Source organism: Ceratotherium simum, chromosome 25 (assembly GCF_057802395.1).
Source record: "Ceratotherium simum simum isolate JZ-2026a chromosome 25, ASM5780239v1, whole genome shotgun sequence".
Taxonomy (NCBI): Eukaryota; Metazoa; Chordata; class Mammalia; order Perissodactyla; family Rhinocerotidae; genus Ceratotherium; species Ceratotherium simum.
In genome coordinates this window covers 13,406,088-13,548,699 of record NC_141924.1, presented here as the reverse complement: position 1 = coordinate 13,548,699, position 142,612 = coordinate 13,406,088, and the positions used below count along the sequence as shown (strand labels likewise).

Below are 142,612 nucleotides of genomic sequence, written 5' to 3'. Positions count from 1 at the left end.
TGCCCACTCAGTCCCTTCTATTCAACACGATCCTGGAACCCCTAGCCTTTCCAACAAGGCAAGTCCAAGAAATAAATGGCATAAAGTTGGAAAAGAAAAAGAATAACTGTCTATATTTGCAGATGAAATTATTATTTACAGAGAAAATCCTGAAGACTCTACAAAACAACTACTAGAACTAATAAGTAAATTTAACAATATTAGAGAATTAAAAAGGTTAATATAGAAAAATTAATTGTGTTTTTGTATACTAGCATCAAACAAATTAGAAAGTGAAATTAAAGACAATTTCATTTATAATAGTGCCAAAACCCACAAAATACTTAGGAATAAATTTAACCAAAGTTACACAACTGGGGCCAGCCTGGTGGCGTAGTGGTTAAGTTCATGCATTCCACTTTGGTGGCCCAGGGTTTGCGGGTTCGGATCCTGGGTGCGGACCAAAACACCGCTTATTAAGCCAAGCTGTAGTGGCATCCCATATAAAGTAGAGGAAGATGGGCACGGTTATTAGCCCAGGGCTAATCTTCCTCACCAAAAAAAAAAAAAAAAAAAAGTCATGCAAGAGAGCCAGCCCTGATGGTCTAGTGGTTAAATTTTGGTGTGCTCTGCTTCAGTGGCCCAGATTTTGTTCCTGGGCATGGGACCATACCACTTGTCTGTCAGTAGCGATGCTGTGGTGGCAGCTCACATAGAACTGGAAGGACTTACAACAAGAATGTACAACTATGTACGGGGGCTTTGGGAAGGAAAAAAAGAAAAAATCATGCAAGAGCTCTTCACTGAAAATCACAAACATTGCTGACAGAAATTAAACAAGATCTAAATAAATGCAGAGACATAACATGTTCATGGACTAGAAGACTCAATAGTGATACAATGTCAATTTTCCCTAATTTGATCTGTAAGTTCAATACAATGCCAATCAAAATTCCAGTAGACTTTTTTTTGGTAGAGAATGAAGAAATTGTAGCAATTGAAGAGCTGATTCTAAAATGCGCACAGAAATGCAAATGACCTGGAAGAGCCAGAGCAATTTTAAAAAGGAGAACAAAGTTGGATGTCCTACACTACCTGATTTTAAGACTGACTATTAACCATAGAGAACTGGACACTGTGGTTTTGGCAAAAGGCTAGACAGATATATTAAGCAGACAGAATAGAGAATCTAGAAGTAGACCCAAATATATATGTCAGTTGATTTCTGGCAGAGAGGCCAAGGCGGTTCAGTAGAGAAAGAAAAGTCTTTTTAACAAATGGTACTGAAATAACTGGGTATTCATATGAAACAAATGAACCTCAGCTTTTATCTCACGTCACACACAAAAATCAGCTGGAAATGAAAATCCAAAAGCTAAATGCAGAAGCATAAATTAAAAATTTCTAGAAGAAAACATGGGAGAAAATAATTGTCACTTTTGGACTAGGCAGTGATTTTGTAGATAAGACTCAAAAAACATGAACCATAAAAGAGAAGAAGGTTGATAAATTATACCCTATCAAAACTAAAAACTTTCACTTGTCAAAAAACATTAAGAAAGGCAAAAGATAAGCCCCAGAATAGGAGAAAATATTCTCAATACATATGAGAAGTCATACACGAAAGACTTGTATCCGAAATATATCAAAAATTTTTAAAACTCAATAATAATAACACGACTCAGTATTTTAATTGGGCAATAGGTTTAAACAGACACTTCATGAAAGAAAATATATGCATGACTAATAAAGATGACTACATGATTATCATCAGGGAAATGCAAATTAAAACATCAATGAGATACCACTACACTCCCATTGAAATGGCTAAAATTAAAGACTCACAATTCCAGGTATTGTGAAGAAACGGAGCAACCAGAACGCTCATAAACTACTGATAAGAGTGAAGAATATACAACCACTTTGAAAACCAATTGGCAGTTTCTTCAAAAGATGAGTCTTCACCTACAGTATGATGTCAGCCGTTTCAATGCTAGTATTTATCCAAGAAAGATGAAAACATATGTCCATACAAGACTAGTGCAGAACAGTTTTATTCACAATTGCTTCATATTAGACACAACCCAAATGTCTATTAACAAGGTAAACAAATGTGGCATATCTATACTTATCATTCAGCAATTTAAAAAAATGGACCACTGATACACCACACAACAATGTGAATGAGTCTCAAAAGCATTATGCTGGGGAAACGACAGTATATAATATATATACTACATTATTCCATTTGTATACAATTCTAGAAAATACTACGTGTGTAGTATTTACATGTTATACATGTAATATATATTTATATATGTCACTTTATATTTTGTGTTTTTTATTATGTTATATGTCACATATACAGATAGAATATGTGTGTGTGTGTGTATATATATATTTGTCACTATAGTGACAAAATTCTAATCAGTGGTGCCTGGGGATGGGATAGAAAGGGCCTGGAAAGAGACAGAAGGAATCTTTTGGGGTTATATACATGTTCTGTGTCTTGATTGTGTTTGTGGTTTCATCTGTTAAAATTCTTGAATTGTGCGCTTGAATTAGATGTAGTTTATCATACGTAAAATGTTACCTCAACACTACTGATAAAAAGCAGAATCAGAACTCTTTCTGTTCCGCAGATTCTGGTTTGGTTCAACAGTGTTCACAGCCACATCCCCTGCAGCCAGGGTATGCAGAGAATGAGACCTGGTCCCTGCAGAAGGAGGGGGAGCCCATGAAACAGCCAATGAGAAGAAACTGTGACGAGGCTACGACAGACGGAGCCCACGGGATTATGGTAGCCCGGAGGAGGAGCATCACAATCACTCTGAGGGTGCGGGGAGGTCCAGGGAGGAAGTTACTCTGTGCAGGCAGTCGTGAAGGACAAGTGGCAGGTGGCCAGGTGAAGGAAGGGCCAGCTGTGCATGACGGCAGAGGGGAGGGCACATGTAGAGGAACAGAGGAGAAACACCCTAGGGGATGTGGGGAAGCTAACAGCATTTCAGTGATGCCGGAGCACAAGGGGCGAGGGAGGCACGGGGACAGATGACCATGGAGAGGTTGTGGATGGAAGCCTTTATCCCATGTGTGTACTCCATCTGGACTCTGAACTCCAGACAGGACAGGAGCCTGTCTGATCTTTATGTCCCCAGAACCTGGAAAGTGCTAGGCACACAGAAGGGGAGGGGGTGTCAGTGACTGTTTGATGAATGAATGGTGTAATGAATGAATGAATGATGTAATGAATGAATGAATGAGGGGGGCTGCCTTCCAGATCCATTTCTCCACCTCCATTCTGTGATCTCCCGCCAACATTGACCTTAATGCTCACCCCTCCATAGGTTCTTTTGGGGGCAACACTTTCTCCTAGTTCTTTCTGTGGTTTGCTCGACTTTAGCTCTGTAACCTTAGGGACAGACATGGCTATGGAAGAGAGGCAGATCCCAACTGGACATCATTTAAATATTCATAAGAGCTGAGGCTATGGCAAGCTGGACACACATGAAGAGAATTCAGAAAAGACTCGAGCAGTAGATTTGTCAAGTTCAAACTCAAGATGTAGCAAACTGGAAGTGGGATGCAACTCCAGTTAGGAGACCAACACACCCCATCAACTGCTCCTTCCCAAAGCCACATTTCCCTGAGCCTTTGAGCTTTTAGGCCTCGGGAAAACTTGTGTGGTTTCTGTGGCAGCAGGAACATTCCTTCCTGCAACCTCTTTCCAGGTGGTGGGGAGATAAGCCTCTGACAGCTGTTTGCCTCAGTCCCTACTCATCTCATCTCACGCAGGCCCAGAGATCATCTTACGTGGTTTCTTAAATTGGACCTGCTCCTTCCCAAGCTTGGATAGGGCTCACACTTTTTTCTGGGTCGGAGTACCTTCCTTCCTTGTCCTTTATTTTAACTTAGGGGTGTAGGGACTGGTTTCTCGATACATGCCTCTGGAGTCCACCTTGCGGGGCCCACCATGTTGAGGCAAGAAGCTAAGAAGTTGTGCATCTGCAGGAGGCTTCCACTGTGGAAACAATCCAGCCCCACTCTGTTCCCAGAGTGGGGTGGTTCCATCAGGGAGGTCTGCCCACAGCAGCCTAACATGTATCTTTGGCCCAAACACCAGCCACACACCCAAGCCTGGGCTGCATGTGTGTCCCATCTTCTCTGACCTCTTTCCCTCTGAGTCTTATCCCAGCATCCTCCTGCATATGCTTCTCAAGGTACAGGCCAGTCTTACTTCCCATATACATCTTTGTCACCAGGAAACTCAAGAATGAACTTCTGAAATACTCTATTCTGATCTTTCTACTCATATCTGCTCAGAGCTTAGCTGTCCCTCTGTGGTTCTTATTAAACCCTTATCTGCAACTTCTAGAAAGTGCCTTTGGATCGTTTCCTCCATCCCTGCTCCCTAGTGGGAGATAGACGTACCCCTTAATCCTCTCTGGGCCCTGTCCCTTCCAAGATCTGGCAGCGATTCGCACCCCTGTCTTTCCTGATCCCAGCTTAAGAGCAGCTGGGTGAGGATAGCTCGATTTTTGCCTGTTCATCTTTCCAGTCTGGCTTGCAGGTCTCAACCTTTTCTCTCAGGAAATCTTCGTTTCTCCAGCTCGATCAACATGTTGTCCTTTCAGTCCTTCTAATACTAATGTTCCAGTATTAGACATTCTCAATGTTCCTGTTCTGAAAGCAAGTCCAAATTCTGTCTTTTAACCAATCTTATTCCTTCCTGATCCTTGAGCAACCAGATTCCTAGATACGGGCCTTTTCATTTCTTCTTTGCTGTCGGGTTTTTGATAATCCCACTGAGATTTTCTCTACCTGAGGGATGCTGGGCACGGCACAGCGCAGGTATAATTAGGGTCCCCATCCTCCTGGTTTGTTCATTGATACAACCCACCAGTCTGTGAGGTGCGCCATCTTGTCGCTGAAGCCAACGAAAGGAACTATCCAGATCCAAGTTCAACATGGGGTGGGGAAAGGGTGGTTCCAGCATCCCCTCGTCTTCAGACTTCATTATGAACCCTGGAATCCCCACATTGTCTTTCGTTTCCCAAATCCTAGCCAGTGGGTGTGCATCTTCTCAGCCTAAATACATGCTCCAATATGTGGGGGTTCCTAGTGCAGCTTGTTCCTTGAATTCTTCCAGGCATCATCTCTTCCCTTCCTCACCAGGCACAAGAACAATAGGCACACAGAAAGAAATTAAGGTTACTAATGTTGGGGAAACATCCAACAAATTCTTCTCTTCCGACCCCAGTGCAGAAATCCTCTGATAATTAATCCTGGAGTGAAAACCAGGCCTGGAAACTAGGTGAGGCTTTTCTCTCCTTCCCCTAGGATTTAATGGCTGGGCTGGTGGAGCCAGATGACAATCATTTATCCAATGAGCCACGTGACATGGATAGTCTGTGAGGCCCCCTCCCCAACCACTGCCAGAAACTGGCAGAGAGCTGAAATAGGACAGGATGAATGGGAGCATAGCGGAGAAGGAAGAAGGGATAACAGGTGGGGATGAGAAAGAAGGAAGGAAGAGAGACTCACTGGAATCCTTGCTGGGGAAGGGGAAAGCCTTGGTCTGCTCATCATTCCACGTGGTGGGAAGTAAGGAGGAAGCCTGGGGCTTTTAAGGCTCAGTCCCCCTGCCCGCTACTAAAGCACAGCCACCCATCACTTCAGAGGCTGGCCCAGCAGATAGCAGCTCCCCCTCTGGTAAGGAGATAGTACTGGTGAGGGAGGTGGACAGAGGATGGACTCTCCGGCTTCACCATGCCCCATGGGGACGAGGAGGGAGCCCCTGCAAAGGCCTAATTAGGGAGCCTGCCTGCTCTGGACGATGCCCCATGGTATTACAGTCCCTTACTTACCCTGTCCCCTAGTCATGGATGATGGCTCTAAGGTCCCCTTGAGCCAGTCAGAATCTCTCCCTGGGAAATCAGAAAACCAGAAGGAAAACACTCAGAGGCAGAAGGCTGTGGAGCTGAGACCTGGAGGGAAGCATGTCTCCTCCTGCTGAGATCCCTGGGGATTTCCAGCCCTTGTGTGTGTGTGTGTGTGTGTACACGCCCGTTTTTTTTAATTCTGTGAATATCTGGATCATTCCAATAAATATCTGTGTTCTTGAGTTGGCCAGAAGGTGTTTTTTTTTAATTAGTTTTTGTTTTTGTTCTTGCATTTCCTTTTATCTGTATTTTGCTTTGTTGCTATTGCTTGCTTGCAACCAAAGAATCATAACTGACACAGAAATTGGATCCCAAGTGTTGGTTGCAGTCCACAGACGCTCAGGAGGGTTGGCATATTTGGTATTGGTTTTCTGGCTGAGGGTGGGGGACAGGGCCATGGTAAAGCCCCTCCCCTCAGCATTCCAGGTGGTGGCTGCTGTCAGCCAGTGTAGATGGGACAAGAAATGCTGGGACCTCGAGTAGGACAGAGAATTCTGATGCTTCTGACAAATGCCTGGCTGAAATCTTCAATGTTCTCTTCAAGACATGAAATAAATTCCAGCTTTTTATGTTTTTAGCTGAAAAACAGTCCTGTAAAAACCAGATTCAGAGATGGATTCTGTAGGTTTCTGATTCACATGATGAATTCAGTCCTCACTAGATCTTTTCAGGGAAAATAACGACACTGATGGGGAAAGAGTTGCATGCTAATTTCCTACCGCAGCTGCAACAAATGCCCACAAATTCTGTATCTTCAAACAACTCAGATTTATTCTCTCACAGGTCTGGTGGTCAGAAGTCCTAAAATCAAAGTGTCAGAGAGCTGTGTTCCTTCTGGAGGCTCTGGGACACAATGCACTTCCTTGTCTTTTCCAGCTTCTAGAGCCACCTGCATTCCTTGGCTCCTGGCCCCTCCCTCCATCTTCAAAGCCAGCAGTGTAGCATTTTCTAATCCGTCTCTGTGCTTCTATCAACGTATCTCTTTTTCTTCCCTTTGATTCTCTTGCCTCTCTCTTATAAGGACCTTGTGATTACATTGGATCCACCCCAATAATCCCAGATAATGTCCCCATCTCAACATCCTTACTTACGTCACATCTGCAAGGTCCCTTTTATTATGGAAATTAGCATATTCCCTGGTTCCAGGAATTAGGACATGGGCATATTCGAGGGGTTGCTATCAGCCTACCGCAAGTTGCATCTAGAAAATTGCAATAGGGACATCTGTTGGGATTTGTAGGATCTCAATTACAAACCAAGTATCTAAGGGCACTTGGGCACACTTTGCCCATGCATCACTCTTTGTTTCTCATCAGCAAACATTTGAAGTCAGCATAGCCCAAGGGTGAAATGCATAATGGAAAAGAGTTAGACACCAAAGCAAGAGATGGACTTCACTATAAAAGCTCCGTACATCTGGAGAAAATGTGTGGGATGGAATCTAAGGTGTTCACCAAGGGAGGTGGAACATGATTCTGTATTCATTGCTCTCATCCTTAGGTGACACCATTTGCCCCAGCAGTGGGCTGTGATTCTAACTGTGCCCAGGGTTGGTCAACCTTCACTAAGTGCTGGCCACCTCATTGTGACACTGAAAAGACAACGCACTTGGCATGGAGAAGAAGGAGAAGGAATCAAAGTGTGCAGGAAACTGGAATATTAGATTGGCTGTCTCATGGATTTCCCACCTACGCTGTGTCTCCTGCCAGGGCCCAGGAGACCTCCCACTCCTTTGACATGAGGAATAAATGGATGACTAGGAACTCTCTAGACTCAAGGGTTGGGCTGGGACCCTGATCTCTTTAGGTGGGACAGATCCCAAGAGGTCAACCCTAGGGAAGGCAGTTCACAGCCAAAAGAAAAGAGAGTGTGGGTGTCATGTCAGACACCAGGGAGGGTAACAATTGGGGGTCACGTCTGACACACAGAGGTTCCCAGCAATAGAACTGATGGACAGTTCAGGTACTTTCTATAACCGAAAACCTGGTGAGCAAAGAAGAGACACAGGTCAACATGCTGGACAGTCTCTGCTTGTCACCCAATTCTCTGACCTGAGTCATGGGACAGACCCAGAGCCCTTGAAGGAAAAGGTAGCCAGGAGTTTGAGAAAGAGCCTGTCCTACACCATCACGCAACCTGCGAACATTCCTCCTATCTGTTCTCCAGGGACTGGGAGCATCCCCTCAGGTAACCGTGGACTAGTTAAAGGAAACACAACATACCTAGGATGGTTGGTAACTAGCTCCAAGGTTACACTAACTACTGGGCCCCAGAAGAACGCAGAATGCCTCAGACCATGGTCTACTGGTGAGAGGGATGCTTACAAGGGTAAGTAATAAATGAATATCTGATTTGAGTTCATCTCACAATAGGTCCATTGGGACCCAACCCTCACCTGGTTACCATTTTCTAGGTTCCTGAGTGGATACCTGGAACAGGTACTCTTGGAAGCCACAGATTGTTCACCCAGACCCATGGATAGGGTCTATTACAGCGAGATAAGCTAGCAGAGCCCATTGGGTTTTACACCTCTACCAAAATATTTAATAACATAGCTTTTTTTGGGGGCGGGGAGAGATTGACCCTGAGCTAACATCTGTTGCCAGTCTTCCTCTTTTTTCTTTTTTCTCCCCAAAGACCCAGTACATAGTTGTGTATCACAGTTGTAGAGTTGTAGCTCTTCTACGTGGGATGCTGTCTCAGCATGGCTTGATGAGCGGTGAGTAGGTCCACACCCAGGATCTGAACGGGCGAACCCTGGGCCACTAAAGTGGAATGCGTGAACTTAACTGTTATACCACCGGGCCAGCCCTCTACCAAAATCGACACCAAATTCTTGGAGGAATTACAGAGATTGGTGCCATCCTCAAGGCTCAAAGGAGGCAAGAGTAGTGGTTCCTAAGACACCCTATTCACCTCTCCAGTTGGCCAGTGCCAACCAGTGATATTTCTTGTAAAACAGTGGCAGGGAGCTCACAAAACTACTCAGGTGGAAATTCCAGTGGAAGTTGCCATTCCTAAGACATTCTTGTTAATGTAGGAAGTAAATACAGTCTCTGGCTCTTGGTATATATCAATCAGTCTTCTTGGTTGCAAACAAAGATATCAACTCTGGTTTCATTGCGAAAAAAAGGGAAATTTAGTGGACTAATATCAGAGTTCCCCCAAATCATTAGGAGGCTGGAGACCAGGCTTAGAAAATAGGTATAAACCAAGGCAGCTCCATGGAGTCAAAGGCAGGGAGCAAAAGAAGCATCTTTTGTCAGGAAAAATATGGTCAGAGCACTGCCATTGCCACCCTGAGAAATTATCCCTGCTGGTGCAGGACAGCGTCCTCCATCACCATTCTCCTCTTTGGCCGTCACTGAGAATTGGTTCTAAACACCCTTAGTCTTTGCTTCACTGGATCCCATGTGGAAGCAGCCAATAAATAAAACTAAGTCTTGGGTACGAGCCCTGGTTGCCAAAGAAGGAAGAATCTAGTCTCCACATACAGAGGACGTCATGACTACACATGGTGGGAAACCCCCACAGCTATGAAAAAGACAACAGTTCCCTGTGAAACAACTCCATTACATCCAGGGACCCCAAAAGTTGACATTTTTGGTTGTAGGAGACAGAAACCTAATTCCAATTTGCAAAAACTAAATAGACACATCACTGAAAGGTCAAGAAAGGCCAAATTCAGGTGCTTCAGCCATGTCATCAGCATGCAGCCTCTCTCAAATTTTGCTGGACTTTCTGTCTGACACAGTGACTTCAGCCAGAACTAGGTTACTGTGGAACATTTCTTAAGGGTATTCCTGACGAAAACAGAGAACATCTCATAGTCCACTCTGCCTGGAAGGAGAGCTGTCTTCAGACCAGGATCTGCATTGATTCTTGGATAACAGATAAGGGTCTGGCTGGAAGGTCAGAATTTTAGAAAGAATAAATCTAGAGGCTTGGTGTCAAAGATAATTAGGGAAGAGTTATATGGATGGAGCTCTCAGAAAGAGGGCAGAGGGAAAATACTCCCGTCCCACATGAATGCTCACTAGAAGGTCTCCACTGTCAGAGAGACTTAAGACTCAATGAAGACACCCTCTTTGGCTGCAAATCTTCCCCCTTCCCTAGGCAGCTAGTCCTTTCAAATGGGCTCTGTGACAAAGTGGCTGATGGAACGGCCATGTCTAATCTCACAATGTGGACTGTCCTGTGTCATGGTTGACTTGGAGCCTAATGAATCTCAGCTCCCAGAATTGATGATCTTAGATATCACTGAAATGGCCTGAAGGGGACTCAGCTGGGAAAAAATACTTTGAGAGGTTGAATATTGCCTGATAGGATGTGCTATCCTGTAAGTCCACACTCAGTATTTAGTGCATTTTCTCCATTAATTATAGCTATAATAAACGGATCTGAGAATTAAGAAGTTAGGATGAGAGTAATAGCTCTCATGATTACACATACTAAACCACTTTCAAAAATTTTGTTTTCAATACCAATGACTCTGGACCTTCTGGTCTAGAGGTGTTAGTACCTAGGAGGGGAATACCTCTCTTAGGGAAGACAAAGATGGTTTCACTGAATTGGCCATATCTGATTCCTCATGCTCCTGGATGTGTGGATAACGATGAAGTCACTGGGTTGGATGTGGTAGTTGATCTTGATTCTCAAGAGAAATTCACATTGTTGCTACACGGTAGGGCAGGATGAATATGAGTAGAACTCAAGGGGTCCCCTAGGATTCCTTCTTGTACTATGGAACGAGTATCAAAGCTTAATAGAAAATTCCACAACCTTACTGAGGCAGGACCACCAAGAGGTTCAGGCTCCACAAGAATGAATTTCCCATAGGGAAGAGGAACACTGAGTGGAATAACCAGTTAAAGGCTTGTATCAGTGGCAGCAATGGTCAACGGTGGTTGTAGCCTCTATCGCACCTCTTTGTTTCCTACACATGTTTGTATATGTATATAAACACAAATATATATATAAATGCAAAATATTGAGAAAGGAATATTTTCAAGGGAGCAAGAGAAACACTGGTGATATACTGAGGCCCTCCACTCAATGACATAACTTCAAGATGCAGTAGGTGGAGGTTATTTGTATTTGTCTCTAGCTAGGGAAGAGGTGAGTGGGCTTGCTGTTGTATACGGGATCGCTGGATCCATAACAGGTTAAGAAGAGTCATTGTTATTTGTTTGAGGAGAAGAGTGCATGTGTGTGTCTCGTAGCCAAGGGGTTGACTGTGTATAGTAGGCACAAAATCAGGTGGCTTCTTGACCTGAGACTCCCCCCAAGGTTTGGGTCCCTATAACCCATTCCTTTTCCTCATCCCCTGGCCTGATTGATTGGTCCAAGAATATAGTCACCCAACCCAAGCTATTCTGTCTCCTGGGAATTGGAAACTTTAATCAGAGACACCAGGATTCCAGGTGTTTGGACCTTAGTTATCTGAAGGCAGGTCCCTTGAAGGGCAGACTATAAGTTTCTAAAGTTGGACCCTCCCTGGTTCCTGTCCTTCCTGAACTGTGTAGATTTTGTGCTTCTTTCCATTCTCTGATCTACCTTACCTCCCTTTCAATGGATCCACTTATGTTAGCCAGACAGTTTCTGTTGCTTATAACCAAAGGAAACTCAACTGCTACAAGTATTACAGTGGAATTGCCTCAAATGCACATTTAGCAAATGGAATTCCACCATAAGTTTCAGGGGGAAAGGATTGGTGGATTATTGAACGACTCAATTACTCAGTGACTGAAACACTCAATGCCCAAGTGATATCCAGGCAAGAAAGGGAATTACACGAGAACTGATGAAGAATTGACAAAGAAGTGAAACTCATTGTTCAGCCGATCAGGCAAGTGGGTGGCCATGATTTTGGTGACTTCTGCAGGAATAAATGGAAGACTCAATGGAAGGCCTCAGGGAAACATTGGCTGATTGAGAGTTAGAGGGACTGAGAAAAGTCTTCTGCAAGGTGGCATATACAAAAGGACCTATAAGGCACTGGACGCACCTTGTGAGTGATTTAGGAGTCTGTATGGGATAATTTTGCATGTCTCGTGTCTCTTGCTTCCTGCTCTGGGCTCCAGTCATGGGAAACTGTTTGACACTTACATGCTCCACACATGGAAATACAGAGAATTAATGCCCACTCATGGGGGATGGGAGCAATGGTCAAATGCTTCCCACCTTCCTCCCTGGAGAGGATGATTCTGAGGCCATTCCATGAAAGCTCCTCAGAAGGTCCTAGCAGACTCAATTTCACACAGGGGTGACCACATCAAGAACGTCTTTGTTTCTATTTCCCCTCCTTCTCTGCTTCCCTTTCCCCAGTCCCTCAGTCCTGCTCCTGTGGATCACTTCCCAAATAAACCCTCTGAGAGAGCCTTGCCTCTGGCACTGCCTTCAGGGGACCCAACTCTACCTTAGGCTGAACGGAGCCTTTAGGCTTTTTTGCTGAGTAATGAGAAGTCATGGAAGGGTTGGAAGCAGGTGCATGATAACATCTATATTCTTAAGGGTCCTTCTGGCCCAGTGTGGAGAATGGACCGGGGCAGAGCCAGAAGAGTCAACAGAAAAAGACCTTTCTGGAAGTTCTGGCAGGAGTCTAGGTGAAATGTGAAGATAGCTTGGGCGGGGCTGTTTGCTGTCTGGCTGTCTTTCTCTGTCCCTCTGTTTATTGCTGACCCTCTCTCACAGCTGGACACATGCCCTTCTGATCCTAATCAGCCTCAGGTGCCACATGTCAGTCCTAGCTCCTGGCCACTGGATAAGGAACATGTGCTCAACCTAAGCCAGATATGCACAAGCTTCCCCCAGTTGTCCCAGTGGGGCCTGCGGGGTGCTGAGGTCTGAGGGAAATGACCACATGGGAGAGCAGGAGCCAAGTGGAGGGCTTGCTCCCTGAGATCCTAGAAGACAGGCTCATGGGGGAAGGGAAGTCAAGCATGTGGAGCCCAGGTGAGCCCAAAATCACACAACAAAGGCTCAGTGTATCAGTCCATATTTATTGGACCAGTCTACAGGACACAAGAAGGGAAAAGCAGACAGATGTGAAATACCATCTTGTCCAGCACCGCCCCACAAACTGATGAGGAAACTGAGGCTCAGAGAGGCAGTGTCTCTTGATTCCAAGCCGGCTGATCTCCTCAACACAACACAAGGTTCTTTGACCTGATGCTGGCACCTGGTTTCACTTTGCTTTTCTTTTTCAAATCAACCACTGTTTCAACACAGCATTTGCAATTTCATTGGAACTTCATTGATCTCTTAGGGTACCCTGGCCCCAAAGAGCACCAGTGACTTGCTAAATGTTCCATTTACTCTTCTGTCATCACCACCATGGCTGCCATCATCATCACCACCACAATCATCATCATCTTCGTCATCAACAAGAAGTCATTGCTTAACTAAGATGAAGCTGCTGGAAGACTAAGGTGAGTCGATAATGAAAAGGTAGGGCAAAAGACCACCACCAAGGAAAGACTCCATTCTTGCTGGGACATCAAATGATGGGGAGGGTCAGTAGACGAGCCATGTTACTTCTCCATATTCCATCAATTCTAACTCTCTAGCTTTCTCCTGTTTTCAACTCTGTAGTATTCCTAGCCTTCTCATTGCCTGTTCTCTACACCTCTCTCTTTATCCCTGCCCCCAATGTCTTCTTTAGTCCAAAATAAATGGTTTCTCCCCATTCCCCTCACTCCCAATCCCCTCTCCTCCCTTATTCCAGGCTCCACTTTCCTTCATTCTCTTTGACTCATCTGCCATCTGAATTAACCACTCCCTTGTTGTGTTCAGCTACAGAAATGCCAAGCTCCTTAACACCCACTCCCATAAAGTTTATCTTGCCCTCTTTTTCCCTCTAATAAGATACCTCCATGCCTTTGTCCAGAACACGTCCCCACTCCCTGCAGTGCTCTGGGGGTCATGGAATGAGGCCCTACTGCAGCATCTCATGGATCTGGGTGAGCTCCTCCAACACCCTCTCCAGCTCCTGAGCCTGCTGCCTCAGCCCTTCAGCTGACTCTGCCTTTGCCCCCTCATGCAAATGCAGTGACTCTTCCACAAGGCTGATCACATCCATCAGAAGGAAGACACCTGCAGTGGCCGCACCCATAACCCGGGCTCCTTTGGTCATTGCCAGAGCGGTACCTCCAAAAGCTTTCTGCACCTGCTCGCCCCTGTGGACCGAGATTCTCCCAACGGTCATGAGGCGCTTGGCGTGGGCTGCTAAGTGAGGTTTGGCTGTGGCTAGCTTGATAGCATGGACGTTCTTCTTAACATTTGCCACAACTTGGATGAAATTCTTTGATAAGGCAAAAATATGGGGTGCACTGTGACATAGAGTTTCCTCTACCACCTCCCCTTTGTCGATATCAATTAACGCCAGGCGACTGGCTTCAGCTTTTGCGGACAAGTTGCTTGAGCGTTCCACAATGCTGGTGGACACACTGGTCACAGCAGCTGCTGCTCCCAGCCCTATCCCAGTTGCCGAGAGTGCCAGACTGACCCCTGCTGTCACCGGTGCCAAAGCCAGGCCAAGGATGGTCAGGATGCCAGACACAGTGCCAGTGGAGGCTGCCACCACGTTGGAGATGGTGCAGTCCCTGTGCACCTTGTCAACCTTGTCTGCAAGTGTGTGGAGCTTTCCTATGCGCTCCTCAAGCTCCTGTTTCACTCGAGGAAACTCGTCCATGAACTTCTTCCTGTACAGTTGGTCTTTTTCGATCATGTGTTTCTCTTCCATGGCCATGTCTGTGTTCAGCTTGTTCAGACCTTCACGTAGTGCATCTGCCTCATCCCTGTAACAGTGAAGGTCAAGTGATTAAGAAAGGCAGTTTGCTTATCTATAAAAGGAGCTTGATAAGATCTCTCCTGCATAAATCACAGAGATTTTGGTATAATCTGCATGGAAAAGAATTTTACAAACGTAAAGAACTTTTTTTTCCAACATTAAACACACATTTTGTACATTGCAGTTGCTCCATAGAACTTACACAATCAGGGAATACACAAGTAAAAGTCATCTTAAGATGCTCTTCAATAGTAAGTATTTGATAAAGATGTCTTCTTGCTCAAAAATGGGTCAGCACCATTACTACCAAAGTGTTTGTAGAGTGAAACTCCATAGATGAACAATGAGAAGGAGGATTGGAGCAGAAAAGCTTTCATTCAGAGACTCTTAGTGTCTAGTGAAGAATTAACCTTTTCGACAGAGAGGTGTGCCCTTTGCCCTTGGCTACTGGGAAGTCATCTCTGGCCCCTAGAATGTTCTGACTGATAGCAGTATCTACATTGGCCTGGGCCTTTGGCCACTGGACAGTCTGACAAGGTGATGTGTGATGGGGACGTTGGGTCATGTGGTTCTGACCTCTGGAGGAACTGGAAACTAAAGGCATTAGTTTGACCTCCAGCAGGGGCTGGAGACTATAGGTCAGCCATGTGAGCAGCATGTGATTGAGTCCCAATAAAAACTCTGCACACTGAGGCTCAGGTCGACAAAGACTCTCTTCATGACCAAATGTTAGTAAGGTTCTTCTGAGCCCTTTTCTCAACTAGGCCTCAACATTGGCCTTCCAGTCCTGTCCTCGCCAGGCCATGTCACTGAGGCTTAGCCAGAATCCTGCTAAGTCAGTTTGGCAATAATCTCCAAAGTCTTGATATCTGATCACCCTTGAAAACTGATCAAGTTCCTTATCCCCTACCTCTGATGTTTAAGTCCTTGATCGGCCTTTAGCAAGAATCCCCTTCTCTTGTGTCTCCCCTTAGCAATTTTCCATCCGTCCACCCACTCATTCTGCTCATTGGCTATAAATCCCCAGCTGTCTCTCGTGAATTCAGGGTTGAGCCAAGTCCCTCTCTCCTTTATTGCGATAGTCGTAACATCTACTGCAATAGTCATGAGCAAATTCTTCCTTATCATTTTACCTAGTGTCAGAATAATTTTTTGTCTTTAACAGGGTGAGCATCCCTGGTTGGCAATGCTCCATGTGCACTGTCACACATTGAATACAGGAGAGTAATATGTCCTGAGGACAATGGAAGCTTCACTTGGTCAAATTCTCCCAGACTCTGCCCTATGCGTCTCTCCCTTTTGCTGTCTGTAGCCTGTGTCCCTTCCCTGTAATAAAGTGTAATGTGAGTATAACAGCTTTCAATGAGCTCTGTGAGTCCTTCTGTGGAATTATGGAATCTGAGGGTGGTTTTGGGACCCCCTGCCAAATTTGCAGTAGGTCTGAAAACTAAGGGCAGTCTTGGGGATTGTGCCTTCAGACTTTGAGTTTGGCTAACTCTGCCTACTTAGAATTTAAAAAATCCCCAAAAACTCTGACTAGAAGAGACCTTACTGATCATTTTGCCTGGCATGTGTTCTCCTCCAAGCCTGAAGCCGATTGACCTTCCCAGCTGAAGGTCTCTGGGTCCAGCCACTGCCCCAGTTGAGTGGGAAGCAAGAGATCTGCTGTTATCCTTGTTTCCCCTCAGACTCTCCAGCCCCCTCCCTCACTCCTGACCCACGCTCCAACACCCCGAACTCCTAGGTGTTACCAGCCTAGCACACACCTTAGCTGGTGACAGCTTCACATGCATGCACACTAAGGCCATGTGAACCTTTTTAAGAGGTTCCTTCATGGAACTTCTTAAAGACTCAAGAGACTTTAAGAAGAATTTGTAAGACTCATTAAGCCTGAAAAGACCTGCATGTGGAGAAGCTTTGGAAAAAGTACTTTCCTCCTTGGTGGGGACTTGTGAGTCTCCTCAGAGTCCCTCAAATTACACAAAATTGGCGGTCACTCATTCTGATATTGGGAGTTATCACTAAGTCACACTGCCTTCCCACTGGTCAGGGGCTACTCTGTGTAGAATAGAAGATGGTTCCAAATGGCAGTCGAGAACCCCCTAGTTCCCAGGTAGTGTGTGGAGGAAACAATCCCCCATGGCCCTCTGTGGCCAGCCGTGAGGGGATCAAATCAGGGAGGGAAGAAATTCCCCTCTCCCACACATGGGACCTTCTCTACGTCCATGGCCTCCTCAAGTTTGTGCCCTAGGCACCTCAGTCACCTCACTCTAGTCCTGCCCCGCTGCCTAAGCCTTCCTACTAGTCCTCCAACCTGGACACACCCCGGTTCCATGCTGACTCCCAGCTTTGACCCTGGTCCAGGCCACCCTGGGCCTTTGGAGAGGATGATTGCACTTGGTCTCCCACATTTGACCCTGTAATTCACTCTACGGTCTTCAACACAATCCTATCAGATTGAATTGCTGCTCCCATTGAACAGATGACAAATCTGAGACTCCAAGACATAAGCCCAGAGCCCCAGAGCTGGGCAGAGAGAGTCAGGATCCAACCCAAGCTGGCCCAGCTCCACTCCAGCCTACCCGTCTTATGGGCCAGCAGCATCCAGAAGTGTTTGTACAGTTCCTTAGTTAGGGAGAGAAAGGGCTCCAGCCAGAATCCCCATGGACACAAACTGAGTGTGTCAGAACTTCTCTGACTTGTCCCAAAGGAAGTCTGGCTTGGCTCTCATCTCCAGGAAGAAGACCGTTGGCCCCTGTCACTTCCCACCAGTCTTTTTTAAAAGTTAACATTAATCGAGTACCTACCGTGTGTCAGCCATTATGCTAAACAGTTTACATGCATTGTCCTATTTTCCTCACAATCAAATTGAACAGATGAAGAAACTAAGGCAGAGACTAGTTAAGTCACCTGCCCAGGGTCACACAACCTGCCCCCTGCGGTTTCATTTCTTCTCAACCTGAGACCATTCACTGCCAGCAATTGACATGGAGGAAACATCCCTCATGGACTGTTGAGAAGAGACATACTCAAACCCAACCACAGGATACCACCTGGAGGATATGTGCCTGCAAGGCGGGAGATTTTGATGACATTCCTGGGGCATCCCGTGGAGGTTACCTGGACAAACCAGCCTCAGCCACAAGTCTCTTCCAAGCTTCCTCATCTGTCAGCAGGAGCTGCAGGACCTCGTTGCTCACTGCGTCCTGGCAAAACTCAATGGCATTGTCAAGAAAGCTTTTGGTCTCTAAATGGAAAGAAAAAGGAATAACATTAGAAGAAATTGTGGTAGAGCATAAATGGCATTGCACATAAGGTAGTTGAATGTTAATCTTCCTGAGCATCTGTCACCTGGGGTAGGTTTGATGGAGTCAGGTTGGTGTTTTGGAGTGAACTATGCCCTCCCAAGACTCATATGTTGAATCCTTGACCCCCTCAATGTGGCTATATTTAAAGACAGGGCCTTGAAGGAGGTGATTAAGGTTAAGTGAGGTCATAATTGTGGGGCTGTAATCTCATAAGACTGGTGTCCCTATAAGAAGAAGAGGAGACACCAGAGATCTCTCTCTCTTTCTCTGCACACACAGAGGAAAAGCCATGTGAGGACAGAGCAAGAAGGCAGTCATCTGCAAACCAGGAAGACCTGGTTCTCACCAGAAACCAAACTGCCAGCACTTTTCTCTTGGACTCCCAGCCTGCAGAAATAATTACCTAATTCCTGGGATCTAGATGTGTGTAGGAATTCAGAATTTTTATTCCTTTAGAAAGAGAATACAGGGCACATATGGTATATTACTTACCAGTTCCAGCAGGGTCTGGGCGGCATCACCAAAACAAACGTATTTGTGTTTCAACAGTGAAACAAATGAATATTCACATTGAGTGGGATAAATAACATCATGAGTATAAATAGTCTCAGGTTAGGACAAGGCAAGATTACTGCCCAAATGAGTTACCCAAAAAGGTGTGCTTTTCAAGGATTTGGAGACTATGGAATTGCAGATAAGAGACTGGGACTAGTATATATATGTGTATACTGGGATGTGATATAAAATGTGTTTCCTGCTATAGACACACAAAGAGGCATTATTCTTATTTCACAGAAGAAGAAAGTGAAACTCAGACAAGGTAAGTGATGGCTCGGGGCCAGCAAGCAGAAAGGTCGGTAGCTGAAACCAAGACCAACTCTCAGACGTTTCTCTGACATTACTTTGAACCCTCCTTATGTTTTAAAAATTCCTGTGATTTTTCCATTCTACCCTGGAGTAAATCTATGGTTTTCTTATTTTTTTAAATATGAAAATAGTGTTGCAGACTACTGACGATTGAGTAAAACTACCATACAAAGAGGATTCCTCCTGCTAATCACGGATGCTCCAAGATGGGCAGTGGAGGGAGATTCTTCGGGTGGATTGGGGGCTGGACCCAGCTCACATCCTCATGATCAATCTGTATCACCTCCTTCCCCTCTAGACTGGTCTCAGGGGACACAGCTCCCCATTGGCACCTCTGACCCCAGGCTGGCCCCTTTGTAAGGAAAAAGATCATCTTGTGTCCGAGGGAGAGTTCATCTGCAGGGATCCACCAGCCTGAGCCCTCCATCCAGGATCCCAGGGCCTGCTGCAGGCTCCTGGCTTCTGATCTGTCCTCCCCTCCCTTGTCCTTCAAGGTGACCAAGTAAAGCACAATTCCCTGTGCTGGGCGGTTCCTGGAGGGTTTGATTTAGTTGCCACGGCGATGCAGTGATGGAAATGAAAGCAGTTCTGAGAAAACAGGACTTGAGGAATCCTAGTGTCGATGTGGGTGGGTGGAAGGTTGTTTCATTTTTTCTTTTTCCTGCTTCACTAAAGAGAAAACGGAAAGCAGGGCAGAGATAGAGGGAACCCCCAGCACTAAATCTGTGGATTTCTTGATTGGGGTGGGAGTTGGGGGATAACAGAGAGCTGGATCTCTGGAGGAGTATTGGAGATCAATAGAATTAGTACCGGCCCAAGGCAGTCACACCTGGTAGGCAGGTGCTTATAATTGGGAGCAAAGGTCAGGTGCCCTCACACAGCCACTATGGGTGGGGATGCTGGGGGAGGGGAGAGGTTTCCGCCTGGAACTAAGAGGTTCCAGGGACACAGGACAGCAACAACTCTTTGGGAGGACCTACTGTGTGGCAGGCACTGGCCCAGGCCATGTACACACATTATATTCGGTCCTCATGACAACACAAGGAAATATTCTCATTTCACAGGTGAGGTTAGGTAAGGTGCTCCAGGTCACACAGATGGGAGGTGGCAAAGGCCGGACTGGGGTCCAGTTCGCTGGCCCACTGCCCCTCGCAGAGCAGTCTGGCTGATAGTAGGGCAAGAGTTGGAGGGAACGGCGTCCGTTGGTAACACCCCAGTGTCAGCCAGAGAGGGGCGGGAGGTTGGTCAGGGCGAAAAGACAAGAGAAGCTTCCAGGCTTCCTCCTTTCCCTGCCCAGCCTCAGGCTCCCATCTCTCCTCCCCCTCTGCTGTCCCCCACCTCTTTGCTGGCTATCGTGATCTCACTCTGCATCATTTGATGGCCAGCAGGGGAAGGAGGAGTGGACATCTGGGCCATGGCACCCTGAGGAGATCACCTGGATGAGATGCCCCTATGACCCCTGGGGAGGACTCCCGTTGGAGGGCTCAAAGATGCTCATCAAGCCCCTTCTTGATTCCTCTGTAGGTTAACTCAGCCTCAAGGTACCACCCTCAATTCTAGGTCATGAGGAGGATCCAGCAGAGAAGAGGAAGCTGACTACCTGGGCTGACCTCGCAGGCTTCTGAGGTCATGGTGTCAGCAGCAGGATCTCAGAGTTTTCTCTGACAGCTCACCAGTCTGCGTTCAGGCCGGAACAAGGTGTTGCTTCACCCTTGGGGAAGAGAAAACAAATTGTGGGGTCAAATGTGAGCCAGCTGTGGCAACAGGGAGCAGTGAGGGGCCAAGTCTCCAGCGGTTCCCTCTGGGATGACCGGAAATGCCAAAATGGACTTAACCCAATGTGTTTCTCTGTCTCCTGGGCTCTGCAGTCTGCTCTCTCAGGAAAGGTACTCACTTCACTTCGGCTTGCTCCTGAGACAAGTCAGAGTCCTGTGGTCCTTTGCGGGCATAAGGAGAAGATAATCAGACAAGGAGATAGCCATCTGAGAAGGTATAGAAGCAATAACACAGATGAAAAGATAGGCAGGAATGTTCTGGAAATTACTTGAGCTTGGGAGCATTTGTGTTTAGTAACTGATAATAGCTAATATTGATCGAGTGCCCATGATGTGCAGGGCTTCTCATGTGTTCCTTAATTAAAGACTCACATACACTCCATGAGGTGAGTGCTACTCACAAACTTTAGGTTTAACTATCTTGCTTGGGGAGATAAGGAAAGAAAGCAAATACTGATTGTGTTTAGGCACTATTTTAAAAAGCCAAAAGAGCATCTGTCATCTACCCACTCTGAGACCTCACTGAAAGGATAGTAAAGGCACTTATAGGTATAATAAGAGCTAATGACAAGTGTAGCTTAAATTTGTAGTTTGCTCTGCATAAGCAATTGCTCTAAGACTTTGCAAATAATAACTCATATCTTCTGATAACCATTGATGTGTGTATGGTTTGTATCCCCACTTACAGATAAGGAAAATGAATCACAGATGTTATGTGACATACACAAGTTCAAAAACCATGTAAGTGGTAGACTGGGGTCAAGTTTCAAACGTGTCCACTGGACTCCAGAATCCAGACACTGCCTCTCCTCACTCTGCTGCCTCACCCCTATAACAATGAAGGTCAAATGATTAAGAAAGGTAGTTTGCTTATCTGTATAATGGGCTTAATAAGATCTCTCCCGCATAAATCATAGAGCTTTTACTATAAATCAAATGGAAAAGACTTTACAAATTTACAAATTTTACAAATATAAAGAATTTTTCTTTCAACATTAAAAACATGCTTTGTACATTGCAGATGCTCCATAGTATTTATTCCATCAGTGAATAAATAAGTAAAAGTCATCTTAAGATGCTCTTAAGTAGTAAATATTTGATAAAGATGACTTCTCACTCAAGGCACGTCTGCACCTTTGCTACCAAAGTGTTTGTAGAGTGAAACTCCACAGATGAACAAAGAGAAGTAGGATTGGAGCAGAAAAACCTTCATTCAGAGACTCTTAGTGTGTAGTGAAGAATTAACCTCACCAACAGATGGGTCTGCCCTTTGTTCTTGGCTACTGGAGAGTGACCTCTGGCCCCTAGAATGTTCTGACTGATAGGAGTATCTTCGTTTGCCTAGGCCTTTGGCCACTGGACAGTCTGACAGGGTGATGTGTGATGGGGGCTTTGGGTCATGTGGTCTGATCTTTGGACGAACTGGAAACTAAAGGCATTAGTTTGGCCTCCAGGAGGGGCTGGAGACTAGAGGTCAGCCATGTGGGTAGCAAGTGATTGAGTCCCAATAAAAACTCTGTACACTGAGGCTCAGGTCAACAAAGATTCTTCATGACCAAACTTCAGTCAGGCTCTTCCGAGCCCTTTTCTCAACTAGGCCTTGACCTTGGCCTTCCATGTCCTGTCCTGGCCTTGTATTACCCAGGCTTAGGAGAATTCTGCCAAGTCAGTTTAGTGAGAATCTCCCCACTCTTGACATCTGATCACCCTTGACAGCTGATCATGTTCCTCACCCCCTACTTTTGATGTGTAAGTCCTTGATCGGCCTTTAGCAAGAATCTCCCTACCTTTGATGTCTCCTCTTAGTAATTTCCCATCCGTCAACCCACTCATTCTGCTCATTGGATATAAATTCCCATCTGTGTCTGCTGAATTCACAGTTGAGCCCTGTCTCTTCTTCCTTTATTGCGATAGTCTTGACATCTACTGCAATAGTCCTGAGGAAAGTCTTCCTGACCATTTTAACAAGTGTCAGGATAATTTTTTCTTTCACAGAGTGAGCTTCCCTGGTTGGCAATGCTCCATGTGCAGTGTCACACACTGAATACAGGAGAGTCATGTGTCCTGAGGACAATGGAAGCTTCACGTTCGAAACCCGCCCAGACTCTGCCCTATGTGTCTCTCCTTTTGGCTGACTGTAACCTGTGTCCATTCCCTGTAATAAAGTGTAATGTGAGTATAACAACTTTAAATGAGCTCTGTAAGTCTTTTTAGGGAATTATCAATTCTGAGGGTGGTTTTGGGAAGACTTGATATATGCAGTTGTTTTCAAAAGTAATGGCAGTCTAGGGACTGTGCTTCCAGACTTTGCAGTTTGGCTAACTCTGCATACTTAGATTTAAAAAATACCCCAAAACTCAGAGCTATAAGGGACCTTACTGATCATTTTTCCTGGCGTCTCCTCTCCTCCAAACCTGACGCCCTTTGACATTCCCAGCTGAAGATCATTGGGTCAAGTCACTGTCCCAATTGAGAGGGAAGCAGGAGATCTGCTATTAACTCTGCTTCCCCTCAGACTCTTCAGCCCCCCTCTCTGACTCCTGACCCGCCATTCAGCACCCCGACCTCTCAGGTGTCACCAGCCTAGCTCACACCTTAGCTGGTGACAGCTTCACATGCATGCACACCAAGGCCATGTGTAACTTCATGGAGCCTCTTAAAGATTCAAGAGACTTTAAGAAACACCTGTATGACTCACTAATCCTGAAAAGACCTGCATTTGGAGAAGCTTTGGAGAAAATACTCTCCTCGTTGGTGTGGACCTGTGAGTCTCCTCAGTACCTCAAATTACACAAAATTGGCAGTCACCCATTCTGACGTTGGGAGTTGTCACTAAGCCACACTGTCTTCCTACTGGTCAGGGGCTACTCTGTGTAAACTAGAAGAGGGTCACAAAAGGCAGTCGAGAACCTCCCAGCTCCCAGGTAGTGTGTAGAGGAAGCAATCACCCACGGCCCTCCGTGCCCAGCAGTGAGGGGAACAAATCAGGGAGGGAAGAAATGTCTCCTTTCCCACTCACGGAACCTTCGCTATGTCCATGGCCTCCTCAGGTTTGTGTCTTTGGCACCTCAGTCACCTCACTCTAGTCCCGCCCTGCCGCCTAAGCCTTCCTAATAGTCTTCCAACCTGGACCCTCCCCAGTTCCATGCTGACCCCCAGCTCTGACCCTGGTCTGGGCCACCCTGGACCTTTGGACAGGATGATTGCACTTGGTAGCCACCTTTGACCCTGCAGTTCACTCTAAGGCCTTCAACACAATGCTATTAGATTGAATTGTTGCTCCCAAAGAACAGATGAGAAATCTGAGACTCCAAGACACAAGCCCAGAGCCCCAGAGCTGGGCAGAGAGAGAGTCAGGATCCAACCCAGTTCAGTCCAACTCCACTCCAGCCTCCCCGCCTTATGCGTCAGCAGGATCCTGAAGTGTTTGTACAGTTCCTTAGATAGGGAGAGAAAGGGCTCAAGCCAGAATCCTCAGGGACACAAACTCATTGTCTCAGGATTTTCCTGACTTATCCCAAAGGAAGTCCTGCTTTACTCTCATCTCCAGGAAGAAGACCCTTGGCCCCCGTCTCTTCTCAGCAATCTTTTTAAAGGTTGACATTAATTGAGCACCTACTGTATGTCAGACATTATGCTAAGCACTTTACATGCATTGTCTTATTTTCCTCACAATCAAATTGAACAGATGAAGAAACTAAGCCAGAGAGTAGTTAAGTGACCTGCCTAAGGTCACATAACCTGTCCCTTGCAGGTTTCCTCTCTTCTCAACTCGAGGCCATTCACTGCCAGCACATGACATGGAGGAACTATTCCCCATGGATTGTTGAGAAGGGACATACTCAACCTCAACTACAGGAGACCGCCTGGAGGAGGTGTACCTGCCAGAAGGAAACTATCCCTGAGGGGAGATCGGGGTGACATTCCTGGGGCTCCCCATGGAGGTCACCTGGACCAATCGGCCTCTACCACAAAAGTCTCCCAGGCCTCATCATCAGTCAGCAGAACCTGCAGTTCTTCATCGCTCACTCCGTTCCAGAAATACTCAATGGCATCCTGAAGACAGCTTTTGTTTTTTAGATGGAAAGAAAAAGGAATAAGGTTAGAAGAGATTGTGGAAGTACATAAATGGTATTCCATATAAAGTGGTTAAATGTTAATCTTCCTGAGCAGCTGTCGTCTGGGGTACTTTTGATGGAGTCACCTGGTGTTATGCACTGACCTCTGTCCTCCCAAAATTCATATGTTGAAGCCCTGACTCCACAATGTGACTATATTTGAAGATAGGGCCTTTAAGGAGGTGATTAAGGTTAAATGACATCATAAGTGTGGAGCTGTAATCAGATATGACTGGTCTCCTTATAAGTAGATGAACAGACACCAGAGATCTCTCTCTCTCTGCACACACAGAGGAAAAGCCATGTGAGGAGAGAGCAAGAAGACAGCCGTCTGCAAGCCAGTAAGAGAGTCCTCACCAGAAAGCAACCTTCCAGCACCTTGATCTTGGACTTCCAGCCTCTAGAACTAATTATGTAATCCCTGGGATCTAGATGTGTGTAGATTCCAGAATTTTTAATCCTTTAGAAAGAGAATTCAGGGCAAATATGGTGTATTACTTATACTTCCAGCAGAGTCTGGGCAGCTCCCTGAAAACAAATGCATTTTTGTTTCAACAGGGAAATGAATGAATATTCACATTAAATTGGATAAATAATGTCATGCCTATAAATAGTCTCAGGTCAGGACAAGGCAAGATTACTGCCCAAATGAGTTACCAAAAATGGTGTGCTTTTCAGGGATTTGGAGATTATGGAATTGCAGCTAAGAGACTGGGATTAGAATATATATGAGTGTGTATTAGGACATGATATAAAATGTGTCTCCTGCTACACACACACAAGGGGCATTGTTCTTATTTCACAGAAGACAGTGAAACTCAGACAGGATAAGTCATGGCCCAAAGCCAGCAAGCAGAAAGGTCGGGAGCTGAATCCAGGCCAACTCTCAGACGTTTCTCTGACATTACATTGAACCCTCCTTAAGTTTTAAAAATTCCTGTGATTTCTGCATTCTACCCTAGAGTACATCTACGGTTTTATTTATTTTTTTAATATGAAAATAATGTTCCAGACTACTGACCATGGAGTAAAACGACCATGCAAAGAGGATTCCTCCTGCTAATCACGGATGCTCCAAGATGGGCAGTGGAAGAGGATTCTTCAGGTGAATGGAGGCTGGACCCAGCTCGGCTCCTGGTGATCAATCTGTATCATCTCCTTCTCCCCAGGCTGGTCTCAGGGGACACATCTCCCCATTGGCACCTCTGACCCCAGGCTGGCCCGTTTGTTAAGTAAGAGATCATCTTGTTTCCGAGGGAGAGTTCCTCCTCAGGGATTCACAGCCCGTGCCCTCCGTCCAGGATCCCAGGGCCTGCTGTGGAGCTCCTGGCTTCTGATCTGTCCTTCCCTGCCTTGTCCTTCAAGGTGACTAAGTAAACACAATTTGCTCTCCTGGGCGGCCTGGGAGTGTTTGATTTGGTTACCAGGGCGATGCAGTAATGGAAAAGAAAGCAGTTCTGAGAAAACAGGACTTGAGGAATCCTAGTGTCGAGGTGGGTGGGTGGAGGGTTATAGTTGTTTTCTTCTCCTGCTTCACTGAAGTGAGAGAGGAAAGCCTGGCAGAAAGAGAGGGAACCCCCAGCACCAAATCTGTGGATTTATTGATTGGGGTGGAGGGGAGGTGGCAGAATAACAAAGAGGTGGGTCTCTTCAGGGTTGCTGGAGATATATACAATCAGTACCTGCCCGAGGCAGTCATACCTGGTGAGCAGGTGCTTATACATGGGAGCAGAGTGCAGGTGCCCTGACACAGCCATGCGGGGAGGTTTCCACCTGGAACCAGCAGGTTCCAGGTAGAGGGGACAGCTACAACCCTCTGGGAGGACCTACTGTGTGACAGGCACTGGCTCAGGCCACGTACACACATTATATTTGATCCTCACGACAACACAAGGAAATAACCTCATTTTACAGGTGAGGTTAGGTAAGGTGCTCAGGTCACACAGATGGGAAGTTGCAAAGGCCAGACTGGGGTCCTGTTCAGTGGTCCGCTGCCCCTCGCAGAGAGGTGGGTTGACAGGAGGGCGAGAGTTGGAGGGAACGGCCTCCGTTGGTAATGCCCCAGGGTCAGCCAGAGCGGGGCGGGAGGCTGGATGGGCAGAAGGCAGGAGAAGCCTCCAGGGTTGCTGGTCACCTCCTCTCCCTGCCCCGTTTCAGGACCCCAACTGTTCCTTCCCCTTTGTTATTCCCCAGCTTCTTGTGGGCTGTCCTGGTCTCATTCTGACACATTTGATGGGCAGCAGGGGTGGGAGGAGTGGACACCTGGGCCATGGCACCCTGAGGAGAGGATCTGGAAGGAGATGCCCCCACGACCCCTGTGGGGGACTCCCCTTGGAGGGGCTCGAGGATGCTCATCAATCCCCTTCTTGAATCCTCTGTAGGTTAACTCAGCCTGGAGGTGCCACCCTCAATTCTAGGTTGTGAGGAGGAACCAGCAGAGAAGAGGAAGCTGACTACCTGGGTTGACCCCGCAGGCTTCTGAGGTCATGGTGTCAGCAGGGGGATCTCAGAGTTTTCCCTGACAGCTCACTAATCTGTGTCCAGGCTGGAAGGAGGTGTTGCTACACCCTTGGGGGAGAGAAAACAAATTGTGGAGTCAAATGTGGGCCAGCTGTGGCAATAGGGTGCAGTGAGGGGTCAGGTCTCCAGTGGTTCCTCTGGGATGATGGCAAATGCCAAAATGGACTTAACCCAATGTGTTTCTCTGTCTCCTGGCTCTGCTGGATCCTATTTAAGGAGAGTTACTCACCTCCCTTCAGCTCACCCCCAAGACAAGTCAGAGTCCTGTCATCCTTTGGGGGCACAAGGAGAAGATAATCAGACAAGGACACAGCCATCTGAGAAGTTATGGAACAAGAAAACCAAACACAGAAGAAAAGATGGGCAGGAAGGTTCTGGAAATTACTTTAGGTTGTGAATATTTGTGTTTACTACTTGATATTAGCTAATATTGCTCGAGTTCCTCTGACGTGCAGGGCTCCTCATGTGTTCCCTCATTAAAGACTCGCACACACCCCATGAGGTGGGTCCTATTGTAGCTCCCATTTTAAGTAGAGGAAACCATCACAAATTTTAGGTTTTCACCTCAGCTCAGGTTAGCCCAGGTTTTCACAATAGTGCTAGAACCAGGGCTTGAACCAGATCTTTCTGACCCAAATCCCACGTTTGTGTCAACTATGCTCTACTCCCTTTAATAGACAAAAATACTTACTCACAGGTATATGTTTATTTGTACATAACCCTTCTCATTCCACAACGATGTACTGTACCCTGTGCACCAGTCTCTGTCTTGATAAATTTCCTGGTGCTGCAGCTTCCCAAAGCCTGTAGCCTCCTTGCTTCTGCAAGATCCTTCATCCTATAAGGGCCTGGAGTCCAGTCAGGCCCTGGCCCAGTCCTTGCAGCCCTGCCGTGGACTGCTGAGCCCTTCTGATGGTGCCCAGGCCTGTCTGCTGTCCTCCTTAACTCCTGGACCTTAGATTGATCCTAATTCTTTATGTAAATAATAGTGCAAAGAACATTCTCCTCGCATAAAACTTTGCCTGCATTTGAGATTGTTTCCTTCAGATATTTCCAGAAGTAGAATGGCTGGATCAGAGGGCATCAACTATAAACATTTTTTCATACCTGGAACCTCACTGTTATGCAACAAATTATACCAATTTACATTCACACTCACAGTATATGAGGGTGTCCATCCTTTCAGTCTTATGAGTTCTCAGTGGTCTATTAATAAAAAGCAGATCTGTATATAGAGAGAATTTCTTTTGATTCTGCTTGTAATTATCTTGCTTTGGGAGATGAGGAAAGAAAGCAAATATTGATTATGTTTAGGCACTATATTAAGAAGACAAAAGAGCATCTATCCACTCCCCTACCTGAGACCTGACTGAAATGATAGTAAAGGTACTTGTAGGTATAACAATAGCTAATGACAGGAGTGGTTTACATTTGTGATCTTTGCTCTTCACCAGGAATTGCTCTAAGACTTTACAAGCAATAACTCATATTCTTCTTATAACCATTGAGGTGCGTACCATTTGTATCCCCATTTACAGATAAGGAAACTGAAGCACAGATGTTACATGACTTGCCCAAGTTCAGAAATCTTGTAAGTCATAGTCTGGGGTAAGGGTTCAAATCTGCCTGCTGGACTCAAGAAGCCACACACTGCCTCTCCTCACTCTGCTGCCAATGAGAAACGGGAATGGGTTCGACAGGAGACAGGAGACTTCAACAGATTTTTGAAGACTGGCTGGATGGAGAAGTGATAGCTGAATAAAGAGGAGAGGAGGGAGCTGCTATCAGAGAAAAAGAGAGAGGGCGTGTGGGCAAGAGGAATGGTCTGCCAGGCAGAGCCTCAGAGAGGGAGACTGAGGATGAGAGGGTGGCAGAGAGGAAAAGCAGGGGATAAGTCACCATCCCTACATCCCATCCGTATTCACAGCAGCCTTAGGTCTAACTAGAGGGGAAAAACTCAGAATTGAGAGACTCCAGAAAAAATATGTCTCTGTTTTGGCATTTACACGTCCTCATCCGAACTCTAAAGGAAGCCTGTTGTTCCACCTCCCTCCCTCTTCAATACGAATGGGCATCTAGGATGAGATATATGAGAAAGACAACAATGTGGAAAAGGGTAACTAAGATAAATTAAAAATGACACCAGAAGAAATGAATAATTTTAAAAATAGAAAATAATTGTTTAAAACGTGAACGCATGTCTTCAGGGGGGTTAGAAAGGTATTTTATTCATAAAACAAGAACAAGATGCACTGAAAGGGGAAAAAATAACAGAACGAAAAAAGAGATCTTGGAATGAAAATGTGGTTTACAAAATGACAAAATAAAGAACTCTAAAGAAAGGTTGGAAAAGAAAGTCAAGGAAGGCTTCCAGAAAACTCAACAAAAAGATGACAGAAGAAAGGGAGCCAAGTGCGGAACAGAAAAGTTACCATCCACAGTCATTTCTTAGAAAGTTGCTTGAGAATAAGCTGCAGGAAAAAAAAAGGTATATGTGTGTGTGTTTATGGTGTGGGGTGGAGAGTAACCAAGAGAGAGAAAGATGTGGGGTCCAGGAATCAGGAAAATCAACCGAGAGAGAAGGGAATCCGGGGATTACAGCTGGGCAGGCAGCAGGCCTAGCGAGCAACCAGTCCAAAATGGAATAAGAAGTGGAGAGTTCTGTGGGGAAAGGGGACTTCATATAGCACCTCACACGATGTACAGTTTGAAAGAAATTGAGGAAATGTTGAAGACAGACAATGAGAGGGGTAAAAACAAAGGCAATTAGAAACATCAGGAGAAACAAAACTGATCAAGAAACCATGTGCAACTGTCCTGTATGTGTTAGCTGTACAGTAAGAATGTTTAAAATATCACAAAAATGTAAACACGCTTGTTTGATTTTTAACTTTTAGAACAAAACAGAGCATTTAAATATGAGAACTAAACCTACTTGTTGCCAATCAATATATAAATTAAAGTACAGTGGAAGATGTTGAGAGGTGAAGCCCTGAGGCAGGAGAAGGAGGATGAATATCCTCCTGAGGGGAGGGCATAAGAAATAAAGGTGTAAATAAATATATTACAACTACAAAGGTTTCTAATAGAGGATATAAAATTAGTGATAAAATGATATTAGGAGAGGGTGGAGAGAGGGTATGAGAAAAAGTATAAAAGTAAATGAGAGGCTGGCCCGGTGGCCAAGTGGTTAAGTGTGCACGCTCTGCTGCGGCAGCCCGGGGTTCGCCGGTTCGGATCCCGGGCACGCACCGACACACCGCTTGGCAAGCCATGCTGTGGCGGCGTCCCATATAAAGTGGAGGAAGATGGGCACGGATGTTAGCCCAGGGCCAGTCTTCCTCAGCAAAAAAAAAAAAAAAAAAAAAAAAGAAGCAGATTGGCAGATGTTAGCTCAGGGTCGATCTTCCTCTCCCACACACAAAAAAAGTAAGTGAAATCCTTATCTATCCCAGTAGGAAGTAAAATAAATAATATCAAATTTTAAAAAGCGAGAAAAAGAAAAATGCAATAGCCAATATTTATTAGCTATTGTGGTTGATGACAACTTGGTTTGTGCCAGGCACTGTTCTAAGTATTTGGTCTGCATTAACTCATTTTTAGCACTCTCACAATGAGTGCGCAAGAAAGGAAACGGAAGCTCAGAGAGGTTAAGTAATTAACCCAAAGCACCCAGCTAATGCCAGAGCTGGAATTCAAATCTAGGCTTCCTGTCCCCAGAGCACACACCCTCACACTATCACATCTCCCAGTGTAAGAATATTATTTAAAGCTGCTGATTAAATGCCAAAAGAAGTTAAAAATTAAAAGCAGTTGGTTTTAATTGGGAAGGGGGTGACCAGAGTCCTCTGTACTAATTGATTTGTTTTAACCATATGTACTTAATACTTTGATTTTTGTTTTAATTTTAAGAAAGCAGAAGTCCCTTTATAGTAGTTAGTAATTGCTAACCACAGTAATGGGTTGGTTTCTGGCCCAACCACTTTAAAGATGAGGGAAGCAGTTGGATCCAGTGCCAGTAAGAAATAAGCCTGACTCCTGGGGTGACAACTGTCAGTGTAGGAGAAACCTGAGTGGTTGATGACACTAAGTTCTCTAAGGAAAGTAGGGATGACGACACATGTTAAACTAGAATAATCAGAGTGAACTCTAACCATAAACAGATGTATTTTCTAGCAGCACCTTGCCCACTCACATATGCACCCGTGGGCTTTTCTCCACTCAAAGGAAGCAAGACTCCTTGTAGGGGAGCTGGATTCCACGGGTCTGCAATATCTGCTACTCCAGAGGCAAGGATGCTTTCAAAGATGTTCAGAGCAGGGCTCAAAGGAGCAACCACCGGTAAGTCCTAACAAATTACATAGAACCATAATAATAATTGGTAATGGTTGTATGACCATGTTTAATTGTGCCAAGTTGAGTCTATGAAAGGCCACGAGTTCATAATAATACCCAAATGAGAAGAGTTGAGACGAAGTATACAAAAAAGGTAAATGGGTAAATGTAAAGGTTTAAAAAAGGAGGTTGTAACACAACGAGGAGTTAGTATAATGGGGAATGTTTAATTGTGAACTATTTTAATAAGAAGGGGAATCTTAATATATAAGGGCATTTTTCTTGTATTTATTTATGAAACTGTTGATAATGGACTGAGGAAGAAAAAAAGAACAGCCCCTGGCATCCGGAAGCTGACCTGGCACTCACAACTAGGTGATGCTCTTCTTCTCTTGGACATCAATGACCTCACAGACACCAGCCCCAGACAGGGCCACTCTGAGACCATGACAACATGAGACAGAGCAAGGCCACTTCATAATTCTGTCTACGCAAAGACAAAAACAAGGTCTACGTGCCACCCACAAGACACCAAACACTCCCTCCCTTTGCTGAAAAGAGTGACTGTTTCCTCTTTACCAATTACAACTTTATCCTCGTTCTGGTCTCCCCTCTCTATAGACAAGATTATTGAGACACCAACTGATAGAACTGCCCCCACTTTCTGCAGCACCCCATCTAGAGTGTGCCCCGTTTCCTCAGAGCCTCCCCCAAATCACCCGACCAAAACCCAAATCCTAGAACCGGTTCTTTCTAACACCCACCTACTGAGATGCTTGTGGGTCTGACTCACTAAGAGTAATAAACCCAACTTGTTCACTACAGGAGTGTCCCTGTGGCCTAAGGCTGGAGGGCACTGACAGGATGGATGTGAATATATACTGCTTCTATCACGTGAGGAGGAAAGAATAAACAGAGGCAGCTGTCAGGTAACCATGGCAGGCCCAGCTCTCCTTTGAAAGCAAAAAAAAAACTCTTGTTGCATTTTGAGTGCAGTAGGAAGCCATTAAATATGCCCTACGTTAAAAAGGAGGAGGAGAAGGAGGAGAGGGAGGGGCAGGGGGAGGGGAAGGAAGAGAGGAAAGGGAAGGGGAAAAAGAAGGGGAAGAAGAAGAAGAAACAAAAAATTTCCACCAAAAAATAGGTAAATAAAACCCCAAAAGATTTAAAGGTAAACCAGAAAGAAAAAACTACAAAATGTAATAAAGATATTTTAAAAATCATGTTGAGTTGAGGAAACCTTTCTAATTAAGACACAAATCCCAGAAGACATAAAGGGAAAGTTTGACACATTTGACCTCGTAAAAACGAAAACTTGCAAAGGGCATCATAAACAAGTCACATACAACGAGAGACCAGAAGACGCTATTGGCAATAATTACAGCAGACACAAGGAGACGATCCACAACACACAAGAGATCCTACAAATCAATATGAAAAGACTGAAGCCAATTTTTAAAAATGGGTAGAGACATGAACAAATCATTCCTGGGAAGTGACTTGCCCAGCTTCACACAGCTCTTGGTGGGCAGAGTGGAGGTCGACACCAGGCCTTCTGATGCTGGAATTTAAGGGGGGAAATGTAATTCTAATACTTCAAAAGTTTCCAGGTTTGAATCTGCCTGTATGAACACAGAGATGTGGGCTCACACTCTACAGTTACACTCACACGTCTACAGTTTGGTTTTTTATTTTAAGATTACAAAACTGCAGATGTTCTGCAACGTGCCACTCTCACTCCCCACGTCTGGGCCGTCTTTCTGCTTCAGGACACACAGGACCACCTCTCACTCCTCCACCACCCACCAGTCCCAAGCAGAGGGCCAGGCAGAGGGGAGGCAAAGCCCTGCCATCTCCCTTCTTGGTCTCTGTCGTGAGATCCTGGGCAAGTCACTCTCCTCTCAGTGCCTCAGTTTCCCCACAGGGCCTGGCACTGAGCAGGCACTAAGAGACTGGGGGGGTGAGACAACTCTGATCCCCTGTATCTCATAATCCTCAGCCCCCTCAGCCTCAGCAGCAGCACTCTGGGGGCAGCTCAGGGCGGCCAGGCCACAAGCACGAGAGGCTCTGACTCACCTGCCCTCCTCTACCTCCACTGCTTCCTCCAAATTTCCCAAAGGGACGAGCACCCCCACATCCACCTCTTTCTGGAGTCACCTGCTCATGTCTCAGGGACTCCAGAACCTGAGCTGAGGCAGGGGGAGCTTTGTGAACTCATCTGAGCAGATCCCCCTTCCTCTCCACTGTTTAGGGGAACAGTGGGAGGGAAAAGCAGTCAGACACACCTGGGTGCAAATCTGGGCTCTGCCACTGCTTAACCTCTGACCTTGGGCCCATGACCCAACATTTCTGTGCTTTGATTTTCTCTCCTCTATAAAATGATGACAGTAATCCTTCTCTTAGAGAGTTGTTGTGAGGATGGGGAGATGGTTGGGTGGTCCTACCCTCCCCAGCTTACCAAGGAGTCCTCCTCTGGCTGAGTGTGAACAAGATCCAGTTCTTCTCAGCTGTGCAGATCCAGTCATCAGTTGTGTGGCTGTGCAATAACCAGACGCGTGTCCGGGCTCAGATATACTTGGGGACCCATGGAAAGTGAAAGCCACTCCTCTGAGCAGCTCATGATCAAACATACTGCCTGGCACCGCCCTGCTAGTCCCACCCTTCCTGTTGACCCCCTTAGAGGAGCAACCCCAGACCTGACATTCCAGGTCCTTCTTGGCTCAGCCCTCCTGCCTCGGGCTTCTGGAAGGAAGACCTGCCATGGCAGACTGTGGGACCCTCAGCAAATTGCTCCCCCTACCAGTGGGCTTGTCCCAGTCCCCTCTTCACTTGTCCCTCCCACACTCCCCACAATGCCTGCCTTGTGCACCTCTGTGTCACCAGCAACTGGCGCACACCAGAGGCTCATGTGTACTTGTGGTATTGGTGCTGTTGAATGCCATGTCCATGTGGCTCCTAGACTTGGCTTACTTGGGTCCTTCTGCTACAGGGACCTGCTTCTTTGGTTGTTGTTAGTGCCTTCAAGTGGATCCTGACTCCTAGTGACCTGCTGTGTGTAGCAGAGCAGAACTCTGCCCGGTCTTTTTGCTCCATCCTCCCATTATAGGTACTACATCAGATGATGCTCTGCTGCTGTTCATAGGGTTGTCGTGGCCAATTTTTTCAGAAGTGGATGGTCAGGTCCTTCTTCCTGGTCTGCCTAGTCTGGAACCCTCACTGAAACCTGTCCACCATGGGTGACCCTGCTCTTAATTGAAATTCCAATGCCATAGCTTTCAGCATCACAGCAACCAGCAACCACCACACCGACAACCGACAAACGGGTGTGGGGGTTTCCTGACGGGAAACGAACCCGGGCCACAGCAGTTGGCGCCAAATCTTAGCCACTAGACTGCCAGGGCTGGCTGCTTCCTCTTCTGAGAGGCCCTCCAGCATCCTCCCTGGCAGAGTCCACTGTCCCCCGCTCTGATCCCATGGTACGTGAGGGAGGGGCATAAGCCCACTGCTCAGCCACTGTGTCTGTGTCTCCCCCACCCTTTTCCTCAGGTCTCTCTCTAGACTTGTCCGTGAAGGCAGGGACACCACCAGTGCCTTTCGGTCCTGGTGACCTGCCCAAGGAGGCCCATCCTTGGTTGTCGATGCCGTTGGGATGGATGCAGAACTTCGTGGGAGGGAGGTGAGAGAGTGCTGCTGTTTTCTACGCTGGCGTATTTCTCCTGATGGTATATCAGTCTCTCTCCAAACGGAAGATTTTCATAGGAAGGCCAGTGTCACGGCAACTCAGAAAAGTCTGAAAACAGAGAGCGAGTCCTGTTTCTCGCTTGGGCCCTGAGCAGAGCAGCCACCATCGGTGGAGGGCTGAGTGTGAGCCAACACTGTGCTGGCACTTTCCACGTGTTTGTTATTTCATTCTCACATCAGCTCTTGGAGTTATCTACTCCATTTTACAGATAAAGAAATTGAGAGGAAAAGGCCCCACACTTATACGTCGTGCAGCTGGACTGCTGTTGGACTTTCCTGCTTTACCCCAGGCAGAAGGGGCTGGAAGGGGCCTGGACCACAGAGGCCAACCTGACCCTTCCATCAGGGCCTGTTTCGTCCCAGACAGATGTCCATGGGGCAGCATGACCACCTCCCCGCCAGCTTTAGAGGAGGGACAGAAGACTGCTGGGTATTATGACATAAGAATCACACACTGCAGTGTGGTCTTATAATCACCCCGTAAAGTGGGCCAGGAATATGATCTGATTTTGCAGATGAGGAAGCTGAGGTGAGGGGAGAGGCAGTGGCTTCCATCCAGCAACTCAGGGGAGGAGCCAAGACCCAAACCAAGTTTGACCTTTGACACTTGCTTAAAGTTATTTTTTGTCATCTTTTCTGTAACCTCCCTGCCTCTTGATTTCTCTCCCTTTCGCTAGCATGACTTTGTAAGACAGACAAACAAAACCACAGTGAGATGCAAAACTCAAATATCCACACGAGCTGTGGCCCTGTTCTCACAAGGATCCTCTGTTAAGAATGAGAATGGACTCCAGATGGACATTCGTGGACTCATTCGTTGAACACAATCTCATGGTGGAACATCCAGGATGGGGGATGGAGACTCACATTCGGGTGAGAATTAGACATCTTTTGACTCCAGCAACAGGAGCTGACACTCCATTTGGAGATCCTAAAGACCTAGTGACTATAAACTAGTGACCCCCACTATCACAAGAAAGGTCACCCAGGATGACTACAGCTCCAGAGTTAGGGTCTTGGCCAAAATCTTTGGTCAAGAAGCAATTTCAGCCCACTCTTATGGCAGTACACACTCAATGTGAAAGCGACCTGAAAATTGCTTAGGAAGGTCTCTGACAGATGCCACCAGCATCACCTGGTGGAGACTAGAAGAGTCAGCAGCCAGAGGCACAGGACCACCACCCCAACCCGCCCCTGCCCCGCCCACTGTCTCTCCTTCCCCTGGGGAGGTGTGCTTGGCTCAGACATGCTGCACATGGTAAGTTGTGTGTTCCAGAACAGGGACCCCACCTCCTTGTTTTCTTCCCTTTTTATAGGGACAGTGGAAGTGGGTAGAGAGATTCAAACTGAGCATGTGACAATGGGGACTTCTGAAGTCATCAGAGTGGCTAGAGGAGACAGGCATCTGAAGACTGCAGAGCACAGGGCAATTGCACTCCATGCAGACAGCACCTGGTGACCTCATGGGACGCGGAAGGGGGAGCCACTGGTCTTGGCCACTCATTGTCAGGCTGCCAGCATCATCCAGTGGACAATCCTATTTGTCTTTCTTCTGGTGGTAAATTGGGGCCTGACAGAGTAAGAACTGTCAACTTCAGGAAGGTTTAGAACTAAGTATAAAGATGACAATATCAAACCCATAATCTTAGTATTTTCATGTTGAAGTCAAGAAAAATACGTGTTTAATTTTAACGTACAGGTATCCTCCGCCTTAGGAAAGTTCATGTTATGCCATTCGCTTTTATGAAAGACATACATTCTTATGGTAACTGCTTTTTTGGTTAAAAGTGAAAATCCAGCGATGTGGCATAATGCAAACTTCCCGGAGGCAGGGGACACCCCACTTGAAGCCATTTTGGCTCATGAAAGTTTTCATAGGAACGCTCTACTTTTGGATATCAAGGAAACCTATACAGACAATGTTTAAGAGAATTGGACACATTCTCAGAGTTAACAAAGTTTGGATTCCAATTTAAAACAAGTAATTAAGTAATTGATATCGATTAATGATTTTACGTTGAAAGGCACCCTGCTAAATACTAAGGATGTTGCAAGTAAGTTTTAGCCCAGACAGAGGAAGCAGCCTCAAGTTCAGCAGATTCCAAACAGGAGGGGTGAGGAGTGGTGCGTGGTGGGGAAGACGGGCTGTGAGAGCCACACCGCCGGACACCTCTGGGGACTTTACAACCTCTAACCCCCTCGCATCAGGACACCAAGGAGATTCGTGTCTTGCGTCCCTGTTGCGCTAAAGTATGACCTTAAAAATAACAGCATCCAGCCACTACGGAAAACAGTATGACAGTTCCCCAAAAAGTTAAATGTAGAATTACAATATGATCCAGGAACTCCACCCATGGGCATATACCCAAAGGAATTGAAAGCAGCGTCTTGAAGAAACATTTGTACACCCACATTAATAGCAGGATTATTCACAACAGCCAAAAGGTAGAAACGACCCAAGCGTCCATCCAATGGATGAATGGATAAGAAAAACGTGGTATATATATACAAGGGAAGATTATTCAGCATTAAGAAGGAAGGAAAATCTGACATATGCTACAACATGGATGACCCTTGAAGACGTTATACTAAGTGAAATAAACCAGTCACCAAAAGGACAAATACTGCGTGATTCCAAATATATAAGGTGCCTAGAGTAGTCAAATTCATAGAGACAGAAAGTAGAATGGTGGTTGCCAGGGACTGTGGGGAGTGGGAATGGGGAGTTAGTGTTTAATGGGTGCAGAGTCTCAGTTTGGAAAGATGAAAAGAGCTATGGAGATGGATGGTGGGGTGAGGGTTGCAGAACATTGTGAATGTATTTAATGTCACTGTACTGTACACTTGAAAATGGTTAAGATGGTAAACATTACCTTACACATATATTACCACAAAAATAATTTAAAAATACATCCTTAAAAAGGCCAACTGTTGAGAAAAAAATAACAGCACCTGAGTCCTTTACATTCTGCAAAGCACATTCACACACATATTCAGACAGGTTACAACAACGGCGCTCTGATGAAAACATTCATTATCCTTGTTTCACAAAACAGGAAACTAGGGTTCAGATGGGGTGAAATGACTTGCCGAAAAAGTGGGAAGGCGGGGCTGGTCTCTCTGATTTTTGTTTCGTTTTGTTTTCTGGATCATGCCATTTCCCCAGAGGAAGAGAAATCCTTAAAACCCTCAAGTATTCTAAAAATGTAGTTTCCCCCCCTAAATTCTCCCTGTTGGCTCAACACGCATCACAAAACTTCAAAGACCGCTAGAATTTGTTGCCCAGATCTCACCTGTCCTCGGAGTTGAACCTGGTGGCCTGAGTCCCTGGCGACCACAGGGATCTGGGTCTGGTCCATGACGACTGCCTGTAATGGGCGCCAGGTATCAACACGCTCCTGAAACAGCTCCCCTCCTCCAGGGGGTCAGAAAAGCTGCCCTGAGATGCCCCTGTCACAGAGTGCTGCTGACCCAAACACTGCTTCCTCCAGGCCTCCCGCTCTTCCACGACCTGGGGGAATGTTTGGCATCACGCAGCCCTGCTTGAATTCCCCGCCCCCAGCTTTTGCTGTGTGACTCAGTTTCCTTGCTTGGAAGAGTACACACCCGACAGTGTTACAGAGAGGACACAAGGTAGGGACTGTGCTTGGCCAAGAGCAGGTGCTCAATAGATAAGCATCAGTGTTTTCTGAGCACTCACTGTGTATGTCGGGCTCTGAGCAATCTCGGTGTCTGCTTTATCTCCTTCCATTTTCTCAATGCACCAACCAGTATGCTCCTGTTTTTATATTCCTCATGTACGTTCTCCCAAGATCATAAAGTTGGCCATGCTTTGCTTCCTTTACCCACTCACCATCACCACCACCATTCAGCTCTTGATTCATAGACTTTTTAAAAAAAATAATTATAGACGCACAAGATCAAATAGTACACTTGCAAAAAAATACTACAGAGAAGTCCTGTGTACTTCACCTAAGTTTCCCCAGTGATGACATCTAACATAACTATACTCGGTTATCAAAACCAGGAAAGTGGGGCCTGCCCTGCGGCATAGCAGTTAAGTGCGTGCGCTCCGCTGCTGGTGGCCCAGGTGCGGATCCCAGCTGCGCACCTACACACCACTTGTTGGGCCATGCTGTGGCGGCGTCTCATATAAAGTGGAGGAAGATGGGCACGGACGTTAGCTCATGGCCAGTCTTCCTCAGCAAAAAGAGGAGGATTGGCATGGGTGTTAGCTCAGGGCTGATCTTCCTCACACACACACAAACACACACACATACTAAATAAATAATTAATTTTTAAAAAAACAGGAAATTGACATTGGCAAAACTAATTACACAACAGACCTTACTCAGATTTCTCCAGTTTTGGCACACTCATTTTTATGTCTTTATGACAGCCCTACAACATTTTACCACATGTACAGACTCAAAGAACCATCTCGACAATCAACATACAGACTGTCCTGTGGTCACCGCAGAGGAACACCCTGGTGCTAACACTTTAGGGTCACACCTTCCCATGACCTCCCTAAGCCTTGGCAACCACTGATCTGGTCTCCATGTCTACAATTTGTCATTTTGAGAATGTTTTATAAGCGAAATCATACAGTATGTATGATTTACATACTGTATGATTCCCTCATTATAATGCTCTTGGGATCCACCCAAGCTGCTGTATATATCAATAGTTTGTTCCTTTCTGTAGCTGAGTAATCATAGACTCATTCAGAGGGAAAGGATCTTGGAAGCCCCTCCCGACTGTGCCAAGATGACCTCCAGAGCCCCCAAATGTGGTTCACCTCCAGGAACCAGCAGCTCTAGGCATGACACTTGTTACATGTCACTTTGCTTTCTGCAGGAAGACACCCGGGCATGGCTTCCTCCCCTCTGCCCTGTCCATCCTCCATCTGTCCCCCTCCACCCCCTCCCTGCCCCTTTTCAGGAGGCACTCTATGAACCTCTTTACCTATCTCCCTCCATGGCTTCATTTTTTTTAAATAACATTTTAAAAAATTGTGATGTACATCACATAACATAAAATTCACCATTTTAAAGTGGTTCTTACTATATTCACTATGTTGTGCAAGCATCACCGCTACCTGATTCCAGAACATTTCTATCAACCCTCAAAGAAACCCCATGCATATTAGCAGTTAGTCCCAATTCCTCCTCCCCACATGACATGGCCCTACGGCCCCTTTACACTCATTTCTTTCCATCTATTCCACCTGTGAAGTGGGAGCATTAACAGGTAGGCAGAGAGATGGGGGCGGGGGGTGGTCCTTGAGGTTGTCTGATACCAGAGCTACACTGGGCATGTTTGAAACTGAGTCTTAGAAACCTGGAGTGGTCACTCATTCATGGGCCACAGTGTATGGATCCCCTGGAGAGGTGGGGGCTCAGAGGCAGGATCCTGGGAAAAGTCAATGTCAAACCCACAGACCGTCCAAGCAACGGTCAACCCAAAGGGGCTGAACAGAGAGGCAGAGTGCAGAAAGAATGAGGAGACTCGAAGCAAGGGAAAGAGATGAAGCCTAGAGATGGCCGTTGGATTAGTTAGGATGTAGATACTGAGCTGCTATAACAAAGAGTCACAAAATATTGACATATTGACTCAAATAATGTAGAAGATTTATTTATTTCAGAAGTTAAAGTCCAAGTTCCTAGGCGGTTTGGGAGCTAGGTGGCTTTGGATCCAAAGGTTGCTCACAAGTCCAGTCTGTTTTTTTTTTAATTTTATTTATTTATTTTTCCCCCAAAGCCCCAGTAGACAGTTGTATGTCATAGCTGCACATCCTTCTAGTTGCTGTATGTGGGACGCGGCCTCAGCATGGCCGGAGAAGCGGTGCGTCGGTGCGCTCCCGGAATCCAAACCCGGGCCGCCAGTAGCGGAGCGCGCGCACTCAACCACTAAGCCACGGGGCCAGCCCTCAAGTCCAGTCTGTTATTGCTCTGCCATACCCAAGGAGTTGTTTTCTTCCATGTGGAAGCTGGTTCTCATCCAGACATTCCAGCCCAAAAGAAGGACAAAAGAGGACATGGACCACAAGAATTTTCTCTGTAAGGACATGACCTAGAAGTTGCACACATCATTCCCCTCACCTTAAATTATCCAGAGTTTAGTGCTGAGACTGCATGGAGCTCCAAGGGAGGCTGGGCAGCCATGTGCCCAGCTAAAACTCAGCAGCTTCTGTGATCAAAAACCAGGAGGATAACAATGGTTAAGATGGTCAATTTTATGTTATGTATATTTTACCACAATCAGCAAAAATTTTTTAAAACAGGAGGGAAGAGTGAAAATTTGGGGACAATTAATAGTCGCCTCCACAGTTGCCAATCCAGAAAACAGACAGCATCTTTTGGAAAAAAGTAAAATAAAATACTACCTAGTCACTGTAGGAAAATTATTTTCAAAAAATACATAATAAGTGTAACTTTTTGGTGTTCATCCTTCTGGACCTATTTCCAGTGCAGTAGTTTTAAAAACCTCAATGGGAAACTAAAACGTTTTTATTAGCCCGACAATCACATTACCAGGGAGCAAAGTTCATTGACCAGACCACAGCCCCATCTTCTTTCTCTCTATATACTATTGTTGGCATGTACAGGAGAGATGCTGTGACATATCACCAGATGTGATCTCTCTCACTTTCATATATATTTTTAATCCTTGATGGGGCCTCTTTGAGCGTTTCACCTAAGACCTCCATCACCCCAAGGGGACCACAGCCAGAAAACGAAGATCAAAATTTTTGGCTTTTGTGTTCACAACAATAGTCTGGATGCAAGATTTGGAATTATTTGGAATAATCGCAGTTAGGCAGAATTAGGGATGAGGAGGTCTCTAACGCCACCAATCAAAGACCAGTGGCAGAGTCGACAGCTCTGTGGATGCAAATGAGGAGGGTGAGCACATGCTGGGACCAGGTAGAGGGTCCACCTCAGGGACCAGCAGTGCAGGAGAGATGACCAGGAGTCATGAGAGAGAGGCTGGAAGGAGGAGGAGAGGCTTTAGCATCACAGACAGCACCATGACAGTCGGAGAGGGAGTAAGGGCTCCTCCCTTCCACAAGGGACTCAGGATTCAGTGGTCCCTGGGCTTTCAAGGTCATGAACTCACAGCCTCTGCATCGTGGGTGGTCAGGCAACCCTGGGGCTGCCCCCACTTCATGGGCAGAGGTGGGCACCTGATCCAGTAGAGAAATCTAAGAAGGGATGAACCTCACCTGAGGAGTGCTGATGATATGCAGAGGGAGAGAGGATGGGAACCCTGGGCAAAACACAAATGGAGCCCTCATTATGCAGCTGTGGGTTCAGGAAATGTATACTTAATGCGAATATTTGGAGACCAACTCAAACGCTCCCATTCATTTCAAGTATAACACTGGGGATATATGGCAGTGGAAAATATTTTGTCTCTAAGATAGAACAAAATCAAACTTTTAATATTTCTACCAGTACACTTTGAAGTTCATTTTGCAGTTGTTAATAGTCACACTGCCATCTTTTGATTCTCTCATTTCCCCTGAACAAGATGAATCTAATAGTGAAGTCCTAGGACCTTAAGGAGGAGAACTGGTATTTGTTGAGCACTGTAGTGGGTAGAATGGTGGCCCCCAATAAGATATGTCTCTAACCTAATCCCTGCAACCCGTGAATGTGACTTATGTGGAAAAGGGGTCTTTGCAAATCCTTTACATTAAAGATCTTGAGATGAGAGCATCACGGATTATCTGGGTGGGCCCAAATCCAATGATTAGTGTCCTTACAAGAGACACACAGAGGAGAGACAACAGGAAGTAGGAGGAGAGGACCATGCGAAGAGGGAGGCAGAGACTGGAGTGATGCAGCCTCAAGTCAAGGAACCACTGAAGCCACCAGAAGCTGGAAGAGCCGGGAAGGTTCTCCCTTAGAGCCTCTAAGAGAGTGTGGCCCTGCCGACACCTTGATTTCAGACTTCTGGCCTCTGAAACTGTGAAAGAATAAATTTCTGTTTGTGGTAATTTGCTACAGCAGCCCCAGGACACTAATACAAGTTCCTGCTACAGGTCAGCTAACACAACAACCCTGTAAGGTAAGACTGCTCTTCCTAGTTTTCCAGATGAGGACAGAGGTTGCGAGAGGTGAGGCCATACACCAAAAGGGTTAGAGCAAGGATTCAGGCTGGAGAGATCCTTCAGGCTGGAGATCCCACACCTTTTCTATTGCCCCAGTGGTTCTCAGATCTCAGCGTGCATCAGAATCCCTGGTGGGCTGGTTACAGCCTAGATGTTTGGGTCCTGCCTCCAGAGTTTCTGATTCAGTTGGTCTGGGGTGGGGCCTGAGAGTGTGCATTTCTAACACCTTCTCAGGTGATGCTGCTGCTGCTGGGGACCACTCTGAGAACCACTGGGCTACATCAGGCCAGCTCTTATCCTTAAAGTATTCTTCATATTCAGAAGACGAGCAGCTGAGAAGAGGACAAAGTTTCAAAAGAAAAGAAATGAGTGGAGACTGGCCCCAATAAAAGGTCAAAACACAGGCTAAAACAAAATAAAGAAAATCATGTAGTGTCTGCTTAGGAATGAGCAGATAATTGATGAAAAAGAAAAGATGCCCATGAAACAGACTCTAGCATATGGAATACGTGTGTAAAATTTACATATGACGACGGGGACTCCCCAGCACTGCCCAATTCCCTCTTTTCTCTCTATTAGGAACTCTGATTAGATGTGTATTAGTCCATATCGGCCTATCTTCCATGTCTTTTGACCTCTCTTTGTCTCTTTGCATGGTATTCTGGATCACTTTTTTCTGATCTATTTTCCAGTTCATTAATACTCTTTCTTTACCCTACTTTGTATGCATTGGGCTCCATCCATCTGTTTGGATGTCCAGGTCAGGGAGTTGTGTGCAGAGTCCCATCTTCTCACAGCCCTACTGCTCTCTGCTCTCCCCTCCCTGCCACTGCTTCTCCAGGAACCTCTCTACCCCAACCAGCAACACACGCTGGTCCTCCTTCCTCCCAGGCAAGAGAAAGAAGACCCCACCTGGGGGAAGAGAGACAGCACACCCAAACGAACCACTCTGTCCCATGGCTACCCACCCCCCTCATCAGCCTCTGGGGTGGGAACTGTAAGGGGCTTGCTTCTTGGACTTTAAACCCACAAGAAGTTCACAGGGATTGCTCAAAGCTCCCACAGTTCTAATTGCTGGAAAGAATTGGGTTGAAATGTCTCTTGGAATTTTAGTCAATTTCAGTTCTAAAGACACTTGCCCAGAAACGTTCAAGACCCTCTGCTATAGTCAGCAGCAGTGGCCTGAAGTCTGGTTTTTTCAGCAATTCTCGACCATCTGAGAGGGCAAAGCCTCTTTTCAGGCTGGACCCTCTCCAATCAGAGCTATTGGATATTTTTACTCATTCCACCAATATCCTTTCAGTGCCTGCTTTGCATATGCTCTGTATCTGCATGTGGAATGGATGCATGAGGGGTACAGTGGTGGCTGGGAAACAAAACTGTAGGCCAGTCCCGCCTGTAAGTGCTTCTGAGATACTCGGCCCTTTGACGCCCTGCTGCCTGAGAGGCTATGTGCTCTATCATGTGAGAGTAGGGGGTCACCTGACCCAAGGGTAGCCAACCCATTGGCTTATGGCCCTATGGGAAAAGGGAGGCTGGGCCAATCAGATGCCTTCTTTCAGGAGCATGAAGAGGTCGCTGGTGAGGGCCACTGCAGGTGAACAGGTCATGTGGCAAGAGGAATAGAGAACCGTGAATGAGCCAATGTTAGGAAGAAGCAGGAAATATGAAGGAGCTGGGCAGACAGCTGGTAGAGAGAGGAGAGGCAGAGACGCAGGATGAGAGAGAGAAGAGCACGTAGCTCCTGAGCAAATCTGAGAACAGCTGTTCCTCAGGGTGCCCACCCTCTAGATCCCAGTTTTGGGGGAACCAGCAGCAAATACTGTGGCTTCTGTCTGGCTCCCTGAGAGACCCCATGTCCCAACAATATACCCCCTTTCCTTCCACTGTCTTGCCTGGGTTTCTGCTCTTTGCAGCCAAAGCTTGTTTCAGCATCATAGGTTTTCCTAGCTCCCTCACCTTCCCAGGAAGGTGGATCTTTCCGTGCTTCCAGACTTTTCTTGGGTTTGAATGTGAGGTGAGCCTGGGGCAGAGAGCATGTGTTGTAGGTTACTGGGTAGAGTGAAGGGAACCAGGGTTCTCAAGAGTCTCTGGGGGCTCAGAGATGAACAAGGAAGTGAGAAGGGGGAGGGGTGGCAGAGGAGCTCCAGGGCCCCATGGCCATCAGGGCTGACCAAGAGCTGCGGGCATGTCTAACACCCAGATCCACGTGGTTGATGTGTGGTGAGAAAAATCCCCCCTTCACCCAAGTCTTCTGGGTATCTGCCACACATGGGAAATCCTGCGTCTGTCAGGGTGGAGTTGACGAGAAGGGGCTGAAATGCACACCTGAGCAGGGAGCACATGTGGAAGCAAGAGTGCCCAAACCCAGTGCTAACCGAGCAGCAGTAGGAGCTCGGAGCCAGCTGGCAGTGCCGGGAGGCCGAAAGACCGCCTAAGGATGCTCAGAAACCTTGAGGAGGGCAGTAGACATCTGAGCAGTAGGGGTGGGGTTTCAGTCTTGTCTGTATCTTAAAGGGCCATAGACGTAGGTCACACAAGACACCAGGCATTGTGCATGCACGGCTCACACCGCTGCCACTACCACCGGCTGCTTGATCCGGGTTCTGTGTTCCTGCTCTGCTCCCCCTGCACCTAAGTTCCGATGAAAAGTCGGGCTGAGTGAATCACTCCTGGGCATCATGACGACCTGCAGAGGCTGCATAAGGCTGTGCCCCGAAAGCCAGGGCAGCCGTCCTCCCTGCTTGGCCCTGAGGCCACAGGCTCTGAAGCAGGCAGGTCCCTGGAGAACATTCTCTGGGTCAAGGATGCCCGAGATTCTGGTAAAATGCTTCCAAGATCACCTGGGGATCTTGTTAAAATGCAGAGTCTGATTCCGAGGGTTTGGGGTGGGGTCAAAATGGTTTCTCACCAGTTCCCACTTGAAGCGGATGCTGCTGGTGTGAGGATCTCGTGTACTTTGCTCAACAGATTCGGAGGCTGGCCAGAGAAGGCGGTGACTTGTCCAGGGTGACAGAGAAAGGTGACCACATGAAGCTAATGGCCCAGGGAGTGTGTGTGCAGCTGGTTTGCAAACCGGTCACCTCCTTAAGCTGACCCCCAGAGAGAGTGCGTCCCGCCTGCTGGCCCCCAAGGTGGCTGCTCCCCCCTACAGGACAATTGGGGGTCTCATTCCAGCTCATGAAGACCAGACATTCAACTCTTTGGCAAATTAGGTGGCAACATTTGTTGGGGTTTTCACTTGGCAGAGCACTTTTCCCTCCAGCTCTGCCTTCACCCTCCCGGCAGCCCTGAGGTGGGACAAGGATGCTCATACAGGCGGCAGTGTATCGGCCCATGTGTGCCCCAGGCACGACGCTGAGCCCTCCACACTCACACCTAATCCTCCCAACAACCCCACACGACAGGGACTGTTATCTTCTTATTATACCTGTGACTCTCAGGCCCAAGGTCACCAGGAGGAAGCAGAGCTGGTACTCACACTCGAGGCCACCTGAGTCTCTCTCTGAAACGTGAGCCATAGTGAAGAATAAGCCCAGAGAAGCCACACCCCTCGTTCAAGGTCACAAGACAGTGACGGAGCTGGAACGCCAACCCAGGAGTGTCTGATGTGACAACACACGTGGACTGATTCCGTAGCCCGAACACCCTAACGATACTGAAAGGAAGAAGCACCCAAAGCCCTCCAGAGCCCGGCCTCCACCTACCTCTCCTGTCATCTCCCGCTGCTCCCCTCCCCCAGGGCCACAAGTGCACCTGCTCAGGGCCGGGCGGGTCGGCCGTGGGAGGCCTGCAGAGTGCTCCGTCTAGAAGTGCGCCGCTTCCTCAGCAACCGTGCCGGCGTGCAGACCTGCTGCCGGGGTCCACACCTTGTATCAAGTGGGTGCCACATCCTTCCTCTAAGGAAGGCCTCTTCCCCCCTCCGTCCAACTGCAGGGACGTCCGTCTTCACTGCCCAGTGCCTGCAAGGGGCCTGGTTTATGCTCAGCCTTTGTTACAAGAATGGACAAAGCTCTGACGGTTCTAGGAAGAGCCTCCTGCTCCAACACCCACAGGCCTGGGCACCGCTCCCTCATTCCTGCTGATGCGGCACTTGGGACGAACCTCCGGAGGGCAGGCTCTGCTTTGTTTGATGACTAAGGAAGCTCCTGGAAGTCAGTGCCCGGGCCATGTGTCTCTAGCCCCACATAGCAGGTGCTCAATAAATGAAACAATGCAAGGTTTATATGAGACGCTCTTGGCATCCTTGAATCTGGCCCAGCCTGCCTTTACTATCTCACTTTTTCTCCATGTTACCATCCCCCACTTATACCTGTGTCTCGGCTGTGCTGCACTACTAGAACTTCCAGAAGATGCACAAAGCAGGTGCCTGCTGCAGAAGCAAACACAGTCCCTCCCGGGCCCCCCTCTCCGGCAGACAGACACCACCAGACACACGGCTTGTAGCACATGGTTCTCTTTATTGTGACGCTCAGTGGAAACATCTGTAAACCAGCTCACTGTAGTGGTGACAGCTGCAACACAGGCTAAGGCACTTTCATTATATAAAAGGGGTGGGGAGGGAGCTCCATTCACTCCTTTGTGACAGCAACTGGGACCTGAATTCGAGCGTTTTAGGCATACGTAGCTTTTATATGTCTTCATGATTTGTTGCGAGTTTCCTTTTAAAAAAAATTGCCGTCTTTGCCATAAGTAAGTCTAAATGCAGCATATACAAAACAGTTAGGAATACAGGTAAATTCAGCAACCAGTGTAGACCAGTGTAGGACAAGCTACTCTCTTCTAAACATGGTTCCGAAGGAAAGGCAGTGATCAAGACTTGGAATTTTGTCATTTATTACAAGAAGGGGGAAAAAAGAAAAGTTTTTTTTTTCCTTTCAAAAACATCTGTGTCGATGGCGGATTTTAAACTGCACTGAGTCAACGGTGCAGATCAACTACCCCCAGCCCCAGTCCTAGAGTAGGTTCCAGATCACACTGGCCCTTTCTGATGCTCTGGCTGTCAGACTTGGGACAAGTTCCTTAACCATTAAATATATTTGGTCCCCAAGAGTGTTGGGAGAAGCCACTGCTGGCCTTTCCAGCTTGGCCCCAAGCCCTGTCTGCTCGGCCCAACTGCCTCGCAGGGTAGGGCAGGCTGCCCTCAGCAAAGGAGGGAAGGGGCCATCATTGCACTTGAGACAGTTTAGAAGCAGGAAGGGGACAGTGGCGCTGCCCACGGGGGTGGGGAGGAATCCCCTCCCTCCCCGCCCCCAGCATTCTGTGCCCTGCACAGAGGTGGGGTTCCTGGGCCTGCTCTTGCCAGACCACCCAGAGCCCACAGGAGTGGGGGGCCGACGGGGCAGAGAGTGTGAGGTCACCGCGTGTGATTGCCAACAGCAAAGAAGAGGGGAAGGGGGGAGCTGGTGGCGGAGGCAGGAGAAGGTGACGACTCTTCTGGGGTGTCGGGCTATCAAAACTCCTTAGTCTGAAGAAAAATAGATTCGTAGAAAATTCTCTCGCCCATCCCCGATGGCCTGCCCTCCTTGCCTCACCATCTTGTGCTTTTTGGCAGGAGAGGGCCGAAGATCCTGCTGGTCACTCTGTTCCCGGGCAGGAGCCCAGGACCCTGACTCTTTGGTATCAGATTCTAGGGGTGGGAGGGGAGCGGTAGGGGCTGCAGCAGAGGAAGCCAAACGCCCTCAACAAGGCCTGGGGGGGCGGGCAGGGACGTGCAGGCCTGAGGTCCCCTGGCCTGGGGGCATGGGGTGGGGGTCACGGTCACAGCAGTCCCAAGAGGATGGAGGGGGTGCTGCAGGGGCTGGGAAGGGGAGGCGGAGTCGTCCATCGGTCGGTCCGTCCGGCTCGGGCAGCAGAGAGGTTACTCGGCAGCTTTGGCCTCAGCCCCGTCGGCTTTGCCATCTACCTCCTCGTCGGAGCCGTCGCCAGTTCCTTTCCGGGCCATCCGGCGGGGCACGACAAACGGCAGGTCCCCACGCCTGGGGGCAGAGGCAGAAGGTCAGCAGGGCCGGCCAGCGTGGCCGCAGTACAGCTCACACGTTTCAAAGCGATCTTTAGAGGGAAACCAGGCACCTCACACCCCATGGGGAAAAGCGATGTGGGGCCTTGGGGGCCACAGCCTCCAGGGAAGACGAGACAAGAAAGCAGGTGATTAAAGTTTCCCGCTTTAACCCAAAACAGCAACAAAAACCGTCAGGAAACCTGGACTGATTCAAAGGGGGAAAGGCACAGGAGTGGATGGAGGCGCCTTCCGCAAAATGCCACCTTTTACCCAAACTTACTACAAAACCGGTGAAACCAAGAGACACAGAATGACTGTTTACACAGTGGACAAAGACGGGCCTCTTCTACCGATCACGCGTAAGAAAATTAATACTAAACACTGACTAGAATGTCCGCATTGTTGTTTTCCTTTAAAAAAAGGATCGCTGTGAAAAGGAGGCAAGAAATGAGAATCTTGGAGAAAAAGTTCCTCTGCCTCAACCAGAAGGGTAACACCCCCTTGAGAAATGCAAGAAGCCCTGTAATTGGTCCAGGCCCGGTGACATGACACCAGGACGCACCAGCGAATGTTTACCAGGCACCGAACACGCGCCAGGGACTGGCCAGCTTGCCTCAAGCCACTTCCCATACAAAAACCTGGCACAGAAATGTTCCCATCCGGTTTAGAGCAGCCACAGGAACAAACTTTTCAGATAGGTTGGGAATAAATGGCCCACAGAGTTGACTGTCCATGCAGAAGGCTGGGCTACAGCCCAGGAGGCGAGAGGAACCAGGAAGGGGCAGGTGGCACTCTGACTGGCACTTTCCCGTCATCAAGCTCCTGGCTCACATCTAGTTGAGAAACGGAACCGAGTTCCTAGGGGCTTGATTTTCTGAATTATGCTCAGAACAAAGCACCTTTGGAAAGGAGAGCGCATCCTGCGGAGGGCCGGGGGAAGGCGGTGGGCGGGCCGGGGAGGCGGTGGGCGGGGCCGGGGAGGCGGTGGGCGGGGCCGGGGAGGCGGTGGGCGGGGCCGGGGAAGTGGTGGGCGGGGCCGGGGAAGTGGTGGGCGGGGCCGGGGAAGCGGTGGGCGGGGCCGGGGAGGCGGTGGGCGGGGCCGGGGGAGGCGGTGGGCGGGCCCGGGCTCACCTGAGCTTGTTCTTGAGGGAGCTGACCTCGCGGTTCATGGCGTCCGCGGTCTCGGTGGCGTCCTCCAGCTCGCGCTGCAGTTTCCGGCGGGAGGCGTTAGCCCGCTGGGCCTCCTCCTCGGCCTCCTCCAGCTGCCGCTTGAGCTGCTTCAGGCGGGTGGACGCCTTGTCCGCCTGCGGAGATGCGGGGCCAGCAGCCCTGGTTAGGAGCCTGGCGCGTGGGGCCCACCCCGCCCCGCCGCTCTGCCCGCGAACACACCTGGTCCTTGTACTGCTCCGAGTTCCTCCGCTCATCATCCACCTGCAGCAGCACGTCCTTCAGCTTCTTCTCGGCCCGACGCACCTGCTTGCAGGCCGCCTGGCGCTCCCTGTGAGGCAGACACAGCGGCTCAGGGGGACAACCCTCCTTCAGAGGGTCTGGCCGGCAGACCACAAGCTGGACTTCCCAGTCCCAGGGCCTCGTGGTATTTCCCCATAGAGAGGCCTTGATGCCAAGAGGACCATCCTTCCTAAACACCTGTATGTGCTTTGTCTCTTGGGGGGCACTGTGATCACCCCATTCCACAGATAAGGAAACTGGGGCTCAGGGAAGGGACACACATCTCAAAGAGCATCTAGGTAGCTAGGAAAAAGGAAAATTGAGATTTGGGGCCCCATGTGACCCCCATTACCTCCAAAGAAGTTTCAGTCTTGCTGAGCCCACAGATGGGCTGTCCAGCTGGGCAGGAACCCCCACCGCTCTGATTCAGAGACAGTCATCAAAACCCCCAACCCCAGAGGTGCGCCGTGGGCGCCTATTCAAACTCCATGAGGCCCCAGCAAAACGGCAAAACGGATGAGAGCCCCGTCAAGATGCAGGAAAACAGCCTCTGGGACTTGGGGACAGAAAGCTGGTTCCTGACGGGACTCAGGGACCCGACAGCAGAGGGGCCCGCGGACGGCTCCAGGTGACGGGCGAGGGGCACCTACTTGGTCTCGTTGTCCAGCTGCTCCTCCAGCTGCGCGATCTTGGCCTCCAAGGCGGCAATGGAGGCCTTGTACTTGGACTTGACGGTGCCCTCCATCTCCTGCAGCTTGACCTTGAGCTCCTTGTTCTGCCGCTCCAGCTGCTGCCGCGCATTCTCGTTCTTCTGGGCGTGGCTCCGCTCGAGGTTCAGGTCGGTGTTGATCTGGTCGATCTGTGGGAAGAAGGGCTGCTGACCTCGAGGAAGGCCAGGGGCCCTGGCTAGGGGTGGAGGTGGGCAGCTGGATCCTGCAGAGCCCACGGTAACACCAGGCCCTGGGGCACCAAGCTCTAGGCCCCCCGGAAAGGGAGCTACCCAATAGCAAGGATCTGGAAACTTCTTAACATCCGAAAGAGAAACCACAGGGAGATGTTATAGGTGCCAGGACATTGTCCCCTAAGTGGTTAGTTTCTGCCCGCTGCTGTTTGTGGGGCCTGCTTCACCGGGGGGAGCTCGGGACCTGCAGCCAGGAGCCACGGGACAGAAGGAATGCCCAGGCAGCCCTGGCCCGCCCACCTGCAGGGTGGCCTTCTTCAGCCGGTCGTTCACCAGCTCCGTGTTGCCCTGCTCCTCCTCCAGCTCCTCCTCCAGCTGGGCAATGCGGGCCTCCAGGCGCCGCTTCTCCTCCAACGCCAGGGCTCTGGGTGAGGGCGGGGAGACGTGAGAAGGGGCCAGTCACAGAGGGCGGGCACTCCCCCCACCTACCTCCTCGCCAGCTGAACTGCCGCGCCATGGCTCACCCTTTGCCGCTGCTGTTGGCAATCTCGTCAGCCAGCTCGTCCCGCTCCTGCTGGGCCTGGCGCTTGGCACGCTCAGCAGCTGCCAGTTCCTGCCACGAGAACCCAGACTGTGACCCACTGGGGCAGCCCACAGCCCCGGAAGCCCACCTCTGCTGTTGCGGTTCCTCTGCAGGGCCATCATCCTGAGCCCCTGGCCGTCTTCTCTCAGACCCCTTCCCAGGCCTGCTCCTCCATGAAGCCCTTTCTCAAGAGCCCCTCTGGCTCACAGGGCTGATTCCCTCCTCTGCGGTCAAAGCTTAGGCACCACATGTTTACAAACCCCCTATGTCTATGTGCTAGGAACCAAGCCAGGTGCTGGGGATGTAGAGATAAATAAGATAAATAAGATAAATAAGAGATAGATAAGGCCTAACAGGGGATGCTGGTCCCTCTGCGTTCCGGGTAGACCAGAAGTCGGAAGGGACAAGAGAGATGTGAGGGATCTGAGAGCCAGGTGGAGGGTGAGGCAGCCTCGACAGAGACGCACATGTGACCGCAGAGGGAGGAATCACTCCAGAGCCAGGCAGGAGAGCACAGCCAGGCAGGCAAGAGTGGACGAAGACATGCCTGGACATCTGGCCCAGCTGGGAGCAGAACTTGCGACCCAGTAAGCTTACGCTGTAGAAGACCGCCTAGAGCCTAGGGCAGGCTTCCACGACGTACCCCCTGTGTGAGGGACAAGGGGTCACTCAGTGCGGGAGCGTCTGGGAGGGACACCCCCTTGCCGGGCCTAATTCGCAGCAGGAGGTGGTGATTACCTCTCTGCATGCAGGGAGCCAGCCTCAAATGGTGACAATTTAATCCCCACACATTTTAGTAGCACCAAGGAGCCTCACCACTTAATGAAACCCTGCAGGGAATTGTTATAAAGCAAGAACCACCCCTAACTTGTTCCTGGAGTCTGGCTAGTTTGTTTCCAGCCCTGCCCGGCTGGCTCAAGGAGGCCAGGGAGAGGCCCCGTGCTGCCACCTGCTGGCCAGAGGGCAGAGGTCCCGAGCGCCCTCCTCGGCCCCGGCCCACCTCCTGTAGCTGAATCATCTCGGCCTCCATGCTCTTCAGCTTCTTCTCGTTCTCCTTGGCCTGCGCCAGGATCTCCTCGCGGGAGGCGCGCGTGTCCTCCAGCTCACGCATGTAGTCCTTCATCTGGGCCTGGGGTTGGGGAGGACAGGCTAGGCACCACCACCCCAGCCACCGCCATGTCTACCCTCCCACCCCCTCACAGGGACACCCGCCAACACAACTTAGCCATCAAAGGGCAAAACAGTAATGAAAGACAGATGTCTCTTCCTCCTTACCACTTTTACACTTTTTTGAGCATTAGGATTTACAAGGCATACTTTCGGCAGCGTTCGTCACTGTGTACATATTAGCCAAGCTTCCTTTTGTTTTTCACCCTCTACAGCTTCCTGTTGACTTGAATCTGGTGCTCTGGCGCCACTCCCAGCGCACACCCACTACCCTGCCAGGTTAGCCCTGACAATATGGCAGGAACACACTCCCTTTGTCATTTTCTGCGATTTAACTCCTGTGACTCTCCTGCAATTTGTTTTAACTCTCAAGATCTTTGTCAAAGACCTTTTTTTTTCTTTTGCAGACAAACCCCACACTGGGGTTCCCCATGTCAAAGGGTACAACTCTTGCTGGGCACAGCCAGATGGCACCAGGCAGAACTGCCACCAGCCATTAGGGCATCTCTGCCCTGTGACCCAACCACAGACATTTAAATTTATTCTCATTGTTGTTGGTCTGCTGGGTATATGCGGCATCTCAGAGCTGTCTTTAATTTGTTATTCTTTAATTATTGCTGAGGGGAAATTTCCCATGTATGTGTCCTGTGTACCAGGCTGTTTCTCTGAACCATCAGCTCAGAACCTTCCATTATTGCCCATTAAGGTGGGATTGGTCCTATCAGACCTCGGTCCTATCTGGTTTATTCTGGAAATCTGCCACTAGTGACTGTCTTCCCTAACTCCATTGCACATCTAGGTTTATACTTATTTCTTTGTTGAACGCATTCAAAGTTACTGCTCTTATTCCAAGTGTGCTTTCAGCCTACTTTTTTCCATTCAACCTCTGGGCCTCTGAGTCTCCATCTGTGAAATGGGGCTAAGGGCACCCAAGGCTTTCCTCGGAGAGGGGAAGACGGCAATTCCCAGCATTTACCGGCCACCCCACTAGCGTCCCAGGCCTGTAGTGTGCCCAGCACTGCCGCCTGCAGCCAGATCCGGTTTGGGCCGGCCTGACCTCACCTGCAGCTTCCGCAGCTGTTTGATGGCTTCGTCTCGGTTCTTGTTGGCAGAGTCGATGTGGGCCTCTAGGTCCTTGAGGTCCATCTCCATCTTCTTCCGAGCGGCCACTGCTATCGAGCGCTGCTTCCTCTCGTCCTCCAGCTCTGCCTCCATCTCCCGCACCTGGGGGAGATGCCAAGAGCTCGGGAGGCAGAACCCAACACAGACTCTGCTCCACGCTAGCCCAGGTGGACTTGGGCCACTCCTGTGGGATCCACAGGGCCTCCAGGGGCTAACAAGGATTACTGACCATAAAAATCCTAAGAGTGAGTCACTGACCCCCAGGACAGAGGACCAGAATGTAGGACCTGGGAGGACTGGTCCAGGAGGCTGCCACAGCCAGGTAGAGGAAGGAGAGAAAGGAAGCCTGCCAGAAACGAGGGTGGTCCCTGCCCGGCCCCGTCCAGAGACGGAGGTGGCCCTGTCCGGGGGCAGCGGGAGGGCCGTCCGCACCTGTCTGACCAGCTGCTTCTTCTTTTCCTCGCTCTGCTCGTCGCGGCCCTGCAGGTCCCGCTCGAACTGGGCCTTCATGGCCTGCAGGTTCACCTCCAGACGCAGCTTGGCATCCTCGGTGGCCTGCAGCTCGTCCTCCAGCTCCTCCAGCTGGGTCTTCATCTCCTCCACCTGCTGCTCCAGGGCCCGCTTGGACTTCTCCAGCTCGTGGACCTGCCACCCGAGGGAATCCGAGTCAGGAGCAGAGGGACGAGAGGTCCCCGAGGTCCCCGCCTCCAGGTCCCCTCCCTCCCGCGCGCCAGCCGGCTCCACACTCACGCTCTTGCCGACGTCGTCCTTGGAGCTCATGAGGTCCTCCATCTCCGTGCGGAACTGCTTGTTGAGCCGCTCCAGCTCTGCCTTCTGCTCCATGGCCTCCTCCAGGGCCCGGGCCAGCGACAGCGCCTTCGTCTCCTTCTCGCGGGCCTCCGCCTCGGCCCGGTCGCGCTCCTCCGCGTACTTGGCGGAGATGGTCTTCTCCTCGGCCAGGAGCTGGGAGAGAGGTGGGCGCCATGAGGCTCGAGCAATGGGCTCTTAGAAAGAGCTCAGGGCCCGCTGGCCTCAGGCAGGCAAAGCATCCGGACCCAAACGCCCTGAGGAACGAGGGTCCCGGGGGCCGGCTCTGACAGGAGGGGGACCAAGAGGAGCTAGCACTAGGCCGCCACTGGGGCACCCGGCAGGTCCCAAGGGGGACAAGCGCCATCCAGCGTGTCCTCATAACCAAATGAGGGCAGAGATCGCCTCTGCTACCACGCTTTAAAGTCTTTAATCTTTATCACTCAATAATAATGACCCTTTACGTCACACAGTACCCCTTCCATGAGAACCCACAGGAAATACTTCACCCTCAGAATCTACAAAAGCTTTGGTTCTCCTGAATGACTGGCTGGCATTTACCTTGAAAAGAATGTGAATCTGGCTGCTTAGAAGCCCAAAGCCCATTTGTGGCCCTCCTCTAAGAAGGTCAGTTTAAATGCCCCTGCCATCCATTCTCTGTGCAGGCCCACTCCCGGCTAGATCTTATTTTCCCACCTTCCCATTGCCTTTGCGCCAATAGCTCATTTATTCCCTGGACCTATTTCTTAAAGGGCCAGATAGTAAATGCTTTAGACTCTACAGGCCATGGTCTCTGGCAATGACGCAACTCTGCTATGATGGCACAGCCAGCCAGAGCCAGCAGCAAACAAAGGAGTGAGGCTGAGTCCTGTACACCTGTATCGACACCAGGCGGGGGGCTGCACTTGGCCAGTTTGCTGACCCCTGATTTATTCTACTTTTCTATCCCATGCCATTGTCTGCATCTCGGTAAGCTGCCTCAGATCTTTTAGAATGAGGAAGAGATATGAACATGTAAATAAAAATTCTAAACAATGATAGAATCGGTTCATTACAGAAGATTTGAAAAATATAAGAAACCAGAAAGGGAGAAAGTCACTCATAAATCTATCATGTGAAGATGCCCTCTCCCGAGCACTTTCTTTCCAGGCTCCTCAACGAGCAGGAAACCGAGAGGGACCTCTGAGCACCTGCCCCCTCGCGGCCTCCTCCCCAGCTAGGTGAGGAGGCGATGCCAGGCCTTGTGATTGAACAGCAGCCTTTGCCTGAGGCCGTGGCGTTTGCAGAAGAGAGGAGATGAGGAGTACCAAGCTGACGCGCATACCTGGTCAAACTTCTTTTGCTTCTTCTCCAGGTTGGAGACGCTTTGCCGCTGGTGGTCCAAGTCCACGAGCAGGTCGTCCAGCTCCTGCTGCAGCCGCGTCTTGGTCTTCTCCAGCTTGTCGTAGGCAGCCACCTTCTCCTCGTAGCGCTGGCCCAGCCCCTCCAGATCCTTCTGGAGCTTCCTCTTGGCTTCCTCTGCAGTCTCCAGGCATCCCACACCGTCCTCCATCTTCTTCTTCATGTCGGTCACCTGGGCAGAAGCAAGGATTAAGGAGACACCCAAGATGGCACCTGTTCAGGTAACACAGCCATGCCTGGGACAGCTGGCAGCTGGCCTGCTACCCCGTGAACGGAGGGCCAGGGAGCCAACCCAGTTAGAGACTTCCCTCCTCCACTGGGGCGAGAGAAATGGAGTTTCTGCAAGGGGCACCTGCCTAGTGCATGGAGCCCAGGGGAAGGTCAGGCAGGTCACCTTGGAAGGCCTCTCGGTTGTGACATATACCAAGCCTCTCGTTTTACAAAGGCTGGGGTCCAGAGTGGGGAGCCTCCTCTATTCACCTCCCCACGCAGCAGGGCTGGTGCCCTGTGGGAAAGTTTGTCTGCTGGAGGCACGAGGACCACAGGCACCCACCCCGCGGCCCCTCCTTGCACCTGGACAGAGAGGAGCCACCACGTGCACAGCTGGCTACACTACCCAGACTGGGGAACATGCTGGGAGCCCACCCCGAGTCGGTGCAGATCTTCTAGCCTGGCACTTCTAAGTCCCAAGACAGGATCTAGAACAGAGCTCCGGATCTATCTTTGGCCGTGGACCCTTTGATAGTCTAGAGAAGACTATGGACTCCTTCTCATAATGTTTTAACATGGATAAGGTAAAATATGGATCACCAAGCAAACCAATAGAGAAAAATACAGTTGTCGGGTATTTTTAAAAACTCTGGGACAGTAGCCCCCGTGCTTCTCTATTAGCACATCACACAGCAGGCTCCTGAAGTGGTGAAGAGCAATGACATTCCCAAAGCCCCACCACAGCTCGGGCATGACGACCAGTGTTCCAGTGAACAAGGCCACAGGCACCACAGCTGCCACGTGGCCCATGTTCATCAAGGAAGAAAATGCTAAATGTCAGCCAGAGATCAGTGACAGAAAGATGTTATGTCTCCTCCAAGTTCACGGATCCCTGGATTCCACCTGGGGGCCCCAGGCTTGAGGCCCGGTCTGAATAAAGAGGGCAGGAGCTCCCCGAGGGAGGGCGCGCAGCTCAGGGCAGGCCTGGGTGGACCCACTAGGCAGGGCTGTGCCTCCAGTGTCCAGGTGGGTGCCCCGCTGGAAGCTCCCCAGCCTGCAGAATCTGACCAGTTTCCCTGAGCCACCTGGGCGGCCTGGGGCGTCTCGTGGGAGAGCCAGCACCGAACCTGGGCGTGGAGAGCGGCGATCTGCTTCTCGAGGTTCCGCTTGGCCTCCTCCTCCTCCTCCAGCTGCTCCTTGAAGGAGTTCTTCTCGTCCTCCATCTGCTTCAGCTTGGTGCTCAGGCTCAGCTTCTGCCGGTTCTCCTCCTGCAGCAGCTCCTACTCCGAGGATGAGAGGGAGGCAGGGGCTCAGGAGGCGCAGCATCAGAGCTGGTCCCTCTGATTCAGGGGACAGCCAGCAAAGACCTGGTGGGGAGCCGGGAGGACCCAGAGACCCCATGGGTACAGGGAAGGACAGGTAATCAGAGGAGCTCTGTGGAGGAAGACCCAGAGGCCTGGCAGCTAATGCCTCATGGGCACAGGGTCCTCCCAGGAAAGGTCCACCTGCAGGGACCCGTCACTGCACTAACCTGCGTGTCCTGCAGCTGGGACTCCAGGGCAGAGAAGTCCTTGGTGAGCTTGATGGACTTGCTGTCAGACTGGGTGAGAAGACCTGTCACGTTGTCCAGCTCAACCTGCACAGGGACAGGAGAGACGAAGGACCATGAGCTCAACCATGGGTGCTCCGGCCCCACCTCGGCTCTTTCAGGCAAAGCTAGCCCTGAGTCACAGGCTGAACCTCAAAGGCCTCACTGAGGAGCCAGTTTGAGGCGAGAGAGAGAAAGAGCGGGATCCCTGGAGATCTAGGCCAGGCCGAGCCGCTGAAGGGACCCCCGCCTGGGCCCAGTCCCTGCGGGGCCTCACCTGCAGCTTGGTGACCTTGTCGGCCAGCTCCGTGCGCACTCGCTCTCCCTCGTTGAACTTCACCTGCAGCTCCTGCAGCTGTGCCTCCACCCTCTTCCGCTTGTGCTCCGAGTCTCCTTTGCCCTGCAGCAGGGCCTTCACCTCGTTGGCCAGCTCCCCCCGCTCGTTCTCCAGGGTCTGCTTGGCCTTCTCAAGGTTGGCTTTCACCTGGTGGGGAGAAAGCACAGACGTGAAAGGGGCATCCGCACCCTGACAGGAGGCTGGTCTCTCCAACAGCATTGGAAGAGCTGGTGGATCCAGATCCACAATCGGCTGCCTCTGCAGCAAAAACGATGCTGGGCAAGTTCAGGGGACGGTGTGTTAGCGAGAGCCCTGCACCGGGAGGCTCGGGCTGACCCGTGCTCACCGCTCAACTGTGTGTGACACTTGGTACCCGTCCTCCACTCTGAGGACCTCAGCTTCCCCACCTCTGAAACAAGCCCCGCCCGGCCTCCCTCACTGGGTAGAGGCAGCGTTCAAGTGAAAGGTATCGTCATTGCTGATGTTACGATTTTAGCGATAATGTTATAGGATGAGGGAAACTGTTATTATTCATAGTTAGACTTCTAGTAAAGTCTCTTTGAAATGTGACGTTCAAACAACTAATGTAAAGTTCTTTCAAGACCATAAAGTGGAGTTTACAGAATAAATGTGACAATCCCATTCTAGTCTGCACCAAGCCGGCCACAGGGTCATGGGCAAGGTCAAGGGTGAGCTGGACCCGGCACAAATGCGAAGGCATGTTTGGTGAAAGCAGCTACAGACAAGGAAAGGCTTCAACCTGTACAGAACCAGGCGGAAGTTGAGCGGGACAGATGGACAAGACATGTTCCTACAAATACTATATAGGTTGCCATGTGGAAGAGCCTTTGACCTCTTGGGCTGCCACCAAGAGTGGCTACGAGCTAGAAGCCACAGGAGGCAGGACTTCTCTCGTTAAGGACTGCCCAGCCATCAGCTGCCTGGCTGAGAAACTAGCTGAGATTAACATCCCCAGGGTTTTCCCACGAAGACTCCAGCTGACTGCTTGTGGGGGTGTCCTAGAAAGGATCCAGCCTTCAGAAAAAGGACCCTAAGGCCCTCTGAAACACAGTCTTAGGGTCGCTCCAATTCCTTGAAGCTTTCTGGTCTGGCAGGTTGTTGAACAGAATAAATGATAATAATTCTTGAACTGAGTCCTTCCTACCAAAGTAGTTTACATGTTCTCAACTCGCTCACATGAGCAAATGAGACACCTAGCATCAGATGGAGACGGACAGACCTTTACAGATGGAGAAACTGAGGCACAGAGGTACCTATCTGCCCAAGTCACACAGCCGCTAAAGGCTGGAGCCTGGACTCTGATGCAGGCAGTCTGGCGCCGGAGCCACTCTGCTCTGCAGGACTGGCCCGGAGGGGCAGCCGGTCTCCAGGAGGGCCCCTCCCCTGAAAGCAGCCTCCACTCGCAGTGGCGGAGCCTCGCGGAGCCAGTCCCCGGGGAAGCCCACGCACCCTCTTTGTCTGCTCCAGCTGCTCCGCCAGCTCCTCCACGGCCTGCGAGTGCTTTTGCCTCATCTCCTGGATCTGGGCCTCATGGGTCTTGGCCTCCTCCTCAAGGGTCTTCTTCAGGATGTTCACTTCCTGTTCACGTTTGGACCTGGAGAGAAATGCCCTCAGAATGGAGGCAGGGGACTCTGGAGCGATGCTGCCCCTGGGGCTCTTCCCTGGCTGCACAGAGATGCCAGCAAGGGCACTGGCCACCTGGCAGCTTTTCTGCCCGTTGGCCTCCCTCCTTGGCCGTCCATCCTACAGCCCAGGTTTGTAGACACACTTTGTAGAGGCTTCTGTACCCTTTCAACCTTAAAACCCACCCTGCCTCACCCAAACTCCAAGCCAGGTTCTGCAACTGGTCTTCCACTTGGTAGAGAGAAGCTGCTGAGAAACCATCAGCTTCCCTGCTCTCTGGTACACGATAAGGCCATTACATGTGTGCAGAGGCCTGGGGTCCACCCCTTCTAGGCCACTGTCTCCCCTTCCATGTGCCCCCACCCCAATCTTTAGTGACTTGGCCAGTCGGTCCCATGGCACACCTGAGCTCCTGCTGGGCAGCCGTGGAATCCAGAGTGTCCTCCAGCTCTGTTTTCAGAGCCTCCAGCTCTTCCCCAAGGTCCCGTTTCTGCTTCTCAGCTTTATTCCTAGAAGCACGCTCAGATTCCAGGTCTTCCTGGAGTTCAGAAATCTGAGATTCCAGCTCCCGAATCTTCTTTAGGGCCATGTTCTTCTGGGAGGCTTCTTCCTCCACTCTACCAAAGAGACCAACAACATCAGAATGAGGCCATTTTCACCTTCAGAGAGCAGAGTTTGCAGAAAAGGCTTTGAAGAGGTGCAGCCAAAGCCACTTCCGGCAGTCATAATCATTGCCCTTAGGAGCTCCTCTCAGCAAAAACAATATCTGTTTGAGGCATCCAGAAGATTTAAGGGTAACACCACTTTGAGAATTGGAAAACCTCATAGAAGAATCATTTCATTTTCCAAATTAAAATTCAGTGCTTTAAAGAAAAAAAAAATTCAAATGTTAAGTTAAAAAAAAAAGGAAATAAAATGCTACAATCCATAATGACTGCAACTAAGTAAAAATACAAATGTGCTATGGACTTTGGGTGATAATGATATGTCAATGAAGGTTCATCAGCTGTAACGTGTGCCACTCTGGTGGGAGATGTTGATCATGAGGGAGGCTGCGCGTGTGGGGACAGAGGATTTATGGGAATTCTCTGCACTGTCAGCTCAATTTTGCTGTGAATCTAAAGCTGCTATAAAAAATAGTCTATTTTTTTAAAAAGAGTGCCTGAAGACATGAAATTAAAAAAGGAAAAGGAAAGGAGGATTGTTGTGGTTGGGTGACAGAGTTGTGGATGTCTTTTTTTGACAAAGGATGAAGAACGCTTAGACTAGGAGAACGCTTAGACTATGCTTTTAGCAAACAGGATATGTTCTGCAGTGAAATGGCTTCTAAGACAACAGCAGAGTGAATGCTCGCAGCTCACTGATGCACCAAGAACCATGGCAGGAAGCCAGCAGGAAGCGCTGGCACTGGCCACCTGGGCAAGGGCTGATGCTCTGACCCTCACCTGGCCAGGGCAGCCTGGAGCTCCTCCTCTTTCTTGGCCAGCTGCATCTTGAGCTCAGCGATCTGAGCCTGGAGCTCGGCAATCTGGTCGTTGAGGTCCGTGGAGTCTCCCTCCAGCTTCCGGCGGGTCTTCTCCAGCTCCTGACGCTGCTTCTCCTCTCTTCGGAGGCGCTCTGAGAAGGAAGGATGGGGAGATGCCAACAGAGCCCTCCGTGGCCACAGACTGTTCTGTCTTTGTTTTTAATTCTTACATAAAATAGCAAATGTTTGTTATAAAACATATGTGAGGTTTACATGATCACAATACACAGACATTCGTACCCAACTCCTGGATGAAGAACATCACTATAAGCAGCCACATTCTGTCTCTCCAACCCCACCCACTGACCTTCCCTGCCAGGGGACCTACTCTCCTAAGGTTTGTGTTTATAATTCCCTGTTTTCCTTCAAGGCTGTACCAAGTCTGTCTCCCTAAAAATGTAATGTTTAGTTTTGCGTCAATCTGAACTTATATAAGGGAACTGTCTTGTATGAATTCTACAGAGACGATACAGCAGCGTCAGGGTCCAGTGTCTGACTTTACAATTCCATGTTGACGTCACTTAGGTGAGCTCCTTAACCTTTCTGTGCCTCATCTGAATAACAAGGATATAAGATAACCTATTCCATTAGTTGTTGTGAGGCTCAAATGAGTCAATATCTGAAAGCGCTTAGAAAGGTGCCTGGCCCATAGTATGTGCTCAGTGAGGGGTAGTGATATTTATTCCTTGACTTGCCTTTGTCCCTCGATATTATGGTCTTGAGATTTAGCAAGTTAAGTGTCATATCCATTTGGACTTTGGTCTAGTATTCCATGATGTGACCATACAACTTATCCATCCATTCTACAGCTGCAGGCACTTGGGTTACGTCCCCTGTGTGCTCTCAAGAACAACGCTGCCATGAGCATTCTTGCCCATGACTCCTAGCGCACATGGGAGAACACTGGGTAAGAGACATGCAGAGCTTCAACCTCACTAGGCAACGCCAGATTGTTCTCCAAAGCCGTCTACCAAGTGTGTGTGTCTTCTGATTGTTCTACATCCTTGTTGACACTTGTTAGTGTCAAAATTTATGTCTGCAAACTCAGGAGATGTGTCACTCCTAGACCTCCTGGACTATCGAGTGTTTCAGACTATCCCAGGTGAGGGAGGGAATCTGTGGGAAGAGAGCCCTCTGTGTCAGGATCTCCCTACCCTTGACGAGGGGGGCAGGTGGGGCCGTGAAACCAAGCTGGGAAAATCCCACCAGCAGTCAGCCTGGATGGTCTTGGCCCTGTGTTCAGTGGGCATCAACAACTGCCCTGGACATGCTGGGCTGCCCTGCATCTCTGCAGAGGGAGCAGTGGTTTCTGGCACAAGCTCTGAGCAGCCACAGAGGTCTAGGCTCTCCCCTCTCCCCCAACTGTCTACTCCTCTCAAGGGGCAGGGGCGAGGGGTCCTCAGACAGGCACAGACCTGTGCTTGTACCCCGTCCTCCTCACCACCACAGATTCCCGGGGCACAGGGAGATGAAGGCACGACCTGTCACCCTGCCCCCAATCAAGCAATGGCCTCTCAAAATATCTGTCTAGCATTTTACAGTACACGTAGCATGTCCATAGACATTTAGTCCACACAAACACCCTTTCACTGTGTCTTAGAGGTGAGAGAAACTAGAGCTCATGGAGGTTAACTAACAGGTGCAAGACGACACAGCTAGTAAGTGGCAGAGCTGGGGGTCAAACCCAGAACCTCTTAGGAAGTCCCAAAGCTTCTGAAACACATGGTGCAAACAGAGAAACACCAAGGCTTTCTTCCAAATACGCTTCACCCGGGGGAATGTCCCTCCCCAAATGTAAGTGCCAGTGCTTGGCGGCCCAGAGTCCCGTAGGGACCTGATGCTGTCCCCCAGGCCATAAGGGCAGTGGCTAGGTGCTGCAGACTCCGAGCCTTGCTTGGCACGCCTGCTGCTGGCATTGAGGCCCTGGCTGGCCCCTGGGCGGTGGATGCCTCGGTTCCCGAGCCTGACGGTTCCCGCCCACCCCCCTTACCCTCCAGGTCGGTGATCATGGCCTCGTGTTTGTTCTTGAGTTTGGCCAGGCTCTTCGATTTCTCCTCCTCTTCTGTGAGGTTGGTGGTGAACTCAGCTATTCTGTCTTCCAGCAGCTTCTTCTCCTGGGGGGCGAGGGTGGGTCAGAGCTCAGTGTTAGTTGAGCACGGAACACTTGAGCTCTCTTCAAAGCATGACTCGCCCGGAAAATGAGGACTGAATGGAGAGACAGGGCCTTAAATACTTGATTCATTAGGATTTCCAGGATCAAAGGGGTAACTCTGCAAGGTCACTAGCTCCCCTGAAACAGCTGGATAAGCTTCCTTGATCTTCCTTCTTGTACCTGTGTCACCCCTTTGGGCTCAGGTTAGAAAGGCTTCCAGGTGGGAGCTGGTGCCAGTGAGGGAATACAGGCATGACGGCGCCACCTTCTCCATGCCCTGCACTTGTCTTCCAGGTGGCCTCTGAACTCCCTGCTCCTCTCACCCCCAAAGTGCCCCAGGCTACTATCCTCACTTTCTGCGTTGTGTGGCCAGCACTGGAGTCCTAATCTCAGGAAGGTCCCCCCAAGGCCACCATAATAAACAGGCACCGTCACTCAGCCTGAGCGTCTCACTCCCTGCATCACAGAGTCCCCAGGCAAGCGTCCTGCCATGTCAGCCCCCACCCCACCCTCTGGGGATGGAGAATGGCGTTCTGACCGTCCTTCCTTCTCCTCTAACACAACTCCCAGGTATCTGCTCAATGGCAGATGCTGACAGGGACCCAACTAGGTTCTCAGAAGAAAGAGCCGCCACCTCAGAGACAGCTGGAGGGGCACCCACATCTCACTGCCGAGCCACCACGGTGCCCAAACTCCACCAGTGACTGACACGCAAGCCACACAGGTTGTTCTGCTCTACAAAGGCTCGGGTCTCAAAGCTTGTGAAGAGCTTTACTGAGGAGAAATGTCAAACCTTTCCCTTGGGCCCCACTCAGTTGTGAGAAACATCCCTTCAAACACGACCCTGGCGCCCAGAGGCCAGGGGACACCCAGGAAGAATAACCGCTGCCGAGAGAAGCCACAGCACCGCAGTCGGAGAGACAGGACGGTGCGGCCCTGCGCAGAGCCCACTTGCCCTCCGCAGCCCACGCCTCAGCTCTGCCCTCCCTCGGCGGCCGCCCCCAGGGCCTCACCTTGGCCAGTTTGCAGTTCTGGTCTTCCAGGATGATTTGGTCTTCCTCCAGCTTCTTCAGCTTGGCCTCGGTGGTCACCTTCTCCAGCTGTAGCTTCTGGCGGGCGCTCTCCTCCTCCTCCAGCTGCTCCTCCAGTTCCTACCGCGGGGCCAGCGAGGCCGTGAGGGGCACGGGCCCCGCGAGCCCAGAGGCAGGGCTGAGACATGGCCCCACTCCCACTTGGGGATCACATATTTAAAACTGGGGTACAAGACAAGAGCCCCTTCCCTCCAGGGACGCAGGCGGAAAGCAGAGCCGATCACCTTGCTCCTCAGACCAGCCCGAGCAAGGACCGAGGGCGGGAAGTTAAATGGGCTTCGATACTCAGTTACAGTGCTCACAGAGATCTGAGTCATATCAGAGAAAGCCTCTCCAAGGTTGCCCCAAGTGGATAAAGGGGTGAGGAGCTGGCCTGGGACGGCCTCTGAGTTCTGTGCTCTCTCCAGGTCTAGTCACTGCCCCTCACTGCGCCCCAGCCCCTTCGCCCCATTTCTGGGGTCTGGCCCTGCCCCTTCTCCAGAGCGGGGGCAGGCAGGTTACCTGGATGTTCTGCTGCATTTTCTTCTTCTCCGCCTGCAGGTGCTGGCAGCGCTCCTCCTCCTCCTCCACCCTGGCCTCCAGGTCATGGCAAATCTCCTCCAGCTCCTGCTTCTTGGCGGTCAGGCGGGCCCGGAGCTCCTCGGCCTCGGCACACAGCTCTGTTTCCGCCTGGAGCTGCTCCTGCAGCTGCAACTTCTCCGCCATGAGCTGCAAAGAACACGTGGAAAATGCAAGCTCCGTGCGACCTCCTCAAGCCACTCCAGGATAGATGCTCTGTAGCTCAGGCTTCCGGAGGGAGAGGCCTAGGCTGACATGAGCAGTTTCCATTTCGAGAGTGCTCAAGCTCTCAGGCACTTTCTACACATCACGTCCCTCTATCCTCCACCACTACTCCATGTGCTGTACCCAAGATCCCTAGGAAACACGCTGAGAGGTTAAGTGCTGGAGCTGGGCCTGAACCCAACACTCACGAGCTTTCCATCCCATCAGGCGGCCTCATATATCACATAACCCTGAATGGGGTCTACAGAGACATTAACACGTTTTTCCTGCGCTAACAGAAAAACACCTCTTTAAACTCCAAACACGCCTTGCCTACCGACGGCCAGCAGGTGGCAGCACTGGGAGCAGCTGCACTACCTGGAGGAGCCAGCACAGACACCCACCTGGGACTGGAGCGTCTCCATCTCTGTGAGCCTGTTCTCAGCAGCGAGCTGCTTCTCTCGGACCTTCACCAGCTCCTCCTCCTTGGCCATCATCTCTTCCTCCTGCCGGCTCACCTGCAGCAGCGGCTTGACCTAGGAGAGGAGATAGAAGCTGAAGACGCCCGTCCCAGCTAACAGCCACGAGGCCTTCCCTTCACCTGTGCAAATGCAGCTCACAAGAGCGAGGGGCAACTAGGCCCACTGTGCGGAGGAGGTGCCAACGGGTACAAGCTTTCTGGAAATCAATTTGGTGCTGTGTGCCATAAGCCTCTGACCTGCTAATTACATTTCAGGGAAACTATCCCTATGTATGCATGAAGATGGTCATGGCACCATTTTTACAACAGTGAAAAATTAGGAAGGAGATAAAGATTCATCATTGGAAAAGTAGCCAGATAAATTGTGAAATGTCTCCAGGGAACAGAATGCTGACTTTTTTAAAACGATGCTTACGAAGGAATTTTCAATGGAAAATGCAAAATACAAGACTGTTTGTACAAGTCAGAGCTCAGCTATGTAAGAATGTATATGGTTTACATAGTGAAGATTCAAAGGGAGTAAAAGAAAAGACAGTGGGAATAGATAGTGAAACATCTACTCAGGGATGTTGCCTCAGGGTTGAAGGGATTGTGGGTGAATTTTTATTTTCTCCTTGATGGCTTTTTGTGAATCTAACTTTTTGCAATTACCACACATTACTTATTATAAACAAAAGCAGCCTTAACAACTTTAATAATTAGGGGGTTTTTAAAAGGCAAGGGAGGGCCCATCCAGCTGTGTGCAGATTCTGACCAACTGTCCCGTGGCTTCTCGGGAGGGCAGGGCCCCACACCACGTGGGGCTGCAGCGTGCACGGCCTTTCTATCTTGGGAGGTGCTCTGAGCGACTGTGGCCCAACCTGGCAGCAGGCTGTGGCCGTCCACACCGGACAAATGCCTCAGCGCTCACACCTCTAGACCCCGCAGGGCAGGACCATCCTGGGCTCACGCTGCTGGGCACGGGGTGGGCAAAGCCCAAGTGCCAATCCCAAGGGCAGTGAGCCCTGCACAGAGGCCAGAGGCCAGGGTGAGGCCTGCCCGCCCCCTCTGCCACAGGCAAGCTGGCAGAGCCCCCGGCTACAGCAAGGGAGGGCCCTTCCAGGACCCACCTTGGTGAAGAGCCGCCACCACTGCCAGTTCCGCAGCTTGAGGTACGCGGCACAGTTCCTCTGCAGGACCTTCATGGCCGTCAGCTGCTGCTGCCGCTTGGCAAAAGCCCTGCGGGGCGAGGGACACAGTCGACACTCAGGGCAGGGGGACGCGGACCTCCAACTTGACAGTCCTGAGCTCACCCCAGGGCCTTTCTGGGGGCACCTACCCCTGCCTGGGGCACCGCAAGACAGTCTAGGGAAGGAGACTGGCCTTGGGTTGAGTCCTGTGGGTAACCTTGCAGAGGGTGACAAGGGCCTAGGTCACCAGACCACCCTCCTTCACTAAGGGGCGAGTGAGTCCATGGGGTGAAAGCCCCTTGTGAACTAACTATAGAACCGAGTCACACGTGATCGCTGCTCATTAAGTCCACCTGTTGACTTCAGCTTCCCACCCTCATGCCACCCACTTTTGGGGCTTCGTTTGGTGAACAGCAGCTGCTGACGTCCTGCAAAGGTGGGCTGTCAGGTGTCAGCGGGAGGGCTTCTGGATAAAGGAAGGCTCCGTTTGTCCAAACACCAGGAACCCAAGCCGCACTCCCCCAGTGCTCAGCGCTTGCGCTGGAACGCACGTCCCCGAGCACAGACACAGGGGCTCCAGGGACTAAGGAGCAGCTGCCACACGTCCTGCAGCAGGTGAGCCCCTGAGCTGCTCTGGACACAAGGCCTCCTCCACCGGGAGCATGAGGTACTCGGGACAGCCAGGCTCCGGCTGTCATCCCCACACAAGGGACACAATGAGGAATACGGGTGAGCAGAAGCTTTCCGGGCAGGCAAATAGGGTGACTGAGTCACCCCTTCCTACTCAGTCACCCCCTTCCTACCCTGTCACTTTAAACTTCAGGCAGAAATGCAGGAAGCAGAGGGGCAGGGAGAGCCACGTGGGCCTCCCTGGGGCAGACAACTGACCAGCATTAGGGCCCCAGGCCACAGCTTCCTAAGCGCCCTTCTGCACCAGGGGAGCTCAGAAGGGCCTGAGTGTGGGGCACCGGCGGGGGCGGGTGTCTCCCAGAACTCACTTCCTGGCCAGGTAGCCCCGGCAGCAGGCCTGGAAGCCAATGATGACGTCGGTAATCTTCAGGTCCCGCTCCTCCTCCAGGTGAGCCAGCACGCCAGCCCTGAAGAAGACCTTGCTCTGGCCGATGCGGTACAGGTTGCTGTCAAGCTCCAAGGCTTTGATCTAGACGGGGGAGAGCAGGCTGTTTACCACGCACCATCGCGGAGCCACACCCAGAACCTGCCTCGCCGGGGGAGGGGCCTCGGGACAGTGTTCCGTCCTGAAGAGTCGGCGGACCAGCTACCGCTTCTCTGCCGGGCAGCCTTCACCCGGTGCCAGAGAGAGTGGGGCTCAGGGGGACAGTGGGAAGAGTGACAGGTGGGTGCCAGCACGGGGCAGGATGACAAGTCAGACTTGCAGAGAAACACAGAACCTTGGCGTTAAAGGGACTTTAAAGGTCTTCTCCTTCTGTCTCCCACCTCTGCACACTGGAATCACGTTCTAAATGCCCAGTCGGGCCACCCTCCAACCAGAGGTCGCTGAGCATCATCATCGTCGTCACTAAGATTAGCACACGCTCCAGATCAGGCCAGGCCCAGAATCAAATACGAATAAGGTGACCCTGGGCCTTAACCCCTATGGGCCCACGTTTCCTCAGCTGTAAAATGGGAATAATCCTCTCTTTAACTAAAAAAAAAAAAAAGTTAAACAAAGCAAATAATAGGCCTCCTTCATAGCAGAGCTGCAGGAATTGAACAAGAGAACGCATGGAAAGTGCTCAGTGCAGGGTCAAGCAGGTGATGAGCACTGAGTACATTTGAGCTGTCATTATTACTGAGCAGCATCTGTACTCCCTTGTAAAGCCCAAGGGCAAGGGTATATACGTCTATGCGTCTGTCTGTCTGGGAGAGAAGGGATTTAGAATAAGCTCCAAAGGCAGAGGCTTGAATAGGTAAGTGGGACCTGGGGGACCCTCGGTGCCCACAAATGGCCCTGGCAGTCCTGGAAGCGGCCCAAGGCGAAGTGAAGACCAGGGGAGGAGGAGCCAACAAGAGCATCTCCCTCCCTGCTCCTCATCCCCCTCCCTGCAGAGCAGAGCAGGGAGGGAAGGGGAACCACCTGTGTCTGGAGGAAAGACACCCCTCACCTGGCCAGCAACCAGCCTGGAGAAAGGGTGGCCCACACAGCACTCGGAGGCACACCTCCATCCTTCACGCCTCCTTTCTCACCAGCTGATAAGCACCAGAGAGCAGGGAGCTGCGTCCAGCCTCAACCTCCCTATCACTTAATGCAGTGCTCTGCATATAGTCAGTGTTGAATTTTTTTCTTCCCTTTTCTCTTTCCTCCCGCCAGCCCTCCACCCCCCAGCCCATCCTCTCTCGGGACTCTTTGGAAAGAATGCAAAGAAAACCAAAGGCAGTGGCTGCTCATCCTGGACCCATCAGAAACAAGAGGACACCTGCAGAGCAGAAAAATGACCAGGGTGGGGTACAGCCCCAGCCTGGCCACTGAGCCACCGCCGGGCCTTCTCATTCAAGCAGAGTTCAGAGGGCCCCCTGCACATCAAGCACTGCTCTAGGGGTGGGGGAAGAAGGGAAAGGTCCAGAAGCATGGACTCTGGTGGCTTTGGGCCAGCTGCAGTGCTCTGGGCCTGCTGCCCTGCCGACCACACTGGGTGAGAAGGTCAGAGGAGACGTGAGCAAGAAAGCACAAGAATGTGCCCCAAAAGGAAGGGACTGTCTCACAACAGAGCCCCGCCACACGGCAGCTCTAGTCTCCTCACTGCCCAGGTCCCACACGCCGTCCCTGACCATCCGAGGGCCGAGAGGGCTGCCACTCAGGGTACCTGGCAGAATGAGAACTGGAGCACTGGAAGCACAACAGAGCACAGGCGTCAACCGACCCTAAGGGCACCGTCCAGTCACACAGGCACTGACGAGGGGGGTGGCCACCAGCCAGAGGTCCACGCAACCAGAGGGAGGCGGAGACGGCAGCTCAACTCACCATGAGCACACACGCCTGCTTCCCATCCATGAAGCCCTTAGGAATGGAGTTTGGTGTCAGGATCTCATACCTGAGGAAGAAAAAAGAAGCCAGGTCGGTTTACCCCTCGCTTCAATTCTGTGTGGTCTAGAACATACTGAGAGAGGAAGAGCATCCCGAGAGCATCGCCTAGAACAAACAGAGAGTTGAGGATCATCCCGACAGCGCAGCAGATGTAGAATCCTTTCCACGAAGTCTCCTAAGAAAGGGAGACATTCAGCAAATCCCACCCTGCTCTTTTCTTAGGCTGCAGGACACAGAAAGGCTTGGTGTCTTCCGGAAAGCAAATGGAAACTCACACTGGACTGTTTCAATCACTCAAGGGGGGGCTTTAGGTTGAGCTTCCTAATTGCTAAATGCCCAGTATCTGCGTCTGTAACCCCGGACGGCCATGTTCATCTCTTCCCTGAGGTGCTGCAGGGAACTGCTGATAAATGGATGGTCTAAGAAATACAGGGCTGCTTCGTGACAGCAATTAGCACTAAACATAGTCATTAGGCAAACAGGACAGCGGCACTAATGACCCTCTCTGCACACACAGCAAGAAGCCGCAGCGTTCTGTGGCTTCCGTTTCCATAAAGTTCCTTTAACACCCAAGTCTCCGGCTGATCCCTTTTTAATTTCTTTCCATAGCTCCTCTGACTGCAGCAAACAGCGCCAGGTCCCCACAGTCACCAGGAGTGAGAGCCAACAAGATAACATTCCAGTCATAAAATGGGGACATCCTTTCTCACTTAGAGGGAGGCACAGAGAAGGACCGTGTAAGGAGCTGGCCAGACCTCAGCTCCACATGGACGAGGAAACAGCCTCCTCGCCGAAGGTCCCTGCTGGGGAGCAGCCCGTCCCTGGGCCGGGAGACAGGCTGTCGGCCCTGGCTCACCTCTGCCGGAATTCCTGGAAGACCACTCGGTTGGGGAAGCCTTGGCGGCAGATCCGGATGCCCTCAAGAACCCCGTTGCAGCGCAGCTGGTCCAACACCAGGTGGGGGTCCAGTTTGCCAGCCTAGAGAAGAAAGCACACACGTGTGGCCTTGCTTCCATGCCTAGGTACTGATGGAGAAAGGTCGGGTGGGCCCCTCTGGACTCAACAGGGCAAAAGCCCCCAGGAGTCGCTGCAGCCCACGGGTTTTGACAGCTGAGTTACATGATCCAGGTCCAGGAGATACAACGTAACCAAGTAGACAAGCAGGCTAAAAACTAGCCTATCTCCTGTAAGTGCCTTGAGCCTGTACAGGGACTTCACTGAGGGCTCTGAGTGTGCTGTGGGGGAGGAATGGTTTCTGCTCAGGGAGACGGACAAGGCCTGAACACCCTGCACATGTGCCCTGCCCACACCACGCCGCCGAGCGGCCGCACCTTCTTCTCATGGTTGGGGATGATGCAGCGGACGAAGTTGGGGTTGGTGTTCCTCAGTGTGGCCATCAGCTTGGCCAGCTGCTCCTTGTAGAGCTGCCCCACGGTGCGGAACATGCCCTTCCGTGTCTTAAAGGCCCCAGGCATCGCCGTCTCTGACATGCCGGCCACCTGGTCCAGGCCGATGATACGGTCCACTGCAGAGATCACGCAAAAGCAGGTGAATACCCAGCGGTCCCAGCGGGGGCAGAGGGGCAGGAAAGAGACAGACATCTGGACAGAAAAAGAGGTGAGACTACGGAATAGCGGGACCCTTTCTGCTTGGAGTCTACATACAGGGCTAAGATCATTTCCAAATGCTGAGCACACTTCACCCTGCGAGTGGGAAGCAGGAGGGTGGAAAGACTGCAGAGGCACTAAGACTTGTCTCTGCTGGGGAACAGTCCTTTGGCTAATTCATATCTACGTCACCTTTCTTCAGCCCACTCTGGAAGCTCCTATTCCCAAAGAGACACAATAAAGCTGATAATGTATTTCGGAATAGTGAGCCTAGCTATTCCACTAGCCTGGCTCTGAGAAGGTGTTAAAACTTGACTTACAGAATCCCACAGTCCTATGGTCCCAGTTGAAAAAATTTAAAAAATCAGTGTCCTGAATTCACATTCACATTTGAAGCCTTCCACGGCTGGTCGCAAAAGTTCAGAATTCTGTGACAAAGCCTGTCTCCTACTCTTTTGTGGCCAGATCTCTACTATTTATTTGAAGACAGCAAAAAGGACAGCTGCTCAAGACAGCTGAATTCACCTTTACCTAAGAGCATGGGGTTAGGAGTCAGAAGGTGGGAGCTCTACAGCTACTCAGCCATCGCCTACAGGAGTCCGGATGATTCCCTCTCTACCTGGAATCCTCCTGTGCAGAACTCTCTAAACCAGGGACCGAGGCAGCACCTGGTGGTGTCAGAAGTATAGAGTCCCAGCGATTCACAATGACAGTGACTGTTCCGAGTCTGAGGACCCCTCCACGCTCCTGCGTCTTGCTTTGTCTCCTCGCTCATGCGTCTTTACCATCTAAACCAACCCTCCCAGGAAGCAGCCCTGCCACTGGCTCAGGCCCAGGGCAGTGAGATGAACTGCTTCCTCCAAGGCGAGAACAAAACAACAAACAAACCCAACCAAAGTGGCCAGCAATTTGAGGTCAGTTTTAAGCGAGAGCCAATGTTAAATTTGAAGCCTTCCACGGCTGGTGGCAAAAGTTCAGAATTCTGTGACAAAGCCTGTCTCCTACTCTTTTGTGGCCAGATCTCTACTATTTATTTGAAGACAGCAAAAAGGACAGCTGCTCAAGACAGAAGCTGGCAGTGAGGATGGACCTGATGACCAGTCAATTAAAGTGAGAGGCGTTTCTGACCTTACGCAGCCACCGCAGGGCCCATCTTACTGGCCACCAAGGGTTTCCCGGGAGTAGGGGGCTTGTGAAGGCCACTTAGGTTGCCCAGAGGAAGGTGAAACGTGCCCCGTGATAACTGGTCATTTCAGTGAGCATGTCCTGCCCACTGGAGGCCCAGCCCAGAGGGAGCAGGCGTTTGTTGAGTGACTGTTGAATGAATGCACAAACGCCATTTTAGCTTTTAGGTGCATATAGACACGGCAGCGTGCACACACCTAAACCGCATGCTGAGACACCGGCAGCCATTCAAGCACTAAGATGCCACCTGTACGAGGTGGAGCTCTGAAGATGATAATGGAGTTTTAAACAATTCTTTTCCTTTTAAGATTTATAACGTGAAGTCCCCAAATATCCAAACAAAGCCTCTCGTTTGCCCGTTTTCCTACCGGAGGCCTGCGATGGGCACAGGGGAGGGAGCCTGCCCACAAGTCCAGGGGCAGACAGGGAAGGACACAGTCAGGCAGGAAGAGCCAACAGGCAAGAAAAACTCAGCAGAAGCATGTGCCAACAGCCCTGGATGCACCACACATGAGGACGGCACTCGGGCAGCCAGTCACCTGGTTCTAGATGGAGAATAGGAAAGCGTTGATAGAAATAGGCTCTCTGAGTGCTCTGCATCTCTGCAACAGAGAGGTTAAAGCAAAACCAAGGCAGAGGAAAGGAGAAACGACAGAAACAGGGAGAAAGAACAATCCAGAGCCACCAGCCTACCGCAGAGAGGACGGAAGTACAGTAAGGTGCAGGGACAGGAAACCCGGTGGCAAGGCTTTGGGTGCCTTGTAATTCCCACACATGGGAAGCGCTGGGGCTGTCTGCAGCCAGCAAAGCCCGGAGAAGCACTCTGCCCCGCGAGCATCCACAGGGACGCTCAAGGGCGGCCTCACCCTTGCGTTTGGGGGAGACCTCTCTCATGGGAGCTATCGTGGATGGAAACCCCCCCGCCTGTGTCACGTGGGGACGTGCCTTTATTCTGCGGCTTGGCCACTGCAAAGGTGGGAAGAGGCCTGGCCACAGCCACTTGTGGGCAGGGGGCGGAGGGCAAAGGGCGTACCATCCTTCCACAGCTCTGAGACGAACTTGTCGGAGGACTGGTGCAGAAGCGTGGCAATGTTGTCATTCAGGGGATCCATGTTCTTCATCAGCCACTCGTCGGCTTTGTAGTCCACCTGCAGGAAGCAGACAGTCCCGAGTCACAGGCTGCTCTGGGGACACAAGCTCTCACAACCTCTCTGAGGACAAGCTGACTGCACGTGTGGAAAAGTTAAAAATCATGAACACCCCTTGACCCGGTGTTTCCAGCCCTAAGAAGGAAATGATGAATGACAAGGACAACGGGGCATCAACAAGATGTTCTCTGCGGTGTTACTCTACTAGGAGAGCAAAAAATTAAAAACTACGCAAATACTCAGCAACAGGGGACAGGCTAAGAAAATTATGTTGCGGCTATACAAGAGAATATTTTATTTTTAATTTTTTTTTTAGGTAATATGAACATACAGAAAAAATCCTAGAAAGACATGAAAATGTTATAATGTTTCTTTTTAGTAACAGAACAAGTAATTTTTGCTTTGTTTTTTTAGGAGGTCTAAGTTTCCACTGAACATGTATTATTCTTACCTCTTTTGAAACATGTTCTTACTAACACGAGTAATAGACTATATTTCCATTGTAAAGATCCCAGAACAATATAAACAGAGCAGCAGGCTACCTGGGCCTCCCTCTTCCTAACCCACACCACTGCCCAGAGGTGACCGCTGATCACAGGCCAGTGGTCCTCACGTGCACGGCTATCAATGATGAGGTGTGTGATGTTGGCTTCTGCTTCCCTAGGAGCAGAGTTACCTCCTGGGAGATGACAAAGCCCCAGAGACAGTGTCTTGCCCATGTGTCCACCTGGGCACAGCCAGTGTGCTCGTCCTGTTAGTGGCTGCAGCACAGCCCAGGTGCAGATGTCCACAGCCAGTCTCATCAGTCAGGCCCCTCGAAGGGCCCAGTTTTTTGCATTATACACAATACTGCAGTAAAAGCCCTCCTGTGTGCGTTTCTGTGCACGTGCATTTCTAACAAAAGTGGACGTGGAGATACAGGCTCAGGCGGCATTACCTTAGGTAACGACAGAAACTGTTGGTTTTTTTGTTTTACAAACGAGTATTTTAAAGTCAAGAGTTGCTCAGCAGCCTCAGGAACCAGAAGAGCTAGTAGGAGAGGCCAGGCAGTGGGGCCACGTGAGGAGCGGCGGGCGAGGACCACGTGTGGCTCGGGAGCAGCGCTGTGAAACCTCGTGGCTCTCCTCGGGGACGGTTACTGACAAGGAGCCTGGGCCCAGCCCATCTAATCATGTTTGAGTTGCAATTAATTGTTAACTTCATGCAAGGAACACTTCTTGCTGAGAAGAACCAGCTTTAGTCTAAGCACGGACCTCTATGGACTCCGGACACCCCTGTTTGGTTAGGTTTAAGCCCCAGTAACAAGCAAACTGAAAGACGTACGTCTGCCAGCGAGGTGTGAGGGCAGTTCCAACTCTACTGGCCAGTAGCCTCGGCAATTTCAAAGCCATCACCCACAGCAGTGGCTTTCAACCAGGGTGATTGTGCCCCCCCAACAGGAGACGTTTGGAGACGTCTGGATGTCTGGAGACATTTCTGGTCGTCACAACTAGGGAGGGTGCTACTGACTTCTGGTGGGCAGAAGCAAGGGATGCTGCTAAACATCCTACAACGAACATGACAGTCCCGGACAATAAAGGCTGATGGGGCCCACGACATCAGAGCGCGGAAGCTGAGAAGCCCTGCCCTAGAGCACTGACCTGTGTGAGCGCTGGGCTTCACAAGCTCATTTCAAACACATAACCCTGTACGGTGGTGGTCACCTCCATTTTCCAGATGAGGCAATCAAGACCCAGAGAGGTTAAGTAACTGGCCCAAAGTCATAGAGTGGCAGAGCTCTAATTCAAACTCCAGAGCCTGTGCCTTTAGCACAAATCTCACTTCCACACCTGGAAAATGCACCTAATAATAATACACAACAACGTTATATCAGCCTGAGGACCTTACAGGATTGCTGCAAGCTTCTACTGAAATGTAACACGTGACAGTGTTTTGCAAGGTGGGAGAGTGGGGTGAATGCTGATTACTGCCACCAGGCATCTTATCCGATAAGTCACTAGATGAGAATATTGTGCCCCTGCCCCCTGTCACGGTCCTGGAATTGTCTCCACCTCTCCCAGGAAGGTCCGGCCGGCACCTTCCTGCGTGTGTCTCTCCTCACCTTGCCAGCATAGTGGATGATGCAGAAGTCAGCTTTGTCCTTCAGCTGCTTGGGCTTCTGGAACTTGGGGTGGGTGCCCTGCTCCTGCATCACCTTCTCCACGAAGCTCTTGTCGGTGGCTTTGGGGAACCAGCACTCCTCGTCCAGCAGGGCCAAGATGCCAGGCGGGCCTGCCTGGAGGAGGCAGAGCACCGCATGGGTGAGCACAACGTGGGAATCCACCCCACCCCCACTCTCGCAAGAAGCCAAAGCCTGGTTTTCAGAACCCCAGAATCTCACCAGAACATGGCAGGACTTCCCCCATAGGGGAAAGAAAGGGAGCATTACTGAAAGTGCTCAATTTAAGAGTTCTAGACTAAAAAGAAGCTTCTGGGGTCTAGGCTATGGTCCACACCTTAACCCGAGGATCCATCACAGGGGTTCTCCAACATGAGTACACTGGAAATCACCTGATGGGCTCGATGGACCACGTAGACCCCCTGACCCGCCTGCCACAAGGCTGCCCTCAACAGGTTCCCCACAGGCTCTGTGTCTGCACAGCTATGTGGTGAGACATGACACTTAGGACAAGCCCCTCGAGGAAGAGAAAGCGCCCCAGAGCCCCAAGAGCCTTCGTACGTTGAGTTTATAAGATAAGAAAGCAGACTCAGGCACGGTGGAGACTGGATAGCAGGACTTGAAGCCAGTTCTTGTGCATTGGAAAACTCAACTCAAAAATAAACTGTTTTGGGCCGGCCCCGTGGCTTAGCGGTTAAATGCGCGCGCTCTGCTACTGGCGGCCCAGGTTCGGATCCCGGGTGCCCACCGACGCACCGCTTCTCCAGCCATGCTGAGGCCACGTCCCACATACAGCAACTACAAGGACGTGCAACTATGACATACAACTATCTACTGGGGCTTTGGGGAGAAAGGGAGAAAAAAGGGAGGAGGACTGGCAATAGATGTTAGCTCCGGGCCAGTCTTCCTCAGCAAAAAGAGGAGGATTGGCATGGATGTCAGCTCAGGGCTGATCTTCCTCACAAAAATAAATAAATAAATAAATAAACTGTTTCACATTAGGATTACGGACAGCTTCAACCCCCACCCCCTTGAGCAATACTCTCAAAATGCACAAGTTTCTTCCTAGGCCTTCTGATAAACTAACGCTTCAGTGTGACTCTGGTGGACATATTCTCAGAAAGCTCAGGATTCTGGAGGACCCACGTTCAGTGCATTTCACTCTAATCAAAAGATAACCCAGAAATGGAGACAGCTCAGGCTCCATTAAAGAGCACCCCCTAAACCTAAAGCACTAACAGGCGACCCAAACCATACGCAGCAAGAGCTTTCAGCGTGAACTCATGGCAAAGGGGGAGGGTTTTCTATCTACCGCCGCCCGCCAGCAGCAAACTCTGTGGAACAGAAGCTCCAGTGCTGTGCTAGTCCTAAGAGAGGGCAGACATGCACCAGGGACAGCAGGTAACACCAGGGTCTGCACCACTCTGTGCTACAGAGGAAGTGTCTGCGGAGAGGATCTGACTACACAAAAGCAGGCTTGTTTCTTTAAGCCAAAGAAGGGCTTGTTGAGTCCACCCCTCTTGGAGATGCTGGATGGTCTTCCAAGACTAAAGACGATGCTTGGGCACCAGCCATATCCTCACCTGCTCGGCAGCTGGGCGAGGCGCCCAGGCACTAGATCTAAGCCCCCGGGCTTCTTCCTCCAGGTGGCACCGACAGGGAACGGAACCAAACACCCCCACAACCAACATGGCACATGAGGTGAGGGCTGGATCCCCGGAGAAGACGAGCGAGAAGTCAGGTCTGAGGTAGAGCAGGGGTGGCTTACCGGCTTCTCGATGAGGTCGATGCAGGGCTGCAGGTCAAGGCCGAAGTCGATGAAGTTCCACTCGATGCCCTCGCGCTGGTACTCCTCCTGCTCCAGGATGAACATGGTGTGGTTGAAGAGCTGCTGCAGCTTCTCGTTGGTGTAGTTGATGCAGAGCTGCTCGAAGGAGTTCAGCTGCGGGGAGGGAAGAAACGTCAGCGAGGTGCCCGCCCTCCCGAGACGAGGCCTGCGGGCCCCTCGGGAAGGAACAGGACAGGGATTTAGGAAGGACCTCCCTGGGCACCTCGATGCTGCCCCCTGGGGAGGCCGCACAGTTAGGGGCCTTCCCTCATCATACACAGCAGCAGGGGGGTCTCACTTTTGGGGGTCCATGGACCTCTCCAAGTCTGATAAAGCCCCTCTCAGAATAACGTTTTAAAATGCATAAAATAGACAGATTACAAAGGAAAGAAGTTATGTTGAAATATAATTATCAGGGCCGGCTCCGTGGCTTAGCGGTTAAGTGCGTGTGCTCCGCTACTGGCGGCCCGGGTTCAGATCCCGCGCGCCCACCGAGGCACCGCTTCTCCGGCCATGCTGAGGCCGCGTCCCACATACAGCAACTAGAAGGACGTGCAACTATGACGTACAACTATCTACTGGGGCTTTGGCGGGGGGGGGGGAGGGAGGGGGTGCGAAAAAGGAGGAGGATTGGCAATAGATGTTAGCTGAGAGCCGGTCTTCCTCAGCAAAAAGAGGAGGATTAGCATGGATGTTAGCTCAGGGCTGATCTTCCTCACAAAAAAATAAATAAATAAATAAATAAATAAAAATATAATCATCAAAATATTATAACATTGTAATACATTGTGCTTCTTTATTAACAAGCACGAGGGGGCCAGCCCTGTGGCTTGGCGGTTGGGTGCACGCACTCCGCTGCTGGCGGCCCGGGTTTGGATCCCAGGCATGCACCGACGCACCGCTTCTCCGGCCATGATGAGGCCATGTCCCACATACAGCAACTGGAAGGATGTGCAACTATGACGTACAACTATCTACTGGGGCTTTGGGGGAAAAAAAAAAAGAGTAGAATAAAATTATCAAAAAAAAAACAAAAAAAAACAAGCACGAGCCGTGGGCTTAATAACTTCCAAAATTTTGAAGCAAAGATGAGTATAAATGATATTTACAACATCCCTGCACCAACTGCTGTGATACGAAAACATCTGATTTCTATCAGTGACGTCACAAGCACTGCTAGTGTAGTGTGGCTTCTGCAGTTTGCTCAACTCACAGTTGAAAAAACTGCATCATTTCAATGAGAGGTTAGTGAAAAATAAAGAGGTAATTTTTTCCCCCACCCAAGTTCGTGGTTCCTCTGAAATGTGCCATGGACCCCAGGTTAAGAACCTCTGATCTACTGTAATTATCAGTTTTTCCTGCCAGACCTCAAAGTCTTTACGGGCAGGGACAATGTCTTGTCCCAACGCTCAGTGAATATTTGCTGAAAGAATAAATCAACAGAAAGTACCAGCCGGTGAAGCCTCCCAGAACACCATGTAAAAGGTCCCATTCTCTCCAGCATCCCTGGCTGGGAAGAGGCATGCTTGTTTAAGCTTAAAATACACCGTCGCCATGCAAGGAAGGAGATGGCCAACTCGGATTGCTGTGGGACCCCGGGAAAGAGGGTGACTAGCCCAAGAAGAGGGCTGCCAAGAGGCTAAGGAGGCGGCCAAGGAGGGCATGAGGGAGAAGCTCACATCGAAGATCTCGAAGCCGGCGATGTCCAGGATCCCGATGAAGGAGGCTCCCTGCCTCTTGGTCTTGTCCAGAGCCTTGTTGATGCGTAGCACCAGCCAGCGGAACATGCGCTCGTAGGTGGCCTTGGCCAAGGCCTCAATGGCAAAGTCAGCCTTGGGGGGGACATCCAGGGGATGGAGTGTCAGATACAAAGAGGCTTTAAATCTTGTGCCCTTTGCCCCAGTCATTCCCCCTGCGGAGCCCTCCCCCAGAGAAACAGCCCTAAAGATGAGAAAAAAGCTTGCGCACAAATACATTCACTGCAACGTTATTTATAACAACAAGCTGAAACAACCTACATATCCAACAGCATAGTAAACTTAGAAAGACATTTGCCAAGACCTTTTTAAACTAAATGGGGACACACAGAAGTATCTAGAGAAGAAATGACAAGATGTCTGAGATTTGCTTCAAATAATGCAGTCAGGGCTGGGGGAAGATGAGATTAACCATGAGCCAAGAAAGGCCATGTGCTAGTAACTCCTGAAGCTGCCTGTGTGACGGGCACACAGGGCTCATTCCACTAGTCTCTTAACTTTATTTTGCCAATGTTTGAAAAGTTCCATAATAAGAAGCCAGGGTGACAACCAAGTTCAAAAGAAAAAGCCTTGCAGGAAATAAAGAGCTGCCCAATAATCATCACTGGGTAGGACTGTGGCAATCTTTTTCCTTCCCTAGACTTTTCTGTATTTTCTGAATCTTAAGTGTTCCTGTAGTATTTTCATAATGAAAAAATAACGGTTCTTTAATTATCAGGGAAAAGAACAGCTGGCAATAACTATGCACACTGTCTTTGGAAAACAAAGTTCTTGGCTTTGGTGGGATATTCTGCACAGAATCACCCATGGGCTGTCAGCCACTAGTGTGAGGCACTGTAGACAGTACCCTCTGGAAAAAGGACTAATCAATGCGAACTTCAAAGTATTTTTGAGAGACGGTAGCAGCACCTTAAAAATGCCCATCATCATGACAGAAACGAGAAACCGCTAACGGGGGGGGAACTGGTCCCGGCCAGGAGGGACCTCAGCTCCTGGGGGAGGCGGGCACATTCGCCCAGCACAGCTGAGGAAAAGACTCCTGCTCGTCTCTCATCAAGGCAGCAAGACAGCAGGTGGTGGAGAGACAGCCGCTTGGCACGGGCTTCAAGGATGGCAGATGCCACTACCACCCTGGTACCAGAATGAGCCGTGCTATAGAAACACTGAGTTCTCGCTCCGCTTTACCCCAGAACAGAACACGCCTATGTCCTTGCCAATCAATCAGTCTAAATATCGACTCAGTGCAGCCTACAGAGGCCCTCCCTACAGACGGCCCTCCCTAGGCGAGTGGCCTCGGGCAGGCTACCGAACTTCTCTGGGGCCAGTTTCCTCGTGCTCTCGATGGGGGTAAGCACCACCCTGCTCTCCAAGTTGCTATAACGACTGAACCCACTGAGGGTGCCTAACACAGCCGATGGCCCAGAGCAGGCCTCAAAGTGACCCTCGGCAAGGAGGCAGCCCAACTCCCCAGCCACGGGGCATACCTGTTCCTTAGTCTGCGCCTTCTGGACGTAATCCCGTCCCACCTTGATGCGTGGGGTGAGGATTCCTCTGGTGAAATCGGTCACGTTGATCCCCAAGAGGTGGGACACTTTTTGGGCAGCTAACATTTTTCAGAGAAGGAGGGGAGGGGTAAAAAGTTTTAATTAAACCCAAGAGAACAAGTCCCTCTGCTCAACCTGGGAGCGGAGGAAGAAAGTTGTGGTAACTGAGCAATCATTACCAGGACAACGGACTCTGGGCCCTTCTTCAGCAGGGCAGAAAATACCCAGCTCTCTCCTTAGATCCAACGGCCATGTGCAGGCCAGTGGGCGTGGCAGCCTTCACCTCCTCCGGCCACAAGTGGCAGGAAGGCACAAGTCCTAACTAGGGGCCCAGTATCGGTTCCTCTGCACACCCTTGGCCACATCCTGAGTGTGAAAACGGGTCCAGGCCACAAAAAGGACTGAGAACAGACAGCCCCATCCCAGTGCTAGGGGACAGAACAGCACAGATCCCACAAGAATGAATATCTTTTATAATCCACACATCCATGAGTTAAATTTTTTCAAAAGCCCCTAAGAAGGGCACATTAAGGCTAACTTAAAAGAGGTCATTTGCAGTGACCCAAGGGAATAGCAGTGGCCAAGGCAGATGCAGTGACGTCAGTGTGTCACGGTCCTAATGCATTCATGGGCAAGGCATGCATGGAGCTGGAGCGACAGCAGAAACCATTGTTTTACTAACTGAGACAACTGGTTTGGTCTCAGGAACAAATAAGGGAAACCCTGGTCCACATGATCATGTGGTTTTCTAACTCATTGTAAGGCTTACTCTGTAAAGAAGCAGTAGGATGTTCATGTATATTTTACAAAATAATATAGAGCAACAGCCCGCCACGAACACACATAAAATGAAAAAGAGAGGAATGTCTGGAATTTCTACAAGACTCTCTCTCCTGAGCCAATCCAAGCCCAGGCACCTGCCCCGTATTTCGAGGGAGAGGACCACGGGTGTTACCTGTGTTGTCGGGCATGGAGGCCTGGTCGGTGTTGCGCTCCTTCTTGAAGACGATGTTGCCGAGCTGAAGAACCCCCGAGATGACCCGCAGCAGGCCTTCGGGATGCGATCAAAGGCAGCTCAGGACCAGGCAGGGGTTGGAATAAGTCCCTGAGTGGGGGCAGTCACTCCCCCAAAGGCCAAGCGGGGGCACTGGGGTACCAGGCCACGTCTAATCCATGTGGTGGGCCCAGACACCCTGGAGGGCTCACTGCCTCCCTGCCAGTATGGCTCTATCCCCAGGTCCTCTGGCTGACTGCAGCTTGGGCAGCCCTATGCTTAGATATGAGCTCTGTTAACACTCTCAACGCTTCTAAATCTGGACCAAGGACACATCTCTAGGCTAGGGACCCACTGTCTGTTTTTATCAAGTTTTATTGGAACACAGCCATGTTCGTTCATTTACATATTGTCTGTGGCTGAGCAAAGGAGACTCCAAGCCTAACGTACTCTCCTCATTCTCCAATCATTCTAATAAAGCCTCAAAGCCCTCTTCATCCTTCCTCTAGGGAAACGAGAAGACACAGGCATGTTCCACTCTGCTACTCATTCTGGGCTTCACCAATGCAAAGAACACAGCTCCAGCCCCTTACACACTCAGCCGAGACAAAGTGGAATGTTCCCCTTTCAGCAAATGGCAAGGACTGTAGCAGTGGACCTGGACCCTGGGCAGTTAGGCACCTGTCCTTTGTTTCCCTCTGCGTAAATGCCTGTGCTACCACCGTGAACAAATAACCCTGAACTCAAATCTCAGTTACCATTTCCCACACACTTAGGACTCCCTAAGAGTCAGAGCCAACAGCAAGCTCTCCCCAGGCCCATCAGCTGCCCCAATGCCCCAAGGGCGTGGTGGCCAGTCTCCCGCCTCCCCTCCCTCACCCACAGGAGGGCCAGCCCTGTACCCATTTGCTCCTCTTCTGGGATGCCCATAATCCTCATGGCCTCCATGGTCTCCTGGAACATGTCCTTGTCCTGCTGCCCAGGGATGGTGACGTGCCCATTGGACAGGAAGCGGTATTTGTTGTACGGCTCCAACAGGAGATCAGCTGTAAGGGGTGGAGGGCAGAGGCAGCTCAGTGAGGTGTTGAAAGCGGAGGCTCCCGTCCACACTGTGGCCTCAAAGGTTTGGGAGACTGGGAAGCCCCTCAAAGCCCTGAGATACCCCGGAAACTGCGGAGTAGCCAGGGATGCTGACTCTCCTCAGCATGTGAGACTGACACGCACAGAGCCCATGAGAGCCTCAGGGCCCCAACACCCACAGCTAGACATGCAACCCGCCCTGGCCCTTCCCTGGCGTGGTCAGAAACAGAAGGCCAAGTCCTCAGGATGGCCGGACAACAGAACTCATTCTCACTTCTCCTTCCCAACCCAAGGCCAGAGTTTTCATTTCCCAACTGGAGCGTGTGGCCCGAGGGCACAGGAGCCCCGGTGGTGGGCAGCCCCCGCATCAGGCTGGGGGCCCATCACTCACTCTTCAGGTGCTCCCCAGCCCCGGACAGGAGATAGTAGAAGATGTGGAAGGTGCGCTCCTCCTTGGCCTGGCGGATGGCACGGGATTTCTCCAGAAGATCTTTGCAAACATTGAGGAACTGTGCAAGCTGGACGGGGGCAGCCCTCCACTCTCCCCATCCCCATCAAAAGGAACTGAACTCCCCCAGGCAGAAAGAACAGCACAAAATGGCAAAATAAAACAAAAGCAAACTCCCTTGGCTCTGTCCTTCATAGGGTATAGCTCATCCAAGCAGCAGCTCCCACACTTGGGGGCCTCGTCTATTTAAGGGGCCCCCTTCTCATGAGAATGGAGACGAGAACACTCTCTCCAGCATAAGCTATAACACGGGTGTGGGGAGAAATGGAGTAGCAGCCACCCCAATTCCAGCCCTCTGGGAATCACACTGGATGGTCTTCAGTAGTTCTATCCCATTCCAAGCAGAACCGTATCCTGCCAGTAAAGGAAAACCTAGCTCTGAGTTGGGTTTTCCATGAGCTTATCCTGGTACTCTTCCCGGTGCCACAGATGAGGTGCCCTAACAGGCCCATAAACGGGAAACTACAGGAATCAGGAAGCAGCTTCTTCTCCAACAAGGTCACTTCCCTCCCCTCCAGATCCAGACTCTTGGTACAATTAACCACAAGGATACAAGTCTCAATATTGGCCCCAACGATGTAGCCATTGACATCAAAGTTGATGCGAATGAATTTGCCCTAGGGAAAGACAACGAAGAGATCAGAGGCCCCATCCTCCAGCCCCCACCTCCAGCTGGTACAGCCTGGGGGGTAGAAAACCACCAGACTGTGCCCCTGTCGGTAGCCAGGGCCCCGCACCCTGCATGGCATGGGCACTCAGGACTCAGAAGTGCCACACCACTAAAAGCCTGGAGCCAGGACCAGCTCCAGTGGCACCCAAGCGCCTCCACAGAAGGAAAGGAGGGAAGCAGTGATCTGGAAGTGCTCCTCACTGCTTGATCTGGCCCTGCGTTCTAACAACAGGACCATCAGGGCGACCCTGAGGTAACTCCCCATTCCCTCGCTGGCCACCTAGGTTGAGGAAGCTACTTATGCAGGTGTGCAGAGACTGGAGTACAACCAGCCGACTCCACACAACAGCCCGGGAAGCACCAAGCCTGAAGCTCCCTCACTTCTGCAGCGCGAACACCCAGGTGGAAGGCGATATGTGCCAGAGCTGCGGGTAGGAGCCTCAGCCCCGCGAGCTGGGTCACGGTGGCTGCTACTCACAAATCGTGAGGAGTTGTCGTTTTTCACGGTCTTGGCATTCCCGAAGGCCTCCAGGATGGGGTTGGCCTGCAGCAGCTGCCGCTCCAGCTCACCCTGGAAAGGAACCCAGAGGTGCAGTGAAGGACAGGCAGTGGCTGGGGCTGCCAAGCCTGCTCCGCCAGGCAGAGGGGATGGTGGCAGCGCCGTGACTACACGCCCAACATGCCAGGAACGGAGGCTTCAGGATGGGCTCCAGCCACGCCAGCCTCGGCCTGGTCCCTGTGTCACTTAAAAGCAACCTTCCCACCAGGCCTCTGGAAACCTTGATTGGTTTAAACTTACTTCCAAGGACTGACTGACCAGCAGCCCTAGAAAAGGAAAGCAGACAGCTCCCCCAGCTCTGGGAACCTGGTACAACAGTCCAGATCAACCCTGGAGGACACAGGGTTGGAAGGAAGCACAGGAACCAAGAAGAGATGCGACGACACCATTCCTTCCCTGGGACAGTCTCCCTCCCAGGGACAGTAGCCTCCTTCTGCCCTCTTTGCCTCCAATCCCCACCCAATTTTTCTTTCCTTTTCATAAGATAAGCAGAAAGGGAACCGGATCCACAAAAGACACCAGCTCATCTCCTCCATGTCCTAATCAACACTGCATTTTCCTTGCTGGTCCCCCGATCTGCCCCCACCCCCGAACCCTGCTCCCAGCACGTCAGGTATCTGATCATGGGATCAACAAGGCCCACTTTGGGCCTAAACTGTTTATTGATAACACCAACAAACCCTACTTGTGGTCTCATGATGCTTTGTGGTTGACAAAACACAGCCTTATGCCTTTTTATGGACCCTCATGATACCCAGGGTGGGCAAAACAGAGTAGCCCCATTTCACAGAAGACAAAACTGAGGTTGAGGGACGGGGAATGATGTGCCTGAGGTCATCCAGCTGCCAGCTAGCAAGTATTCAAATTCAAATTCTGTCTACCAGCTGTCAATCACTGCTCTATCTCCCACCCTGCTCCACCTAGGGCTCCAACCTGTCAGGTGAGATCAACTCTGGAAGCAGCCATCACCCTCCCAGCCCACTCCCAGCCGGCCAGGTAACAACTGATACTGGCTGAGGAAAATACTGATCTCATTCACCTTAATACCTGGGTACCCTCTTGGGGGAAAGAACATCACACAAGGGCCAGGCAGGGTTTTGTATTTATTAGCAAGGCTGGAGTCAAGCCAGGATTTTACAGGAATAAAGGCTGCTGGAGAGTGATGAAAAGGAAAACTGGTGGCAGCAGAAGCTCCCAGGAGACTCGTGAACTGCAGCCTTGCAGGAACACCTGAGAAGACGAGCCTGTCTCCAGAGCACCGAGGATGCCCTGGGGTCTAGTCGAGCCAGGGCTGGAAGCCCACCAGAGACCGGAAGCGGCCCAGCAGACCCTGCTTCTCTGATGGCCATCCTTGACCAGGACTCCTCCCAGGGTTGGGAAGTCTTCTGTTCTCAGACCACACAGATAAGTGAAGGAGGGTCAGCAGAGCCAGGTCAAGGGGCAGGGATCAAACCCCAGAGCACTCTCTACAGTGTGCTTGGCACCAGCGGTCACAGACCAGGGCTGCCATCCCGGGGCTCGGGCGGGCCTGGGAAGTCAGCCAAGCCAGCCCGCAGAGCCAGACTTGGACGGCGCTGCTCCCCACCCACTAGAATGTTCCTCTCAAAGCACAGGCTGGGCTGCCAGGCTGGCCGAGCCACTCCCGTCCCCGTTCCTGCAGACAGACGGGAGCGTGGCCCCCACCAGAGCCCGCCACCCGCCCCGGCTTGGAGGCAAAGCTCAGGCCTCTGTTTTGGAACCACACGCTGTTGCTGTGGAACGTGGGACCGCCAGGCCAAATTGGGAGCTCCCTGCTGACAATGGTGATAGCTAACCTATGGGTTTTTCTTTATTGATGTCTAATTGGGCCCAGGAGAGACTTTTATTTTTCAATGAAATTTGCATTCTATGAAATTATGAGGTACTATAGGCAGCGTATGCTCATAAGATTTGGAATTACCCATCTGGTTTCTGAAGGGCTTCACTGGCCGGTGTTTCTGCCAGGGTGCTCCAACCAGTACATAAAAAACAGAGGGAGGGGGCCAGCCTGGTGGCATAGTGGTTAAGTTCGTGTGCTCCACTTCGGCAGCCCCGGGTTCGCAGGTTCAGATCCCGGGCATGGACCTACGCACTGCTCATCAAGCCATGCTGCGGCGGCGTCCCACATACAAAATAGAGGAAGATGGGCACAGATGTTAGCTCAATGCCAATCCTCCTCAGCAAAAAAAAAAGAAAAGAAAACAGAGGGAAGAAGAGGAGGAGGGGTGAAAGGTCACTGCTCAGACTATGAGTCTATCTGGGAAGGCCTGTCACCAAAGCTCTGCTTTGCCAACCTGCAGGCCTGGCCAAAGCCTGGCCCTCCCACAGCAAAGTGAGGTCTGGGATGTCCCAGGGGTGGTCTTGGGAGGAGCAGTGGGGTCATTGTCCCACTCTCTCACTCTCTCCCAGAGTGTGCCACAACAGGCCTCAGAGTACGAGAGATGCAAACCAAGTTCATGTGCGTCTCGAGCCCCAGCCGTGTGTGGAAAGTCACTGTACAGCTTCAGGCAAGGAAACCAACCAACCCGGTCAACGGCCTTTGCAACTGAGGGCCTGAGCAGTAAACTAAACCAATCGCTCTGGTTGGATGCAGTTAGGGACAGGGTGCCCATCACACACCACAGCCAGAGAAAGAGGAGGTGAGAAGCTTGCTCCCACTTATCACGCCCCACGTGCCACCTTCTCCGAGTGCCCCGGGCTGCCCCTCTGCAGCTGGAGCCCCAGATGTAAGGCACATTGGTCTACATTCCTGCTCTGTCACTGAGGTCCTGCCTCCCGTCCTCCAGGGCAGGGACTCCGAGGTCACCCTTCCGAGATCCAGGCGCCTACTAGGTATTCAATAAATAGTTGGGAAATGGATTTTACTGCAAATTCAGAGATGGAAAACCACAGCCAGAGAACTCCTAACCTCACAGCCCTGTTTTTAAAATAGGCCTCCTAAAAAGAATGGAAAATGGGGGGTGGAGAGAGTGAGCAAAAGAAATTTTATTCTAAATATAACTCCTGACACCCCACGGAAAAAGACTCAGAATGTCTTGAGAAGTCTGGCACACGAAAAGTTACTTTTGGTTCGATTCCAGAAGACTGTACTCATTAGGACATTCTGCAGGACACACCCCAGGTCTGCATGCAGAGAGACACACACCACTACTTACTTACATACGCTGCACACAGCTCCCCAGTAAGGCACAGATCCCCCTGGTGGCTTAGGGGGACACCACAGGACACTGAGATTTCACAGGGAAGTTTAAGAGTGTGTGCTTGAGAGAAAGAGAGAGTACCACACGGGCATGCTTAAGACCGGTCACCCCCAACTCTGGGAAAGGCCAATGTGGGGCCTTCCGGGCATCACTTCTGACTGGCACAGTGGTGGCAGGTGATGGGACCGGCCATCTCCATCTGGTCTGGAACACTGAGCACGTGGGGCTCCGGGAAAGCAGATTCCATTCCACTGTGCCTTGCTCAGGCTTCTGCACAGGGCGTTAGAGCTGTCACGCTTGTGGGAGATTCTGGGCATGACCGGAGATTCTGAGAACAGCCAGGCGATGAGGCCGTACCCATTCTGCGGGAGCTGTCATTTCAGAGTGCACGAGAGATCACTGTGTGTCACACCCAGCCCCTCCTCCCAAGACAGTCAGTGAGCTGAGCCTGCGAGAAGAGTTCTAAGCTGCAGAAAGTGACAATGGTGTGGAGTGAAAAGCTGCTCGGAAAAAAATACACGATTCAAGGGCACACGATGGGCAGAACACGCATTCCTGGTGCAGAACGTGCAGTGGACGTGCAGCTCACCTAGCGAGGACACGGCTGCGCTCGACCACAGTCCATCAAGGGGAGAGGGGAGAAAAAGGGAAGTGAGACGACTTTCCAACTGCCCTTTCTCCCTTCGCCGAGGGGCTGTCCACCCAGAGGCATTTCAACAGTAGGGAAAAGAAGCAGGGATTCGACGGCCTGCACGAAATCCTTCAAGTCTCCATCATCTTGAGAACCAAGTTTTGGAATCTCTCTTCTGACATCAGAGGAGGAGGCCACACAGCAATTAGCGGCAAACACCAGGAGCGCTCTACACAGACCCCGGTGGTCTCCAGTTTCCAAAGCAAATCAGAAAGGTAGGAGGCCAAGGGAGAAATGGTTGGGCTGGCTACCACCGGACCCACTCCCAAAACGGCCAAGCTGCAGCCTCAATGGAAGTGAGCCCAGCCTCTGCTCCATTCCCCAAAACACTCTCATTTTAAGCCGAACCATGAATCATTAACTCTCTTCCTCAGGAAGACCAGGTGCTTCCATGGGTAGGAAGGCCTGCACTCACCTGGTCTTTCTTGCTCTTGTGTGAGGAGGCCACGTGAGCCAGATACTGAATGACTTTCTTGGTGTTCTCCGTCTTGCCAGCTCCGGACTCACCCCTGCCAAGAGAGCCAAGGACGTTCTCAGGGGAGAGGTGGCCAAATCCTTGAGGTCTGTCCCCTTCCACTGCACACTCTACGGCCTACCATTCTGTTGGGCACCAAGGAGGGACCCAACAGCTAGTGGCGGAAAAGGGGACAGGCAAATGTATGCTAAGTTCTGGAATCCTCGCTCAGGCCATTTCCCAGGGCCCTCCAGGGGCCTGACAAAAGTAAACTTATATCCACTGCCTGCTCTGGTCACTTGGCAGCGTTTGCATCCAAATGTCTGAGGAACCAGTTTTAGGCAGCTGTTGACTCAGAGGTCAAAGGCACTGATACATGTTCCTTCGAAACTTCACTTGAAGGAATGTTCTGTACCATTAACTCCCTCGGCAATGGAATTTATTTATCTCCTTGTTAAGTTCAGAGGATGAGAGGAGAAGCCCCAGTGTCTACTTCAATCCAGGTAAAGAAAGCCACTGCTCAGAGCCAGAAGGAATGTTCCAGAAGGACCAATCAGTTCCCAACTGCACTGTGTTGAGAAGACTCTTGCTCTTCCTCTCTGCTATAAACCCCACCCCACTGCCTACCCGCTCCCTTGAGGAAGGCGATTAAATCTTTGGCCTGAAATAAAGCTCATCGTGCCGTGGGACCATTGAGCAACAAACATATTACCTTAAGACCTGTCCCTTGGGGAAGGTCCGGGGCTTGAATTGGGCATGGAACGCAACCTCGGTTTTGGGGGGAGTCCCCAAGAGAAGAACAGATCAGGGGTGACACAAGGTCCCACCACCCACATCGAGACACTTACGTGCACAATATGGACTGGTCCTCTCGGTCTGAAACAAAGGAGACATCGGGTTAACTTCCACCAGATACGAAAGCCTCCCCCTCCGGCTTCTGAAGAACTGCCCATTTCCCAGCAGCACAAAGCCTCCAACGCTGCCCTGCCGGGGAGCTCTCCACGCCGGCTGACACACACTGACCCTATGCCTCCCTCGGAGGAGGGACATTCCTAGGTGGCAGGGCCACAGGGCAGCTGCTCCCTCCTCCAGGAGCACAGACTGCCCACCCTCCATACCCGCCCCGCCCCTATGACACCAGAAACAGTTAGGTCTCTCCCACTATGAGAAAGCGATCTATGGAAAGCTCCCAGGAGTCTACCCTACACCAAGCACTAAGGTGGGGCCTGTCCCATATGTTTGTACCTGGGGGTTGAGGCTGTTAGAAGTAAGGTCCAAGGCAGGTATCTTAAATACTGTCCCCATTTAAGTAAGGAGCACGGGTTAAGAGGCTAGGTGAGGGGCGGGGTGGACAGGCTGGCTTTGCGACGGACAGCCCTGGGGTAAGACGCTGCCTCGGCCACGAGGCGTGTGAGACCTCAGCCACGTGCACAGCCTTCCTGGAGCCCCAGCCTCCTCCTGTGATGGGGGATAATAGTGTACGTGTAGATAACATTCATGAAAGCACCAGTGTGGTGTCTGGCACGTGGAAAATGCTCACTAATGTCAGCTTAGATGCAGCTTGGAAAGAACAGAAACTCATCAGAATCACAGCTTCTGACCAGTTTCTGTGACAACTTGGGTCTCTAGGCCTGGGCGTCAGGAAATTGCCAACTATCCCCCCGAGCTCTGTGAAGGAAAAGCTTTAAGACCTTTGGGCTGATCCGGTTCAGCGCTAGGTGACCTCTTTTATGCAGAGGCTGAAAATACACTAATTTTTTTCCTTTTCACCCCCCTTCATCTACCACCCCCACCCCCTTGAAGTCAAATCAGCCTGAATCCAGGACCAAGTTACACTAATATTTGAGCTGCAGTGAGGTATTTAATTGCCAAGTCTCAGTTTCCTTATCCATAAAGTAAATGTGCTACAACTTCCTGGTAGGATTTGTTTGAAAAACAGAAATAACACATGAAACAGACTCAGTGTGGTACCCTGCAAAGAGAATGAACTGCACAAATGGCTGCTGTCTGTTGACTTCCCCATGATGAAGTCACCGCGACTGGGTGGTAGTGGCATTGTCAGGGCAGTGGGAGTACTAGTTGAGGAGTAGTAGAGGAGTACTAGTTAGTAGTATTGGTACTGGATGGAAACTGACATTGGTGACCTGGAAGGACACACTCAGTGGCCCCATTGCCGGGCCAGGAGCCCCAGGAGAGTGACTCATGGCTTCCCACGTGGATGGCCTCAGGAGGCGATCTAGCCGTTCAACACCAACACACACCACAGAGCTAGACACCGGCCTCTTCGCGGGGTGAACCTCCAGCATGCCTGACCTCAGCAGCACATGGGGCTGGGCAATGACTACCGTGTCTTCCCCCGTCTGCGGGTCACTCAGGAGGGAAAGAGGGAGCCCAGACAGAAAGAAGCAAAATTAAACCTCACACCCAACACAGATGGAGCTGCCCCTGCCCCCTCTGCCCCCTCCCTCCAAGCCCCTAAGAAATACCAGCAGTGTGGAGCACGGAGAGAGCTCAGCCACTCACACCAACACACCCACACCCCGCTCACTACCGTGGAACCGCCCAGAGTGGCCCCAACCTAGCTCCCTTGTCTCAACTTTTCCCAAAACAGAGGTCTTCGAGGTCGTGTGGCAAGGACTAAGGCTGATAGCAGAGCCTCCGTACGACAGTCAGGAAGGCAGAGGGAAGGAGGCAGCGGGGACTGGAGGCTGGGAAGACACGGCAGTTTCCATCGCCTGCCCCCTAAGAACGGTGCGGGGACCGATAAGGGTCTGGAACAAACCCCGCTGCAATCCCGGCCCTGGCCTCCCCCACTGCCCCTCCCGGGGCGGCCCCAGCCGCAGCATGTTTAGTCACTGCTCCACAAGCGGGCAAGATGGTACCTGCGCATGCTGGCAGGTCGGGAGGCAGCAGCAGGCCCACGCTACCATAAAAGGAAACATTCCCATCCCTTCCAGAAGGAACCGTTTTCCCAGGGCTGTCCAGGCCCGGGCCCTGGGATGGCTGGAATTCCTCTAATTGTGTGAGGAGGAGTCAGACGCTGAACTGCTGAACAACAGGAAGCAGAGGTCCCAAACACACGTGTGGGCACGCACACACAGGCACACGGGTACAGAGACACACACGTACACACAGGGATGAGGACCCAGCTGCACATGGATACACATGCACATGGGTATGTACACACAGAGACACAGAGGCATGCACACAGTCACTTATGGACACAGGCACATGTACATACACACGCCTGTGTACACACAGCCAAATACACACTCCAAATTCCAAAATTCCAGACCCAGACTCATTGTATAACCTCCATGCACCCCACCATCCCCAGCTCTTCCTCTCCTCTGACCTTTCACTTCCAATTCCCGAAGCCGAGTTACCCCTAAAGGCAAGTTACCACCGTCGACACAGCCTAAAAGGAAACACTCTGATACTTCATTTTACACTTTAAAGGCTCTAATTCACTTTGCCAGAACATTTATTTGGACAAAAGCTTTTGCAGAGGAAAACTGATGGGAGCCCTTTCTTATTTCCTCAACTCCTGTCCCCACCACCTGGCATCCCACATCCGCCTGGCTGCAGTGAATGACACTGTGGCCCCTGACATTGGGAAAGATCTCTCCGCAGGCACTGTCGTTGTTTTGCACAAGCTCCTCACAGCAGTTTTGGTTTGTTCCTGAGCTCAGAAGCAGCTCTTCTGGGCAGTGGGATGGTTAGAACACTCAGCAACCAGTTGGCTCTCTGACTGACTCAGTTTACTCTGGCAGACCCCCGGTGCATCCCGGTGAGGACCCTCCTTAACACTCACTCCATAAGCCCTTCCCACACGGTCATCTCATGAGACCTGGATGCTCAAGAGCCTGGCCCACTCTGTTTGTTTTGGCTCAAGTCCTTATTTGGGCCCATATGGACTGAAGGTTTATTTGAAAACGCCCTTCCTTCCTCCACACCAGAGGAGACAGAAAGACACACAGGAACCCTATGGCCCAGACCAGGGGAGTGTACCCACCAGAGACAGCCCTGTTCTGGGAAACAGGCTCCCCGCGAGATGAAGCCTAGTCTGACATAGCCCCTAACCCCTCCTGCCTGCCCCTAACTCAGCGGGGTTGGGGTGGAGACAGGATTAGGAATCTCCCTGCAGTGGTTTTTGACTCTTAAAAGCAGCAGCAGCTTTCCCTCAGATAAAACCCTCCCAAATCCCCAGTATGAAGAACAGGAGATAAAAACCTCAGCTGCCTGCACAGTGGAGACAGGGTTCCTCCAAGCACACCTTAACAACCACTGGTCCAGGTGTGTGGAGCAGCGGCGGAGAGAAGGCTGCGTGCTCCAGATCCCTGGGCTCCTGTCTCCGCACTGCACTCCCCCTCGGGATGCCTGGCCCCTTGACCTCTCGGGAACCAGAGGCTGGGCCTGACCAGCAGGGCCACTCTGACGACTGAACGAAGTGGGTGCCTGCAGCCCGCGGTCCAGCACAGGTGCTCAGAAACGCTGTCCTCCACAACCCCGCGCCCTCTGCACCTCCCCAGCTCTCCACTGCACGCCATCCTCGGAACAGCAAGAAAGGTTTTAAGTTACATATTGAGTGATGAGGCCATTCTTTCTTCTGATTTTATTTTAACCCCACATGCCCCAAGGCCTTTCGGAGCTGATGCGGATGTCCAACTGGACAGGTGTCTCCAGCGAGCTCAGATGATCCAGGCTCAGGTGGGCAGAGGGGAAACCTGACTGCAGGTATTCACCCCGCGTACAGACTTATGCTGGGGGCCTTACCGCTCACTTCCTCTACGAGAGGAGCTGTCGATTCTTGTCCATAAAAGGCTACGAGGCTCACACAGCAGTGACATCAGCCCCGAAAGGAAGTACAGGAGGAAGAGAACGGACCTGGTTCACCAACGGCTGCTGCCCAGGACTGACTCATCGCCTGCTCACAAGATAATGTCTCCCTAAGGTCCGCAGAGCTATGCTCTCTGGGGTACACCTGGAAGAGCACCCTGCCCATGGCACCAGGCTTCAGGTCGACCAGGTTTCTTGAGAACTGAGATGGGGTATGGGCCAAGAGCAGCTCAGGTTGGGCGAAACGCCTGCTTGGGGAGAGACCAACGAGATGACCCGTGACAAATGGGCCTGCAACTTTCCACTACCAAGGGGTCTGCCTTTTATGAAAACTGCAGAGCAGACCCCTGGGCTGCTCACTGTGTGAAGCCTGGCTCCACGATGCCTGGGATGGAAAGCCTCAGGCTGTCTGGGGCAAACTCCTAGACCCCAGAGTTACTTCTCCCAAGACCTTCTGGTGGGTCTCGATGGGCCAAAATGCAAAGTATTTCACCACATACAAAACATGGAGAGACCTGTGGGTTCAAGCTCAGAACCTCGGGGCTGGGAAGGCCCTAGAGAGCATCTGGTTCCACCATCTCTGTCTAGAGGTCAGGACACCGAGTTCTGAGAAACCCAATGACTTCATCAAAGTCACACAAGCTGAGCCAAGAACCCAGGCCTCTGGATGCCTATTTCTCCCCCATGGAGAGCTCCTACAGGGGAGGCCACTTTGCACCACCAGTAGTCCTGCCTCAGTGCTGCAGAGAAAGGGCCATCCACACTCATAAAGTGTCACACGGTCTGGCAAGCTGCCTGTTACTTTCTCCAAAGCCAGCCCAATTCATGAGCTTGGGTTACAAGCGCTTGGGAAGCAGAGGTGAGAAAAAGCAGGTGCAAAATAATGCTTCGTGTTAGCTGAGGCTGCAGATCACCGAGCCTCAAGGGCCTTGTGTCATGGAGCCTCTGGCAGCCTGCCTGGCAGTCAGCCAGCGACAAGGCAGGCCCCACCAGTGGCTCCCAAGCGCACAATGTGGTCATCAGCAATGTTCTCTCCAAGGCACAGAGGTAGACCCAGACCAAGGAGATGCTCAATCAGCAGCAATTCAAGCCAGAAGTCAGTTGGACTCGATCCAGTGCCTCCACCCACACATTCCCGCAGGTAGGGTTGTGGTGTGAACCCTGCTGAGGAGGCCCAAGTCCCAGTTACAGAAGGCAGACAACAGGCAGCCCTCCCCGGCCAGGCACCCGTGAGAGTTAGAAAGAAGCCCAAGGGATCGCTCTTAACTTTCACTATGTCAGAGGACAAGCGAGGCCCCAAACAAGCCCTCTCGGCCAAAATGCACCTGGCAGCTCGCACAGGTGAGCTCCCAGCATGCAGGCAAACCTGCCAGAAACCAGCGCTGGCTGTTCATCCACCTTTCCCACGGCGGGGCTGGGAGCGAGAATGTTCTCCACGTGGGGCTGCTGCTGAGGCAGCTCTCACAGGCTTATCAGGGCGGAGGGAAATTCAAAAGCCACATGTGAACACTGATGACCCACAGCAAATGCCACCAGGACGCTGGGAATAACCTGCCACCCCGAGGTCACTTCTTCCTTGCTCTCGAACAATATTCTCCTCGGGGAAAGGGAAAGACAGGCAGGAGGGGCCCTGGCTGAGTCCCGTACAGAGAGGACTAAGCCACGGATCACAGATCTGCAGAGAGCTGGGCTCTCAGGGAGGGAGAAAGGGGAGGACAAGAAGGAAGGACAAGAGGGGACACACACGGAATGAGACGGACACTGCCAGGCAAAGCTTAGGACAAACTTGGCTCCAAGAAGGAGCACAAACCGTCCTACAAAGGACAATGGGCTTTGCAAAATGATGCATTGATGAGTTCCGTCAAACTTGGAGAATACCAAGTTTGTCGGAACATCAGTGCTAGGAGATGAACAGTAATGGCACAGGAAGACGCTTCCTAAAGAAGCCAGTGGCCCCAGTCACGTTGGAGAAGGGGCAATCAAATGAAATGAACGGTGTGTTGGCGACTTTTAGGCCAGAATTTGCCCCTGGAGCACGGCTTCTGTCCTTGGCTTTCAGCTTAGACCTCTGCCCTATTGTGTTTGGGGACTAGCTCACGTTGGAGCAACAAGCTCTTCATCAAGAGTCACAAAGCCCGGTTGGAATGACATCTTGAGCCCCAATCGGCACTGTCTGTCTGCCAGAAGAACACCACGGGTCCTCGGAGTTTGTTGCAAAGGTCAACACTGGGCCAACAGCCTTGGTCAAGACGAAAGGAATTTTACAGAAGCCACTTACGGAATCCTGACTTTTAGGCCTGCAGACGTTCAGCTCTCTTATCTCTCTTTAGTTTTAGGGAATTAGCTTTGTTCTCACCTGATAGCTTAATTCCAGAAATCGGGCAGGGGAAGGAAAGCAAGCTTTTTCTCCAAATGCACCAATGTTCAGCCCTGACATACTGGAACACGGCTCTACTGGAGTCTGAGTCAGAAGTTGAGAGAACCGGATAAACGGGCTGGCAGGCAGTGTTCACCAGGCAGCGAGAGGAACATGTCCAGGGACGTTAAAAGCACAAAGCGGCTCAGCCATTAGGGATTCTGCAGGTGCGTTCTTGCTGTCTGTTTTGGGGGGGGGCCGTAACAGAGACACTGGGCCAGGCTTTCAACCACCCCCAAAGTTTCTGGTTCCAAGAGTGCACTTCTTTCTTATCTCCCACTTGCAGCCAGCCTGGAGCAAAGCATAGTGGGGCCCTCTGGCTTGGATTAAAAATAAAACAAAAAAGCAAGCCTCGAGCTGAATCCTTGAAAAGGATTGTTAACCACAGATTCCTCTTCTAGAAAGAACATTTTACAGAAATGAGACTGACGGGCATGACACACTATAATTAAGCAGCCTCATTCCAGGGGCTGGGCTTTCCTTCTGGGGGGCACGACAAAGCAGCCTCCTGGGATCAGCCCCAGGAAAGCGACCCCTGATCCAGGCTTGGTGTTTCGGCGATGGGCCCAAGGCTGCTTGTCACAACGCCTCTCTGCTTCCCAGCACGTCAACAGAGGGTCACTTCAGTGCCACTGAAGAACCATCTCCAGAGCACGCACGACGTTCTCCTGCAGCTCCACCGAGGCCACGTCGACCCAGAGGCCTCATGCTGCCCGCTCCAGGTCCGTGGACGAGATCAGACAAGTTGGAGACTGCATCTGCCAGCGCATGCCTGTATTATGTGGTCGCTGCAGGGAAGGCGGCTTTCACAAGTCACTTCCTGTGCATGCCGCTACGGAGAGCCTGAACTCTTGCAGGATGCTCTTTGAGATTAAGAGGCCCACCTGGAGGAAGCCATTGGTTATCACCTTCATTAAGCCAGTGGGATCGCAGATGGAAGGAATGCGTGCTTTCCAGGTTACACTGAAGGCAGCGACAGTTCAGTATTATTTCCAGACTCCTACTGCTACCTTCTAAAGAACACTCATCATAGGCCAGGCATCGTACATACGGCACCCTGTTTAATTCTTACAATAACCCTGCCAAGTACGTTTATTAAGCTCAAGAGGCAGACGAGAAAACAAAGGCCCAGGCGGAGTAAGTGGACTTGGTGGACCCCAGTCACAGTCAGGAAGTGACAGAGCCAGACTCCTACTGAAATCTAGTCCAAACCTCGTGCTTTCTTCTCCACACCAAGCTTCTTGTTCACAAGGCAAGTTTCTCCCTAAAGCTAAGGCCGAGAGAGGCCCAGCAGACCCTTTTTGGTGACTCCTATAGAAGTGCTCTGTCACTTATCAAAGCCTCCAATGGCTCCTAAGCATCCTCAAGGCTAAATGGGGTGCCCCCTATAAGCGGGACTCTCACTTTCCCCCTGAAGTTGATTCATCTACCTCTCGCGATCTCCTCCAGGCAGGACCATGGTTTGCTGTCTTTCTACACTAGCACACAGTAGGTGCTTGGCTGGTTCAGGGGTGACCATGTGCGGGCACAGAGTACGACCCTGCAGGGTGACCCCACGCTGCCTCCACTGCACACACAGGCACATGGGCCCGGCTCAGATCTCCCCGCAGACAGTGGGGCCTCTGAGTGCCAACGCTGGCAGAGCCTGAGCCTCCTGGCCCGAACATTCCTGCTTAACTGGAGTCATCACATCTGTGGCTTCCTCAGCCGCCAGTCCTGGTGAGTCTGTTCAAAGTCACGCATTCCCACACCCTCGAAGCACTTCCATACAGTACCTCACCAACACGGCGCTCCTCCTCAGACAGACCTTGCAAAGGAGACGGCTCCACGGGAGCAACCACCACCAGAGTGGGAAGAACGTGAGAGAGGGAAGGAGGGCCTCTCTCTCTCAGGAGCCAGAGAGGAGAATTCCGCCAAACACCAGCCGCAGAGAATGAGGGACCACAGCGCCCCTGGGGGGCAGGCCCCAAGACGGGAATCAGGAGGCTGGTTTCTGGGGCAGACTCTCTGTGGGCCTTTGGACTAGTCAGTTAACACTCCTGGGCTGTCCTTCACTGAGTTAGAAAGGTCATACTCAGAAGGGAAGAGAGCACTAAAATTCTACCCTTCACTATTTACCCAAGAAGGTTAGTCAACCACCGAGAGGAATGTGGACACTCAGTGGGCACTTTGAGCAACTGCTCAGTGACCAACTGCTTCCGGTGCAGCTTCCGCTGAGAAGCAGAGGTAGGATTAGCACAGAGCAGAGGGTTAAATAGTTCTCGGATTAGTGTAGGCCTGGAATGAAAGCAGACCCTGCCGCCACTCCCCCAGAAATGCTGGGAGCTCATTAAAATACCATGAAGTCACTGAAAGTGAACCAAACCTGGCATTCCAACTAATTAACACAGAAGAGGGTTTTTTTCCTACTCTTACTGGGGAGATTACTGGGCTCTGGTCAAATTCTTCCACTAGCCGGTTCTCCTGTAAGAACACACACTCTTACCCACTGAGGGAGACGCCAGACGGCCTGGCCCCCCAGGAAGCCAGGAGCACCTTTCACAGATCCCGTGCTGCTTCTGCCCAACTGCTCAGGCAGCCCCTTGTCCCGGCCCTGGGACACGTCCCTCTTCCCCCCCAGGGCCCACGTCTGCCTAGCAAGGGGCAGCAGCACGGAGTTATGCTCTCTCATTCTCCCAGTCTCAGACAGTTCAAAGCCTGCAGCACTCCTCTGAGAAACGGTTCTACCCAAGGCAGGAAGACCCATTAATGGCCATGACAACAAATTAACCAAACGGAAAGCCAGGGTTAGGAGGGTGAACCAACCATGTCACCACAACTTTAATTAAACCCAAGGCTGAGGATTAAAACAAACAGAACTGTGCCGGGCGCGTCTGGGCTGCACTGTAACTGCTTATTGACACATACCTGCCAGCCCTTCCACAGGATCCAAACTCTACAGGATTCTGACCACCCCCGGGCCTCAGCAGCCACACCTGCCTCCAAACTGCCAAGACACCTGACACCTGCTACAGTGGTCTTGGTACCAGGTGTAGGTAGCAACTTGTCTTGTTATATGGCTGCAGCTACAGATCTGTGTACAGACATGTCTCGTCCCTCCACCTGGACTGCCAGTGCCTCCAGTGCCAGAATAATGTACTAAACCACTTGGTATTCTGGCACTTTCCATCTCCTATCTCCCTGGCCTCATCCAGGGCGCCATATGTGGCCTTGTCCCATTCTGTGCCCATGGCAGACAGCACTAATCTATCCCAGCATTCCTTGGCGTTGAGTCTCAGATCCTTGCCAACTCAGGGCTGGACCAGCCACTACAAATTGATGGGAGTCAACACTCAGAGTAAACCAATCTGCAAAGCTTAGTCCAGAAGTTCTCACATGGGGACAAATTTTGCCCCCTAGGGAACATTTGGTAGCAACATCTGGGGATATTTTTGGTGGTCACAACTGGAGGAGGGTGCTGCTGGCATCTAGCGGGTAGAGGCCAGGATGCTGCTAAATATCTTACAATGCACAAGACAAGCCCCACCCCCAGCCCCAATAACAGAGAATTACCTGACCCCAAATGTCAATAGTGCCAAGTTTGAGAAACTCTGGCTTAGTCTGACAAATAGGTAGAGGAACCACATAATTTATCATCCAAACTGGGACACTTCTAAAAGTGAAAGAGGACACGATTAATACTAACTGCAGGACAGCACGCACAAATCAGGACTTGCAGGGAAACCAGAGCATTGAGAGATGAAAGATAGAGGGAGGTCCCCAGGAAGGGTCTAAGTGCTCATCTCGTGAAAGTCCCCAGACAAAGCCACCAACTACCCTATTTGGCAGAATAAACACTAGTATGTCATAAGCCACAGCCAGCTCAGGGAGGAAGTCTTTTTCTAGTTCTCGTTTAAAGTAAAGGAACAGTCTGGCCGTGTCTTTACAATGTGAGTGGCAGAGAACAAACCTGTTTTTCCCCAAAGCCAGGGGGGCAGCATGTGCTAAGACAAGTTCTCCAAAAGGGAAGAGCTGATTTTAACAGTATGCAGACCCCAAGGCTCCACTGCTGATACCCGACTTAGGGCAAGAACCAAAGTCTCCTCTCCAGAACTTTCTTTCTGGGTGAACCATTTTGTCATAAGAGGGGCAACTTCTGTTAATTAACTTCCTCCCCCCCAAGAACAAGAAACCTATTGCTAATTGCTTTGCAGGTCAACTGTGTACGAGGAGAGGGAACTTGGAAATGTCCTCAGTTGGTCAACATGGGGACTAAAGAGCTGCAGCAAGTCCAACATGAAGCAGAAGTGAGTGAAAACCTCCAGACTGAGGTTAGGAAGCCGTGGACGCAGCACCTGCATAGGCCATTAAAAAGAAGCACCAAGACCTCAGGTTCCCCGTGCCTGCAAATGTATTTCCTACCCCTGGTCTCCAAAAGATGAAAACACCCACCCATTTGCACTCATAATTTGGGGCGGCTCCTTGGTTCCCATCAAGGCCATTCCATTTCAGCCAAGACTTCCTGGTCAACACAAAGGGAAGCTCCAGCTCTCTGCATATTTTTTTTTTTTTTTCTATTATCTCCAAACTATAAAGCTGACTTTTGCTCTATATTGACCTCAAATTTTTTTGTTATTGTTTAACAAGTAAAAGTTGGACAAATCTCTTTGGGAAGGAGTCCCACAGGTTGTCAGAAGAAAAGCTGGAAGTCCAGCTCCAAGGATTCCAACTCCAAGGATTCCAACTCCTGGCACCATGCTTTGCAACATTACATTATTCTTGTCATAATGGTTTGCCTAAAAGTGAAAAAGCCCACTTCCTAGAATACCGTTCAAATCCAGGATCCAAGTGTGGGAACATGCCATAACTCAGTAGCACCGAGCTCAAGAGGAATCCAGGGTGTGCTTCCTGCACGAGGCCACTGAAGAGAGCCAGGAGAAAACTGGCTCGTAACCTCTCGAGACACAGACTCAGGCTCTTCTGGAATCTCACAGAATGTTCTTCTACCAGACTGTTCTAGTTAGCACTTTGAAACAGGCATTCTACTTTTAAACTAAAGGGCTGATTTCCTCAAGGAATTTTGATAGACGTGACCCTAAGCCAAAGGCTGGGCCAAGCTTGCACGTTCTACATAATTCATCAAGCTTGTCAGTGAAGCACCTTCTCCACAGCACTATGTGTAGGGTACAAGACAGACCCACATGTTGCCATCTTAAACCACTAAACTAGGGATAAAGTTGTCAATATAACAAGACTCATTACCACCACTGCCTAGATTGACCACAAAGTTTAAACAAAAAGGATGAGCACGTAATACGACACGAAAAACCACTATCAATACAAGATATGAGAATACAGCCCTTCCTGAAAGTTGGGCTTGACTTAGAATGGCATGAAATGCACCATTTGTCAGGTACCTGGCTAAGCTCTGAGAACATAAAGGTGGCGTGGGCCCTGTGCACTTCTAGGAGAGAAAAACAAATGTGTAAAACACCTAAGTTAAATAAACTAACGCAAATCTAGCCCAGATATCCTGGCTGGATGGCAGTGACGCTTCAGCCGTGTCTTTAACAAAAGAGTAGGGACTTGCCAGGTAGTGCAGGCAGAGGGAGCAGGTGTGGTGGTCTGAGGCATAAAAGGCCTATTAGAGAAATGTAAGGAGTTCCATGTAGCTGGGAAGTTGGAGTGGTAGGCGGGAGGCAGGAGGCCAATAATGAAGGACACTGTAAGCTGCTAAAGGGGTTAAGTGTTATCTTCAGGGCAATGAGGAGCCTTTTCAAGATTTCAAATCAGCAGGTTGGATCAGATTTGCCTTCTAGAAAGATGACCCTCTGATGGAAGCAACAGCACTGCTGTTGAGAGGTCACAGCAGCAGTGGAGGCAAAAAATTCTGGAGGCCTGAAGTAAGGCCACGGCCAGAGGATAAGAGGAGGAATGGGGTCAGAAACATTAACAAAGATAAAACCTATAGAAAGTGCTGACTGGCTTGGAGAAAGGGGTGAGGGAGAGAAGAGAGTGTAAGATGAGCCAGGTTCCAGGCTTGGGTGACTGGGTAGATGGAGAAAGGGCAGCTGGGAGCAAGTGGCTGGCAGCAATCAGGTGACAGTGGCGGCCCTCCGCTGAAAAGTGACAGCAAAGCCACTCAAGTGGATGGGGCCATCATCCAGGGGAATACTCAGAGGGAGCGGACAAGACCTTGAGGAGCACCGACATGTGCGGGATATGGGGAGTAACAGGAGAGAACCACGTAGGCGGGGACGGCAGAGGCTAGGGAACCAGAGGAAGAGTCACGGAAAGGAAGGGATTTCAAAAGGGAGCAGTCAAGAGTGTCCAACACGAAGAGAGGTTAAGAAAGAGAAGAGCTCACGATACAATGGATTTAGCAACACAGGAGGGAGGGTGACCTTTGTCAGACAGTCTGGAGAAGAGTTGGGGCCAGTCATGCAGGGCCAGGAGTGTGACCGGGAAGTAAAGATCGGAGGCGGTGAGCATGGATTCTTCCTCTAAAAAGCTCTGCTGCGATGGGACAGAGAGAGCAGAGACAAGCTGGAGTGGGGTGCAGAATTCAGGACAGACTTTGTGTCTGTTTTTTAAAAGATGGGAAAATCTTAAGCACATTTATAGACTGTGGGGAAGAGACGAAGAGATGAAAAACAAGGAGGAAAGGGAATAAGCGATAGAAGAAGCAAGCAGAGAGGACTGGCCCAGGAGCTCTTGACAAGAATGAGAAATTGGGAAAATAATTAGAAAATATATTTTTTAAAGCTTCTAGAACATTCTATCAACATACAAACATCTCCTTTGATAGCCATTGGCCCTGGCTCTCACACAGTGGCTTACAGAGTTCCACGATTTGCGCTGCCCCATCACCAGTGCCATCAACACTGATCCAGCCCCTAGATCACTGTGACACTGAACGTGAATGAGCACCTGCAAAGCTGTCAACGAGGCTGCAAGTAAAAACTGATCCCCAGGAAGGCCATGGCACCCACCTTGCATCATACTCCTGTAGGCGGTGTCTGTAATGGCGTAGATGTGGGGGGGCATCTCGTGCCTCTTCTTGCCCTTGTACATTTCTACAATCTCTTCGGAGTAGATGGGCAGGTTCTTGTAAGGATTGATGACCACACAGAACAGGCCTGAATAGGTCTAAAGAAAAGAGCAGCCAACAGGAACAGGTTAGGAAGTCTGATTCTCAAGGGCATGCAAACTTCACGACCAAGTATCTGCTGCCTCCAAGGACCCTGACTCAGCCAGATGTGCAAGCACCCCTGGAGCCCCCCACTCTCTGTGTCTGACCCCGGCAGATCTGCTGCAGGCAGTGGTACCAGTGGGGGCACTGGTACCACCTCTGCTCCTTCAGTGAGGGTCCTTGCTCTACCGCATGACTGCTGCCAGCTTTGCATGTCAATCAGCGTGTGCACCAGGCAAGACCCGCGGCCAGCTTCGTGGACAGTAGAAGGCCCCGGATCCAAGGACAATAAGAGATGTGTTTGTCATCATGAGAGATGCACAAAGAGAAAAGGATTCAGCTGCACAAGCAAACTGCAGAAACACAAATTATTCTACCCTGAAGGACTCTCAGAGATAGTCAAGCCTAAACTTTTCCAGCACTAGGAAAAACTCATTCTGCTCCTCAACCATCTAGATCTTTTAAGGGCTAGTAGGTCACTAAACATCTCTTTCTCCCTAGAATCTTCTAGAGATATTCACATGAAAATCTCTAAAAAACTTAAGGCCAACTTTCATGTCCCCTGTGAGCCTTCTCCAAGACTCAGGTCTTCTCTGAAGGGGACCCAATTAGTCAACACTCTTCATGTGAAGCACCCAAAAATAGACCCAATGCTCCAAGTCTGACTTGACCAGGTTAAAATCAGATCCCAGAGTCAGATGTCCTGAGTTCAAATCCCAGCAAGGGCAAGTTTCTTAACCTCTCTCTCCCTCCATTTCCCAATCTGTAAAGAGGGGACAGGCAGACATCTATACCTCACTGAGAGGTTATGAGGATTGGCACAGCACCCAGCAGAGCCGTGAAGAGGAGCTCCGGCCAGGAGAGCAGCTTCCAGTGGCAAGTCTACACAGATCTGCCTTGCCTCAGTGTCTTAAGGTAAATCCACAACAACTTGTGACCACTAATTCTTTTTTTAATAATTTTCCTGCTATTTTTTCTTCCAAGATCCCTCTCTCCACCAAAAAAAAAAAAAACAAAACAGACTCCTACCAGCTGGATGAGACTCCCGACACCACCCAGGTAACAGATGCTGAGCTGGGGGCACGCAGCTCTCTTTTATCAGCTGGAGCAACCCAAACATCCTCTTCCTAGGAAAATGTGCCACAGGCCCAGAAGATGACTGGCTAAGGCAGACCTAGACGGCATGAGTCACACACACCTACAGCCCTGACTCTGTTGAGTGACAGCTGAAGGTTAAGGGCAGAGCTGGGAGCAGACCCAAGTCTCACACCGTCCAGTGCAGACCTCCTTGGTGGTGAAAGCCAGCTCTCCGAGCTCCTCAATTTTTTTTGTTTTCCTCATTACAAACGGCCTCCACCCTCGCTGTGCATGGTTTTGCCCCTCGATCCAACAGCAGCCAACATCTGAGGGGCTGTGCTAGGTGTCAACCAGCCCCTTCCACCCCTGCCCTCTCCAATCCTCCAAAACTGAGGATGGATCTTGTGGCTGAACCCAAAGACAGGGTCCACACAGGAACCAGTCGTGAGGACAAAGGTCTTCCCAGCTTTGGCCAAGGGCTACAGCACTTGGACTTTCCAAGCAGAAGTTGGACTGAAAGCAGAACTCGGAAGGAACCCACCAACCCTACACTGGCCTGCATGCAAAAGGGCAGCTGAGTTTGGAAATGAACAAGTCTGTTTGGCTGCCTCTTCTGTTGGGAGGAGGGGACGCGGGGCCTTCAATTTCCTTTCTTCCTGGGATAACCAGCCATTTGTTAGTCCTCCGACTACTCCCTTCACAAGGGACCAGGGAAGCTCTGAAGCAAAGGCGTCCGCACAAGGTGTTGACAACCTGGGGCCCGGTATTCCAGGAAGACTCCTGGTTTCCCCTCCATGTGACTGAGGAGTGGGGACAAGAAAGAAGGCCATGGAGCAGCAAGGTCATCCCAGGGGCTCTGAAACAATCGAGCTTTGTTCCTGGGATCTAAGAAAACCCACACTCTAGGAAATCCAGCCCCACGAAAGTGAAGGACACATGGCCCCATGCTTAGGGCGTGCCACAGAGCCAGATGTTTGGAAACAGCTGGTGGTGACAGCAGAAGGGGACTGGGGGTTGCAAGTCTTTCTGACAGCTGGGTGGGCAGATGGTCCTCTGGAGGGTTCTATGCAGCCTCAAAGTTCTGTGGGGTAATCCCATCAAATCAGTGGATGTGATCAAACTAAGCCCCACAGAATGGGCGCTGCAGCTCAGGTGGGAGGCAGGGGACTCGACTGTGAGCCACTCTCACTGGATGCCCGTGGAGACGCAGACACTGAGCAAGCGGCTTTGCTCCCACATGGCCACGCCAGGGAGCTGCTCCATTCACGGGCCACAGAGGCTCTTTGTGCCCAACCGCCCCCTATGCCAGGGCCTCACCCCCCGAAGAAACAGACAGAGCAGCTGTGGCTCAGAATTAGCCAGGCCGCCCACAACACCAGGCACACACGCTGCACAAAGGCTCCCGGGGTCGCAATCTGGAACGTCGTGTCCAGAGGAGTAGATGGTGACTGAGGCAGCAGCCCCTGCCCACGCAGCCCCTCCGAGCAGCTTTGATCTCCCCGCAGCTCTGCACCTGCTGGGGTCTCCATTCGGGCCACCACAGAGAAAATCAGCTTCCCTTCTGGTGACGACGCTTAGGAGGAAGCTGGTGGGAGGCAGAGGAACTGCACACAGGAGGTGACGGCAAAGGAGGAGAAACGGGATTAATGCCTCCAGCCAGAGCATTCGAGAGAAAAAGCTCAGGTCCTTCCCATCGTGCCCACTTACAGAGAGAAACCCAAGCTTTCCAGGAAAAGATGAAGCAACTAACGTTGAATGCACTTTAATAACTCATATCCCCTTTGCAGGAGGGAAAGGCCATTTGCAGCCAGCTGGTAAAGGCAAGTCAGGCCACTGGACTTGTTTCAGGCTCAGCAAGTCTCTAACAGGACCCGGGTGGAACAGCGACACCAGGAAAAGGCCGAGCAGAGGGAGGGAGTCACCTTCACTGGTAACAAACAGCAGCAGCTCGAGTCCAGGCCTGGCTGTGAGCAGGTGCTGGTGGGTGCTTCACGAGGTTCTCACAGATCCTCGCAGATGAGGAAGTGAGGCTCCATGTAGCCATGCCACACGGTCAGGAAGGGGCAGAGCTGGGATTTGAACCAGGTCCTGGAGGCTCCAACTCCCATGCCCTTAATCGCTCTGCTTTACTGAGCAGAGACCATTTCTTAGTGGCACAGCAGAGTGGGCATAACATAAGCTATCGAGCCTGCCAAGAGGAGTGTCCCGCTCCCAGACAATGGGACTATGGCTCCCATCCTCCCGCCTCCCCCAGGCAATGCTTCCTTAAAGGCCCTGCATTTTTCTGCATGTAACTAATTCTGAATTTCAGCGGTTAACACCCCTAAGGACTGGCGCTTTTAATTTGGTCCACACAATATTCTCACCAAGAAAGAGAGAGATAACTGGGCTGAGAGTCAGGAAACCCGAGTTTCAGTCTCAGCCCTGCCAATACCTAGCTGTGTGACCTTGCCTAAGTCCCTTGTCCTCTCTGGGCTTCAATTCTTCCCTCTTTCCATATTGGAAGGTTGGGCTAAGCTGGTCTATAAAGGACTTTTCCAGGTAGACAGTTCTGTGTATCTCCATATTGACTAAATCAGACTGGTCCCCAAAGGGCGGTCATCAATGGCAGGAAACAAGGAACTGGTTATCATGGACAGATTTAGCAATCAGCAAGATAATGCAGTCCTGGCACATGGTCTGGCCCAAGCAAGACTTCTGGATAATCCAAAACGGCCCGTGGCTCAACAGAGGGCTTGGGCATGTTGCAGAGCATTCAGAAGTACCAGTCCAGCGGGTAAGGGAAGGACCCTGTGGAAACGTGTGCTGAAGTCATCCTAAAACTGTATAGAAAAGAAAGTGGCTGGCTCTTTGGGAGCGCTCACCATCCCTGTAACAGGATGAGCCCAGCACCTCCCTTTCTTACACATGCGATCATGAGCAAACCCCTTGGTCCGAGGCTTGGTCTTCCCATCTGTAAAATGAGAAGGTTGTAATAATCTTGAAATGTTTTCTTTCTACAGTTCAAAAAAATTTTGAGAACTGTTTTATTCAGCTCCAAGACCATGAAGGCCAAGGTGAATATAACAGCATATTTAAATAAAGAACTATTTTAGGAATGGTAAGAACCAGATACTTCTTCCCTACTGAAGACAAAACTAGAAGGAAATATCTTTGAACTGAACAGAAGAAATTGGGATCGACATTAGAAAGCTTTGTGACCCTAGGGCCATAAGAGCTTGGAGCCCATTACCAAGGGGATGGGTGAATGATCATCTCTTGACGTGTTCTAAAATAGTGAGGAGCTGTCTTTCTGCAAATGCTAGAAAAAGGAAAGAGAAAAGGCCACTCCTTATCTTTTGTATGCTCTGGGCCTTTGTACATGCTGCTCTCTGGACTCTAAGCCACACACGGAACCAGCCTAAATCACCAGATAAGACTAGTGATTCAAGTCTTACTCTTGGTGGCTCACCTCTGCTCAAAGCACACTCCCCAGGGAAGTAAGCCACACCGACAGGCCTCCACAAAGAACAGGATGGCAGAGATATCAAAAAAGAGATGGAGCAAAGGGGTGAGAGGGGAGGGGACCAGGGGGTGCAGGAGGAACAAGGTGGGAAACCAGAACACAGCATTCCTCTCCTTGAGACCACAGTGGCCTGACCCTTCCTATCTCCACCAAGATCGAGGACCAAGGCCAGCAGGTGGGCAGACCCTAGACATGTCATGCATGATCTCCTCCCTGCAGCTGGTCTAAAGCAGGCTTCCTATTGTGTGTTTTGGCTACGCAGAGAAGAGACAAAAGTAACGCTACAAGAACGTTCCATTAGGACGTTCAGATGCCATAGTTCAAGGATATCACCCCAGCATTCCTTAAAGCTCCCTTCTCCCCCAGAGAGCCAGCACTCAGGCATGTGAGGGCGCCGGAGCAGACCTGGAGCCTCCCACCTCAGAGCCCCCGGGCGCCACTTACATAGATGAGCCCTGAGTAGTAGCGCTCCTTGAGGTTGTGCAATACGGAGGCTTCGTTGAGGCACGTGAGCTCTGCCATGTCCTCGACCTTGGAGAACTTGGGCGGGTTCATCTTCTGGATGTCATCCTTGTTCACCTTCACCTTCTTCCCATTCTCCACCAGCTCCACAATGGCTTCCTCGCCCACTTCTTCCTTGAGGCTGGCGGGCTCAAAGCCACTCTTGTCGGAAGGCACCCATACCAGCTTCTTGGCAGCCCAGTCGGCCTGGGCCAGTGGGTTATTGATGACATTTTTATCCACATAGAGATACTTATCAGCAGCTTGCTGCGCCATGGTGACTTACAGCCAGGACCTAAGGGAGAAGAAAGGACAAAACGTTAGATAGGACTACGTCAGCCACACAAGGATTGCAAACATTCACTTCTCATCTTTGCAAACTGTATAGCATTATAGCACAGCACAACTCTCTAGAACCAGGCTGCACAATTGGCCAGAATTTTCCTGTTCTCCACTTTTGGGAGAAAGATGTATATGGCTGAAAAAAACAAGTTGTTATCAGAGATTTTGTAAGACATTAATGGTAAGGTGTATCCTAGGATCAATACACAATCAAACCTATAAACAACTATTGTGCCAAATGATGAGCCTAAGAATCTCAAAGACAGATGCAATTACAGTCACTAAGCTACACCTGCTAAGGCAGGAAAGTGACCACACAATTTAAGAGGACTTCCAACAAAAGCAGGTTTCTAATTAGCCCAAAAGGCAACTGACTACAACCGCACATAGTGGAAGTTTCCAGTTTAAAAAACTTTTCTTATTTCACAGAGTCAACCAAGAGAAGAAAATAAAACACCGATATCTTGCCAGCAGATTTTAATTTTATCTTGATAATACAGCCGAAAGACCTAAGGCGGGAAGAAAAGAAGTCAAGCTCCAGGTAGCCTCATGGGGAGGAATTACAGTGCTTCCCTTCTGGGGCACTAATGTGAATGGGCCACCCTCACAGTTGATGAGCCAGGAGAACTTCAGTACATGTGTGTTTGCTTTTTTCAAAACTCATTTGCAAAATAAAGATGATGAAACAATAATCCCTTCCATTTGTGTGGTTTTATAGTTCATGAAATGCTTTCACACACATTTCACTATCTCAAAAGATCCTCATCACAACAACCCTGTAAGATGGGTATGTACGTGTTGTTATCCCATTTTACAGATGAGGAAACAGAAGCTCCCTGGAGGTGAGGGGCTTGTCCAGAGTCGCTCAGGAAGGACTCCGAACTCCTGTCCCATGGCCTTTCCAAAGTCTCACCGCGGCACTTATCCCCACTCAACGGCTCAGCCTGGGATCAGCTGAGAAGACAGCTGCCTGAGTGAATGGGAAGCAGGACTCAGAAACCCTGGCCTAAGACAGAGCCAGCCCATCGCCACCAGAGGAACAGCCCAGGAGCTCACTGCCTAGCTCATGGCACAGGAAGGCTTTTCCCTTGTTAGATCAAGGCCCCTCCTCAGGGAAGCCAGGAGGACCCCAGATCCAAATCCAGAGTCACACGGGCTTTCATGCTTCCAGATTCTAACGGGAACTTGGATGCAAGGAGGCTGGAGGCTTGGGCAGGAGAGAACAAAAGGATAAGTCTGGGCTGCCCAGGCCTTCTTATCTGGGCTCATTAAATGGTTTCCAGATCAAGGCTGAGGGGCTCCCCTGGACTCATTCCAGGAGAGGCTGTTTTCCAGGAAATCTGCTCCCTTCCCCCACAACAGGAGGGAAGGCAAGTCCAAGGAGCAGAGCCTGGCAGCCTCCCCAGCTCCCTCAGCTGGCGGCTTTGTTTACCTTCCCAGCACAAGCAAACCCTGGCAGCCCCTCTCGGGGGACAGGGGCACCATCCACCTGCAAGGACCACCCTTTGAGAGAAGGCATGGCCCAGAGTCGGGCAGCAGCAAACAAAGCAGGAATGGGACGGCCGCAAAGCACCTGCAGGCCCTTGTCTTTTGTGTGGGTCTGGGGTCTGGGCAGGCGGCAGCGCCCTGGGCCCTGCCAGCTTACTTCTGGCTGTCCTCCCTTCCACACTGGCCAGTCCATTCAAGCAAATCAAAGGCTTTTCTCTGCCGGAGTAAATGCCAGCTGTCCCCTGCCTCTCTGCCGTCCATCTGACCACTGGCCAGTGGGCCTCCCCAAAGTCTCAGCACTCAGGCTCCTGAAACCAGTCTCCCCAAAGTCTCCCCATCATGCCACCGCCCTGCTTGAGAACTTGCAATGATCACAGAGCACAGGGCCTTATGGGCTGCTGGTTCTGTGCAGACCTCAAACCCATAAACGATAAGACAATCTCTTACCCATAGGCAAAAATTCACGTGAATCCTGTCCCCAAAAATCCTAAGTCTGCTGCTGATTAGGAGCTCCACTGACCCAGCCCAGTGAAGATACCTGAGGATGTCGCATGCCCTTTATGAGGTTCCTCCCAGAGAAAGAGGGAAGGGGGCAGTCATTAAGTATTACTGCCATCATCACGCTCAGTTTATTCACAACCTCACTTAACCAGCAAATCACCCTGGAAAAGAGCTTTTATTATCCTCAATTTATAAATGAGAAAACAGGCTCAGAGAGGGCAGGTCACTTGCCCAGGATCACCCAGCCCAGTCACAGCACTAGGTTCCAATCCAGATCCTCCTGGCCCCTGGGCCTGGGCTCTTCCCAGCACACTTGTGCCTGGGGTCTCACAGAAGAAGCCAGGCTAGCACTGGAGCTGGGCTGTAACTATTGATAAGTTGAGTAGGACACAGGGAGTGCGGGGGAATGCATTCCACAGCATTCAACAAATATTTACTGAGTGTTATCAGGCAGGTGGGGAGGTTGAGAGCAAGTCTTTCCCAGTGTGGACCATGTGGCCCGTCAAAAAGCAGAGCACGTTAAAATTCTACATTCTCACTCCCGCGGCCTGCTACTGTCAACAGCGAGCAGCCCATCGGTGATGGCAGAATGACCTCTGGCCCTCATCAAATTCCATTTCATCCCAGCAACGCCAACCCTGGTGGGACCAGCAGCAAAGAACCCATCTGGTAGCCTGGCCTCGTGGCAGCACACGGACTCCCTTCAGGCTCAGGCCCTGGGCACTCGGCCTACCCTGGAAATCGGGGTAAGCTGCCCAGCCCTTTCATCAGTGGGCCTGTGCTGAAGGGCCATAAACCTTACAGCAGCTGGAGGGGAGAAACTCCACCAGACACACCACCCTCAGCTCCTCATTCGGTGGGAGGGAAGGGGGCAGTTACCGGCCAGCACCGTCTACCCATGATGGCTAGCAGAGGCCTGGGGGCCAAGCCACACTTCCTGTAACAGAGTGGGGCACAGTGCGTCCCCTCAGAGCTGGACCAACACAGAAGGCTGCACCCCTCTGCCTCAGGCATGCCAAGGCCCCCGTGGACGGTGGGCTTAAGGAGTCCCAGTTCACCTCAGCACCTCGCTCTGAGCAGAACTTTTCATTTAACACAGCTGGGTTCTGCTTGGCCAGGCCACGGACAGAGCTATTTGGTTTCAGCAGCTCTGCTGGAGCGATGTGGTGAGCAGCAGTGCCAAGATCAATACAGGGGCTGAACTGGTGGGGAGGGCCAGAGGGGTTGCTGTAAACAACGGGGTGTCTATAAAGCCCTCCCACGCGGCCCGGACAGGAACATCCACTCAGTGACTGGGGGGCCACAGGGCTGCAGCTGAGCTCCCGTCTCCACCTGTGTCAGGCAGAGGCTCCTGGGCCCCGGCAGCTGCTGACTCACATATGTAGGGAAGCCAGCGACGCAGACAGGTTAACGCTCACCTCTCGGGGACAAGGGTGGAGTAAGTCGCCACTGTCAAGGGCTGTTATGAATGAAATAAGGGCTCTAGAGAACAGACACCAGGAAGGCAGTCTACTAAACACAGCAGCCACTTCCCCCCACTGTGTCCTGGGACCATGCCTTTTTGAAGCAGCCTCTCTGAATCTTTTTTTAAAAATGCACATAATATGTTTTCAAAATGAAAGAAAAATATCCCTCTAAGTTCCCGACACTCTCCCCCCAAAAATCATTTTTTTTTCCAGTGATCCCTTCTAGTCCTAGTTCACAGAAACACTTGATTTTTTTTTTTTTTTTGGTGAGGAAGATCAGCCCTGAGCTAACATCTGCCAATCCTCCTCTTTTTGCTGAGGAAGACCGGCCCTGGGCTAACATCCGTGCCCATCTTCCTCCACTTTATATGGGACGCTGACACAGCATGACTTGACAATTGGCGCGTCGGTGTGTGCCTGGGATCCGAACCGGCGAACCCCGAGCCGCTGCAGCGGAGCGCACGCACTTAACTGCTTGTGCCACCGGGTCGGCCCCGAAACACTTGATTTTTAACCATTATAGGCAGAGCATGGAGTTTCACATTTTGCATTTTCTCTACTTATCATGACCATTGCCCCACAGGGCCATAGTTTGCTTGTTGATCACTTTTACCCAAACACTTCACTTTACAGGTGATGATGCAGAGGCTCTGAGAGGGAAGTAACCCCACTCGGTCACATAGCTGGGGGAGTGAGAACCCGAACCCAGGGTTCCCGACTCCAAGGCCTCCTTGTTGGTCACTTTTAATACCTACATAATATTCCAAAGAGATTTCTTTTTTTTTTTAAACCGCCACTTACTAGGTTTTTTTCCTCTTATCTAGTGAACCACTTTGAGATAAACTCCCAGAAGTGGAGTTATTGGAGCAAAGGGTCATCCAGAAATTTTTATGGCCCTGAGATGTGTTATGAAAATGTTTTCCGGAAGGGCTGACTGGTGTGCATGGCTCCTTTGAGCAGGGTACCTGTGCCGGCACTAAGAAAACCGTCTGCAGGAAGGACCTCGGTGGCTCAGATTAGGGAACCTCAGGAAGCCCTGGGAACTGCAGGACTCGGCAGGCCAGCAAGGAGTTAAAGAGGAAGGCAGCTCTCGCCCAATGGAGATCAGATGGGGCTGAGGCCGGCCCTTCCCATGCCGGCTTCCTGCGGGTGCCAGTCCAACTCCAAGAAACCCAAGTAGTTGCCTTTTTAGGCCATAATCGAGAGGATACAACCAGAGGCTAAATTAGGACTCTCAGGAAATGATGAAACTGAAAGTAAAGAGGTTGACCAAAAACCTCTGCTTTCAACCCAAAATGTAATTCCTCGATTATGTGCCTTCTCCCCTTGCCCCAGAACATCCATTTGGATATTTTACGCCTTCCTGTTTTCCCAAGGAATCCTCTCCCTCCCTCCCTCTCTCCAGTTGGTTCTGTTTATACTTACTTGTGTACTTGTTTGGAAAAGAAACTGCTAGCCCCTTAAAGACAGAATTTCTTCTACTAGGACAAATCACTGGTCCAAACAATGAGCTTTTCCATTAAGACAACTAGGATTTATGTAAAGCCTTCCCTGGGCCAAGCTCTAAGCTTGGAACTTTCAAGTCATCCCAACTCATCTCAAAGCTACCACGTACCGAGGGCCTGCTAATACACTCCATTTTCTCACTCAATTTCTTAAGGTGTATATATCATCACATTCATTTCACAGGTGAGGGAAACGAGGCTCAGACAGGTCACAAAACCTAGGTTCAAACTCAGACCCACTCGGCTTCAACGCCCTGCTCAGCGTCCACTTAATCTGCGTTCCCCTGAGCTCTCTTGAGCCGTAGGGAGAAAATGAACTGAGAACCCCCCGGTTAAGCAAACCAGTAAAACAGACATTAATTACGTCAACTCAAAGCCACAAACTCCATCTCCTTGAGCTGGTTTGTACAAGGGACTCCACACTGCCAACTTAAATCACTGGAGCTAAAGGTAAGAAGGTGAGAGGCAGGACCTTGGGGGAGAATTTTAAATTCTTTGAGCCAAGGTTCCAGTTCAGAGACCCAGGCAGCCTCAACCCAGACACCGGAGCCTGTTCCAGCTTAATCATTGACGTACACAAGCAGGCCCCTCTGTTTCTTCATCCCCACCTCTATCCCAGGGAACACAGATGAACATGTCCCTTCTCTTCGTCCTTACAGCCATTGCTCTTGAGTTAAATGAAACTATCAAGGTGCCTGAATTCCACTGTTAAGGAAGGTTCTACAAAAGCAGTTGCTGAAATAATATAGAAATTTTCATTAGATTTACTTATTCAATCAACTAATACATACTGGGGATCTACGTGCAAAAATATCATGACAAAGGTGTAAAGGACCCAAGGAGGTTATAATGTATGGGAGGATAAGATACTCTAGTTAAAGTGCCAATCAGGGATTTTACAGAGCATAGAGCAGTCAGAAAGCAAGCTCTTTGGTTTTCTTCTGTCTCGTTCACGCTGCACTCAACACCAAACACGGTGGGCGCCCAACAGATGGGTGAAAAGGAAGCACTTGCTGTGTGACCTTGGGGATGTGCCACCTCTCTGGCTCAACTGTAAATGCAGATATTTCATGCCACCTTCTCTATCTGTCAAGGCTGCTTAATTCAACATAGACTCATTAAATGTACGTAACAATGAGACAGGACAGCTGTCGTTGTGGAACTTGCACTGCAGAGGGGAAGGCCTTGTCAACAACCAGCTCTAACACAAGACTCAGTGAAGGAAGACAGAGGAACAAGCAACTTGCTATAGGAACAGAGAGAAAGGGGTAATTCAGTGGAAAACTTAGAAGCTCAAGGGAGAGCTTCACGGAGGAGATGACAGTAAGCTGGGTCCTGGAAGATGGGCAGAATATTAATGCGGGAGAGAAGAGATAGCAGAAAAGTATTCCAGGCCAGGGGAGCAGAGGGTGCAGTTTCTCATGAACCATAAAATGCTGTGACTGGTTGACGCAGGATTTCTCAACCTCAGCACCCCAGGAACATTTGGGGCCAGAGAAGTCTTTTGCTGTGGGGGGTTGTCTTGTGCATTGTAGGATGTTTAGCAGCATCTCTGACCTCTACCCACTGGATGACAGAGGCACTCGGTCCCCAGTTGTGACAACCAAACATTCGCCCCCAGTTGAGAACACTGATTTAAGGGGTTAGTATGAGCAAACGCTGCACAAAAGCCAGACCTCTGCTTAGCAAATACTCTCTCAGCAATGAAGTGCACAAGGCAAATCTCCTCCAAACAGAAGTCTTCAGAGCAAAATGATTCCCAGGGCCCAAACAATGACCATCATGGATGACACTGTCACCAAGGAGTGACTGTCCCTTGTAATACTCTGTACTTTAAGGGATCCAATCAGAACTCACTACTGGACCGGACTGTAAAGATTCCTAAATGCCCAATTTAAAAAAAATCAGGCAAAAGAGGCCGATGTGCCTCTCCAGGCAGGGCATGAACCTCCTTCAGAGCCTCCAGTGATTCATAAGCAAAGTTCACCAGCATCAAGAAGTCCAAGTGGTTAATGGAAGACGGGAAGCAGCCACGTTGGGGGGAGAGGGGGTGCTCCCATGGTTGTGCCAGCTAACCCATCATCCAGGGAATTCCTTCAAATGCTATTTATTGAATAGTTTTGCCAAATTAGGATTAGTCCCAGGAATGATACCCAGATGAATGTTTCCCACCCAGAACTCTCCCCCAAGCCCCCTCATATATGCCTGATTGCCTACCAGACGGATGTCTCCACCTGGAGGACCCACAAGCACCATCACACTTGAACTCCCTCCACCCTTGTCTCCCCAAATCTGCACTCTCTACTGGGTCTCCATCTGTGAGAAAGACACTGTCCATCTGGTCACCCAAGACAGTCGCTATAAACTCCTCCCTGGTCCACCAGCAAGCGCTCTGCCAACCCCATTGCTGGCGCCCCGCTCTAGTCCAGGCCCACATCCCCTCCTTTCTAGGCTGCACAGCGGCCTCCTTACTAACTTTCCCCTGAGCCTCCTACCTCCTTCAAATCCACCCCGCTAGCTGCCTTCAGGACGACTTCACAGCTCCATTTCTATTCATGCTACTTCTTATTTTATTGATACTACTCGCCAGTTCAAGACAGTTCAGTGCTCCAGGACATCTCCAGAATAAAATCTAATCATCTCTGCAGGTGAGGAGGCCCTTTGTGACCCCACCCATTAACCTCCCCCACCGCTCCTCGCCTTCCTTTCTGCCCCAGTGGCAGTTGCCCCCAAATCCTCACAATCAATTCCTGTGCTCCAGGCCTTCGAAGAAGACAGTGTCCTCTGCACCAGGAACCCTCTCTCAAATCTTAGCTCAGAAGCTCCCTCCTCTGTAAGGCCCTTGCTGCAAAAAGACTTCCCATGTGTCCCTCCCCTCTGTGCTCTGTACTGTTTCCACTGCAGTAAGCAAACAGCTGAACTGTCATTATTTGCAGTTTTATGTGAGGACAGGGACCGGGTCCTCATTCATCTCGATTTCAAATGTCTAGGTCAATGCCTGACCCTGAGCTGGTGCTCAGCTGAAGTGTCCTGAATGAATGAAAGAGAAACAAGGCAAAGATGAGGAAAAAGGAGTAATGGAGAAGGTTTCTAAGAGGCTGGAAAATCCCCTTGAGCTGTGCAAAGAGGGCCGGAGTTAAAGAGCCGAAGTGAACAAGGAGACCCAAGTTGAAAGCCCACACAAGGGTCACAACAAATTTGTTACAAAATCCAAGCCATTTATAGACTGATTTTTATATCCCCAAAATAAGAAGGGAAGGAAGGCATACTGGGGCTTTCAAACTACAAGGAGAAATAGGAGTGAAGATAATTTATTGGTCCCCAGGAAGCTTTGCATAAGGTTGAATAAACCATCTCAGTTTTCTGGAACCTTCTAATACGCCCTGATTAACCAAGGTGGAGGCGCCTAACATCTACCACCAGACATACCAGAAAGGACCTCAGCTGGTGTGGTCTGGCGTGGGTTCTGCTCCTTGGGATCCACGAAAAGGCTGCCCTTCCTGCCTCTCCTGGAGCACTCAATCTGCGTCTGCTAAGCAAGTGCACCCATCTTTGGAACCAGCTCAGATGGAGCACCAATTCTGCAAATCCCAAGATAAATATTTGTAATGCAAATATTGTGACAGGGTGGAATGGAATGGGGGTGAATTTGCAGTCAGATGGACCTGGATTTGAATCCCTCCCTCCCCAGATTCCTGTGATCTTGACGCTGTTAACACCTCCATTTCCTAGCTTTAGAATGAGAAAAAAATACCTACTATCAGAGTACTTGTAATTCAAGTTCCAAGGCAAAGAATCACTTAATAGGAACTCCCCTCCCAACTCTTCTATCTGGTCCTCCAGACCTAATTAATCCTAATCCTTCCTAGAATGACACCTGGGGCTGTGAAAAGCTTCCAGAAGTTTAATGACTCTTTCTTCAGGTTACACCAGCCCTCAGAGGATGTGGTACAGTACGGTGACTCCCAACCACAGTGACTTGCATAAGGGAAGAGGGTTTCATGGCCACGGAAGGTTGGAAACGCTGCAGAGTCAGGATGCACAGAGAAGGTTCTGAGAAGCTGGAAGTAAGGAAACCTGTTTCACTTTGTCCCATCAGGCTTAGGGCCCGGGACTATCCTGCAGGAAAAGTATCTCTTGATGCTGGCCTTGGAAATGCTGGTCTGGTGGGATGCGCGCACGGTTGGCGGAGGAAGAGCCGGATTTGAGTCTGGCTTAGCACTGACCAGCTGTGCAACCCTGCAGATAGATGTCACCTGCTCAGCTGACAGTGCTATCAGGCTTGAACGAGATAATGGACCACAGGAGCCGCCCTGCATAAACACCAGAGCAGTTATCTACAGGGAGGAGCAGCCACTCTGCCACCCAGGGCCAACCTTACAGCAGCCCCCCACCCTAAGGTGCTCATTCTCCCCAGGCTGTGAAGGGGGAGGGTCCTCCAGTGCCCAGAGGCCAGAAGCTGCTGAGGACTGGGAGGATGGCGGATGGGCCCCTTCCCTCCCCACCTCAGGAATGTTGTTTGCTTACAGAAGAAGCTGGGACTTGTTTCCATTAGCAGAATTCCAACCCAAGCCTGCGTTGATGCTTAGCAGATAAGAAAACCAGACCAGAGACAGGCCAGTGAGGAATTTAGCACCAGAGCCCCAGAACCCACCCCCTTTGCCCTTCCCTCCTCAGAGGCCGTGGAGGGGCTTCCCAGGACTCCTGAGAGCCCCGGGGGGACACTGAGAAATGCTCAGTCACATTTGCCTGACTGCAGAAGGCGGGGCCTGTGGTTATTTTGACTTTGCCCTGCACCCAACAAACCCAGACCATAAAAAATGACACCAGAATTTTGTGCGTAGATTCCTTCTTTCTATATGCGTACAGAACAGGAGAGGGAGAAGCTGGAGATGAGGCTGGAGGGGAAAAGCCCAGCAGCTCACCCAGGACCTTATCAGCCATATTGAGGAATGTGGACTTTATTCTAGGGACAAGGGGAGGCCACCAGAGGAGGTGGGAGGCAGGGGAGGGTGACATCATTGGATTTGTATTTTAAAGAGATTATCCTCCCTGACCTCAATTTAAGGGGGTAAGGTCAGCAGTTGGAAAGTACCATGGATTACCCAAAGGGGCTCCCAATCTAAGAGAGGGGAAAAGAGAGCTCCATGAGGAGGCTAGGGAGAAAGTGATTAAATGCCACGAGAGAAGGACAAATGAGGCAAGATGTCATCCTCTGATCTACTAAATAGCCAAGCTCAGGGAGAATCCTGGGAGTCAATGCCCCACTACAGTCATTTCCTCTTAAGTGAGAAGTGACCCAGCATCCCAGGAACTCTCGGGCCAGAGTGTCTCCAAAGGGTCTTGGACACAGATGTCATGCATCATATGTCACACAGACCAAAGTGTCCAACTGGGTCTCCTCCACTAAGGTACCATCCTTGTCCTCAGGGCCATGGATACACGGCTTTGGGCACAGAAACTATTTCTTAATGAATGAATCAATCAACTAATCAATCAGGGCAGAAAGCGGTTAGAACTTGAAGACAGCCCTGCCATTCAAGAATTCCACCATTCAGAATGACAGCCCATCGCACCTAGAGAGAAAGATCCCCACGGCCAACTCCAACTCGTCCAACCAGCGCCTCCCAACTCTCTTTCCAGCCCCACCTCTCTTATCCTCTGAGATACAGAGGACAGAAACCAGAACCACTGCTTCTCTTTCTTTCTCACCGTTGTCCCTAGAACTCTTTGAAGGCAGGGTCTGTCCCCCTATTCCTTGCTCAGGTGCTGACAGAGCCCAGAGTCTGCCTAGAAAGGGTCCTCAATCAATGCTTGTTGAAGCGAACTGTTCAAATGTGCGGGTTTACTGCTCACACTGTGCCTCCTAGGAACCCGGCTTGTCCAAGAGAATAACTGTTCCAAAGGTAACCCTCCTCACCGCCCAGGTCTAACGTCGAGGGCGGGGGAGGCACATAAGCAACAGGTTGAGCAGCTTTCACTCAATGGTAAGAGGCCACCGGCTGGATCTGCAGCTCAGTCATCGCACTGGACCCCTGACTCTGCTGTAATTGGTTCAATATTTGCGCAGTGAGATCACACATGTGCCTCACCTACTCAGTAATGAGCTTGCACTCAGCCACCCAGGAGAAACTGCAAAGAGAAGTAAGTCATTTCAGATCCAGGGGTGGTGTCCCCCCCAAACATTGAGGCGCAGATTATCCCCTCAGAAGCGCCCCAGGTTTGACAAGGGTGACAGAATTGTTTGGCTGCCTTCCAGATAGGAACTGTGCGCCGAACACGCCGACCCTGCCCTCCTGCAGATAGCATCTCCCGGGTCTTCCCACACGCGCACCGAGAGGCACCTTGAAGCCTTCAGATGCCTGCAGTGAAGTTATTCCTTCCCTTCGGTTCTCCTGATAGGAAGGGTTTCCTTTCCCCAAGCCTGCAAGCACAGTTTGCTGAAACCCAACACAGAAAAATAACCACACGGAAAAGATCTAATTATACAGCCGCTGTCTCATGGGTACGCTGAGTACAGCATGCTGGCTTTCTGCGTCCACGTCATGACAGCTGAGAAACCCAACTCGGGATCAGAAACTAAAGACAATTTCTGAAGACCACTCAGCCCAGAAGCCACCAGGCCTTCAGCAGCTTGTTACTCTCTGAGTGATCTTTAAATAACACAAAAAACAAAAAACCTGAATAGTGTAGCCACTTCCACCGACAGCCATCCTGACCCTGTTCCCGCTGGGCTGAGAGCTCTCAGGCCGTGATGGGTCCCACTCACCGCTGGGTCCCTGTTGCCCAACATATGTGGGTGCTGAGTAAATCCTGATGAACTAAAGTAATGGAGAAGGTTCCAGTCTCCCAAAGGGTCCAAACTCCAGGGATCGAGTCCAATAGACTCTTGAACACTCACTCTTAAAGTGCCAAATGATAAGCCCAATAAGCCCACATTTTATTTTCCAAACATACGTGACTCTTGTGTGATTCATTTCCCCCTGTTGGATGCAAGGCAGCAAAGGCTCCAAGTGGGCCAAGGCTTCTCTGTGGCTGTCCAGGATCCTATCACTGTCTTTATTGTCCTCACTCACCCTTCCAGTTAAATCTGATGTCCACTAATCTTTTTTTTTTTTTTTTTTTAAAGATTTTATTTATTCAGTTTTTCCCCCCAAAGCCCCAGTAGATAGTTGTACGTCATAGGTTCACATCCTTCTAGTTGCTGTACGTGGGACTCGGCCTCGCGTTGGACGGAGAAGTGGTGCCTCGGGGCGCTCCCGGGATCCGAACCCGGGCCGCCAGCATCAGAGCGCCCGCACTTAACCGCTAAGCCACGGGGCCGGCCCGTGATGTCCACTAATCTTCATTTTGTTTCTAAGAGACACACGACTGGCCAGGGGTCAACAACAATCTTCCTGGATTGATCCAGAAGTCATTTAGGTCGACTCTGATAATGAGCTTCATCCCTGAAAGGAGAGAGATCTTCCAAACGGTGATAACTTAGTCATGACCTTTACAGAAGGAGCCTTAGAAAGACCCAGACTCAGGAGGCAGCCAGACTGGCCATGGAATTCCAGACCCATCACTTAACTAACAGAACAAATTGTGCCAGGTTGATTTGGCCCCTGGGCCTCAGTTTCTCCACTTATAAAATGAAGGTACCACCAGCTACCCTCCAGGACAGCTACGAGTACACGAGAGCAGGCAAGCACCGCAGCCCCCAGCAGGTCTAGCTGACAGCCGGTGTCTGCAACGCAGTCAGAGCACTGCTCAACTCACAGAACTACTGTGAGGATCAAAATGAGCTAACGGGGGAAGAACCGTGCTTGGCGGTGCCCCGGGCCTGCCGGCCCCCTCCCCCACAATCTTTGCCTCTTCTCCCAAGAAGTCTATGTCGCCACTGAGCTCATAATGAGTCAGCCACAGGCGCTGCCCTCACACAGCCCACTTCGGGGGTTTGCAGTCACATCCTGCCTAGCCTAACTCAACATGATTTATTCCACCCCAGGAATGTAACTCATTTCCCAGAACTTTGTAAAGAACTTTGAAGAGTTTGATCTTGCAAGGGGCTCCATTTACAGGCTCAGCGGGAGTGGCTGGGGAGACCCAGCTCAGCTCAGATCTGTAGGTGGGAACCACACAGTCAGGGCTGAAAGGGGGCCCCCAGAGCATCTCATCCTGGGGGTGCCAACATTTTTTTATCTCAAGCCGCAGTAGAAAAAAAAATTAATTTAAAAACTTTTTAACATGAATACACACAAACACATAAAACAAGAGCTTCACAAAATGATATATACATACATGCCATGCACTCTGATATTTTCCATTCAAGTCTATTTTATTTCGTTTCTAAAAATTCTGGTTGCCACGCACTAAAGTAATTTCACAACCCACCAATGAGTCTGAATTGACAGTATGAAAAACACCCATCCAATTCAACCGTCACCGGGTAGATGAGGCTCAGTGGTCCAGACTTGCCCAAGATGACACAGCGACCTAGGCCAAGAAGAAGCTCAAGACCAAGGCCAAAGCAAGGCTCTGTGGGGGAGCAAACCTCAGGCAGGTAAGACCTACAGAGCAAGCCAGTCACCTACTCCCTTGCTCCCCACCCTCCCTCTAAAAGAGACTCAGAGGCTTGGGGAGGTGAAGCCACCTGCCTGGATATGGGGGCTTAGGAAAGATCTTTTGAGGACCTGGAGGCCAGGTGGAAGACCACGAGGACAGAAGGAAGAGTCCAGTTTCCTCAGGATCCAGAATAACAGCAGGGCCAGCCCCGTGGCTTAGCAGTTAAGTGTGCGCACTCCGCTACTGGCGGCCCGGGTTCAGATCCCGGGCGCGCACCGACGCACCGCTTCTCTGGCCATGCTGAGGCTGTGTCCCACATACAGCAACTAGAAGGATGTGCAACTATGACACACAACTATCCACTGGGGCTTTGGGGGGCAAAAAAAAAGGAGGAGGATTGGCAATAAATGTTAGCTCAGAGCCGATCTTCCTCAGCAAAAAAAGAGGAGGATTAGCGTGGATGTTAGCTCAGGGCTGATCTTCCTCACAAAAAAAAAACAGAATAACAGCAGATCAAACCCGCTAAAATCAAACATCACCACTCAAAGCTCCAGCCCAGCTCCGCGACGAAGAGATGCCCAGAAGTGGTATGATATTAAAGGCTTAATACAAGAAAGATCAGACGGCAGAGGAGGCCACTGTCCTACGGAGAAGAGATCAGGGAAGGTGCTCTCCACGTATTTTATATCCCTGGAGCAGCATAACCTAACCCTATAATGAACAGACCTTCATGCCTGATAATAGCCTACTGATCGCCTATCTGCTTACACACACGTGCACATGCACGAGCACACACAAACACAGGTGCACATGCACACACACACACATGCTTTATAAACAGGAAACCCAAAGTTCCCATCTCTCTGGATCAGTGGTTAACACTTTAGCCATCAAGGACCCCTTTGAGAATTGGTTGAAGGCTGTGAGCCTTGCACACCATCTTAGGGGGCTCACAGAGACCCTCAAGTGCAGTCCATGGACTTTTACGAGCTCAAAGGCAAAGGGGCTCTGGAGTGGCTCCTTCTCCACCACGGCAAGGTGAGCAAAGACGTGCGAGGATTCTCTTCCTTCATCACCCTCCAGAGGTCTGAGGGAGCACAGCTGCAGTCAGCACACCCAACAGTGGCAGTCCACGTGGGAAGGGAGGATTTGGGATGGCGGGGGCAGGAGGCCACTCTCCTTGGGCTGCTCTGGATCGCCTTGGACTGCAGAAACAAGAAATCCAAAACTGAACGGCAAACTGCCTCTCCTCCCTACCTGGTCCATCCCTCAGGCCTGTTCTCAACTGAGCCAGCCCTGAGCGCACGGGCTGCAGGAGGGCTGAGCCAAGCTCTCCAGAGAAGCCAGGGTGCAAAAGCAGCATCCCAGAGCCTTCAGCCTCCCTGAAAATGACCCAAATATGAGCCGTAGAGTGAAGATAAAACCCAATTATTTCACACTTTATAGAAAAATTAAATTACAGTTCCTACAGCGGGTTGTGATAGCACCCTCGTCTGAAAGGCTGACCGGTCCACTGTCCTTGCGGTGGCCTGGCTGCAGGGATGACCTCACCACGTCCTTCACTGGAAACCTGGCCGCTGCTCACTTTACCACCCACCAGGAATCGCTCCCTTGCCCAAGCCACAGTCTGGTTCCAAAGGGGCCAAGGCTAAAGCTGCACGTGAGAGAAGCGAGCCGCCCCTGCCCTAGAGAGCTGCCAGATTCAGCCATGAGATCATGCCCTGGGCAGAGCCCCGCCCCCTCCCCCACAGACATATGCGCACACAGACATGTACACATGGACATGTGCACACACGGACATGTATGCATAGACGTGCACACTCACCGACGTGCACACACGAACTTGCACACACATGAATTATGTGCACACACAGACTTGGACACACATGAACATGTGCACTCACGGACGTGTACACACAGACATGGGCACACACACTCCCCAGAGGACATTCGGGAGTCGGGCCTCCCTGGAAGTGAGCACTGGAGTCTCCACTCCCTGGTTGAGGGCACCTGGGAACATTACTAAGTGTTCTGAACCTCCCTTTTCTCATCTGTATAACGGGAATCACAAAGCCCACGTCACAGAACTGTTCTGACAATTAAATAATAACTGCTAACAGTTCTAGGTGCTCTTCACATGAGACCTCACTAACTCACACAACCCTGTGAGGTAGGTTCTATTGGTATCCTGTTTTGCAAATGAGGAAACTGAAGCCCGGAATGTTTAAGCGACTTGCTCAAGAGCACACAGGTAGCAGCTGTTGGCTCACTCTAACTGGCTTTGGCCTCTGAGCACACTGTGAGGCAGCAAACACACAGAGCATCCAGCAAGGTTCCTAGGACCTGGTAAACAGCAGTCAGCGATGACCAGAAGAAAGAGCAGGCATGACTCTCGATCTGTCCCTATCACCTCGAACCAAAGCACAGAAACAGTCCTCGCGGCTGACACATGATTTCCTTTCCAAACTCCTTTTAACCTGATTTCTCTAAGATAAGAGTGTTGGGAGGGACAGGAGTATGTATCTCCCCCGCCCCTCCCAGCTGTCCCCAGCAATCCCACTGAAGAGGCAGGAATTTAATGTGCCTGTGGTCGTGATGACTCCTGACCACAACCAATGCGGAATGTCCCAGGTCCGGGAGCCCCGGAAGAGCCTTGAGTCCCCTGATCTTCACTCAGGTCCACGATGGAGTATCACATTCTTCAGATTCTTGTCTGAAAGCCAGAGGGGGGCAGGGCAGGAACTCCACCATTTCAACCTAGGGATAATTAAAGCCTGGGACTCATTCTAGAGGGGAACAGAGCCATCCTTTCGCAGCCTCTCTTTAATACGCTGGTCTACCCCACGTGTGTGATACTGCGAAGGTCTGAACACACACAGGGTTTTACAACCTGGAACTGCCCTCGGCCCAGGGTCCCCACTTTGAAGACGCCAAGGCTCCAAGGCACATGGCTAGTAAGTGGCAGGGAGGGACGCTGCCAGATCTTCAGCCTCAGCCTCAGCGGCCACTGTCTATTCCTCCCTGTCTGACACAAGGTTTAAAGTGCTAGCCAGAAAGTCAGCAGAACTAACTCCAAGTAGGTTTGGAGGAAGGAGTGGAGACAGTGGGAGATGAGAAGTCACAGTACTGACAGCGCCTTGTGAATTCCACAGTGCTCAGTGGCGAGTAATTAATCCCATAATGAGGCATTTTTCATGAGCACTTGGCGAGACACAGTTGCCTCCTCCTCACCCTGGCAAAGGCAGGAAACAGTTGGTGGGCAGCAGGCCCGGCTCTGGGCAGAAGGCAGGCTGAGAACGGAACACTGGTGGGCTAGGAGAAGGCGGCTCTGGAAGGCTGAGGGAGAAAAGCTCAAGTTCCCTGCAGGCACCAGGCTGCCCAGATCTCAAACACCTGGCCCCCACCTCTGCTGTCCCTGAATGGAACAGGGAGGGCTGGATTTTCCACCCGGCCCCATAAGCCAGCGAGGCACTGGGCCTCAACGACCACTGCTTCAAGGTTGTGCACAAAAGCATGAAGGTCTACAGACCCCCAACTTCACAAGCATTATCCATATTTTGGGTTAAGTGGGATGAGAGGGCAGAAGAGGCAATGAAAGCACATACAGAAAATAATCGGCCTGAAAATTAGAGGAGCTGGGGAAGGGCCTGAGATCTCTCACTTGCTACCTGGGGCTGGTCACTTAGGTTCTTTGAGTCTCGATTTTCCCAGCTATAAACTGGGAACATTAGTACTGCCACCCTCAAGGGGCTGGGAGACGTTAATTGCAATAGCCTGAGTGTGACTTCAAATTTTATAGTGACAGAAAAAATAGATTAAAATAGGTTTTTAAAAATATATACATATAATCTATTATAAAATAGGTTATAAAAATAGATATATTTATAGTCATATGCCACATAACGCTTTGGCCAAGGACAGACCACATATATGCCGGTGGTCCCGTAAGATTAGTACCATATAGCCTAGGTGTGGAGCAGGCTATACCATACAGGTTTGTGCAAGTGCACTCTATGATGTGCACACAACCACGAAATAGCCTAATGAGCATTTCTCAGAATGTATCCCCCTCGTTAAACGAAACATGACTGTTAACAGGTAGCCCGGTGTTCTGCTGGACAAATTGCATATAAATAAAACATATAAACAATAAAGCTAAACTTTACTGAGCACCCAAATCCTCCATGGTAGTTCTCATTTTCCTCATTACACAAACAAGGAAAACAGGCACAGAAAGGTTGCATGACTCACCCAAGGTCAAAGAGCCACCGACAAGTGGGAGAAACAGGATTAGGACAGAGGGCCTGACTCCAGAGCCCCTGCTATTTACACAAGAACTAAACAAATACACATCATGGTTGTTAAGCCTCAGAACCCAAAGAAACAGAGCCTTCTACCCCAGGTCACACAGAGCTACGGGACGGTGCTGATGTTGAACCAGAGTCTGTCTGATCCACACTCACACATGAATCTATGACCTGTTTCTCAAGCATACAGGAAGTGCCTACCATGGACAAGGTGTGGAGAAGGTCCCAGTGGCAGCACCTCTAACAGGGGAAGCGAGACCAGCAAGCAGGCCAGTGCAGAGAAGTGCTGAGGCATCCCCCCGTACTGGGATTTTAAGTTTACAGTCCTGCACCAGTCTTGTACAAGTATTACTCCTTGCTCGTGTAAAACAGTGTTTATGGCTCATCAGAGGGGAGAAGCCACCTCCAAGAATGCTTGGTCCACAAGAACTGGACGGTGGGTGCGATCACCCCTCTGAGGAAGGCAGAGCGACCAGGGAGCTGGGAACAGCCGCGGCAGCCCCGTTCCTGGTCCATTCCATGGGCCCAGTTACTAAAGCACCTTCACCAGAAGGGGAACTCAGGAGCAGAGAGGACGAAAGTACAATGGAAGGAAAAGGCGCTCTGGTGAACCAAGGGCAGGCAGGGGCAGGAGAGGGTACAGGATGGACATTTACTGGGGATCCACCATGAACAGACACTCCGCTGAGTGCCTTCTATGCTTTAGCTCCCCAAAGGACACCAAGAGACGGGTTCTACTAACCGTATTTTACAGATGAGGAAACTGGGGCTCAAAGCAGTTAAATAAACAACTAGCAAAGTCGAGAAAATTCCAGGAGGGCTTGTCCCTCACACCTGGAGGAACCGATAGACAGTCCCTAGATTTGAGAGGCCTCTGCTGACACACACACACCCACTCCCTTCTCCCCTGTTATGGACTGAATTGTGTCCCCCGAAATTCATATATATGTTGAAGCCTTAACCCTTAGGACCTCAGAATGTGATTCTATTTGAAGACAGGCCCTTTAAACAGGCAATTAAGTTCCAATGAGACCGTTAGGGTGGGCCCTAATCTCGTATGACTGGTGTCCTGGTAAGAGGAGGAAATTTAGAGCAGGGATGCACACACACAGAAGAAAGACCACGCAAAGAGGGAGAAAGAGGGCAGCCGTCTGCAAGCCCAGGAGAGAGACCCTGCCTGCACCTTGATCTTGGACTTCCAGCCTCCAGAACTGTGAGAAGTAAATTTCTGTTGTGTAAGCCTCCCCAGTCTGCAGTACTCTGTACATGCCCTCACCAGACCATTGTCCACAGCACCAACCACCATCCCCACCTGCCCCGGTGAGCTTATCTGTCTGGTTCTCCCCACTAGAATGGGAACTGCAGGGACTTTGGCTGTTTTATTCAATCACATAACCCCAGCACCTAACACACAGTCTCCAGCACACAGCCAGCACTTGATACATATTTAAAGAACAAATACACTGAGAGAAAACGGGATTTAAACCCAGCTGCTGCTCCCAGAGTCACGCTCTCCCTCCCCACGCCTGCTGCCTCCTCCTGCTTTATCTAATTCTCTTCCTCGCACCCACCTCTCCCTCCTCCAATATAAGAGCTGGTAAATAATTTAAAATAGTATAAATTCAAAGATAATCTCTAGCCTATAATCACCACCAAACAGTAGCATAAACAAGGTGACAGGAGATAAATAGAAAAGAAACACAAAGGACGCCACCTCAACCACAGAGAACTTTATATTATAATCTACCAAGTGCTGAAATTCCCATGTGTTAGTATTATTACTAATTTTAAGTCAATATGTAAAAAAATAACATTAGGTTAAGGTTTAGGGTTAGTTTGGTTTTGGTTTTTTGAGTGTATATTTAATGGAGGACACTGAGGAGCATGACAGAGCTCTCCTAGTCACAGCTCAAACCCAAGTGGCCTGATACTGACCCAAATCCCCACTGCAGGCTGGAGAGGGAACTCGGTGAGGTCGACAAACCTGAAACATGGACAGGACCATGGAAGGGTCCCAGTGACCACGTCTGGGGCCCACCTCCCCCTCATCCCCTCGGTGGGTGGGGTGGCTGACAACAAGTGACTGCTCTCCTGCTCTCTAGGAAGATAGCGGAATTCAGGTCAGGCTCCCTTGAGCACAGAGCTGAGGCTGGGGGCCAGGGACACTGGGGGGCTGGAAAGAGGAAAGGAACACCGGCAAGGGAGCCATGTATCTGGAATGAAAGAAAAAACTAAAACACTGACTGCATTCCAGTTTCTATATCCTTGACCACCCCTCTTCTCCCAGCCCAGCTCACCCCCAAAAGCTCCCTTAGTGTTGTAAACACCCATCTACTCAAAAGCAGCCATTAGGATTCTGAAACTTCCTCTTTACAACAAAACTACACTGTTGCAACTTGTTGCTACAAGTTGGTACCTTCCACCGGAGGCAAGAGCGACAGCAGAGCGCAAGGGGCCTGCCAGGGGCTTCTGGACATTTGAGACCACCCCACCCCTGCTGCCCCCACCCTCAGTCACCGAGGGGTCTCTCTCAGGGGTGCTTGGGGTGGAGATCTTCTTCCAATGAGCCCAGGAAGATCTCCCAGGTCCATGCTCCAAGCTTTCTTACCACTAATGACAAAGTGGCTTTACCTGTATTCCATCAATTCAAACTGGGCGTCTGAGCTGCCACTTTCTCCTGGGCTCACCTCTCACAACTCCAAAGTGAAGTGACTTTTCTCTGGGTCTGGACTGTAAGCCCCTTGAGGGCAGGGCCTGTGACGTCTCCATCATCTGCATCCTAACCCCCTGAGCAGTTTCTGCCCTAGAACAGATGCTCGGGATATTTTTGCTGAATGAATTTCCAAAGGAGCCAATAAAACCCATGGATCTTTCTGGCAATATAAACAATTGTTCTTCCCCTCCGTGGACCATAATACAGCCATTAAAATAATAAATGTGAAGACTGTTGCAACATAGGAAACTTTAAATAGTACTAAGTCAGGACACACAACAGTATCTGCTCTGCTCATAATTTTGTAAAATATGTGTGTATACGAACAGGAAACCCAGAAAGATGCAAACAGTGGATGGGGTGAGGGACAAATTTGCTTCTTGCCAGCTGTGTTATTATATTGTTTGTGCTATAAACAACCCCTCCCTTTTTTTCTTTTTTCCACTTTAAATAGGAAACCTATTCTAGTAACAATTATGTCTCTCTCAACACTCCATGAAAAATCACATCCCAAGTCCTTCAGCTGGGAACAGTGCGCTGACTACATAAGCAGAGGGCACAGGCAGAATTCCCAGCAGCCACCCAGGGGTTAATGACCTGGGAGTGGAATCCTTCACTCTCACACTTCCCAGGAAATGGCCCAGAGAAGTGGAACTTAATGGGCCATTTGGGCTATGTAAGGAGCTACGAGAGGGGCCTGGAGCTATCAAGGAGGAGAGGAAATCTTTTACCAGCTTGGGGTGACTCAGAGGGCCTTGGCAAATTACCCCTGAGCAAAGCTCCACTGCAGTCTGAACGACTAAACAAGGTCCCAGCCCTGCTCTCTGGACATGCCGTGCCATATCCCTACCTTGCAATCAGCTCAGATGTCGCCTCCTCCAAGAAGCCTTCTCAGAACCCTCTGCGCCCCCAGCACTCTGTATCTGGTGGGAAACAGGCTCTCCGCTTCCTTCACCTCCGTATTCCCAGCGCCCAGCCCAGTGCTCAGCACATAGAGTAAGCTCTGAGGAGTGGTTACTGATCGACAATGGACAGATGGACGAATGAAGAAGGAAGGAATGCAAATTTGCAAATGGGTTGATGTCAAGAAGCACTCAGTGGTCAAGAGGGCGGTAGGCCCTCTGGCTGGCTGGCTCCCCAGTGAAGCCCAGCCAGGGCCCAGCCAACAGCAGGCAGGCAGAGCAGTCGGGATTTACGATGCCCAGCCATGGGCTTTTCACCTGCCCTCCCTGAGGACCAACCACACACACTTGAAAAATGGCTGATTGAGGTTAAAGGTGAAGTCAGTAGCCAAGGCAACACCACCGAACTGGCGACCTCGCTCTGAGCAGCCAACTACCCATGGAATGGGGAGGCCCCATTCCGCCTGGCCAGAGCTCAGCTCCTCTCAGTAACTCTCAGCCACTGGTGAGGGAGGAGGCCTTGGGGACCAGTCCTCCCCTCACCGTCAAGTGAGAAAAGGCAAGCCCGGGAGGGAAGGGCACCAACAAGGTCACACAGGGGTCTGGAGTCTGAACCCCTGCTCAGTCTCCTCATCTGTAAAATGGGGCTAATTTCCTATTTCACAGGAATGAGGTAAGAATTAAATGAGACAATTCACGTAAAAGCACAGCGCCTGGTACATGGCAAGTGCCCAAGAAAATTCAACCCAGACACCCTGATTCAAGGCCAGTGGCCTTGCCCCAGAACCTCTTCCTTCCTTCCTTCCTTCCTTCCTTCCTTCCTTCCTTCCTTCTTCCTTCCTTCCTTGCCCACCTTCCCCACCTTCCCTCCTCCTCCCAGGCGATTCTAGCCTCCAGAAAGCTGGGTCAAGATGCTCAGAAACCTCCAGTTGCTCAGGGCAGCACGGGCCTGCCTCACGTGGCTAGTCTCTCTCTCAGTGCCCCAGCTCTCCATTAGAGGGTAAGGCTCCCAAGGACAGAGATGGGCTCTCTGCCCTCCATCCCCACTGAAGCCCCAGCAAGCCCTGCACAGTGCAGGCCACACAGCAGGAGCCCAAGGAGTCTTTGATGGTTGACTGGGCAAAGAAATTTGGGGTCAACACTCTTATGCCCAGTAGTTGGCTCTTAAATATTAAAAGATAGACAAAACTTTAACATGGCTTCCTGCCCCACTTTTCTCACCCCAGAGAATTCCAGACAAGAACCTAGGATCTCCGTTCTGTAAAGTGGAGAGACCACTAAATGATACTCTAAAGCTTTGGCTGCCTGGGCCTCCACGTCCCAAGGCTTACAGGCCAAGGCACCAGTGAGACCTAAACACCCCTCGTGCAACAAGGACGAGCAGCCGAGGAACTGGGTGAGAACCTGGGATCAAGAAAGGAGAAAAGGCCCTGCCTCTGACCTCCAGGTCCTCACAGGCCAGTGGGTCCTAAACCACTCTCCTCCCCCATTCCAGCCCAGTTAGAGTAAGTCACCCAAACGGTTCCAAATGCCTTGTCTTTATGTTTATCAGACAGGAAGCTGCCTTCTCCAGCCCAGTGACTTAACGCAAACACAGGAAACACGGCGGCTTTTGAACAGAGACAACTCTAAATAAAGGTGCCTCTATTGCTTTGTAACGGCCTTTTCTTAAACGCTTACACCAGCTCAGAACAGCATAAGTTGAACTGTATAGTCTAGTAGAAAGGATGCAGAGGTTGTAGGTCCTGACAACCGCAGCATCCAAGCCCAGCAAATCTGGCAGGTTCCTCAGTCATCTAAGTCACCGCCCCTTGTTATCAAGGGGCAGGCTTGTGGGACAAATTTAAAATCTTTAAAACCTGAACACCTATTTCCTACCATCTGAGGACAGATGATGTTGATGATAATGTGAAAAGTAGAGGGAGAGCAAGGGGGGGAGGAGGAGAACTGGACCACTCACATATTTAAAAGCCACTTTACATATGTTAATAATCCTCACCACAAGCCTCAAAAGCAGGCATCCCCAGGGTGCAAATGAGGAAACTGAGACTCCAGTCTATAAGGCGGAGCAAAGGCGAGAGTCTGGTCCCAGCTCTGCCTGATCCCAAAGCCCTTGTTTTGCTCCCTCCTCTGTCAGTCAGCTTCATATTGAAAATACAACAAATCAATCACCCAAGACACTAAAGGACTTAAAATTACTAGAAATCAGGACCTGCTGCAGGACAGTGGAAAGCCAGTGCAGCTCTCTGAATTGCCCCCCTGCTGCCTGGCGCTACCCCATGTGAAATATTGATCTTTGAGCTGTGGGAACTTTCAGCCTAAGTGGCCCTGTCCAGCTGGAAGAAGTTCAGAGAAAACCAAAACACTTCCCACCCCATTTCTTAACCCTGCTGCCCCTCCCCCCTCCAAAAAAATGAGCAAGATCCAGGGTGTGGAAGAATAGACTCTTGAGGAAAGATTAAAGGAACTAAGTATTGCTTGGCTAAACAGTGCAGAAAGGTGAAGAAAGGGCTGATATCAGTTCAAAAACACTTTAAAACGAGGCCACGTGATTTTGAAAGGCACTGGGGTTGAGTGAAACCAGGGGCCAAGCCTTCTCCCACCAACTCATAGAATGAGCTTGGGCAAATCACTCCTTCTCTAACTGAGCGGTAACAATTAAATTGTCCCTAAGATCCTTTGCAGCTCAGACATTCTATAATCCTAAGTATATTCAGTAGGGAGGATTTTACTGTTGCTGATTTTTCTTTTAAGTGGGGCATCATTTAGATTTAGAGTTAAAATGAAAGGGAAAAAACCCTAAGATGAAGGTTCCCAAAATGTAAATGTCCACAAGGAGAGAGAGGGACCTGCCCCAGAGGCCTCTTGCTCCTCTGGGTGGTACTGTAAGGATTATTATATACTGTAAGGATTATTATAAGGCACCTCTGTCCGAGAGGCACCAAGGAAGTGACATGAGGGTGGGGGAAGCGCAACTACACCTTCAACTGCCCTACAGGCCGCAGCCCCACCTGCCCTGGCAGGAAGCCACACCCTTCAGCGGCAGCGTCCACAAAGTCCTGCAGGGCTCCCCCTAGCCACAGCAGGAGGGCTCCTGGTGAGTAGCCAACTGGGCTGGAGATGAAGAGAGCTGCTGAAGGCACCCCTGTGAGGACTGGAGGGTCAGGCTGGGGAGAAACATCCCAAGATGGCCTCGCCCTCAGCCAAAGGCCAGCCAAGAGCCTTTTCTCGGCCCACCTGCCCAGGCCCGGCTGTGCCGTGTCCCATTCCGGGTGCTGAATCACCTCAGGCTTGAGAAACTAGTCAGCAGAATGGGGGCCTGAGAAATTCCACCAGAAGCCCGCCTAAGTTACTTTTTAAAGAGACACACATCAGACGTAAGAGGGCAGTTCCTCTCCTGCTTCCCAAATATTTGGTGCCGTCAAAGCACGAGGGGTAGGTGGGGCAGAGGGGCCAGACACAGGCTGGCATCCAGGCCTCAGACCATCCGCCCATGTGGTAGCAGGCTCGTTTTAGACCCAGGCTCATTTTGTGTACTCCTGTGTGACTCATGCCATTCCTCCAGGAGGCCCGGAGGCCGCCTGCAGGGACACAGGGACCCTGAAGGGGTCTTCCACCAGCTTAGCTTCAGAGAAGAGCCATCTCAGTGGTGAGCAGAGCTGGCAGCTTCTCCAGCACCCAGATCACACCAGGCTAAGATGGTCTTCCCTGAGAAGGGGATCAAGGCCCTCCAATTCAAAACACCCTTCTGATCACATTTTATCAAGAATTTGGCCTTTTTCACTGTTATTAATACATAAAAACCACAGGCCAGATGTCTGAGAGACAGCTGGGGATGGAGCGGGAAGGGGCAAGCCAGTGGTTGCAATGACCCCAAGTTTAAAAAAGAAGAGGACCCAAGAGAAGAAAGGCCTGGTTTAGCCTTCTGGTCGGGGAGGGCTCCCCAGGAAAGGCCAGTGTATGACTTGGAGCCAGGGGGATCGTGGGAAACCTGGCAAAAGGGTATCCCAAAATACTTTCCAGACACACACTGCAGCTTCCTTTTCTCATATAGCAAAGAAAAAGCAATCATCTACTACTTTCCAGGATACAAGGGAGTGGACCAGAGCAGACTTTTGTTTAAGGGGTTACTCTGGTGATAATATGACATCATGGAGACAAAAACAACCCAAAATGTTCCAACCAGAAGAGCAAGTCAGTCCACTTTAAGACCCTTCCAAGTCAGTCCACTTTAAGACCCTTCCTCCTTCCTTGCACACAATAAGCACTCAATATGGAATCTGCAATCTAGAGGAATGCATTTTAAAGTTGAGACTCACAAGATTGGCCAGCCGACCCACTTATTTTTATAGATAATAAAACTAAGAAAATTTTAAGTTTTTGACCCTTTAAGGACAATACATGCAAAAACACATTTAGTGAAAAGTAATGATCACTGCCCACTCATGCTTCCTGGGCCCTTTCTAGAGGCAACCACCATTACCAGGGTCTCGGTATCTTTCCACACACAGAGCTAAGGTGATGTACCATGTTTCACACAAAAGGGAGCACCATATATACTACTGTGCATCTGGTTTTTTCCACTCACAACATATCTTGGAGAACATGCCCTATCAGGACATATAGATTGGCCTCATTTTTTTTAAGGGCTGCAAGGATTCCCACTGTACCACTGTGCCGTGATTTCTTTGACCCTTTTGATGGATGGTTATCTTGTTTCCTGTCTTTTTCTACGAAAATGCCACAAAGAATATCCTCGGACATTTCCTTCTACACATTTCCGTTTATCTGCCAGGTGAATTCCTAGAAATCAGTCAGAAGGACTCTGCTTTGGCAGACACTGCCAAACCACCTTCTAAAAAGAAAGTTGTTACAACTTATACTCTCATCAGTAGGATATGAGAGTGGGGCATCCTGGAGAAATTTAATTACTGAATTTTTCAGTTTCCCAAGCACTCTTGTGCATGACTGGTGGGCACATGAAGGGGTATGATGTCTTCATAGGGCGACATAGCACTTTCTACCAAAATCATACACTCCCCCAGCCAAAGCCAGAGCTGGAAGCCAGGTCTCCAGCCACTCAAGTCCAGTGCTCTTCCCACGTCACCCCTTGGCCATCTCCTAGATCACAGGAAACCACGTTTTAGAATTAAAACCGCAGTTGGTTTGTGCACCTTCTGCCAGGGCCAGGGCCCTGGAACGAGGCTAGTCAGCACAAGCTCACCCCCAAGAGCATCCAAAAGCATCAGCAGGGGGCCGACCCCGTGGCTTGGCGGTTAAGTGCGCGCGCTCTGCTGCTGGCGGCCCGGGTTCGGATCCCAGGCGCGCACCGACGCACCGCTTCTCTGGCCACGCCGAGGCCGTGTCCCACATACAGCAACTAGAAGGATGTGCAACTATGACACACAACTATCTACTGGGGCTTTGGGGGGAAAAAATAAATAAATAAAAATTATAAAAAAAAAAAAAAAGCATCAGCAGATGGCCCCAGAACCACTTGTGTTGTTACCACTTGGGCTTCATAGCCCACGAGCACTGCACGCCCACGAGCACCCCTTTTTAGAAGCAGAAAGAACATGGAGCCAGGAGCTAGGAAAACCATCTCCCCATCCTCCCCTGTATCCTCACCTGACAACCCAGGGAGTTAAGGCTGATCATGTACATATTTTCTTAAAAACTTATATAGCCACCATCTATCAAGCCCTCCTAGACCTTATTTCTTTCAGTTCTCACATCTGAACTTGCAGGGTAGGTATCATGATTCCCATATTACAGATGAGGACACAGGCTCGGGAGGTTATGCGACTCGCCTAAGGTCATAAAGCTCGTAAGTGGCAGAGTCAGGCTTTGAACTCCGCCTAGCTCCAAAGCTCACACCCCATTCTTCCCAGCTCTAAGAATGCAATTCTGTTAAGTCCCAGGAGCACGGCTTCCCAGGGAGCTGCCAGGGCTCCACTCTGCTGTCACCAGAGGACTTGAGCCCAGGGGCTCAGCACCCCAAGGGTTAAGGCCGAGAGGCAGGGACTCTCCGGGGCTGCACAAAGGGAAAATGCACTTCCTGCCCCTGCGGGCAGAGATGCTGTTTTATGCTCAGCAAATTAGGACATTTGTTTAATTAAGACGACACACAGATTTTTGTTATTCTAAATATTTTTGGAACATGATGCTTGGGAGGAAGCTGTCAAGGCATGGATTCTTTTTTTTCCCCTTTGCTTTGGCTTTCTCTTTCTTCCCCTCCAAGAGAAGGGTAGGGCCGGGCTCAATGGAAAACAACAGCCAACCCCTCCTCTCCTTTTGAAATAAAGATGTCAAGCTGGTAAGGGCTGTCTTAAGTACTTTACTGAAGGATTAGCTAGAAGAGGAAGTGAAGAAAACACAGCCCGCCTGGTTTCTAGCAATACCCTACCAGGCTACATAACAATGCTGCATTTTTTGAGTGTGCTTTTCTCCTTTTAAAAAGCTAACAGATCCTTGTTTTGTTTTTTCTGGAGCAAGAGGCAAAAGCCAGGCTGTGATTAACATGCATCCTTCATCCTGCAAGAGGGAAGTTGTCTCATCTCCAACCCCTTAGGTTAAAAGCTTAAAAATAAAAAACAGAAGTCAGGGCCCTGACCCTCTCTTTCGTCTACTCTTATGTGCCCTTCAGACCGGCAGCCCCACAGAATACACCTCTCAGGCTGCCATTCCCCAAACAGAGCCTGCCAATCCGGGCACCTAGATCTGCCCACAGGCACTGCCAGGACTTGCTGGATGTGAATGGTAGAGCTTTCTGGTGTCACTCCGGTGGCTCTCAAATTACACCGAGCAATCTCTTGACGCTTTTAATTACCACTCAGTTAACCACTAAATGAATCCTCACTTTCCAACACCAAATGCTTGCCTCAGTTTACCAAAGCTGCAACGTGCTCCTTCCTCGAGGCAGCTTCCCTCCTAGCCCCAGACAGAAATGGCCCCTCGGAATTCCTCGAGTCCTTTGTCTGTGGCATGCTTGGGACACTCATCACAGGCTGTCTTTGTATTTCAGTCATTCGGCCACTATTTCCCCTTGAGGACTGTAAACTCCCCTCCAGGAGAAGGCCTGGGGGATCTCCGAAAGATAGGCTGGCTCCCTTCTCCCAATCCCCATGACTCACAGTACCTTTCTGGGGTCTCTGTCATCTTTGCCTCACATTAGAGTCATCTACAGATTTGTCTCAGCTCTGCCCTAGGTGCCAGAGGGCAGGGGCCAGGTCTTACTCAACCTTACACCCCCACCCCCACCACCTGGCAGAGTCCCTGGCACACAGAAGCCAGTTAAATATTTGCTCGATTACACATCTGCGTACCCTCCCCCCACCCCCAGCAGCCTTGTATATAAATTGACTAATATTAATCGAGCGATTGTCTCAACAGGCCTTAAAGCAGCCTCCCTCCTTACCAAAAAGGGAATAAACCACTCAGGGAGGTTATCAGGCCAGGCTCAGGCAGTGGAGTCAGAAATGGCCACAGTGTTGCAGGAAGGAGCTAAAGCTCTCTTCCCCTTCAACAGTTACTCAACGGTTACTTTGAAATCTTGTTAAACCCAGCAAAGGGTGCAGTGAACCACGAAGCCGCTGAGCCTCTCGATTGCCCAGAGGAAAGAGCCGCCTGTCTCCAGGACCTGGGACTTCCCAGGAACCTTCTCCCCACACCGGCTGGGTGGGGCCGCGACAGCAGCCCCGGCAGTCACCCAGCCCCCACCTCAACACGGCCGGCAACCTCGTCCTGGAGGGTACTCCGTTTCTGTTTGAAACAACGCGGCTCTGAAGGGATGGGAGGGGTGTGCGGTCCTGCCCTGGGCGTGGCCCCAGGACAGCATGGGGTGAGGACCCCTACACAGGAAGTAGGGGAGGGGGGCATAGAAAACCCCGGATCTAGCCCAGACAGGAACGACGCATAGCCCCGGCCTGGCCCTAAAGGAGCAGAGCCCAGCTGCCCCCGCCCCCGCCCGGTGGGCGGCCCGCAGGTGCGGCGGGATCAGGTGCGCGCCCGGACCACGCAGACGTCTGCGGGCATTCCCGGGCCTCGCTCTCCCGGGGAGCAGAAGTCCAAAGACAAAGGTTGAGGGGCTGGGGGTGTCTTTCCTGCCTCGCGGCCCGGTACCCGCCGGGTCCCCCTTCCCCATGCACCCACCGCACCTCTCCGCGTCCCCTCCTCCGCCCCACTGCTCGCAGCCGGGCGAATGAGGAAGTCGGGAGCGCAGGGCGGAAACTGAGCCGAGCGCAATGTCTGCTGCAGGATTGTCCGCTTCTGAGTCAGGAGGACGCCCTGACAGCTGCCAAACGGTCCCCGCCTGCCCGTTACCTCCGTTTCGAAAATGCCTGGAAACTTCCAAAGGAGCCGCTGCCCCGAGCCCCCCACCTTACCCTCACCCGTGCGGCCGGGTCCAAGGGACAGAGGCTCCCCGGAAGGGGTTAAAAAGTTTGCCCAACTTGGGCACTGGGCGAGGCGAGGGGGGGCGCGCGCCCGGCAGCAGGGGGAGGTCGAGGCTCCGGGTGCCCCGCCGCGGAGTGCGCCGGGCGAGGGTGGGGAGATGGAGGGTTTCCGGGGGGCGCCCGGCCCCGAAGCCTCCCTCTGCTCCCCGAGGGCCTGCTTCCAGCGGCGCCTTCCCCGAGCGTCCGCGCGGGGGTCCCGGTGCCCCCAAGGGAAGGATGCGGTGCCGGGCCGGCCCCGCGGCGTTCGCTCCCGCCCACGCCGGTCGCCCGCCGCGCCGAGGCCGAGAACCACACGCTGGCCTTCGCGCCCCAGACGCCGCGCGTCCCGTCGCCGCCGCCCCGCCCGCCCGCCCGCCCCGGGCGGGACCGGCCGGTGGGGCTCGCTCACCTGAACCTGGATCTGCCCCGGGGAACAGGCGCTGCTTCTCCCGAGAGGGCTTTCTCGAGCGCTCGGGCGACGGCGGGGTGGGGCGAGCGCGCGAGGCGGGAGCTGCAGCAGGTCAGCCTCGCTCAGCCTTTCGTGCCCTGCCCAGGAACCGCGGTGATCTGCGCGCCTCACCGCACCCAGCTCCCCTCCTCGCCGCCTTCCCGCCCCGCCCTCGAAGCCGCCCGCCCATTCCCAGCGCGGCGCCGGCTCCGGGGAGGAGCCTGGAGGAAAGACCCCGCCCCTCTGGCTGTTTCACCCACTCCGGCCCGCTCCTGGTCTTGATGGACAGACATCTTGACCTGTGGGATGGGGGTGGGCGGAGCCTCTGGGGCCAGAGGGGTGGGGATTTGCCCTCCCCATCCGCCCCACCTCCACCCTCTCCACCTTCCCCCGCGCTTCCTAGGCGGGAGGCCCGCCCCCTAGGGCGGGCCCAACGAACAGCCAGGTTTCAGGAGGAGGATTGACATAGAGGGAGTCCAATCAGGAGGAGGAGGCTCGCAGAGGCCTCCGGCCCGGGATTTTGGGGCATTGCCTGCACCGGTGCGAGGCCGGGCGGGAGGAGACGGGGGAGGTCCCGGGTTGACACCCCGCCCCGCAAGCTGTTTTCCCTGTCCCAAGACATCCTACCAGAAGAACAGATATTAAGTACCATATATGGGAAAAGTGCTATTTTACATAATTATGATGGCCTGCGGGGGCGGATATGAACTCAGCCCGGATCCGTTGCGGGCGCCCTGAGTTCGGTTTCTGACCCTCTCTTTACAGTGGGCACGCTGCTGTCTTATAGGATCCAGACCTTTGCTCGGAGGGGTTCCCTCTGCCTGGAGCGCCCTTCCAAACCTCTCTTCACTTCCACGTGGTTAACTTGCACCCTTCCTCTCAGATTTTGTTACAAAATGTTTAATTGGGTTTGTTTGGGGTTTTTTGGTTACTGCCCGCTACGAGAAGATAGAAATTTTTAAAAAGTTTTTTCACACTTATCTTTTAATCCATCTGGAATTTATTTTGATTTTGGAGTGAGGAAGAAATCTAATGTAATTTTTGTAATAGCCAGGTGTACACACACCATTTTCTCCGCTGACTTCAGGTACCACCTTCCTCACCTTTTGAGCTCTTATATATGCTTGGATCTGTTTCTGAGCTGTATCCATTGATCTTTCTGTGTGTTCCTGTGCCAGTTCCACAATACTTTCATGATGATAGCTTTATAATACATTTTATATCCAAGAGGGCAAATTTCTCATTACTCTTTCCTTTTGGAATGTTCTTCCTATCACGACTAAACTATTCTTCCAAAGGAACTTCAGAAAAAGTTTATGATCAAAAGAACACTGGAAAAAAGATTTTGCAACTCTGTGACAAAGAATTACTATCAACAGTATATAAAGGGCTCTTTTCGGTCCATGAGAAAAACCCCAAATACTCCAAAATAAAAATGACGAAAAAAGGAACAGGCAATTAAAAACGAAGAAATATAAATCCCCAATAATTATGAAAAGATTGATCTGAAATGCAAACAAAACAACATGGGATACCGTTCTTCACCTATCAAATTAAAAAAAGAATAAAAATGCCCACTGTTGGCTAGGTTTAGAGATACAGATGGGAAAGTAAATTGATCAATTCTCCCTAAGAATTCATCATAAAAAAATAACTGGAGGGGCCAGCCCTGTGCGCGGTTAAGTGCACGCTCCACTGCTGGTGGCCCGGGTTCAGATCCGGGTGTGCACAGATGCATCGCTTGTCAGGCCATGCTGTGGCAGCATCCCATATAAAGTAGAGGAAGATGGGCACAGATATTAGCCCAGGGCCGGTCTTCCTCAGCAAAAAAAAGAGGAGGATTGGCATGGATGTTAGCTCAGGGCTGATCTTCCTCACAAAAAAAAAAAAGAAAAGAAAAAAACTGACAACCCAATTTTTTTTTAATGGGCAAAGATTTGAATGGGCACTACATAAAAGAGGATATCTAATTAGCCAGTAAGCAAATGACAAGGTGCTAAACATCATTAGTTATTACAGAATGCAAATTAAAACCACAATGAGATAGCACTATCCCCAACAGAATGACTGAAATTAAGATACCAAGTGTTGGCAGGGATTGGGAGCTACTGCAATTCTCATAAATT

General features: G+C 50.7%; 2 protein-coding genes across 3 annotated transcripts; both read right to left on the bottom strand.

Moving 5' to 3' along the window:
- Window positions 1-12,914: 12,914 nt before the first annotated feature.
- On the bottom strand, window positions 12,915-34,316 carry LOC101392037 (apolipoprotein L2-like). 2 transcript variants are annotated; one of them, XM_087448965.1, is made up of 6 exons: window positions 25,799-26,445; window positions 24,541-24,725; window positions 20,779-20,821; window positions 20,485-20,595; window positions 17,830-17,956; window positions 12,915-14,716 (listed from the first exon to the last, which is right to left on the bottom strand). In XM_087448965.1, exons 4-6 carry the CDS (start codon window positions 20,513-20,515, stop codon window positions 13,855-13,857), a joined length of 1,020 nt encoding a protein of 339 aa, XP_087305091.1. In that variant the 5' UTR covers window positions 20,516-20,595; window positions 20,779-20,821; window positions 24,541-24,725; window positions 25,799-26,445; the 3' UTR covers window positions 12,915-13,854. The 2 variants fall into 2 exon arrangements, with proteins under 2 accessions (XP_087305091.1, XP_087305090.1); XM_087448964.1 differs by lacking the exons at window positions 20,779-20,821; window positions 24,541-24,725; window positions 25,799-26,445 and adding an exon at window positions 34,091-34,316.
- A 13,618-nt stretch (window positions 34,317-47,934) lies between these two features.
- Window positions 47,935-140,611, bottom strand: MYH9 (myosin heavy chain 9). The gene is made up of 41 exons (XM_004418094.3): window positions 140,448-140,611; window positions 109,779-110,130; window positions 104,553-104,709; window positions 91,175-91,202; window positions 90,288-90,381; window positions 85,883-85,975; window positions 85,288-85,351; window positions 84,618-84,716; window positions 84,049-84,192; window positions 83,108-83,203; window positions 82,093-82,211; window positions 80,531-80,683; window positions 78,792-78,965; window positions 76,967-77,140; window positions 74,751-74,865; window positions 72,257-72,450; window positions 71,782-71,903; window positions 70,863-70,932; window positions 68,881-69,041; window positions 67,823-67,931; window positions 66,637-66,768; window positions 65,972-66,178; window positions 65,393-65,530; window positions 64,218-64,341; window positions 62,148-62,319; window positions 61,107-61,319; window positions 60,529-60,673; window positions 58,999-59,205; window positions 58,665-58,769; window positions 58,261-58,413; window positions 56,847-57,095; window positions 55,466-55,678; window positions 55,148-55,360; window positions 54,656-54,817; window positions 53,427-53,555; window positions 52,368-52,456; window positions 52,144-52,267; window positions 51,593-51,801; window positions 50,883-50,991; window positions 50,625-50,797; window positions 47,935-49,470 (listed from the first exon to the last, which is right to left on the bottom strand). Exons 2-41 carry the CDS (start codon window positions 110,109-110,111, stop codon window positions 49,353-49,355), a joined length of 5,883 nt encoding a protein of 1,960 aa, XP_004418151.1. The 5' UTR covers window positions 110,112-110,130; window positions 140,448-140,611; the 3' UTR covers window positions 47,935-49,352.
- Window positions 140,612-142,612: the final 2,001 nt, after the last annotated feature.

Coding starts and splice junctions, on each gene's coding strand:
- LOC101392037 (XM_087448964.1), bottom strand. CDS start 20,515: ATGACCTCAGAAGCCTGCGAGGTCAGCCCAG. Junction 17,957..20,484: donor AGCCTGCGAGGTCAGCCCAG/GTAGTCAGCTTC, acceptor CTTTCCATTTAG/AGACCAAAAGCTTTCTTGAC. Junction 14,717..17,829: donor GCTGAGGCTGGTTTGTCCAG/GTAACCTCCACG, acceptor TCACTGTTACAG/GGATGAGGCAGATGCACTAC.
- MYH9 (XM_004418094.3), bottom strand. CDS start 110,111: ATGGCGCAGCAAGCTGCTGATAAGTATCTCTATGTGGATAAAAATGTC. Junction 84,193..84,617: donor GGCTGGGGAGCACCTGAAGA/GTGAGTGATGGG, acceptor CACCCCTTACAG/CTGATCTCCTGTTGGAGCCG. Junction 78,966..80,530: donor CCGGCTTCGAGATCTTCGAT/GTGAGCTTCTCC, acceptor CCCTCCCCGCAG/CTGAACTCCTTCGAGCAGCT.